The sequence below is a fragment of the Halichoerus grypus genome, chromosome 11, assembly GCF_964656455.1.
Source record: "Halichoerus grypus chromosome 11, mHalGry1.hap1.1, whole genome shotgun sequence".
NCBI classification, from domain to species: Eukaryota; Metazoa; Chordata; class Mammalia; order Carnivora; family Phocidae; genus Halichoerus; species Halichoerus grypus.
In genome coordinates this window covers 33,906,380-34,050,558 of record NC_135722.1, presented here as the reverse complement: position 1 = coordinate 34,050,558, position 144,179 = coordinate 33,906,380, and positions in this window count along the sequence as shown.

The following is a 144,179-nucleotide window of genomic DNA, read 5'->3' as shown; positions in this document are numbered from 1 at the left end:
AGTGATTAACTGCTTTTCTCTGGGGGCTCACTGAGGAGTGGGGCCGTGAGTTCTTGGTTCCTCGGGGCGGAGATAGGGAGGCCGCTATTTTCACTCTCGTCCTCCAAAGCTGTATGGAAAGCTTGCAGGGAACAAAAGCCCCCAGGAGCAAACCCGAGCAGATTACTTAGCCTGGACCCAGCAAGGGCAGGGCAATTCCGCCTCTGGCAAAGACATTTGGGAACCACTGCAACAGGCCCCTCCCCCAGAAAATCAGCAAGAACAGCCAGCCAAGACCAAGTTTATGGATCAATGAGAACGGCAGAACTCCAGTGCTAGGGGAATACTGCACATAGAATTCATGGTTTTTTTCCCATGATTCTTTAGTCTTTCAAAGTTAAATTTTTAAATTCTCTTTATTTTTTTCTTTTTCTATTTTTTTTGAATTTTTTTTTCCCTTTTTCAACCAACATCTTACCAATCCCTTTTTAAAAAATCTTCTTTATTTTTCATTTGTAGAGTCATATTCTATCCCTTCATTGTAGTTAACCTTATTTTTGGTACATATATAAGTTGTTCTCTCTTTAAAATTTTCGGATACTGTTGCTTCTAACAGACCAAAATATACCCTAAATCTCTAGTGTATGGCTTTGTTCTAGTCTCCTGCCTGATCACATTCTCTCCCATTTTTTTTTTTAAATTTCTCTTCTTTCTTTTTTCAACCAACTTCTTATCAATTCCTTTTAAAAATCATCTATAATTTTCATCTTTATAGTCATATTCTATCTCTTCATCGTATTTACCCTTATTTTTGTACATATGTAAGTTTTTCTCTCTTTAAAATTTTGGGAGGCAGTTTCTTCTAACAGACCTAAACATGCCCAAAATCTAGTGTGAGGCACTGATCCATTCACCAGCATGATCATAGGTGATCATATTCTCTTTTTTTTTCTTTTTTCTTTCTTTTCCTTTCTTTTCCCCCAGTTTCAGATCTCTTCTGATTTATTTAGTGTATAATTTTATGGGGTCGTTGTTACCCTGTTAGCATTTTGTTCTTTCATTCATCTGTTCTCCTCTGGACAAAATGACAAGATGGAAAAACTAACCTCAAAAAAAAATAATAAGATGCAGTACTGACTGCCAGGGACCTAATCAATATGGACATTAGTAAGATGTTGGAACTAGAGTTCAGAATGATGATTTTAAAGATACTAGCTGGGCTTGAAAAAAGCATGGAAGTTATTAGAGAAACCCTTTCTGGAGAAAGAAAAGAACTAAAATCTAACCCAGTCGAAATCAAAAAGGCTATTAATGAGGTGCAATCAAAAATGGAGGCTCTAACTGCTAGGATAAATGAGGCAGAAGAGAGAATCAGTGAGATAGAAGACCAAATGATGGAAAATAAAGAAGCTGAGAAAAAGAGAGATAAACAACTACTGGATCACGAGGGAGAATTCGAGAGCTAAGTGATACTATAAAGCAAAAAAAAAAAAAAAAAAAAAAAAAAAACTAGAATAATTGGGATCCCAGAAGAAGAAAGAGAGAGAGGAGCAGAAAGTATATTGGAGCAAATTATAGCAGAGAACTTCCCTAATTTGGGGAAGGAAACAGGCATCAAAATCCAGGAGGCACAGACAAACCCCCTCAAAAATTAATAAAAATAGGTCAACACTGTGACATCTAATAGTAAAACTTACGAGTCTCAGAGACAAAGAGAAAATCCTGAAAGCAGCTCGGGACAAGAGGTCTGTAAACTACAATGCTAGAAACATTAGATTGGCAACAGACCTATCCACAGAGACCTGGCAGGCCAGAAAGGACTGGCATGATATATTTAGAGCACTAAACGAGAAAAATATGCAGCCAAGAATACTATATCCAGCTAGGCTGTCATTGAAAATAGAAGGAGAGATAAAAAGGTTCCAGGACAAACAAAAATTAAAAGGTTTGCAAACACAAGACCAGGCCTACAAGAAATATTGAAAGGGGTCCTCTAAGCAAAGAGAGAGCCTAAAAGCAACATAGACCAGAAAGGAACACAGACAATATACAGTAACAGTCACCTTATAGGCAATACAATGGCACTAAATTCATATCTTTCAATAGTTACCCTGGATGTAAATGGGCTAAATGCCCCAATCAAAAGACACAGGGTATCCAATTGGATAAAAAAATAAGACCCATCGATATGCTGTCTTCAAGAGACTCATTTTAGACCCAAAGACACCTCCAGATTGAAAGTGAGGGGGTGGAAAACCACTTACCACACGAATGGACATCAAAAGAAAGCTGGGGTGGCAATCCTTATATCAGAAATATTAGATTTTAAACCAAAGACTATAAGAGATGAGGAAGGACACTGTCATACTGAAAGGGTCTATCCAACAAGAAGATCTAACAGTTTTAAAATATCTATGCCCCTAACATGGGAGCAGCCAATTATATAAGCCAATTAATAACAAAATCAAAGAAACGCATCAACAATAATACAATAATAGTGGGGGACTTTAACACCCCCCCTCACTGAAATGGACAGATCATCTAAGCAAAAGATCAACAAGGAAATAAAGACTTTAAATGACACAATGGACCAAATGGACTTCACAGATATATTCAGAACATTCCATCCCAAAGCAACAGAATACACATTCTTCTCTGGTGCCCATGCAACATTCTCCAGAATAGATCACATCCTAGGTCACAAATCAGGTCTCAACCGGTACCAATGGAGTGGGATCATTCCCTGCATATTTTCAGACCACAATGCTTTGAAACTAGAACTCAATCACAAGAGGAAAGTAGGAAAGAACTAAAATACATGGAGGCTAAAGAGCATCCTATTAAAGAATAAATGGGTCAACCAGGAAATTAAAGAAGAATTAAAAAAATTCATGGAAACCAATGAAAATGAAAACACCCAACTGTTCAAAATTTTGGGGATGCATCAAAGGCAGTCCTAAGAGAAAAGTATATAGGAATACAAGCCTTTCTCAAGAAACAAGAAAGATCTCAAACACAACCTAACCCTACACCTAAAGGAACTAGAGAAAGAACAGCAAATAAAGCCTAAACCCAGCAGGAGAAGAGAAATAATAAAGGTCAGAGCAGAAATCAATGAAATAGAAACCAAAAGAACAGTAGAACAGATCAACGAAACTAGGAGCTGGTTCTTTGAAAGAATTAATAAGACTATAAACCCCTGGCCAGAATTATCAAAAAAGAGAAAGAGAAATGACCCAAATAAATAAAATCATGAATGAATGAGGAGAGATCACAACCAACGCCAAGAAATACAAACAATTATAAGAACATATTATGAGCAACTCTATGCCAGTAAATTAGATAATCTGGAAGAAATGGATGCATTCCCAGAAATGTATAAACCACCAAAACTGAACCAGGAAGAAAGAGAAAACCTGAACAGACCCATAACCACTAAGGAAATTGAAGCAGTAACCAAAAATCTCCCAACAAGCAAAAGCCCAGGGCCAGATGGCTTCCCAGGGGAATTCTACCAAACATTTAAAGAAGAATTAATAGCTATTTTTCTAAAACTGTTCCAAAAAACGGAAATAGAAGGAAAACTTCCAAACTCATTTTATGAGGCCACCATTACCTTGATCCCAAAATCAAAGACCCCATCAAAAACGAGAATTACAGACCAATATCCTTGATGAACATGAATGCAAAAATTCTCACCAAAGTACTAGCCAATAGGATCGAATAGTACATTAAAAGGATTATTCACCAGGCGCCTGGGTGGCTCAGTCGTTAAGCATCTGCCTTCAGCTCAGGTCATGAACCCAGGGTCCCGGGATCGAGTCCCACATCGGGCTCCCTGCTCAGCAGGAGGCCTGCTTCTCCCTCTCCCACTCCCCCTGCTTGTGTTCCTGCTCTCGCTGTCTCTCTCTCTGTCAAATAAATAAAATCTTTAAAAATAAAATAAAATAAAATAAAAGGATTATTCACCATGACCAAGTGGGATTTATTCCTGGGCTGCAAGGTTGGTTCAACATCTGCAAATCAATCAATGTGATACAATACATTAATAAAAGAAAGAACAAGAACCATATGATCCTCTCAATAGATGCAGAAAAAGCATTTGACAAAGTACAGCATCTTTTCTTGATCAAAACTCTTCAGAGTATAGGCATAGAGGGTACATACCTCAATATCATAAAACCCATCTATGAAAAACCCATAGTGAATATCATTCTCAATGGGGAAAAACTGAGAGCTTTCCTCCTAAGGTCAGGAACATGGCAGGGATGTCCACTATCACCAGTGTTATTCAACATAGTAGTAGAAGTCCTAGCCACAGCAATCAGACAACAAAAAGAAAAAAGGCATCCGAATCGGCAAAGAAGAAGTCAAACTCTCACTCTTTGCAGATGATATGATACTTTATGTGGAAAACCCCAAAGACTCCACCCCAAAACTGCTAGCACTCATACAGGAATTCAGTCAAGTGGCAGGATATAAAATCAATGCATAGAAATCAGTGGCATTTCTATACACCAACAACAAGACAGAAGAAAGAGAAATTAAGGAGTCGATCCCATTTACAAGTGCAACCAAAACCGTAAGATACCTAGGAATAAATTTAACCAAAGAGACAAAGAATCTGTACCCAGAAAACTATGGAATACTCATGAAAGAAATTGAGGAAGACACAAAGAAATGGAAAAACGTTCCATGCTCATGGATTGGAAGAACAAATATTGTGAAGATGTCAATGCTACCTAGAGCAATCTACACATTCAATGCAATCCCCATCAAAATACCATCCACTTTTTTCAAAGAAATGGAACAAATCATCCTAAAATTTGTATGGAACCAGAAAAGACCCCGAGTAGCCAGAGGAATGTTGAAAAAGAAAAGCACGGCTGGCAGCATCACAATTCCAGACTTCAAGCTCTATTACCAAGCTGTCATCATCAAGACAGTATGGTACTGGCACAAAAACAGACACATAGATCAATGGAACAGAATAGAAAGCCCAGAAATGGACCCTCAACTCTATGGTCAACTAATTTTCAACAAAGCAGGAAAGAATGTCCAATGGAAAAAAGACAAGTCTCTTCAACAAATGGTGTTGGGATAATTGAACAGCCACATGCAGAAGAATGAAACTGGACCATTTCCTTACACCACACACAAAAATAGACTCCAAATGGTTGAAAGACCTCAATGTGAGACAGGAGTCCATCAAAATCCTAAAGGAGAACATAGGCAGCAACCTCTTCGACCTCAGCCGCAGCAACTTCTTCCTAGAAACATCGCCAAAGGCAATGGAAGCAAGGGCAAAAATGAACTATTGGGACTTCATCAAGATAAAAAGCTTTTGCACAGCAAAAGAAACAGTCAAGAAAACCAAAAGACAACCACCGAATGGGAGAAAATATTTGCAAATGACATATCAGATAAAAGGCTAGTATCCAGAATCTATAAAGAACTTCTTAAACTCAACACCCAAAGAACAAATGATCCAATCAAGAAATGGGCAGAAGACATGAACAGACATTTTTCCAAAGAAGACATCCAAATGGCCAACAGACACATGAAAAAATGCTCAACATTGCTCGGCATCAGGGGAATCCAAATCAAAACCTCAATGAGATATCACCTCACACCAGTCAGAATGGCTAAAATTAACAAGTCAGGAAACGACAGATGTTGGTGAGGATGCATAGAAAGGGGAACTCTCTTACACTGTTGGTGGGAATTCAAGTTGGTGCAGCCACTCTGGAAAACAGTATGGAGGTTCCTCAAAAAGTTGAAAATAGAGCTACCCTATGACCCAGCAATTGCACTACTGGGTATTTATCCCAAAGATACAAATGTAGTGATCTGAAGGGGCACGTGCACCCTGATGTTTAAAGCAGCAACTTCCACAATAGCCAAACTATGGAAAGAGCCAAGATGTCCATCAACAGATGAATGGATAAAGAAGATGTGGTATAGATATACAATGGAATATTATGAGCCATCAAAACAAACAAACAAACAAACAAAAAACACCCAAAATCTTGCCATTTGCAATGACGTGGATGGAACTAGAGGGTATTATATAAGCGAAATAAGTCAATCAGAGAAAGACAAGTATCATATGATCTCACTGATATGAGGAATTCTTAATCTTAGGAAACAAACTGAGGGTTGCTGGAGTGGTGGGGGTGGGAGGGATGGGGTGGCTGGGTGATAGACATTGGGGAGGGTATGTTCTATGGTGAGCGCTGTGAATTGTGTAAGACTGATGAATTACAGACCTGTACCTCTGAAACAAATAATACATTTTATGTAAGAAAAAAAGAAAAAGAGAGAAGATAGTAGGAAGGGAAAAACGAAGGGGGGCCGAAATCGGAGGGGGAGACAAACCAATGGCGACTATGGACTCTGAGAAACAAACTGAGGGTTCTAGAGGGGAGGGGGTGGGGGGATGGGTTAGCCTGGTGGTGGGTATTAAAGAGGGCATGTATTGATTGGAGCACTGGGTGCTACACGCAAACAATGAATCATGGAACACTACATCAAAAACTAATGACGTAATGTATGGTGATTAACATAACATAATAAAATAAAATTTAAAAAAAGTCTATGCTACCCGAAGCTATCTATAGATTCAACACAATCCCTATCAAAATTCCAATGGCATTTTTTACAGAAGTAGAGAAAAATAATTCTAACATTTATGTAGAACCACAAAAGACTTCGAATAGCTAAAGCAATCCTGTGAAAGAAGAAGAAGGTGGGAGACATCACCCTTTCTAAGTTCAAGCTATATTATAAAGTTATAATAATCACAACAGTATGGTATTAGCATAAGAACCAGCACACAGACCAAGAGAACAGAATCAAGAGCCCAGAAATAAACCAATGCATATTCAGCCAACCAATATTCGACAAAGGAACCAGGAATATTCAATAGAGAAAAGACAAATTTTTCAATAAATGGCCCTGTGAAAATTTGACATTCACATGTAAAAGAATGAAACTAAACCCTCATTTTACACTACTCACAAAAATTAACTCAGAATGGATTAAATACTTAAATGTAAGACCTGAAATCATAAAACTCCAAGAAAAAAAACAAAACAAAACAGGAAAGAAGCTCCTTAATATGCATCTTTTTTGGATATGACATCTAAAGCACAATTCAACATTATTAGAAACAAACAAGTGGGGCTACATCAAACTAAAAGTCTTCCGCAGAGCAAAAGAAATCATCAACAAAGTGCAAAGACAAGCTATGGGATGGGAAACAATATTTACAAACCATTTATCTTATAAGGGCTTAATATCAAAGATATAAAGAAATCAAGCAACAATAACAGATAATAATAATTATTATTATTATAATAAATAATCCAATTTAAAAATGGGCAAAAGACCTGAATAGACGTGTCTTCAAAGAAGATATTCAAGAGGCCAATAAGTACATGAAAAGGCGCTGGACGTCACTAACCATTAGGGCAATGGAAATCCAAACCACAATGAGATATCACCTTATGTCTGTTAGAATAGCTATCATCAAAAAGACAAGAAATAGGGGCACCTGGGTAGCTCATTTGGTTAAGCCTCGGACTCTTGATTTAGCCTCAGGTCATGATCTCAGAATCCTGAGATTAAGCTCCACATCTGGCTCTATGCTTAGCGGGTAATCGGCTTGAGATTGTCTCCCTCTTTCTCTGCCCCGCCCCCCGCTCTCTCAAATAAATAAATAAATAAATAAATAAATAAATAAATAAATAAAATCTTTTTTAAAAAAAGAAAAAAATAACAAAAGCTGGTGAGGATGTGGAGAAAACGGTACCCTTAAGCACTGTTGGTGGGATTGTAAATTGGTAGAGCTGCTATGGAAAACAATGCCAACATTCCTCAAAAATTAAAAATAGAATGATGATGTGATTCAGCAATTCCACTTGTGGGTATATATTCAAAAGAAATGAAAACACTATACTGAAGAGATATCTTTGCAGCATTATTAGTTGTATCTTTGGGCCAGAACTAGAATTTGAAACCAAGTAATTTGACTCTATTCGTATTTATGAATTACTGTGTAAACTTATATTAATTTAAAAGTTGCTAACATGTATTAGGGTCTGCAATATGGAGAGGCATAGGGGACCAAATCAAAAAGATATTTAAAGTTCAAGTTTAGAACATTTCCAGTGTTTCCCTCAAGCACATGCATTTTTAAAAGCAAAATTTGAAGAGCTTGAATTATGAAATTATAGTCTGAGACCCAGATTACCAGGGTTTGGATAACATAGCATGAATCTACAGTTATGAACAGATAATGCTTCCTAGGGGTTTTTAAGTGGTTCAAGCTTGCTACATTTTATAGTTCCAAGCAGCATTATTTCTGCTAAACATCTTGTAGCACTAGTACTGGTTACATTTACTTTCATCCTCTTACCTTCTTCCAAATTAGATTTCTGATCTATTTATCACAAAACTAAGACAATCAGAAACACTTTTTTGCCTGTTTGTTTTGGTAATAAAAACTGTTGCCTATGTATCAATACTTGACCAGTCTGATGACCTCTGATCTTGCTTAGCCTGTAATTAATGATACGTCAACAATCCAATGAAGTGGGGAAAAAAAGATTTGAGTCATCCTTGGTCTAAGAAACAAATGCTTTCATGTTTTTCTCCATGTTTTCTCATTGAATTAAATGGGCTTCATTCTGTAGTTATGTTGAAAAAGAAGTAACTAAGAGCTTATAGAGAATCGATTATTTTCTTTCTCTCACTCATCTGATAAATATTAATGGAATACCTACTATGCACCTTCTTTGGGGATTTAATAGTGAATAAAATAGACAAGTCCCCTGCTTCTTGCTGCTAACAGAGTCTTATAATAAACAAGTCAAAATTAAATAAATCAGAGGCACTTGAGTGGCTCAGTCAAGTGTCCGACTCTTGATTTGGGCTCAGGGTCATAAGATGGAGCCCTAGGTCAAGCTCTGCACTGGGCATGGAACCTGCTTAAGATTCTCACTCCCTCTCTCTGCCTCTCCCTACCACCACCACCCCACCTCTCTCTTTCTAAAAAAAAAAAAAAAAATCAAAGACTTACAGATGTAGATGAGTAAGTGAAGACATGAAATAAGGCATATAATAGATAAGAGAATCTTTAACTGGACCAGCCAAATAGTTCTTCCTGATATTTTACTTTTTAACTGAGAATTGAAGAGAACAAACATACTAGCAGTGCAGAGATTGTCATTCATTCATCCATAGATTTATAAACTATCAAATATAAATTTACATAATTTGTCAAAACATAGTAATGAAAACCATGTTAAGTGATGTTCTGCCATAAAGGTTAGGAAAGGGTCTCTAGAAGCAACTTTTATTTTCTCTAGGATTAAGAGGTCCATCACAAGGTAAATCTAATTACTAGAAAACTGAATATTTTTTAGAGTGCCTTTGCAGTTAACCCATTAAAACAGTGAAATTCATTTTATTAAAATGGACAAAGCTACTACAGTTGTTAAAATTAATTATGATAATTATAGGATAATAAGAAAAGCAATAGCTGCTCTTCAATGACTATCTTTCCAAGCACTTTATTGCCTAACTGCATTCTCAGATTGATTCTGCCAGTTGGTATTATTAATCCATTTTACTAGTGATAAAACTGAGGCTCAAGGGAGCCTAAGCAAGTAAGTGGAATATGGATGGTGGGTGAAAAATCCACAATTTAACCTCAAATTTGATGAATTGCAACTATAATGCCAGGTGCCCTTAAAAGAGAGAGAACTGTGGCTCCTGGGTGGCTCATTCAGTTGAGTGTCCTACTCTTGATTTCAGCTCAGGTGCCGATCTCAGAGTGGTGAGATCCTCTGGTAGGGTTCCGTGCTCAGTGGGGAGTCTGCTTCTCTCCTTCTCTCTCCCTCTGCCCCTCCCCCCACTCGCCCTCTCTAAAATAAATAAGTAAATAAATAAATAAATAAATAAATATTTTTTTAAAAAATAAAAGATAGATAACTATGTTTTATCATAGTATTTTTGAGAAAGATTATCAACAGGAATTAGTTAAATGGCTACCACTGGGGAGCTTCCCCCCCCAGCTGATATACAGGTTAATTAATCCATTTTATTAGAAACATCATTGCTAGTATACATAAACCTCCAGCACAGAACCTTACTCATGCAGGACTACCAGTACTTTCAAATAAAGTAAAATCCCGTATTATAACGTATTGCTGTAGCACTTTTCCATTTACAAAATACTTTCAGTTTTCTCATGCAGTTCTCAGAATGACCCTATGAAGTTGTTATTACTATTGTTTCTCTTTTACAGATGAGGTCACTCCAACTTACTGAAGCACAGTGATTTGCTTAAAGTCCCACAAACAATACATAGCGGAACTTACTTCAAACCATATCTTGATGGTTTGTCTAGTCCTCTTTCCGATGTATCATGTTTCTTTTCAGAAAAAATGAGCTAATTTTGTTGGGGCCCAAAGTGTATATGAACATGAATGGGGATAGGATAGAAGTCAGGGGATGACAATAACTATGTATGTATGTTTGGAGATCTTACAGGAAAATTTATATATGCTCATTAAAATATCACAGGAGAAAGCTAGACAGTACTTTGCCCAGGTAATTGCTGCCATGCCTCAAAAATATCTGCTGAATTTTGAAATAACTACTGTCAAAGAAGACTTCATTGATACGTGAACTAGTTGGATTTTCCTACTCTATAGTAAAAGAAGTTAGTGCTGCAGGTTTGAACCAGCATACCACAATTATGATAAAAGAGAGAGAAACAAAGGATTAGCAGAATTTAAAAGAAACACAAAATATTAATAAAGTTAGTAATTAATAAAAGCGACAAGAAACCAAATATATTGCTTCTCTACAGGGTTTTCAGAAACGGCCAGCTCAGGTCACCAGAGTGAAGCCCAATGATTAAAACGGTATCCCATACTGGCAGGAACCAGCACTTGACTCTGAGGTTAGGAGGAACTGCCCTTAAGCCACTAACTCTTCAAATTGCTAGCTGTCTGACCTCAAGCAAATAGCTCAGTCTTTTCTGTGTCTTAGTTCCACCACCCTACAGAAATGAAATTTATACCTAACTTACAGTCTTTTCATTAAAACGATTTTTAAAAACCTCCATGAACTTACTGTGTAGCACATAGCAGGTGTTTAATAAGTATTTTTTTTTTTAAAGATTTTATTTATTTATTTGAGAGAGAGAGACTGAGAGAGAGAGCACATGACAGGGGGGAGGGTCGGGAGGGTCAGAGGGAGAAGCAGACTCCCTGCTGAGCAGGGAGCCCGATGCGGCACTCGATCCAGGGACTCCAGGATCATGACCTGAGCCGAAGGCAGTCGCTTAACCAACTGAGCCACCCAGGCGCCCTAATAAGTATTTTTTTAAATTTCTCTTTTCTTTGCTCTGTAGTAATCTGCAGAATATAGAAAATAAAAATGGATGAATAATTCAAGGATATTTCCAAATGGAAAAGGCTCTACTGGGGCTAGTTTTTTCAGTGTACTTATTTGTTCTAATGTCAATGAGATGAAAATACCAGAAACTGAAATTACAGTCTAGAATATATAGTGTTATATTTATTATGACTCTCTATCTTAGATGAATAATATAAGTTTTGTGCAAAACCATTCTGAGGTGAATCTGTGATAAAAGTCCAACTATATTTTTGATATTTGATAGCAGACAGCTTCAAGCCCCACTCTTCTTTGTTCTCCTCTGCCCCATACCTGGACAAGACAATAGAAAAGGCCAAGTACTCCCTTGCTTGGAACAAGTGGAAAAATCCAAACCACACAAAACCTGGTACTCTTACCTGGGAATCCTCACCTCAATCCCACCACCTAACCATAATGTAAAATGAAGCTGTCACCTACTCCCCTTCACTACAGCCATCCAGGACTAGCGTAGATGTCTGTCTACTCTTCCCAGAAGGCTCCTTTATGTGAGTAAAAAACCTCTCCATACCTTGTTGCCATGTGTGTGGCATCATCAGTCTCCACAAATGAACCAATTTTGAGTGATGAGGGTAGATCATACTCTCAATGGAGCAATCACAAGATAGGATCATTTTCATAAGGCAAGTTATCCATATTAAAATGTGTGCAAGGGGTGCCTAGGTGACTCAGTCGGTTGAATGGCCAATTCTTGGTTTCGGCTTAGGTCATGATGTCAGGGTCCTGGCATCGAGCCCCGAGCCAGGCTCTGCACTCAGCAGGAAGTCTGCTTCAGGATTCTCTCTCTCCCTCTGCCCCTTCCCCCCACTTGCTTTCTCTCTAAATAAATAGATGAATCTTCTTTAAAAAATTTTAAAAATTAAAATGCGTCCAACAAAATATAGTTAGGAACATGAGACTATGTATGAACAAATGCATTCACCTATGTGTGTAATGTATGTATATACATATATACACACACACCCACATAATTATATGTATGTGTGTGTGTTTATATTTATACCTACATGCTAAGCGTGAAAGCAAAGAATACAAGTTGTCTTAGAATTCTTAGAAAGCACAATGGCTGGCAGCACACTACATGATCAATAGAATATGAAAGAGGCTCTTCTTTTTTTTTTAAGATTTTATTTATTATTTGTCAGAGAGAGAGAGAGAGCACAAGCACGGGGTGTGGCAGGCAGAGGGGAAAGCAGGCTTCCTGCTGAGCAAGGAGCTCGATGCAAGACTTGATTCCAGGACCCTGGGATCATGACCTGAGCCAAAGGCAGATGCTTGACCGACTGAGCCACCCAGGCGTCCCAAAAGAGGCTCTTATTCTTGACTTTAGCTGGGCTATCTTTTGAGTAGGATCCCATGAAACCTAGGTATGAATGAGAATAATTTGTGAATAAAAATGAAATGAATGATTGGAGATCCAGGACTCTGCTTTTGGTTTCAGTTCAGAGTATACTTCGACAAGCTCTTTTCAAATCCTCACCTCTTGGGGCACCTGAGTGGCTCAGTCGGCTAAGCATCCGAGTCTTGCTTTTGCCTCAGGTCATGATCTCACAGTTGTGTGACTGAGCCCCACGTTGGGCTCCGTAGAGTCCAAGCGTAGAGTCTGCTTGAGAATCTCTCTCTCCCTCTGCCTCTGCTCCTCCCCCTGCTTGTGCTCTGTCTCTCTCTTGCTCTCTCAAAATAAATAAAATCTTAAAATAAATAAAGTAAAATAAAATAAAATACCTTCTTAGGAAACTCCACTGGGATGCCAGCACCATCACCTCTTTGATCTCAAGAATTCTTGTAATGAAATATAAAGCCCACCCACCAGGGTGTACCTTCAGTGAGGAGTTGAATGATTTCATTTTATAAAGTTAAATAGGCAAAATACCTGCCCTCAGAACAGTAAATCCACTTTATTGTTACTTTAAGTAGTGTTTAGAACAAATGTCTAGTGAAATGTGGCCTATTCAATAGTAATGGGTAAGTGGCCATTGGAACTAGAAATTCCAGAATCATCTATAAATACAAAAACTCGGAGATGATCAAGCTGTCATTTCAAATCAGTAGGGAAATGATCAAGTATTTTATGTGTTTTTCTGAGAAAGCTAATATATAGAAGGAAAAAATTGTAAATTCCTACTCTATACCATACACAAATGCTAATTCCACCCATATTAAATATTTAAAACTCCATTCAGAAGTAAATATAAACAAAATAAAAGATATTGAATGGATAGGAATTTCCATAAGAAACTCAGAAGATAGATGAAAAGATTTGACAACCTTCTGTCTATCACATTATAGGCTAGAATGTAAAAAGTTACAGTTTTTGAAAATAATATAAACATACATGCAAAAATTTTAATATGCAAAGCCCTTGAGAAAGAAATCCCACTTTTGAACAATAATTGTCAGTAGAGGTAGGGCTGGCATTCATTGCTTATGCATTAGCATGCTTGTATTGATTGTTTATAGGTGATGCCAATTTTTATTGGTTTGGCACTTCTAATTAGTGTGTGCATTCTTACAGTCAGTGTCCATACCTGACTGTTGATAAATATTTTGAGTATATTATGGAGACTGGGTGTGTCAGGGTGTGTATTCAGGCAGGCATGCACACATTAGATAGCTCCTTTTCTATGTTGCATGCAATAGAGAAAAACTAAACATAACTTAAGTGATTATTAGTAAAGATTTATAAGTAAATCATTCAAAATTTATATGTGGGAATGTTATGCATCTGTTAAAATCACTGAGGTAGATCTATTTGTATTTATGTGAATACATATGTTCAAGAGAAATGCATGGGAATATGGAGACAAAAACTGTTAAGAGTCTGAAGACTAGGGCTGTGTAGATGGAAAACATTACTTATATAGGTCTATGTAGCTGAATGTTTAATTTATATAGGTCTGTATAGCACATGGTATTTTAATATGTAGATTACATGCTCTATAATGTATTATATATACCATTATGACTAATATTACTTCAGTAAAAATTATAACTAAGCAGATCATGAGTTTAGTACTCTATAAAAAGAGAATAAAAAGGGTATGAACTGCTTGAGAAATAACAACATATATCTTTGAAAGTGAAGCTGTAGGGAAGACTCTAGATTCAAATACTTTACTAAATTAACTAAGTTTAAATTCCAGCCTCTTTTCTGGTTGTTACAGAAGATGCAATTTCTGTATTTAACTACACAAGACTACTCACTGCTCAGGAATAAATTATACACACTCTAGCCTCAGTGCTCTGTTTAGACTACTCCTTGGTCATGAAGGTTTCCTCTCACCTCCACTCTCTCTCTTCGTGTGTGCATCATGCATAATGCTAACCATTTTAGTTACAGCTCAAATATCAACCCCTCTGTAGATTTCCCAGATACTTCCTTGGAAAGTTAATCTCTCTGTCCACTTTTCTAATTAAGCACATATCACTTTTCTAATGAAGTATATACCATCTCAGACTATAGGTTTTGGGGTGTGTGTGTGTGTGTGTGTGTGTGTGAGAGAGAGAGAGAGAGACTGTGTGTGTGTGTGTGTGTGTGTGTGTGTGTTTTATGGGTGTCTCTTTCCTATACTTGTCTCTGACACCCTTTATCAAGACCAATGTCCTATTTGCCTTTGTATCTCCAGAATTTAACAAAATACATCAAAAGTAGGAAGCGCTTAAAATATTTTGTTGAATTACATTTATTTCAATTCAGTAAGAATGTACTCTACAAAGTGCTCTAAATTTGATTATATACATGTACTTTAAACTACATTCAAGAGCAAGATATTCAGAGATGTTTTTGAATTCCACATCACAAAAACTCCAGTAGAGTTTATAACCTCAAAAATGTAGTAAAGTAAAATTGAATAAAGAACATAAATAATTCACTTATAGGTCTTTGAAATTCTACAAAGATAGGACTGACGTTATTTATATATATAAGCATATATAATTTATATTATGTGTCTAATATAAATTTATATTATACATATTCACTAAAATAATCTATTTTTAAAAATTAATCATTTTATACTAATATAAGCCATAAATTAATTAGCACTTGTTGCTGCTACACAGTTACATGCACTGTTAAATGGATACTTGAAAGTTCTAAGTAATAAACTCCTCCATTTTTTGATAAAGCATGAGCAAGAGAAAGGAAGGACAGAGAGAGGGAGAGACTTTTAAAAACAATTCAAAATGGATTTTAGCATAATCCAAATTTTCTTACTAAATTTCTACTATCAGAGTACACTATGCCTTTTTTCTTCAGTGCCTAATTAATTCACATAATCATAGGAAGAAAGCTTAGTAATAAAGGCTCTACTTACTACTATGCTATCCCCATAAAATTGTAGATTTAATGTCAGCCACCATCAACCAGATGGTTTTTTCCTCTCAATTTCTAATTTTAAAGAGTTAACATGACAATATCTCATTAATAACATATATACATGATGTGAAATATTTCATTAATAATGAATTATATTGATTATATGTTCAAATGATTATAATTCAAATGTGCTGGATTACATTAAATATATTATTAAAATGAATCTCAACAGGTTCTTTAACGTTTTTAAATGAGGTTATGAGATCATTTAAGTTTGCACTTGTAGCCTATATTTGTGGCTTATTTTATGAATCACTTGGACAGCACTGTTCTAGAAGTTTTTGCTCAACAGAACACTTTTGAGACAACACTCAAGTAATTTGACGTCTCCGGGAACTTGATATTTATTACAGGACTAGGGTGACCATCTCTTCTAGTCTGCTCAGGGCTAAGGGGCTTGCTGAGATGGCAGATTTTCATCGCTAAAATAGGACAGTCCCAGGCAAATCAGAACAGTTGATCACTTTATACATAAAACTTTTTATCATGGCAAATTAAGTCTAGTATCTTTATCTAGAGGTTTCACAGGTACTTAAAAATTAACAAGTCCAAAAACTGACTTGCTCATCTTTTCCAACTCCAATCTCATGATTTCCAAACTCAGTTAATGGTGTCACTATCCACCTCATCATAAATTAAGAAGAAAACATAAAACAAAAACAAAAGCAAAACCTTAGGATTATCTTTTTTTTAAGATTTTATTTATTTATTTGACAGAGAGAGACACAGCGAGAGAGGGAACACAAGCAGGGGGAGTGGGAGAGGGAGAAGCAAGCTTCCCGCTGAGCAGGGAGCCCGATGTGGGGCTCGATTCCAGGACCCTGGGACCATGACCTGAGCCGAAGGTAGATGCTTAACGACTGAGCCACCCCGGCACCCCTAGGATTATCTTTGATCTTTATATCAACACTCATATCTTAACAGTCACTGAATTCTGTTAATACTACTTATTATGTCTTGGGAATCCATTCACCCTTTCTATTTCTACCACCTGTGTCTTATTTCAATTACTCATCATCAATTAGAAAGTTGTGGTTAAAGATAAGTTTGTTAGGCTTTCATACATGTTAAGTTTCAGGTGTTTGTGGGGGACTCAAGTGGGGATATGCGGCTAACTGTTGCGGCTGTTTCTTCAAACTGATAGACAGTTGCTGCCCATGAAACAAATGCCATAATTGTTCTAATTTTCCTATGACGATATTAACAAATTTCCAGGAAACAGATGTGTGACTGATTAGCACATAGATGTCAGTGGAAATTACCAGAAGGGATTAGAATATTATGAAAAAAATATAACCAGAAGAAAACCTAGAGTTCTCATCTAAGATGATGGACTGAAAACAAGGTTATGCTCCTCTTTTCTAAGATACTCTTAAAGTATAAAATATTAATAATATTAATAATGAAAAAAACAAGAATGAGTCTATAGAGTGATGATTCAATAAAACCCCGAAACTGAAAAATTAATGAAGTGTTGACTGATAATGCACACTAGTCTAGAAGACACGCAGAATGAACTAGAGCCAAGGGGGGAGCCAGATGGGCCAAAAGACCACTTGAGTCTCCTACTGTGGAAGACAAGAGAGTAGCTGTTGACAGAAGAAAGTTGTTTATTTGCCTTTTTGTTTTGTGTATTTGCTTTTTTGTTGTTTGTTTTAGGCTCAGGCAGAAGTCATTGGATTTACTGTACTTCTTTTATAATGTTCTTTGCCCAGTATCTTACAGAGATACTTAGTAAATACTTAATGCCCTGAATTGATTTATCAATGTGGTTATGAAATAATTTCAAATATCAGAAACTCATTTAGGTAAAAGAGAAAGATCCAGGGGCGCCTGGGTGGCTCAGTTAGTTAAGCGACTGCCTTCGGCTCAGGTCATGATCCTGGAGTCCCGGGATCGAGTCCCGCATCGGGCTCCTTGCTCAGCGAGGAGTCTGCTTCTCCCTCTGACCCTCCCCCCCTCATGCTCTCTCTCTCTCTCAAATAAATAAATAAAATCTTTAAAAAATAAAAAAAATAAAAAAAAAGAAAGATCCATTTATTATTGAGCACTAGACAGACCTATGATTTTCAAGGTTTTGAACATGAATAAAAGAGGTCTAAAAGAGTAAATGGTATTTTAATAAAGAAGCACTTTGAATTTATTAGTTTAAAACAGACATCTTAAATTTCTTACTAGTGTGGTCCAAAATAAACTACTTCGAATTAAACAAAACACTGTCTTCTTTGCTATGACAGATTTCCACTTCTCAACTACGTACATGGCCATAGTGTACTCATTGCGGACATAAATCTTTGCTCTATCCATAGATCGAAGTTTGGAAAATCTTAAAGAAAAAGCAAACAGTTCAGAGAGGATGAAAGAAGTGAACCCTTTCTAACTTCGCTTTTTATCCTCAAAGCTGTTCACAGTTCTCCCACTTTTTTGTCCTCTCCTACCAATAGTTACTTTGTTGCTAAATTTCCACTAGCTTTTTGTGAGAACAGAAACAGTTCAGTTTCTACCTTTCGAACTTTTACCTAAAGAGAGTCCTCTTAATACCTTGGAAAGAGCCCTCCAGGTAAAGTAAATGGTAAGTACAAAGCTTTTGTGAGTAGAGTTTCCTGGCTTTGGTCAACGAGGAGCCTGGAGGCTAGGGTAGTGGGAATGGAGGAATCAAATGACTGGTAAATTATGTGAGACAACTAGCAGAGGGACCAAGTAATATATGGATGTAATATTATTAGAGTTAAACTTTATTCTGCGTGAGACAGGAAGCTATTGGAAGGTTTTAAGAGGAGGAGTAACACAATTTGACATCATTTGAACATAATCCGAATGTTTGTTTGTAACAGACATAAGAGGGTGGGACCACTGGAAATACAGAGACCCTTAGGAAGCTATAGCAGTAATCCAGGTAACAGATGTTGTAGATTGGATTAGGGTGGATTTAAAAAACTCAGTGAAATTTTCCAACATCATTTGTTGAATAAAATGTGGCAAATGCAGAAAAAAGAAAAAAAACTCAACTCCAATGTGTTAGGGGTAAACAGTGCTGATCTTGATAATAGCATTTTTTATCAATTGATTGATTTTTGACCCACTTTATTGAGATATGATTAATATTCAAATGCTATGCATATTAATGTATATAACTTAATGAATTTGAAGTATACATCCATGAAACCACCACCACAATCTATGCCATAAATATATCCATCATCACCAAGTTTCCTTCTACCTTCTTTATTTCTATTATTATTATTATTACTATTATTATATGATAAGAACAGTTAACAAATGATCTACCAGTTTCAATGGAGTGAAGTGGGTTTAAGTATGAATAGAAGAGCAAGTAGAGATCATGAATATGGACAACTGTTCAAAGAGTTAGAAAGAGGAACAGATAGAAAAGGTGGTAGCCAGGCAGGAATATAGATTCAGGGAAGGGTTTTGTAAACTTATATTGTTCGTGTATAGTGATGGTAATGAACGAATAAGTACAGAGGAAAAAATCGGTGATAATAAAAAGAGGAGAATAACTCTTAACACAAAATCCTTGAATAGGCAAGAGGACTAGGAACAAATGCACAGCGAAGGGACGTTCTTATACTCATGGAAAGTATATCCATCGAACGTCAAGAATAAAGCAGAATATAAGGGCACCAATTAAAGCAGCTTGGTAGATTTAGTGTTGGATGTGTGGGTAAGTTCTTTTCTGATTACATCATTCTCTTTGAAAGAATGAGAACTGGGGGGAAGGCGTGTAGGAAGTTTGAGGAGGAAAGATGTGTGTGAATGTCTGGAGATGGAGAGAGTAAACTTACCAGCTTAAATATAGTAGAATTGATGAAATCCACTGAGGACTTATATGGTCATAAATTTAAATTGAGACCAGTTAGTACACTTGTGTATTTCTTTATACTCATGGGAAAAGAGTAGAGAAATATTAGTATTGAATCCAGTTTGGAAGTGCATTCAGGTGAGTATTCAGACAGAGAGGCAATGGAGTTAAGACAATAAGCAAATAAGTTACTGAATCTAAGGCAGGAAAGGAGTGAAATAAGAATATGAAGTAGATGAGAGGCAGTGGTAGATCAATAGATAGGATGTGTCAGTTGGGCTATATAAAGTAGGTATTTAAGTTGGGCTATGAGAGTGAGTAAAATGGTAAGACAGTGAACAGTCCTTAGAAAATGAGATGCTTTAAGATTTTGGAAGGTATGAAATTACTGGAAAGAAAAAAATAAGGCCATAGTAGTGTTAGGAGAGAGGACTGAGGGTAACAGGAGATGGAAAACTTAAAAATGTGAGAGGCCAGAGAATGGGGGTGGGGGGTTATTAGGAATTGAAGGAGAATGCCACACAAGGTATCTAGGAACAAGCTGAGTGGGGTGGCAGGTGATAGTATCTAATGAAATAAGCTTCAAATGTAGATGTTAAGGAGAAGAGAATAATAGTGATAGGCAAATGTTAGGTAAGGATCTAGATGACACATTCCTTGGAATGAGAAACTATAAAGTTGTACTATTATGTGATATAGTGTTCCCAGAGGACAGCCAGATTTCTGTTAGAGTGAGAAAGTTAAGGAGACATTCAAGTCAAACATTAGAAAAGAGTTAACTTTGCTGAAGCCATATTATGTGTTCCAGGGGTCACAGAGGAAAGGTTTGGGGCATCAGGAGATGGGATTAGAAAAAGAGTTTACAAAGATGAATGAAGCGTAAACTATGAGTATTGAATTTTCTGTGGTTACTGAGGTTAGCACAGATATAAGGAAGAAAGAATTCACCCTGAAACCCTCTTGCAAGAGGTCAATGATCTATTCTAATTATAGCCTCCTTCCTGGAACTGGTCTCTTAGACAGATTGTGATGGCCATTTGCACAATAGTGGTAGGGAGAAAGGGAAATCCTGCCAAAATTTGCAGAACCCTTTTGGTTCCTTTTTTAAATCTGCCAACAGCAGTGTCAGTGCCAGGCAATTAAAATATTTCTCAATGTATCAAACTTATAAATACAGAGAACAAACTGATGGTTGCCAGAGAGAAGGTGGTTTGGGAAATGGGCAAAATGGATGAAGGGTAGTGGGATATACAGGCTTCCAGTTACGGAATGAATAAGTAAAAGAAATAAAGGTACAGCATAAGGAATATAATGATGCTGTAATAGTGTTGCATGGTGACAGATGGTAGCTATACTTCTGGTGAGCACAGGATAATGTACAGAGATGCTGAATCACTAAGTTGTAACTAATGTAACAAGGTCAACTATACTCAGATTATTTTTTTTTAATTGTTAAGATGGTTAAAAAAAATTCTCAACAGGGGCACCTGGGTGGCTCAGTCGTTAAGCATCTGCCTTCAGCTTGGGTTATGATCACAGGGTCCTGGGATCAAACCCCACATTGGGCTCCCTGCTTTGTGGGAAGCCTGCTTCTCCCTTTCCCACTCCCCCTGCTTGTGTTCCCTCTCTCACTGTCTCTCTCTCTCTGTCAAATAAATAAATAAATAAATAAATAAATAAATAAATAAATAAAATCTTTAAAAGATTCTCAAGAGCAGAGAGTTATAATATAGTTGCTATATTTATATTTTCTGTATATTTTGAAATATTTGGCTAAAATTTTTCAAATATTTTCCTGTTAGATAATGAGCCTCCTTATAAATATAATTTCATGTAAGTGTTTTTAAAAATACTATGAGGGATGCCTGGGTGGCTCAGTCGGTTAAGCGTCTGCCTTCGGCTCAGGTCATCATCCCGGGGTCCTGGGATCGAGTCCCACATCGGGCTCCCTGCTTGGCAGAGAGCCTGCTTCTCCATCTACCTGCTTTGCCTGCCACTCCCCGGGCTTGTGCTCTCTCACTCTGACAAAAAAGTAAATAAAATCTTCAAAAAAAAAAATACTATGAAATACTTAAAAACAATAAATGTTCAGGTGTCTTCCCGTCCTATGAGATAATTCAATCTAGTGTTTCTCGACAGGAACAATGTGAAGCACTTTCTTTCCTATTTTCATTATTTCTAGATCTTTCTCAACATTTGAAACAGGTAGAAACAAATAAGATTGTATCTCATCTGAAACTGGAAATGTAAATCACTTATAGCATTGTATATAATGGAAATTAAAAGACCTATACAGGACATATTATGTACATCCTAGATCAGATGTTCTCAAAATGTGGTCCATGGACAACCTTCTCCATCAGAACCATCTGGAATATTTATTTAGCATGTAGAGGTGTCTATGCCTCAGAGCACCTCCTGAATCATGTTCTCAATATGTGGGATCCTGAAAGTCTAAATATGACAGATAGATAGATAGATGATAGATAGATAGATTCTCAGATAGATATTTAATAATACTAAATACTAAAATGTGACAATAATTGTAGTTTCAAAGTGAGTAGGACTTGGAAGAGAGAAAGACCACATATTTATTTTAACAATAATCAGGGAAGATTGCTTTGACTAAGAGTATAAATAATAAGACTTTTTTATTCTCACTATATGCTGTTGTGTTAAGCATGTCTTAAATTGGGTTCCATCCAGAAGCAAGCCCTAGACTCAAGACAAGAATTCAAGTACAAATAGTTTAGTTTAACAATGAAGGAAACATGAGTTGGGGAGAACAAAGTGTGGTAATTTTGTACCATGTCAACTATGCTTGCTACAATTATCCTACCTATATGGTTTCAGGTTAAAGTTGGCCACAAGGTAAATGTGCACAAGATCGGGAAGGCAGACGTGAAGTAACAGCTATCATGCTTAGGAGATCAGGGGAGAGTGCTGGGCTTTCTGTTGCTCAATCACCTTTCATTGATCTATTGGATGCAGCCAGGGCCGCAGCTCCTCCCTATCCTGCAATATCCCCTCTCCAGGCTTATTGAGTCCCCGGCAGCACATGAACAGTTCTGTGGCAAACAGCTCCAGCCTTTTCTACAGATCATCTGTGCCCCTGCGGGCAGAAACAGTGAGAGACAAATGTCTCTCCTGTCTGTCTTCATGGACTCCAACTGCGTCTTTCCCTCATTTCATACCAAGCTTTTTTTCCGACTTCAAGGCTGCTGATCTGGAACAACTTCCGGTCCTTCACGCAATGCAGAGGCAACAGCCTTTCACAGACTTTTTGACTGTCTCTCACAATTTTATAAACTCTAATCTGTAAAATAAATCCTTTATTGCATATCATTCATGGTGGTCCCATCTTTTTAATCAAACCCTAACTGACGAAACAGGGAAGGGTAGAAAACCAGTCAAGAGGGAGTTATCAAACAAGTTGCAACTGTATTTGACTAGAGCTCAATCCCCCTGGAGACTCTGGGAACCAATACAGAACACATGTCTTATAGTTATTTCACTCTAGCAGAGAAGAAGCTGAAATGTTCATCTACCTACTTCTGCCAACCATTGAGTAACAGCTGCTCTCAAGGAATAATTCTCCAGGTCTTATAATCTGGCAGATCCATGAGCAAAGCAGGCTCAAGTGGCCAGATAAAGCCCTCCAGCAGAGACACAATGGAAGTTAGGTGACCTGAACAGAAACCATGGGGGCCAACAGGATGTATCAGTCACTGACAGAATCATTTATGAGAACTTTGTAAGAATTAGCCCTTTTATCCTCATAGAAACTCTTCAAGGTATTCAGTGTTATTTACATTTGCCTTATGCAGTTAAAAAAAAAAAAGAGAGCTTTAGATAGCTTAGGCAAAGTTCTCAAAGTCATGAGGTAGTAAGTGGAAGAGCTAGGCTTTAAATCCAGAAACAAATTATTTTAAAGTCTATGCTTTTCATGACTATGATAGCTGACAGATCTAAGCTCAGTTTCTTTAATTATATATGGCTGTAGTCATGGTTCTGCCCAGTTAAGGCAGAGAATGATTTTCCCTCTAGCATGTATCTCAAACTCTTCTAGGTTGCTTAATTCCTCTGGTCCTATTTATATTATGGAATCTCATTCTAATTTATGTGGGGCTCAACTGAGGATTTGCCTAAGAAGATCCCAGTAAAAGGTGGCCTAAAAAAAATCAACCAATATGTTCTTCCCAAAAACTTATATGCAATTATTAAACATCTACTTTGTACATGGTATGGAGTTCAATTTAAAGAAGGTTAAGACATACTTCCTGTTCCAAGATGGTCTTATCATCTATTAAGTATTGTCATAACCACCAAATACACCACCTTCTGCCTGCAGTCCAGCAAGTAGCCCCTAGATTGGAGCTCGTAGTAGCAGTAGTAGTAGCAATAGCTTTTAGTAGTTCCTATTGGCATCTTTTTCTGAGGAGAAAACTTAGAAAAGAGGGCAAAGGGTAATGGGATACATGTAGTTTCCATCCTTACATTTGGTCTTGGGCTACAGTTAGTACCTATCCTTTCCAGGAAATGGATCTGAGATTGAAAAATTGTTCAAAGATCATAACTTTGTACTGGAGTTAACATCCTCAAAGCCTCCTGCTTTATCATTCTTCCCTTTTTTCGCTTGTAGATTGTATTAGAATTCTCCAGAGAAACAGACCAATAGAACAGATAGATGATAGATAGATAGATAGATAGATAGATAGATAGATAGATAGATAGATATAGATAGATAGATAGATAGATAGACAGACAGACAGATGGAGATATAGCTAAGAGGAGATTTCTTATAGTAATTGCCTCATGTGGTTATAGAGGCTGAAAAGTTCCATGATTTATCATCTACCAGCTGGAGAACCAGAGAGGCAGGTGGTGTAATTCAGTCCCAGTCCAAAGGCCTGAGTTTAAGGGAGCTGATCTGAGCCCAAAAGCCCAGAAATCAGGAGCACCAAAGTCTGAGGGCAGGAGAAAATGGATGTCTCAGCTCAAGTAGAGAGAGAACAAATTCACTCTTCTTCCACATTTTTGTTCTATTCCAGCCCTCAAAAGAATGATACCCTCCCACATTGAAAAGGGTCATCTGCTGTACTCAGTTCACCAATTTAAATGCTAATCTATTCTGGAAACACGCTCACAGACACACTCAGAAATACTACTTTACCACCTATCTGGGTAGCCCTTAGCTCACAAGCTCACATATAAAAATAAGCCATTACATAGACAAAAAGTAAGACCCTTATTGGCTGCTTATACATTTTGTCTCTAGGGAGAATATGCCCTATTAATCATTTCCACAATTCCCTGCAGATCAAACTCCCTTAGCTTTCTCTCTGATATCACTAATAATTGAGGTCTTTTGACTTCTGGTTGTTAAGCACTGTCATCTGACCTCTATCACAGAGGGTCTCACATTCCTATTACATATTAATGAGCCACTCTCCTCCTGTCGGCACCGGCAGACACTGGAGACTCACCACTGAATTTTTTGTGATACTGATTCCCCTCAACAGAGCATTCCCAGTGGCCTTGGTGAAGGGGATGTCCTCCGGGTCCTTCTATGGTACATGATACTTTGGTGGGTCTTCTGCTATCATATAGCATATGCATTCCAGCATGACAACTTCACCATCTTTATTTCTTCTTCCAGAGTCTGCTGGGGCAATGCAGACATTACTTGACTTGCTATTTCCAGTTCTCTAGGGAACTAAGAGTCACTTCAGGATCAATTTGGTTTTCGAGCTCAGCACAGCCTTGTTAGCTAGGACTATTGATATCCATATTATGTCTGCACTTGTGAAAACCTGGGCCCTAAGAGAAGAATAACTGGCCCAAGATCATGCGGACCTTTCTCCAAAACCCATGCTAAAAGAAAAAAAAAGGAGCAAATTTGCTCCATTGTGTCTTTGTTTTTAAGTTGTTGTTGTTTGGTTTTGTTTTTTGTTTGTTTTGTTTTCTTTTGTTGTGTGTGTGTGTGTGTGTGTGTGTTTGCCAGGAGGTTTAAATCCTGTATCTTGAGAAATGTACAAAAGTCAATGGATTCTGACTTCTTCTGACCCATGTGGTCAAACATCCTCAAAATCCATTTCTGATGTATTCTTCCTATTCTGTTCCATATGCAAACAAATTCCTACCTAAGAGAGCTGGTCTCCAAAATTCCATTCTTTTATTGCCCATTTTCCTGTGGTATCCCCAGCTCCACTTGTTTTACTTTGGGCCCTCTGAAAAACAAGAGATAACAAGATAGGACTACACATGCAAGAAATGTATTGCGAGAAAGGCCCATGAAACATAAAGGGCAGAAGAAGGAAGGAAAAGCTTTCATACCACACCACAGTGCTGACAACTCTGAAAAAGGGGAGGTGAAAGAGGATTGGTAGGAAGAATCACAGTCTGAAGCACAGTTCTGAGGAAGTTTTGGTGAGGACAAGGCGTCATTCTCAAGCTAAAGTTTCCCATCAGAACTGTTCTTACCCTTGCAAGAATGGACCTCTATTATTACTCATGCCATGCTCAGTCAATATTTGGGAGCAGACTGTGGGAAGCATAGTCTTGGTATGAGCGTGATGATAAATAGGAGGACAGCAGTTGGAGCTATCAGTCAGATATGTTCCCCACAGGAGAAGATCTGAGTAGCATGTTTTCATGACCTCCACACAGAGGAAGTAATTTATGTAAATAAAAACTCAGAAAAACAGTGTAAAGCAATAAGAACCCCAAGTGAGAGACGGATGAAATGAATTGGCAGTTTAGAAAAGTAGACGTGTTTGATGGTAGGGAAATGGTGGGGAGAACTGGTCTGGAAGGAGATGAAGTCTACAGATTATGTCATGAAGTAAATGGCACTGGAAATGGGATTTAAAGAATGTGCACGAGTGATGGGACTGAATTTTGAAGAACAGAGTGAAAGGGCATTCTAGTAGAAGAAACAAAGCAAAACATTAGCTTCTTTGGGAAGTAGCAATAGGATTTGAACTGTGTGACATGGAGTTATGGAGGATATAGATAGAAAGGAAGTCATGAGTAGAATTTGTCATCTATTCTCCTTTCTGGGCTCTGAAATCACTTCCTGTTAATTTGTGAGGTTAACTATTTTTTTTAACTATTGTGAATTTAAGATAAGAAATCTGATGATTTTTAAACTCTTGCACTTAAGACAATGCCTAACAATTAAAAATGTTCAATGAATATGTTCTGAGTTAACAACTGATTACATATTAATTGAGATAAATAACGTGGATGCCAGACTCACAAATTTGTCCTTTTTTTGTTGTTGTTGCTACTATTTACAATTTTTTCCTTTGTGAGTCAGTTCAATAGTGAATCAAAGTTACCTAACTGAAAAATATTTTAAATACAACTTCATAACAATTTATACTTCTAATTATAAACTCAAGAAGCAATGACTCATTTTAATTTTAATTCACTTCCTCCCATTACTGTGCTATTTAAAAAAAAAAAAAAAAAACATTGTGTTAATGTTTTTCAAATTATGACCAAGCTACCTCTTCATGTTTGAATTAAAATGTATTATTCTTGTTCTAAGTATAAACATAATACATAGAATAAAATGAAATCACCATAGTATCACTACTGAGAAATAATCATAGTTAATATTTTGATATAGTTTCTTCTGGTATTTTATTTAAGAAATTCTTAATTTCTATTCACTAGTATTTAATTGGCTCAAGAGTAGTTTTCACTATATTTTATGATTCACTATATTTTAAAAATATAGTGTAAGAGGGAGGTACAAGAGTTTTCCAAATATTCTGGAAATAATCTAATGTCAATTGCTGTTTTGCCCTAAATAACCGGTATGGTTCCTCCTTTCTTATAAAAAGAGGAAAGATTTCATATTCTCTTTATTCATATTTGTTAAGAAAGCTTAGAAACAAATGTGATATCCAAGCCATAGCAACTTTTTCTATTCCTTATTCTTGATTTTAAAAATTTCATTAATCTTATAACATCTTTATCCTTTTTTAAAAGGTTTAAATACATAATTTACAGGATTCACCTGGATTTATTTTTTAAGATTTTATTTATTTATTTGACAGAGAGAGACACAGCAAGAGAGGGAACACAAGCAGGGGGAGTGGGAGAGGGAGAAGCAGGCTTCCCGCCGAGCAGGGAGCCCGATGTGGGACTCGATCCCAGGACCCTGGAATCATGACCTGAGCCGAAGGCAGACACTTAATGACTGAGCCACCCAGGCGCCCCTCACCTGGATTTTTAATGTTCTCACCACACATCTGCCCAGGGCTCTTCCTAGAATAACTCTGTACTAGTATCCGCAGAGTTTGAAATGTGAAGACAAAGCAGAGACTCAGTAAATAATCACAGTATTTAGAAATATTAGGCTATTTTATTCTATTACACATAATACATTTTATTAAATGTTTCTACTTTCAAGATCATTTACAGTTCAAAGGGGCTTAGTTACAATAGCACATAGCTTTAACTCTTAAAGATGTTATACTAAATGGAAAGCACTGGATCATCTCTGCCTTTGTATGAAATTTCATCTGATTATTAATATTTAGTAAGCCTTCAAATCTACCATTTAAGCAATATCATTTAAATTGAGGACTTCAAGAGGCTCTTGGTTTTTTATGGCTAGTCCATTGAGAGGAAAAATAATTAACATACTGTGAAGTACAATTTCCTAAAGTATTATCAGAAGAGTGCAAGGCATTTGAGGTTATAAAGTCACTTCTGTGCATCAGTCAGAGGGCTCAAGGTCCTGTCCAATAAATACAATAAATAAAATTGATGTTTTAGATGTTTTTTTTTTTTTTCAAAACTAAAAATTTGAAGACTAGAGAATATGAATTTTAGAATTAGAAGAGATCTTGGAAATATTCTACTATTTGAGGTCAATACCTCAACTACCTTACTTTTTTTTTTCAAGTAACAAATCTACCTCATTGCTAGAGGTTATATGAAGTACTATCTTAAGACCAATTTTAAGACTGATACTGGCTTCAGTCATAGAAAAACTATATTACGGATATAAAACCATATGTGTGGGAAATTGAATGGTTGGACAACTGCATGGTATGTGAAATTTTTAATTCAGTCCTTAAAACTTTAAGTAAAGAGAAATTGATTTTCCAATGTCATGTACTAGTAATACTAGTGGATCCCAAGATAGAATTTTGGTCTCTTAATTCCCAGATCAATGGTTTCTCTATTGTCCCATGTTTCCAATTAAGCTCTACCAAATTAGTTGATAAATTGTCTGCCTAAAACCTTTATACGTAATGAGAATATAAAATTTAACTATAATTTAAATTATTCAGTATTAAAGCTGTCTTTCATAAAAGTATTCATGAAGCTTAATTTTAAATAAATTAATGATGATATAATTAAGTTAAATATTACAGTGTTACATTTTTGATGTCCTATCTATATTTAATAATGTTTTTGAACAAACCTGCAAGACATTTAAAATAATCGCTTGCTCAAAAGCTCTAGAAAATTCAATTTATTGAGGACTAATTGTCAAGGTTAATTAAATATATAGAGCAGTGAATAATGAATAAATTGATAAAATCTTTGCTTTCTACAAAATGTATTTCAAACTAATCAAGATATTTGTTATATTGTTGTCTTTAGTGAAATGTTTATCATAATGTTTTATAATCAGTCACTTTAATATTAAAAATCTGACACCTAAGTTTTCTTGACTGTTATTTCAAAATATTTCTTGTAACAATGAAGATTTTGGAATGGAATGAGCAATTAAAGAGATGTTATAGTAGTTGTGGAATTGCTTATGTAACAGAAATTATTAGAGAAGCCAATGTTCTTTGGGTACTTTGAAATGAATGTATACAGAGTCATTAAACTCTCTTCTTTTGGTTCTTATATATTTACTATAATATAAACATGTTATATGAGAATTATTGTAGCTCACAAATAGACATTGATCTCTTTGAGGGTAGAGGTTACATCTTTGCCAAAGTTCATGGCCTGTAATAAGATCAATTACTGACGGGATGGACTAAGAGATAAAGGGATAAAAAAAATTACATCAGAAAAAAATAATTACATCAGGGAGTTTAGCCATGTTCAAATATAATTTAAGACATGATTTAGAATGGTGATAAAGGGACTTTCTCATTTTACTCTTCCTTATCTTGATCACTTTGTTTTCTATACAACTTCCTCCAAATATTCTGTCCCGTGGTTCATTTACATTGCTGATATTTTTCAATTATGTTGTTCTCTAGGTTGCATAGTTTGGATTTTGAATAATTTAGATAGTTCTCAAGTCTCTTCTTCCGCAGTGCCTAATCTGCTATTAACCTCTTATATTTTTCACTCCTAGAATTTTGGTGAGAATCTCTTTTATACCTTCCATTTCTTTCCTCATCATGCTTATACTTTCCCCAACCTTCTCTCTCCCTCTCTCTCTCACATGCACATAGTTTTTATCTCTTTGTCTACTACTTCTATCATTTACATAATTTTTAATCTATTTCTATTTATTAATTTTTACCAATATTTTCATCTTTACATTGATTTTATTTTTAAAAATTTATATGTAGAATTTTGTGCTGGGATGCAGTCAAGTTAAATGGAAACTGATGCTTTTGAACCTCACTTTTAAACTCTGGCGGGGCTAAAACAGCCTTTAGCCAGACAAATTTGGTCCTATTCCTGAGAAGATCCCCTCCTGATACCCTCCTAAGGACTCCACTCAATGTCCAATGTCCAACTGGGAGGCACATGAAATATTCCATACCCTTTCTGAGCAACTTTACCTGGTGTCCAATATAACTTATACACACACACACACACACACACACACACACACACACACACACACACTATATTTTAGCTTTTTAAAATGGGAAGGCAATTTCTTTCCTGGTTACCTTATCATAGCCCTAAATCAGACCTCTTCCCTAATATTTTGAATGTGAAAAAGCACTTGGTTAACTTTCAGGTAAAGATTTAAAAATTAGACATGTGTTTTCCTCTACTCCCTCCTAAAACAGTACCAGAAAAATAATAAAATGTTTATAAAACAGCATACAAAACCTTATGAAAGGAGATAATAGTAGCAACATTTTAGTAACTGGGAGGCAGATGATGATGAGTACCAAACTAGGAGACAAAAGAAACCTAAATTCTAAGCAGTCGAAGAGAGCCAAGAGACAGCTCAGAATGCACTGCATAATCCCCCAAATGTGTGAACATCAGCAGTAATCAGTACCTCTAGAGAGAAAGGCAAATATTGGACTTAAAAAATGAGTATTCTGACTAAATCACAAATGCACTATAAGAAAAAGGAAAGACTCAAAAGGTTATGTACTGTATGATTACATTTATATGGTAGTCGGGAAGAAGTAAGTAAAATGTCTTCAGACAATTGCATAGCAGAAAAGATCAAGGAAAAGTGAGGAACTGATCTCTGTCCTACAATTTGAGAGCACATCCTGAGTTGATGTTGCTTCATTTATTAATGCCCTCTGAGAATGATTTTGTAAGCTGGTTATATATCTAACTCTATGGTTTTCCAACCCTTATTTATCCACTTATCCACAACTGCAAAATGAGTTATTTGAATGAATGTTGAATCAACATACTCCAGGTCTACGCTTTACCTTGATCTAACTCCTGTAAAAAGAGATGGATTAACTATGGTGGTTCTTTAATTTCTTTAGCCAGAGATATTAAAAAGTATCCATGTAAATGTCTTCCAGAATGTTAAAAAGGTTTTGCCATTAAACTTGTGGGTCCATAGATTCTGGCATTCACTTTAAACTCTTTTAGAAAATTAAGTAGCAGTTGGGCATCTTCTGGCTCTGATATGTTTCATATTTTCCATGGCTTATCAAATACTGACACATTCTCTCAGAAACTGCATTTTCCCTCTCATTCAGTACCCACGGACACAACGCTCATGACGTAAAACCCAAATTCCTTAAATCTAGCTTAGTACTCTCTAGTCATCTATCTTGGGACTTATTTTTTTTTTCTTAGCCACATACTTTCTACCTCTAAAAACTGAAAACTGTTTTCCTTTGCAGAAGATGAAAATAAAATTGGAGCTTAGTAAGACTTATTTTTCTGTCATCTATCAAAATGTTAAAAACAAGGGCACCTGGGTGGCTCAGTCGGTTAAGCATCCAACTCTTGATTTCGGTTCAGGTCATGATCTCAGGGTTGTGGGATGAGCCCACATCAGGCTCTGCTCTGGGTATGGAGCCTGCTTAAAATTCTCTCTCTCCCTCTCCCTCTGCCCCTTCACCTCCCTTTCCCTCTCTAAAAATTAATTAATTAATTCTGAAAACAAACAATAGGTCAATTTATTTTGTTCCCTTTCATACTCTTATTATCTTATCCTAGAGAGTATCTTGAATTTTAATTCTAAATTTATATAATATTTTCTAATTATTGTTGGATTTCATATGAGACAGGATTCATTCTGAGTAATCAATACTATCTTAATTCATCTTTTTAAGGGATTAGATTAAAGCAACACATTGGATCAAAATAGAAGCTATTTTTTTCAATTAGCATTGTTATAACTTTTATTTGGATTTATTTTAAAACAGGAGTAAAACAAAGAACCTGCCTTACTCTTTACTCAGATTCATTAATTGACTCATTGTTTTATTATTTCTATTCTCTTTTCTCTGTAGCAGTTGACAGTAAATTGGAGATATTATACCTTTTATACATAACAATTTTACTGTTTACTTCTAAAACTTTTACAATTACCAAAGTAGGATATTGACATTGACACATTTCTATTATCTATTTTACACTCTGTATTTTTAATGGTTAATTTTAAGTGTAAGCTTTACTGGCCATAATGTGCCCAGATTAAACTGTATTACTGGGTGTGTCTGTGAGGGTATTTCCAGATGAGATTATCATTTTAAGTAGTGGACTCAGTACAATAGATTGCCCTCCTCAACGAGGGTGAGCATCATCCAAACTGTTGAGGGTCTGAATTAAAACAAAAGGTGAAGACAGTAGGAACTCACTCCTTTTTTCCCTGCACCACTATTGAGCTAGGACATGTCATCTCATCTTATGTGGCTCTCAGACTGGAATTTACATTTAGGCTCTTCTGGTTCTCAGGTTCTGTTTCTGGTACCACTGGTTCTGTTTCTCTGGGAAACCCTAATACAATATTCAGATGTTATCAATTGTCCCAACAATGTCTTCTATGGCTCCTTCCCTGCCCGCCCCCCCCCCCGCCCCCACCAATCTAGGATCATGCATTGAAGTTAGTTATGGTTTCTTATTCTCCTTTCATATGTAACATTTCTGCAGTCTTTTTTGTTGTTGTTTTGCATGAACTTGATATATTTGAAAATAACAATTAGTTATTTGGTGGACTGTTCCTCGATTTAAGGTTGTCTGATATCTCTTCATGATCAGAAAATTTTGATTCATTTTTTAGCAAGAATACCAAATAAATGATACAGAATCCTTCTTAGTACATCATATTAGGAAGTGCATGATGTTGTTTGTCCCATTATTAGTGATATCAATGTTAGTCATTTGGTTAAGTGATGTCCATAATATTTCTCCATTCTAAAGTCATCATTTTCTTTTCTCTTTGTAACTAATGAGTAAATTATATAGTTTGAGTCTGGATAAACAAATATCATATACCCAATAAATCTAACATCCATTTAAGATACCTGTCTGAACACATTATAATATGATGGCTACCAAACAGATATCTTCTAGGGTTATTAATTGATATTATACTGCAACTAAGACCTCATTCTTCCTTTGTTTTTTTCCTTCTTCCCTTCCTTCCTTTCTTCTTTCTTTTCTTTCACTTGTTATTTTTTTTCTTTCTCACTGTAAACCCATTTGTTCATATTTTATTCAATGGGTTACGATCTTTATTAATTTTAATGGTCAAATTGTCCCAGATTTGGCCAGTAGGGATCCTAATCTATGTCTATTCTTGTCATTTTTTGAGCACCCCCTTAATTTCTAGCACAACAAGATATTCCAGGCTCCTTTTGATTTTCCCTGTCTCAATCATGGAATCAGCCATTTTTCAAAGGCTGGTCCCTTTAGACTGTTATTTAGAAAGTAACATCTGAGCCAGTAAGTATTTTTTCTGTGCATTAAGTTAAATTTATTCACACTTCTTGGTGGAAATTAACAATTCCATAGCTAAAGAAATTGAAAAATACAGGTAATTTTCCAGAAGTCATGAAAATAGTAAATGGCATTTGAAAGTTCCTAATCTCCATCTCCTGAGTTCAGTTGGTTGTCATATTAAATAATAGCTGATTCCAATGTTTTATTTCACAGTAAAGTTCATCCATTCATTTAAAATATGATTTACTGAGCGCTTATAGACACTTTTATAAACACTAGAGATATAACAATAAATAAATTGAATAAAACCCCTGCATTCATGGAACTTATTTTCCAATAAGGGAAGGCAGTGAGTAAGAAAGAAAGATGTTAACTATAGAATATTTTAGATAGTGAAAGTTGTTATAAAGAAAAAAATAAGGAAGGGAATAGAGTATATCAGATGGGATGTCAAATATAGCAGATGGTGCTGCAATTTTAAATAGACTGGTCCAGGAAGGCATCAGTAAGACGGTCCCATATACATAAAGACCTGAAACTGATCAGGGTGATACCATGTGAATATTTGGGACTAGAGCATTCCAGACAGAGGAAGAACATGTGCCAGGCACTGATGTTGGAACATGCCTTGCAAATTTGAAGAGCAGTAAGGAAATTATTGTGGCTGAAGTGATATGGGAAAGGAAGAGAGTGGTAAGACACGAGTTTGGAAATGCTCTTGTGCTTCTCTCAAGGAAAAAAGAATAAATAGATTTTTACACAGATACCAAAACAAAATTATTATTTAAAAGGCAAATGAATACTATACTTTCAGCCAAAGCTTACAAAAAATTAAAATTTCAGAAATCAAAATGAAGTTTAAAATAAACACGTATTACTGATATGAAAGCATCAAAAAATGGGCACAGAATCTTTTACCTGGTGGTCACTGAGTCTAATTTTGGAAATGAAATTTTTGAGAGAATAAAAGGGGCATATATAGGCAACACTAGGAACTGGGAAGATCAGAAATTAGCATTAAAACATAAATGAACACACAATAGAAGATTATAATTGTTTAAAAAGCATAGTTTTGTTTTTTTGCAAATTATAAAAAGAATGTAACTTCACTGGAAAAAAAATCTCACAGTATCAATAGAATCAAAGGAAAATAACAAAATTCCAACCACATGCCAACATTATTTCATATATTCTTTTTTACTTTTATTTTTTATTTATTTTTTATTTTTATTTTTTTACATATATTCTTTTTTAAAAAAAGATTTATTTCTTTGAGAAAGAGCGCATGCAAGAACAGGGGGAAGGGAAGAGGGAGAAGGAGAGAGAAACCCAAGCAGACTCCATGCTGAGCCTGAAGCCATTGCAGGGCTTGATCTCACAACCCTGAAATCATGACCTGAGCAGAAACCAAGAGTCAGACACTTAACTGACTGTGCCAACCAGGTGCCCCTATTTCATATATTCTTATATCCTTTTTCCCTCTCTCTCTCATTCTTTCTCTCTCATAATGTGATAACAAAATGTCCTGGGTAAATTCTCATAGTAAAAAAAAATTTATTCCACTATTTATTTTATTAAAATTAAAATATTCAATAGCTAGTATTAAACTTCCTATTAGGAAAAAAAGAAAAATTAAGTTCTGTATCTATAGACCATAATGTTTCTTTAAGGTGCCTTATAGGGAGTTGTGCATACAAATGCATGCTGAACTTTTATGCATAGAAATATTAGAAGTTGGAGGTGAGAGGGAGGACAGGATCCCGACATTAGAGGAGGCTAGATCCTGGACAGAGAGATGATTTCTGTGCAATTCCTGTTTGCTGGTATAGTTGCCACACATCTTTAAAAGATTATGTTAACACTCATTTCTAAATTTCTTGAGATTTATGTGAGGTACAACACATACACTGTCCTAAAACCTTGGGAAAATCTGTAATGATATACAACTTGGGGGACACTGAGTTGCTTAGGGAACATTAAGTAAAAGGTAAAATGTTCAAGGCCTGGTTTGCAAGTTCAGCACTTCCAAGAATGTGGAACCAGGTGACTTTAAGAATATAAACCCAATCCAGAAGAGTAATTGCTGCCAATAGTTCTAACAGTAAATGCTTTCTCATATTTCTTCATCCTGGTCAAGTTTTTTGTTTAAATCTTTACCAAATTCACTTATTCATATGTTAATTAATTAATTAATTAATCACAGTTGTAGGCCCTCGGAGCACAATATCAAACAAAGCAGGCTTCTTTGTTCTCACAATGCTTACATTATCATGTATATTAGTGAGTGTGTTTGGGGATCAGCAGGGGAAATTGGGGTGACAGTAAAATAGACAATAAACAATGTTTACATGAAAAATAATAACATAAGTGAAATAAATGGTAGATGTAAAATGATATCTCATTATGTTAATCATCCTCTTATTTGTGAGGGTGGGTTTCCAGAACATGTCTCCTATTTGTAATAGTAACTGAATAAAAATGCTATTCTTGCTGGTCTCATTGTCAGCCCTGAAGATGTCACTCAGGAAGAAAATTACATGATCTGCCTTTTTATCAAGTCAACAATTCAAATCTTTGAGTCCCCTCAAAAGATGTAAAGTTCAGTTCTACTCCACCAGAAATTATCTCCTCTTGGAATTTTCTCATATGCTGAGAATATTGTAATACATTCAAATCTTATTCAAGAATCAAGAATGCATTTATCTTAAAAAAAAAAAAAAAAAAAAAAAAAGAATGCATTTATCTTTCCTGTATCATCTGAAAAGCTTTTTTCCCCTTAGTACAATCTGTTGCCCCTTGCTCTTCAATTATACCTCTAATTTCTTGCCTATTGAACATAACTTCCTTTTATACAAGTTGCTTTTAATTAAACTCTCTAGTTTTTATGGTTGAGATCTTTTATCAATTATATTAAATCATGAATATTATCTGTACACGGAATTACATCCCCAAAGCATACTTGTTCTATATTAGGGAGCTCACGAAGCTAACAAAATAATTGGAAACCTATTTATTGTGGCTTCATCTGTGCTTGTTTGCCCCTTTTTTCTCATCATTGACTACTCTTGCATATGAACTTGAATTATTATGTTAAAGAATTCTTAATGGATTTTGTCCCTAGAAATTTGATTCCTGGTTTTCCATATCTCATTTGCTTTATGAAGCAGTTCTGTATATTAGATTATGACTTCAGATTAACAAAACTGTGACTCTTGAATATCATCAATAGATAAGAGAGTACATTAACTAGCATGTATTAAATGTTCACTATGGCCCAGATATTGCTATAGAAACATTACAGAATTCATCTAAGGTAGTCCTTATGTTATTTCACTATTTCTTTTCTGTAGTGAGTTTCAGGGAATAGCAATTACTGGAAAACATAAGAGTGAAAATACGGATTCTTGGCTTTGCTATGCCCCTGCTTTAGTCCTTTTAGTCAGGGTGACATTTTTTATTATTATGAAATAAGTAATGCGTTTTCACAAATGTAGTCAAAGTTTATTGTTTTTGTTAGAAAATTTCTGTTTATGCAGAAATAATCATAACTGCAGCCTTAGACTCTTAAGGCACACATTTGTGTCATGCTAATGCACTAGTGCATCAAGAGTTGGAGGGGTTCAGCTTATTATAGTCACTTAAAGACTCAGGCTAATGGAAGCCTGTCTTTGTACTTCCAAAAACACCTCAATATGGTAAAAGAACATAGTGAATCATAATGTAGCTCATGAAGATTCTTCCTAGAAGGGACATATATCAATTCCATCCATATTTCATATTCTACTGCAAGTAAAATGGTCATGCCTAACCTCAAAAGAAGATGAGGAAGGATATTGCTATCATGTCCACCAACGGAGATGGTTGGAAATATTTGGTGAACATTGCTATTGACAATCATATGCATAAGTCTTATATTAACAATATCTGTTGCCTGACTTTATTTTAATCTCAAGAAAACACCTTTAAAATAACACTACCTTTCAAAATGACCCAAGAGCTTAAAGTCAAAATTGATTTTGTAGAAAATCCTATTATGATAGATGAAAGAGAAATGCCTCACTGAAAAAATCAGTCAATGGACTGAAATCGAATACTTTTTACTTTTATATTAAATAAGTTAATACCATCTGCTATGGATCAGATTTCTGGTTCAAATTTTATTTCTTTGCCCCTTTTATTTTTTATTTTTTCATCTTCTTTCTCTCTTTCTTTTTTTTTTTCCATCATAAGTGGGCTCTTTATTCCCCATCCCTTATTTCCCCCATCCCTCCTGGTAACCATCCATACCTCCCTTCTGGTAACCATCAGTTTATTCTCTAGAGTTAAGAGTCTGTTTCTTGGCTTGTCTCTCTCTCTCTTTTCCTTTGCTCATTTATTTTGTTTCTTAAATTCCACATATGAGTGAAATCCTCTGGTATTTGCCTTTCTCTGACTGACTTATTTCGCTTAGCATATATCCTTTAGTTCTGTCCATGTTGTTGCAAATGGCAACATATATATGTGTGTGTGTGTATATATACACATATATACATGTATATATGCTTCCATAGTTTGACTATTGTAAATAATGCTGCAATAAACATAGGAGTGCATGTGTCAATTTGAATTAGTGTTTTTGTGTTTTTGGGGGGTAAATAAATGCCCAGTAATGTGATCACAAATTTTGAGGAATCTGCATACTGTTTTCCACAGTAGCTATACCAATTTGCATTCCTACCAACAGTGCAAGAGGGTTCCTTTTTCTCCACATCCTCACCAACACTTGTTGATTCTTGATTTTTCAATTTTTGCCATTCTGTTCTGACAGGTGTGAGATGATAACTCCTTGTGGTTTTGATTTGCATTTCCCTGATGATGAGTGAGGTTGAGCATCTTATCATGTGTCTGTAGGCCATCTGTAGGTCTTTTTTGGAGAAATGTCTGTACATGTCTTCTACCTATTTTTTAAATTGGATTATATGTTTTTTTAGTGTTGAGTTGTATCAGTTCTTTATATATTTTGGACGCTAACCCTTTATTGGATATGTCATTTGCAAATATCTTCTCCCATTCTGTAGGTTGCCTTTTAGTTTTGTTGATTGTTTCCTTCGCTATGCAGAAACTTTGTTTTGATATAGTCCCAATAGTTTATTTTTGCTTTTATCTCCCTTGCCTCAGGAAACATAACTAGAAAAATGTCGCTATGGCCAATGTCAGAGAAACTATTGTCTCTGCTCTCTTCAAGAATTTTTATGGTTTCAAGTCTCACATTTAGGTCTTTAATCCAATTTGAGTTTATTTTTATGTATGGTGAAAGAAAGTGGTCCAGTTTCATTTTTGTGCATGTGACTCTCCAGATTTCCCAGCACCATTTGTTGAAGAGACAGTCTTTTTCCCATTGGATATTCATTCCTCCTTTGTCAAAGATTAATTGGCTATATAACTGTGGGTTTACTTCTGGGTTTTCTGTTCTGTTCCATTGATCTATGTGTCTGTTTTCATGCCAGCACTATACTGTTTTAACTACTACAGCTTTGTGGTATAACTTGAAATCTGGACTTGTGATACCTCCCGTTTTTTTTTTCTTTTTCAAGACTGCTTTGGCTACTTAGGGTCTTTTGTGGTTCCATACAAATTTTAGGATTATTTGTTCTTGTTCTGTGAAAAACGAAGTTTGACAGGGACTCCATTAAATGTGTAGACTAGTTTGGCTAGTACACACATTTAATAATATTTGTCTTTCCTACCAATAAGTATGAAATGTCTTTCCATTTCTTTGCATCATCTTGAACTTCTTTCATCAGTGTTTTGTAGTTTTCAGAGTACAGGTCTTTCACCTCTTTGGTTAACTTTATTCCTAGATATTTTACTGGTTTTGGTGCAATTGTAAACAGGATTTTTTTTTTTTTAATTTCACTTTCTGCTGCTTCATTATTAGTGAATAGGAATGCAAAAGATTTCTATACATTGGTTTTGTATCCTGTGACTTTACTGAATTCATTTATCAGTTTTAGGAGGTTTTTGGTGGAGTATTAAGGGTTTTCTACATATACTATCACATCACCTGCATATAGTGAGAGTTTCACTTCCTCCTTACCAATTTAGATGTCTTTTATTTCATTATGTTGTCTAATTGCTATCAAGTGTTGAATAAAAGTGGTGAGAGTGGATATCCTTGTCTTGTTCCTGACCTTAGAGGAAATGCTCTCAGTTTTTCACCATTAGGTATGAGGTTGGCTGGAGGTTTTTTCATATAAGGCCTCTATTATATTGAGATTATATTGAGGTATGTTCCTTCTAGACCTACTTTGCATAGGGTTTTTATCATGAATGTATGCTATACTTTCTCAAACGCTTTTTCTGCTTCTATTGAAATTATCATATGGTTTTTATCCTTCTCTTATTGATGTGATGTATCACATTGATTATTTTGTGAATATTGAACCACCCTTGTATCCCAGGAATAAATCCAACTTAATCATGGTGTATTTTTTTTTTTTTTTAACTGATGGATTATCTGTTGGGACATATGCTATAGTTGTGTATCTGTCAGAATTTGGAGATACATAGGCAAGGATTTTCTTTTTTAAGATTTTATTTATTTATTTGAGAGAGAGAGAGAGAGCACGAGCAGGGGGTAGGGGCAGAGGGAGAGGGAGAAGCAGACTGCCCGCTGAGCAGGTAGGCCAATGCGGAGTTCGATCTCAGGACCCAGAGATCACGACCTGAGCCAAAGGCAGACCCTTAACCAACTGAGACACCCAGTGCATTATTTTTTTAAATATATTGTTGGATTTGGTTTGCTAATATTTTGTTGAGGATTTCTGCATCTATATTCATGAGAGATACTGGCCTATAGCTCTATAGAACTTTTTATTTCCTTTTTTTTTTTAAGATTTTATTTATTTATTTGACAGAGAGAGACACAGCAAGAGAGGGAACACAAGCAGGGGGAGTGGGAGAGAGGAAGCAGGCTTCCCACGTAGCAGGGAGCCTGATGTGGGGCTTGATCCCAGGACCCTGGGATCACGACCGGAGCCGAAGGCAGATGCTTAATGACTGAGCCACCGAGATGCCCCTAGAACTTTTTATTTCTAACGTGTTATATTCCCTTGAATTATTATGTATTTTACTAATATACCAAACACATAAAAATAAAAACTCCCCCTCCATAGTTTATACTCAATAGTACTTGTTTTGTTTTTGCTTTTTTCCCCAATATATTATATTTCAAGCTTTCATTAAAAAACAGAAATGTATTTTAAAAAGACATAATATTAGCAATGTTCAACTTTCTATTTGTTTTATTTTATTCATATATTAATTTTTGCTAACATGCTTATAAATATAATGACTGATTAATCCTTCACATGGTGATAATTTATTTTAGTGTTCTCTACTGTTGCTTACAAAAATTTATTATGTAAGTAACACCAGAATAAGTACTATAGAGGAGACGATTTTTGCCTTTTCTCTGATTATTTCCTCAGGATAAATTCCTAGGGATGAAATCATTGCATAATCAAAGATGACCATGAATCACAGATTATGATTTATTTAACTCTGTATAACTATGATACATAAAAGATTACTTGACAGAATGAATAAATGGAATCTCTCAAATTAGTAAGCATTTTTATATCTCATGTAATCTATTTTCATTTCTTTTTACCCCCCAAAATTGTATGTATTATCTTAATATGTTTGTCTTTATCAGATTCAGGATATCTTAATAAAATTTTAAAGAATTATCTTTAAAATAAATAGCTGCATGACAAAATTTTTTATAATGTAATAATATTCCTATAGCCTTAACATGATCATTCAATATTCTTAACAACACTTTTGAATGGAATAAAACATTTTTAAGAATTAGAGAAGTTGAAATTTTTGATTTGCTTATTCATCAGCCACTCATTTGATAAGCATGTGTGAGCTTTTAATATGTACCATACCAGAGATAAACAAGTAAGTGATATAAAATTCATATTGTGGGGATGAGGTAATAAGAGGAAAAAGTTCATGATTGGCCAGTGAGAGTAGTCAGTAATACGGTAGTGAAAAACACTAAACCCTGAATAAAATGTGTCCAGCCATACTGCCCAAGATGATCACAACTAGCCATATATGGCTATATAAATTTAAATTCAAATAAATAAAAGTTAAATAAAATGTAAAATTCAATTCTTCAGTTACACCAGACAACTCTTCAGTGCTCAATACACACATATGGCTAGGAGCTATTATATTAGCAAGTGCAGATTATAGAACATTTCCATCAGCACTGAAATTTCTATTCTACATCCGGTATAAAATATGGGATGTGTGAGAATGGGAAAAAAAGATGTTGGAACCAAGATAGAAAGCTGGATTGGTACTTACTTCCTAGTCCACTTTCTCTATTTAACTGTTGTGGGGCAGGATTCCTCAACTTGAGCATAAATTTACACATTTTCTTTTTCTTCCCTTTGATTTTCTTCTATTTTTTTTTTTTTTTGGTAATTTTCCTAATTTTTTAAAAAAATTGATGGATAAAGCTGAATAAACTGTTATTTTGTAACTGTTATTTGCAGTATTCTGTCTCACTAGATGTAGAGATTGTTACTCCTCTTTGTATAAAAATCCTTTGATTTAGGCAATCTCTTGAATGAACTCTTTAGATGTGTAAATGCAAAGCAACTTTGCAAATACACGCAACAATGCAAAGCACAGCTGTATGGGAAATCAGGACAATCAACATTATTTCTGGTAAAGTGAATCTGTTTGTTCTGTTGTGAAGGAGCTCCTCTTCCTCAGAGACTCCTTGGCTTTGTGTTTTCAAGCACACATCAAGCCTAACCTTTGTTAGCATTTGTTCACAGGGACATAGTGAGGAAGCTAAAGGGCCTTATCTCAAAGGAAACAAGACACTGTATGAACAGTTATTTGGTCCTTCAAAGCCACCCTACTTTGAAGGTCTCTAGTAAACACAGAGGCAAAAATGGTAAATTGGAGGTTTTCATTCTAGATTCATTTCAAATCCAATTTATAAAATTATCCATGTAATATTACTATTGTGCCACAACACAGTAATTAAAATGCTCCAGTATGCATCAATAGAAGATGAATACTGAAATGACCAAAAAAAAAAGGCAATGTGGAAAGAGTTGAAGAGGAAAGAGATCAAGTTTGTTGGTTTGAGCACAATACGAAACACTGAAGCTTGATTATTCTGTGGTTCAGCTGTATGGACAATATATCATCGTTGATGATGGCAGGCCTTGGAATGTAGGAAGTCTAGGATGTAACTGTCAAAGCTGTCAGCAAGTCCTGATGGGTAACAGAGCTTTCTTGGTGACCACAACAAAGAGGATTCAAGTCTACAGTAGTAAGTGAGAGATTAAGAACTTCAGAGTAGAATTTTGTGTTTTATGGTTTGTTAAAAGCAAGTGGTAAAGTAATATCTTGAAATTAGTGGTAAGGAGCCTGAAAGTTGCAGGTAATATCTCCAGACCCCTACATTTGTGGAATATGAGAGAGGAAACTGCTTTCATTTAAGAGAGATATGTGGAAAGTGGTGTTGAGGAAAAGACCTTTCTCTTCCCTTCAAGGGCCTTCTGGTTGGACTTAGAATCAAACTGGACATAAGACAGATTAACAGAAGAAAATCAAATTTAATAGTGTATGTATAGGGAATCCACGCAGATGTGAAAATTCCAGTCAGTCAACAAGTGCTTATACCAGCTAAGGAGAGGGGTAGGGGCCTGAAACACAAAGGGGAGAAAGCTCATTAGCAAGAAGGTGAAAGGAGATGTTTGGAAAAACAAAGGTACCCTATTATGCAGATAGGTTTCTTAGGTAAAGGGGAGTCTCTGTTAATAACTCTCCTCCCAATAAAGGCTCTCTTTTCTAAAGTAAATTTAGGTGGTTGAGGACAAGGAAGACAGCTTTTCCAGCCTTGATTACTTTTAACTCAAAATAATGTTCATGCCAAAATGGCCCATCTGAGGGCAACCTCCTCTTGGCCCCACAGTGGTTGACTCCTGAAAAAATCCAGTTGTCCGTGAGGCAAGCAGGTAGAGATTACATGGTGATAAGAGGATAAAATGTAGATAGGATTACTGAAGACATTAAAATGTGCTGAGGGCTATAGTGGGTGAGTTGAGAGGTGTTAAGAAGGAGGGGTGTTGTAATCAAAGAAAATATAACAGACATAAGAACACATAGCATCTGGCTAGAGGAAACTACATTTGTTTGGTGACCATGGATGACAGAAAGAGACATGGAGTGGGACTGAATCTCCTAAAGTCTTGATTATGTTCAGGGCCTAGGTCGACATATAGAAGTCAGTAGACAGAAATCTTTGCTGAACATTCAAAGCAAATGTTATTGAGTTATCTGAGCATCTCTTAAAACAACTGCAACAATCCTTTTTCTTAAGTTGTTGGTGGAATGAATTACTACGCTTCTTGAATTTTCAACTTTTTAAAATTATAGCTATCCATGGATCTAGAAGGCTCTAGAAGGTTTTTCAATAGTGGACTATCAAATTTTCCTCCAGGGGTTATGGGGCTTATATCAAGCAAAATTTTTTAAGACCCTTATGTCTTTGGACCTATACTTTACAGAACTCATGCTCAGTTAGTAATTTATAAGGATTTAATGAATGTCCTCTGTTGATGCTATTGTGTTTGTTGCTGATTCGGAAGATAAAATCTTTTCAAGCATGGAGTCCAGTGATAAAACAGTTAAGACAATAAACAACAAATTAAAATTAATTATTTTATTTAATTACAGTCACGACAAACGTCCCATGAAGATTTATGAAATGTGATGAAAATGTATTGTAGGAGAAGCTGGACCAATCAGAGTGAGGGTTGTACTTGTCTGGGTTAAGGGGGGAAGGGGGAGAGAGGGAATTCTTTTCATAAAGAAATAAAATTTCAGCTCAGAACTGAAAGGAAACCGGTGTGAATCAGGAAGGAACAGAGCAAAGTGTATTCCTGGCAAAGAAAATTGCATACCAAAGGCCTTCAGGTTAAAAAAAAAAAACAAAGGAATTTAGCTCATTGAGTAACTGAGAAATGGGAAGTATGCCTGGGCATAGTAAACTAGAGAAAGCAGGACACCTGTGTAACTGTTTTGAATGCAACACATTTCCTCTTCCCCACAGGCAAATTCTTGCACTCTGAAGCAGAGTTCAAATTATTTCCTTCCTGATCAGGTGCCCTTGTCCTTTCTAGCCCAAGATGCCCTTCTTTGGATTTGATTTTCCTGTGGGTCCCTCATTTTGAAGTGGTTCACAGAGAGAGGGGCTCATACTTTCACTTACTCAACTGTCTTTAACTGTCTTTTCTGTTCCGGCTGCCCGGGAGGGCCTTATCATGGGTCCCATTTTAATACATTGCCTTTGGCATCTGGCACATGCAGTTCTTTGCAAACAGTGGGTTTTCAACTAATAAACTGGCCGAATGTGTGAACTGTCACAAGTAACAAGTCTTAGGCATACACAATATGCCTTTGATTATTTTCTTAACAAGTATCTGTGAACACCATCTCTATGTCTGGCACTATGTTGAGCACTGGGGATGTAGTGAGAGTTTCTGCTGTCAGCAAGTCAATGTTCAACAACACTATTGTAAGTGATCAATCAAAGAAACTGTAAATGTGCTTGCCTAAGAGCAGGAGAACAGAGAGAGGGATGACCAGTGACAGACTCCACTGGCCTGTGTTCAGAGGTGGTGGGAGTGCTAATACATGACAAGCAAGGCTGAGGTAAGATGTAAGTGAATGGGCTCAGTTCTGCAGTCCTGCCCAGTTCTCCTGGAGGCAGGTCTGAATTTAGTAGTCAATAAAACGCTCACAGAGTAAGAGACTGCAGGATAAGAGTGAAGTAAGAACAAGCTCACCGTCTCATCACTGGGAGGTAAAGCCATATGAGTACGTAAGAGCCCACCCATGATCCTCTTCCAACGAATTCTCTTTGATACATACTATGTTCTAGAAAAAGGGATACACTAAAGAACAAACAAGATAAAAACTGCCATCAATAAAAAGCTTGCATCATAGTTTCCAAGATGTGCCAAAGTTATGAGCATCCACATTCTAATTACTTATTAGGTCATTGGTCCTGCATGGGGCCTGGCCAGCACCCACTGCAGAGGACTAAGAATAAATCCTAAGGAAGAGAATGATCATTCCTAATGGTTACTGACCGCCATGACTTGGCATACTTTTTCCTTCTCAACAGATAGTGTAACACTGACTTACAGGAAAGCAGAGTACAGAATAGAAGGAGAGAGAGGTCACTGAGTTGCTTCTTCTTCAGTGGAAGATCTCAAATGTCATCCACCTGATGTCACATTGGTTGAAGTTTGGAATTCAAGATTGCCCTTTGGGGATGTTCTTGGTGACCTGAGAGTAACTGCAGTAATTATAGAACAGTTTTTCTGCCCCTTGAGAGGACTATGACTTACAGGCTTTTGTAATCTTGTGTAACAGAAGAGGATCGTATCTGTGAAAGGTTAAGGTGGAAAGTTGTTAGTCCTATGTTCACTTAACCTATTCACCTCCAGAAATGCCATAGCCAGTGTGTGAGTCCTTAAACAAATCTAAACTTTCTCACTGCATGCAAGATGCCTCGGACTTAACATTTCATAAAGTAAAAACAGTGCATGATTTTCCATTCCCTGAGTCCACAAGTGGAAACAGTCAATCTGGGTCATGCTATTTAGTCTGTTAAAGCAAATATTTCTATAGTACGTTAACCTTTCCTTCCATTCAGACTAGGTTCTCAAAATTACTGTAGGAATTACAAATATAGTGAAATTGATTTTCAGTTAGGCATGAATGAACTTGAACGTGAATGTGGCATGGAAGAAAAAAACCATATATATTAAATAACTAAATATTAAATAACTAAAATCACCCGATAATGGATTCAGAAGTCAGCAATCCCACCTCCCCTCTGTCACAGCTAGTTTTATTTAGGTCACCTTAAGAATATTTGATTCTGGGGCGCCTGGGTGGCTCAGTCGGTTAAGCATCTGCCTTCGGCTCAGGTCACGATCGCAGGGTCCCGGGATCGAGTCCCAAATCATGCTCCCTGCTCAGCAGAGAGCCTGCTTCTCCCTCTGCCTCTCACCCTGCTCTTGCTCTCTGTCTCTCTCACTCTCTCTGTCTCAAATAAATAAAATCTTAAAAAAAAGAATATTTGATTCTATGTCATCTGGGTTCAAATTCAGCTATTTTTATAATTTCTTTGTTCTTTTGAGTTTTTTATCCCCTAGGGTACGTCATGGAGGCTCCAGCAGCTATTCCTTATCTATTTATTTCTTCATTTGTTCAATAACTTTGTGTGTCATCTATTCTGTGTGTACTTGAGATATTTCAAGGAAGAAAACAGAAATCCTTACCCTCATGAAGCTCACAAGGTTGATATTCATGTTGATTAGCACTTTTATGTCTTATATTCTTTATTTACTGTCCTATCCAGAATGAAGCTTTTTCCTACATTTTCCTCTGATTCCTGCTGTCTGTTAGTGTCTAGAAAGTACTGACCTGGGCACTGAGATGCCTGCTTTTTATCTGTATTTTCACATCAATCTATTGCTTTACCAGATCCTCTAAATAATTGGCCATCTGTGCATAGCACAAAATAATGATATAGTACTTCTGAACATAATTATTATCAACAAAACTAAAAATCTGTGTCCATATTTACAAACTCGTGTTTTGAAAAGTTGTTAGAAAAACCTCCATTTTTAAAAATTTCTGTTCGAGGGGTGCCTGGGTGGCTCAGTCGTTAAGTGTCTGCCTTCGGCTCAGGTCATGATCCCAGAGTCCTGGGATCGAGCCCCGCATCAGGCTCCCTGCTCGGCAGGAAGCCTGCTTCTCCCTCTCCCACTCCCCCTGCTTGTGTTCCTGCTCTCACTCTCTCTCTCTGTCAAATAAATAAATAAAATATTTTTAAAAAATAAAATAAAATAAAATAAAATTTCTGTTCGAATGCTGCAGCAATTCTATTTGCTAAAATGATGTCAGGATCACATAATGACCCCTCTTCAATAAAATAAATGTATTGGACATTCTCAGAAACATTATTCCATTTGATTCCAAACTGAAAAGACAATAGGATCTTCATCAAAGCCTGTGTTCTAGTTTTGATTTTTTAAAATATTTTATTTATTTATTTGTCAGAGAGAGAGAGCACAAGCAGGGGGGAGTGTCAGGCAGAGGAAGAAGTAGGGTTAGCCCAACGCGGGACTCTATCCCAGGACCCTGAGATCATGACCTGAGCCGAAGGCAGATGCTTAACCGACTGAGCCACTCAGGCCTCCCTAGTTTTTACTGGAGTACTATACTCACACTATGATTAGCAAGCAGCAAGATAATAATAAAAAAATATAAAAAGAAATGGAGGAATACAAGAATATATAATTATTAGTAAGTTAAAAAAAGAAATAATAAAAATTATAATTCTAGTTTTAATTGTAGAATTGATTGTTACCTTGAACTAAGAACTGTAATGTAAAATATTTTTGACGTTAGAATTATGTTTTGTTTTTACTAAAAATTCTTCATGACTTATGTTTAAACACCATAAATTAAATATCTTTTGTGAACCTAATTTTTTTTAAAAGATTTTATTTATTTACTTGTCAGAGAGAGGACAGATCATGAGCAGGGGTGGGGGGTAGAGGGAGGAGAAGACTCCCTGCTGTGAGCCCGATGCGGGACTCAATCCCAGGACCCTGGGATCATGACCTGAGCCAAAGGCAGACGCTTAATAAGGGACTGAGCCACCCAGGCGCCTGAACCTAAATTTTTTATGTGCGATTGAACTGCCACATTTTCAAAGTCCACGACACACACATATAAGTAGGAATGAAAGAGCAGAGTACATTTTGTGATGATTATTATTAGTGAAATGTAATTCAGGAAGTCACCAGAAACTTATGTTTCTATGAATTGATAGGGAACAATATTTCATTGCATTTAAGAGAGGATGATTTCTTTCCCTCTTGGGTAAAGAAAGAAATAAGGGAAAGCCATAGTAAAAAGATAACTTCACAACAACAGAGCAGGGAATGTAGCAGTGCTCAGAAAAAAAACAGAACAAATTTCCTGATGGAAGATGAACTGAGTTAGAGAGGAAGGCAACATTTACTAATTAATATAAAAGAAAAAGTCAAAATGAGATGAGAGCCATGTAATCAGGGTACAGCAGAAAGAAGTAATAGGAAACTAACAGCTTTCTCATAAGCTTTTGTGCTTTTTTTTCCTATCCAATGACTGAGTGTGTTTAAGATTGCCTAAATCCAAAAAGAATGAAAAGTTCATGAGCATTTTAACATTATTTATAATACAGTATATAGATTTAAAAGTATGTCATATATATATGCACATATCCATATATACATATGCACAATGGTAATTTACTATTCCCTCAGTATTGTCATCAAACAGTACCAGCAAAATGGTTTCAGTATTACCTACACTTATTTTGGAAGAAAAGGGAAATTCAACAATACAACTTGCCTAAACTGTGAACCCTAGTGGATGTGGATGACATCTAATTTTTTTTTTTTTTATCATTTATTACTCTCCATTAGAAAATACATTGTCCAAACTACACCCAAATGCCTTTATTACTGTGAGTTGAAGATTATCAAGTACCACTTTTAGAATACTTTATAATTAATAGCTGGTGCTATTTAAGCTTACTTATTGGGAATTTATCTCATCCATCAAGCTAGAGTTAACAAACTTGAAGTCATGTGTAATTGAGGCAAACTTTAAAATTTCAGAGTATTTTCTAATCTTATGAGCTATGTGATTTCAAATGGGAAATTCACTTAATTACTATGAGGCTCAGTTTCCTCTTCTATATAACAATCACCTCCTTCACAAAATTTCCTTGGCCTCAAATATGTTAATTTCTATGAAACCATCTTGTTAACATGAAAACTGGATAAACATATTTTTGGTAATGTTACAATTAATATATTTCAGAGATATTCTATATTTTTATGCCACCTTCTTGTTCAATATGATAAGTACCTACTAAAAACAAATATCTTTTTTTTTTTTAAGATTTTATTTATTTGTCAGAGAATGAGAGAGAGAGAGAGAGATCACAAGCAGGGGGAGTGACAGGCAGAGGGAGAAACGGGCTCCCGCTGAGCAAGGAGCCTGATTCAGGACTCCGATCCCAGGATCCTGGGATCATGAACTGAGCCAAAGGCAGATGCCCAACCGACTGAGCCACCCAGGCGTCCCCAAAAATTTCTTTCTTAAACTCCAGTCAAAAAGTGGTGGGTAACAGTCCACTAAGGATATCTGTATATACTCAAAATCACCATATAACATTTAAAATAACTTACTTGCAATGATTTATCATTTTGTTTTGTTTTGTTTTAAGTGACTTCTTATCTATGTAAGTGATAAATAATACAAAGCTTCCAAACTGGGTATGATATGGCATTTAGGTAAGCCACAGATGAATATAGTGTGCCATGAAATATCAATGTTTAAAAACTATTTATATTAATACAACATTCAAAATCATTTTAACAACCAACTAGGAATTTTGTAACAATTATAAAGATATTTGGGCAATATTTATGTGGCTCATTCTGTAACATGCCTTCACTTAATGATTTTGTATCTGGGCATAAAATTTTTAATTCATAGCCCCAGCAGCGACACAATTCTCTTCTAGTATCTTGCAGCACCTCAGCCTGACCTTTGCCTTGAAACACCAAGAAAGTGTGATTATTACTTTAGATATCAGTGAGATAGCCAAGTTTTTTATTTTTCTTGTATATGTAAAGGTCTAGTGTTTATTTTAACTTAATAATTCTATTTTCACAACATCGTTGTAAAAAGTGTATTGCAATTTATATCTTTATTAACAGTATTAGTAGTATTTGGTATTACATGATTCTATATATAATTGATTATAGTGTTACTGGATGATTTTTGGCTTTCAATTTTAACAACTACTTAAATTCTTGCTCACGATGGAAATGTTATGAATTACTGCTTATTCTTCTGAAATACCTAATAATGCTTATTTGTAAAAATAAACAATAATTAAAAATGATTCAATTTAATAATTCATAAAAGGGACTAGTACATGTACAGGAAATATTTTTTGTCAAAAAAATTTTAGATATTACATCAACATAAAATTTATATTACTTAAAAATAAGTTTAGTTATTGAACTAAGTTAAAATTAATATAAAGTATTTCTTATACTGTACACCAGGTTAATGACTGTTATAGATAAGGATTTTCTCACATTTAATTCATACTCCTCAGTGTATTTCCCTTTCTTAGCCTAAGGGTCTTTCTACATGGAAAATTATGAAATAGAGGAATAATACCAACCAGACCATTCTACCTGACCAAAAAAACAAAAACAAAAACAAAAACAAAAAAACACTAAGGTAGAGAAGCTATGTTTCCACTTTAAGGGGGAAGAAAACAAGTTAATCATTCTGTGAGTTTTGTTGCAGGCCCCAAATGCCTGATAGCATCTAAGAACTGGATCCCACACATGTCCCAGGACGTTAGCTGTGAACAAAACTCAGCTAATCCTGGCATTGGTGCCCTACACCTTCAATCATCTATAAAATGACACCCAGTATTCACCTGTCACTCACCTTTAATTAGACCCTACCCTGGATTCCTGAAGGAATACGTATGTTGGACCCCTTTTCCAATATAAACCCCTAAATATAAACCCCAAGTGAAAGCAAGACTCCTCCTTTTCTTTCCAAGTCTCCCAGTCACTCTGTCACTCATGCTATTCAATCAACTCTGTTCTCACTTCCTCTGGTGTGTGGTTGATTTCTATCCTGCACAAAGCCAAGGACCCCCTTGGCTGCTCCCATGGGACCCTCCTCTGGTTACTCGGACCCAGCCTGGCTGCATCAAAACCAAAAATGTTGAACTCTTTTCAGCTTTTTTTTTTTAATAAGTACAAATTAAGAAACAATATGTTTCCATGAGATTATTATATTTTCAGATCCAGCTGAAGAAGCTGTTTAGAAAATACTGCAATCAAGAGCTAAATCTAAAATGTCTCACATAATTACAAAATTACTTATTTTCACAACTGACTTGCAATTTTTAAAGCTATGATTTACACCAATATCACAAAGAAACAAACATTTGCTCTTGAAACAAACTCTTATAACGTGAAGTGACAACACGTCAAGTGACATAAAGACAACACAAAGTCAGATGACTGGTAGACTTCAAAAGTCTCTATTGCACATTGAATTTACAGTCAGTCCCTATGCACAGTTAGTAAGACTAGATAAAATCCTTGAAGAGAAAAACTTGAATTAAATGTATTCACTTGGCAAAATTATGCCAAAACACACTTCAAAGCCACAAATGAATACTGTAAACAATAAGATACTATGGAAACTTGCATAGCGAGTTCATTGATGGTGCTGCAGCAAGGAGAAAAGGGGATGCACATTTAGATCTTAATTTTGAAAACACTGAGATGCAATTAAGCATGGTTTTAGTCACGGAGAAGCTCTCCTACATAAATGTTATCTGGTAGATCTGAATAATTAAATAAGTAAATATGTCAAATTACTGAATCCAAGAAAACCAAAGTTGCTAGACTCACCTCTTTTGAACTTTGATGTCACAAGATGGGCTCAGTATAAGCACAAGTGTTGATGGTCCAAGAGGAAGGGTATTGTCAAAGTTTACATGCTCTATCTATTAATTAACTGATAAACAGGTTTTTTTTCCCTATCTTGACTACTGTGAATAATGCTGCAATGACCATGGAAGTATAGATAATCTCTTTGAAATCCTAACTGCAGTTCTTTTGGTTGTATTCCCAGTGGCATATACATACAATGGAATGTTATTCAGCACTTAAAAAGAAGGCAATCTTGGGACACCTGGGTCACTCAGCTGGTTAAACTTCTGCCTTCAGCTCAGGTCATGATCCTTGGGTTCTGGGATGGAGCCCCACATTGGGCTCCCTGCTCAGTGGGAGCCTGCTTCTCCCTCTGCCTGCTGTTCCCCCTGCTTGTGTGCACTGGCCCTCTCTCTCTCTCATCAATCAATCAATCAATCAATCTTAAAAAAAAGAGGGCAATCTTGCCATATGGGAAAGCATGGATGAATCTGGAAAATATTATGAGAAGTGAAAGAAGTCAGTCACAGAAAGAAAAATACTGCATGATTTCACTTATACGAGGTGTCTAAAATAGTCAAACTCATAGGCACAGAGAGTAGAATGGTGGTTTTCCAGGGCTGGAAAAGGAAGAAATTGGGAGGTGTTGTTCAACAGATATAAAGTTTCAGTTATACAAGATGAGCATATTCTAGAGATCTGTGGTTCAACCATAGTGACTATGGTTAACAGTACTATATCATGCACTTAAAAGAATTGTTAAGAGGGTAGATCTTGTGTTAAGTGTTGCTGTTGCTGTAAGAAAACAACAACAACAACAACAAAGCAGCCTGAGCAAACTCTTGGAGGTGATGTATATGTTCACTACCTTGATTGTGCTTATGGTTTCATAGGTATATACATCCATCCAAACTCTTCAAATTGTATATATGAAATATGTATAGATTTTTATGTATCAATTATATCTCAATAAATCTACTTTAAAACAATTTTTAAAAGATTATATACTCAAAAATCTGAGAATGACTCCCATTTTTTTAGATTTGTTAAGGGATAGTCATTTCCCTTAAAAATAGGTAACCAAAGTGGTATTTTTGAACACATGAATTAACTTAATCAGAAATTGGCAAGTCCATGAAAATAGGCTAATGTATGTTGATGAAACACATGGATTCAGAGGCAGGAGAATCTAACATTGCAGAATTTAGTCTTAAATTTATTTTATTTTATTTTATTTTATTTAGTTAGTTATTATTTGAGAGAGAGTGGGGGAAGGGGTAGAGAGAGAAGAAGATAGAGAATCTTGAGCAGACTCTGTGCTGAGTGTGGAGGCCAATGAGGGGCTCGATCTCTTGACTCTGAGATCATGACCTGAGCCAAAACCAAGAGTTGGACGCTTAACAAACTGATCCACCAAGGCACCCCGGTCTTAAATTTTAAAAAATCCATATCAGTAGAACAACCACTGTGTATTCTTCAAGAAAACAATCATCATTACTTTGAAATTGTTGATAACAAAAAGTCTAATTGATTTTGAAACCTATTTTTACAAGAAATTTCAATATACTTATTTTTAAAAAATGAAATGTTAGACTTTAAGAAAAATTATACCCTGATATGCAAATAAAAAAATACAATTAACAGAATTGAGATTAATGATGAGAAAGATTTTCCTGACAGAGTGATACACACACACATGCACACATACACACCACTCACTATTATATATGTGTATACATATATATATATAACCATTTATTACCACCTATTCATGTCAAATTTACCACCAATGGCTACTGGAAATAAAATAAAAAGATTGTTTCAAATACTTTGATCAGAATTATATATAAAATCTTACATAATTTCATGGAAGCAAGGCCTAGTGTGTCCAAAAAAAAGATGCGATGAATTATGTTACCAAGTTTCTTATAAATGGCCCCAAATTCCTTCTATTTCAGTTAAATCTCCCATGCAAATATCACTTTCCATGGGAGTAATGATCTGAAAACTTTGGAAAACGCCAGAATAGTGCGTAGTGTTCTTCTACTGTCTTGAAATGAGAATTATATATGGCATACCAAGTTGATTAATTCCAATGAGATTATGTCAAAATATCTATGGAGAGTCTCATAAAATAAATTAAAAAAAAAAAAAGATCATTTGGAGAAACAAAAAATAACAATGAAAACAAAACAAAACAAACGTTTGTCCTGAACCAAGTGGGTATCTTTATTTATAGAAAACTGATATATAATAGGCCATGTAGACTTAGTGGAGTCTGAATGGATACTGAAATTTAAATAAAAGTAAAATACTCTTCATTAACGTTCAAAACACATAAGCTAGCAAATCTCTTCTAAATATGCGTGAAAAAATAGATTCTGAGACTAAAAAAGGTTGTTACTAATAATTTTTCCAGAAAGAAAGAAACTGAGACTGTCATAAACAAGCCAAGAAATAAGGTCATCCCAGCATAAATCACAATGACAAAAAGAGCTAATTTATGTCCCTCCATACAAGACTGTTGTGTAGTACAATGTTGAGGGGCACCAGTCACAAACCATGTTGTGTTCCACCAGGCACCTATGACAAAGAGTTCAACTTGAATCTTGCCCCATGGAATTGTGCAAAGTGGTGGACCCAACCTCACTCTAAGTCAGGCACGCTTCTGATAACTTTATATTAGGTATTTTATCCTCAAAACAATAGTGAGGGAGGGATGAGGGAACAAAGAGAGACTGAATAACGTGCTAGAGGCAGACAGGTAGTTAGTGGTGGAACTCCAATATGAACCTAGACAGTGTGACACTCAATGGTTAAACCATATTTGCTTCCTGTTAATATTTTCTGCAGCGTATTTTCTTTAGCAATAGGTACAATGACCTGAAGGTATAAAAATTTGGGATGTATAATGCCTCCCAAGAATTGTGTCCTTTCAAATAATTTCCATTGCATGAATAGGAAATATGCATACAAAATACATGCAAGTGAGTTGGGAACATTTCACAAAGTTTAGCCTCACATAATTTGTAAGTTAGAGCTTTACCTATGAAAATTTTATTTGGAAATGCGAGGAGAAATGAAAAAATCATGCCATATATATTTTCTTAAAATTGTATTCTTCCGTTTATCATTCATGCTTTATATTTCCAGGCTCAATGAAAATGAAAAGGAACACTCATGGGAAAATATTCATACCTTTTCTCTTCTTGACACAGTCACTTAGGTAACTCGCCTCATGATCTAAATGTGCTCCCAATAAAATACTTCCCTGAAGGAAGGATTTTAAATCAATCTTGGTTTAAAACTCAGGATCATATAAAGGGCTTGCTTATTATTCCTGAGCCCATAAAATTTAAAATCCATATTCCACATAATTTATTATACTTCTTTCATCCTCAGATATAAATATTAAAATTACTTCAAGATAAGAGTAGATACACAACAGGAAAAAAGATAAACTAGACAGGAGGGTCTTATGCAGAAAATAGCAAATACATGAAATCAGAGTAAGTAATTGAAAAAGGGAAGTGAATATAATAAATAATAATAAATAAATAGCATGATTATATTCCATTGCATCTTTATATAGCTCCTAATTATTCTAAATTAGAGTATCAGTGATGAAAAATTGATGTCAAAATTGTGAACTTTAAGAGTGGTAACAATTTGGGACATTCTTGTGATGTGTTCACTTTCTAATCCATTTTCATATTATTAAGACTTCAAGATTATAAGAAACCAGAATTTTATCTACTAGACAGACTTCCTTTGAGTAAGGAACTTTGATAATTTAGAGAACTTTCTGTGAACAAGTAAGATAAATACATTATTGGGGTACCTGCGTGGCTCAGTTGGTAAAGCGTCTGCCTTTGGCTCAGGTCATGGTCTCAGGGTCCTGCTTGGCAGGAAGCCTGTTTCTCCCTCTCCCTCTGCTGCTCCCCTCACTTGTGCTCTCTCTCTCTCTCAAATAAACAAATAAAATATTTTTAAAAAAATAAATACATTTTTATTTGTCTGTAAATAAATCCTTTTCTATATATAAAAAAATCAAATCAAATAATGAACAAGTTAGTGTTTCTATTTGTCCATTATGACATCATGTGAAAATGGCTAAGTGCATTTTCACTGAGTATTTTTAGGATGGTCTGGCTCAGGATACACATTAGACAGAGTACCAGAAAATAACTCTGGGTCCCTGGAGAAGCATCCAAGGGACTTATTATTAATATGTCATGAATAAAGAAAAAAACAGTGGTTCCAAATATGAATGCCAGAATAATTATCACCAGGATTGATGCTTAAACTAGCAGGCACCATTTTTGAAATCAATTTCCTTTTTATTCAGCAACCCTATAGCAGGAGCCAAGGTGAGTGGTATAAGATGGTTAATGTTTCCCCAGCAAATCCAAAGGAAACGCCCAACCTGCCCATAAAGTTCTGTTGGAGGACAGTGCTGTTTACCTTACAGCACAAGTACACAATCTTTCCAGTAAACCCTTCAGAGTATGCTGGGTATGAAATCTGGCAGACCTTATGCTATTATGGGAAGTTGTATTTCTTTCTCTAAAATACATTGCATTTTTTGGGGGAAAGATGGCGGAGGAGTAGGGGACCCTATTTCAACTGGTTCCCGGAATTGAGCTGGTTATCTACTAGACCACTCTGAGCACCCATGAAACCAGCCTGAGATGTAAGAAGATCTGGATCTCTACAAACAGAATATTGCAGGCGGTTGGTTTTGAGGTATGAAGCAGGGAGCCGTGATTCCGCGGGCAGATATCAGAGGATAAACAGCAGTGGGAGGGTGCCTGGCCGTGGGGATCCTACACCGCCGGTGAGTGACAGCCTCGCGCGCTGCGGGCGGGGCACAGACTTGCAGACCGGTAGCGGCAGGGAAAGGACATTGGGGCAGCCCCCAGGGTGGAAACCTGGAGCGGCGGGTCGCACCTGCGAACTGCAGCCTCCGGGACAGAAACCCGGAGCGGCGGGGTCGCGTGCGCGCGAACTGGGAGCGACTGGCGGTTTTAGAAGCACAAAGGGCAGAGACGTGCCCCGACCTGGAGGCAGGTCTGGGAGCGCTGCAAAGGGGCGCACAACCCAGGACGCTGCAGTTTATAGCAGCACGGACAGAAACGGAGACGGTGTGGCCTGGAGAGCTCACTGAAGAACAGACTGCGATCTCTCTGCTCTGAGGCAGAGGGTTGGAAACGGTCTCTTCTGCTCTGACTCACGGAAGAGATGCGGAAAGGTCCCTCCCCCTAGAAGACAGCCTGGGAAAACAAGAGGCCAGCAATCCTAAGGTCCCAAGAAAACAGGTGCATCTTGCTTGGGATCTGGTCAATAATTTGGACTCTATACATTCCCTCAAACACCCATCAACAGAATGACTAGGAGGAGGAGCCCCCAAAATAGAAAAGACTCAGAGATTATGACTTATGCTGCAGATTTACAAATGGATGCAGATATAACCAAGATGTCAGAGATGGAATTCAGGCTAGCAATTGTGAAGACAATGGCTAGAATGGAGAAATCAATTAATGGCAACATAGAGTCTCTAAGGGCAGAAATAAAAGGTGAATTGGCAGAACTTAAAAATGCTATCAATGAGATCCAATCCAATCTAGATAATCTAACAGCTAGGGTAACTGAGGCAGAAGAGAGAATAAGCGACCTGTAAGACAATATAATAGATAAAAAGGGAAAAGAGGAGGCCAGGGAAAAACAACTCAGAATCCATGAAAATAGAATCAGAGAAATAAGTGACACCATGAAGCGTTCCAATGTCAGAATAATTGGAATCCTGGAGGGAGTGGAGAGAGAGAGAGGACTAGAAGATGTATTTGAGCAAATCGTAGCTGAGAACTTCCCTAATCTGGGGAATGAAACAAACATTCGCAACCTAGAGGCAGAGAGGACCCCTCCCAAGATCAAGGAAAACAGGCCAACACCCCAGCATGTAATAGTAAAACTTGCAAATCTTAGAACCAAGGAAACCATCTTAAGGGCAGTTAGGGGGAAGAGATTCCTTAGGTACAGAGGAAGGAACATCAGAATAACGTCAGACCTATCCACAGAGACCTGGCAAGCCAGAAAGGCCTGGCAAGACATATTCAGAATACTAAGTGAGAAGAACATGCAGCCAAGAATACTTTATCCGGCAAGGCTTTCATTTAGAATGGATGGAGAGATGCAGAGCTTCCACGACCGGCAGAAACTGAAAGAATATGTGACCACTACGCCGGCCTGCAAGAAATATTAAGGGGGGTTCTATAAAAGGAGAAAGACCCCAAGAGTGATATACAACAGAAATTTACAGGGACAATCTATAAAAACAACACCTTCACAGGCAACATGATGACAATTAATTCATATCTTTCAATAATCACTCTCAACGTGAACGGCCTAAATGCTCCCATAAAATGGCACAGGGTTGCAGATTGGATAAAAAGACAGGACCCATCCATATGCTGTCTACAAGAGACTCATTTTGAACCTAAAGATACATCCAGACTCAAAGCGAAAGGATGGAGATCCATCTTCCATGCCAGCGGACCTCAAAAGAAAGCTGGGGTAGCAATTCTTATACCAGACAAATTAGATTTTAAACTAAAGTCTGTAATAAGAGACACAGAAGACACACTATATCATTCTTAAAGGGTCTATCCAACAAGAAGATCTAACAACTATAAATATCTATGCCCCCAACATGGGAGCAGCCATCTACATAAGCCAACTGTTAACCAAAATAAAGACTCATATAGATAATAATACATTAATTGTAGGAGACCTCAATACTCCACTCTCAGCAATGGACAGATCATCTAAGCAGAAAATCAACAAGGAAACAAGAGCTTTGAATGATACATTGGACCAGATGGACCTCATAGATATTTACAGAACATTCCACCCTAAAACAACAGAATACTCATTCTTCTCGAGTGCACATGGAACTTTCTCCAGAATAGACCATATACTGGGTCACAAATCAGGTCTCAACCGATACCAAAAGATTGAGATTATTCCCTGCATATTCTCAGACCACAATGCTCTAAAACTGGAACTCAATCACAAGAAAAAACTTGGCAGAAATTCAAACACTTGGAAGCTAAAGACCACTCTGCTCAAGAATGTTTGGGTCAACCAGGAAATCAAAGAAGAACTTAAACAATTAATGGAAATCAATGAGAATGAAAACACATAGGTCCAAAACCTATGGGATACTGCAAAGGCGGTCCTAAGGGGGAGATACATAGCCATCCAAGCCTCACTCAAAAAAACAGAAAAATCCCAAATTCACCAACTAACTCTACACCTTAAAGAACTAGAGAAAAAGGAACAAACGATGCCTAAGCCACGCATTTGAAGAGAAATAATCAAAATTAGAGCAGAAGTCAATGAATTAGAAACCAGAAACACAGTAGATCAGATCAACGAAACTAGAAGTTGGTTCTTTGAAAGAATTAATAAGATCGATAAACCACTGGCCAGACTTATCCAAAAGAAAAGAGAAAGGACCCAAATTAATAAAATTATGAATGAAAGGGGAGAGATCACAACTAACACCAAGGAAATAGAAACAATTATTAGAAATTATTATCAACAACTATATGCCAATAAACTGAGCAATCTGGATGAAATGGAGGCCTTCCTGGAAATCTATAAGCTGCCAAGACTAAAACAGGAAGAAATTGACAACCTGAATAGGCCAATAACCAGTAACGAGATTGAAGCAGTGATCAAAAACCTCCCAAAAAACAAGAGTCCAGGGCCTGATGGATTCCCTGGGGAATTCTACCAAACATTCAAAGAAGAAATAATACCTATTCTACTGAAGCTGTTTCAAAAAATAGAAACAGAAGGAAAACTTCCAAACTCATTCTATGAGGCCAGCATTACTTTAATCCCCAAACCAGGCAAAGACCCCATCAAAAAGGAGAATTTCAGACCGATATCCCTGATGAATATAGATTCCAAAATTCTCAACAAAATCCTAGCTAATAGGATCCAACAATACATTAAAAGGATCATCCACCATGACCAAGTGGGATTTATCCCCGGGATGCAAGGGTGGTTCAACATTCACAAATCAATCAATGTGATAGAACACATTAATAAGAGGAGGGAGAAGAAACATACGGTCCTCTCAATCGATGCAGAGAAAGCATTTGACAAAATACAGCATCCTTTCCTGATTAAAACTCTCCAGAGTATAGGGATAGAGGGAACATTCCTCAAGTTCATAAAATCCATCTATGAAAAACCCACAGCGAATATCATCCTCAATGGGGAAAAGCTGAGAGCCTTTCCCTTAAGATCAGGAACACGTCAAGGATGCCCACTCTCGCCACTATTGTTCAACATAGTACTAGAAGTCCTAGCAACAGCAATCAGACAACAAAAAGAAATAAAAGGTATTCAAATTGGCAAAGAAGAAGTCAAACTCTCTCTTTTTGCAGACGACATGATACTTTATGTGGAAAACCCAAAAGACTCCACCCCCAAATTACTAGAACTCATCCAGCAATTCAGTAATGTGGCAGGATACAAAATCAATGCACAGAAATCAGTTGCTTTCTTATACACTAACAACGCAACTGTAGAAAGAGAAATTAGAGAAATGATTCCATTTACAATAGCACCCAAAACCATAAGATACCTCGGAATAACCTAACCAAAGAGGTAAAGGATCTATACTCTAGGAACTACAAAACACTCATGAAAGAAATTGAAGAAGACACAAAAAGATGGAAAAATATTCCATGCTCATGGATCGGAAGAATAAACATTGTTAAAATTGCTACCCAGAGCAATCTATACCTTCAATGCCATCCTGATCAAAATACCAATGACATTTTTCAAAGTGCTGGAACAAACAATCCTAAAATTTGTATGGAATCAGGAAAGACCCCGAATCGCCAAGGAAATGTTGAAAAAGAAAAACAAAGCTGGGGGCATCACGTTGCCCAATTTCAAGCTATATTACAAAGCTGTGATCACCAAGACAGCATGGTACTGGCACAAAAACAGACATATAGACCAATGGAACAGAAAAGAGAACCCAGATATGGACCCTCAACTCTATGGTCAAATAATCTTCGACAAAGCAGGAAAAAACATCCAATGGAAAAAAGACAGTCTCTTCAATAAATGGTGCTGGGAAAATTGGACAGCCACATGCAGAAGAATGAAACTCGACCATTCTCTAACACCATTCACAAAGATAAACTCAAAGTGGATGAAAGACCTCAATGTGAGACAGGAATCCATCAAAATCCTAGAGGAGAACACAGGCAGTAACCTCTTTGACATCGGCCACAGCAACTTCTTTCAAGATACATCTCCAAAAGCTAGTGAAACAAAAGCAAAAATGAACTTGTGGGACCTCATCAAGATAAAAAGTCTTCTGCACAGCAAAGGAAACAGTCAACAAAACAAAGAGGCAACCCACAGACTGGGAGAAGATATTTGCAAATGACACTACAGATAAAGGGCTGGTATCCAAGATCTATAAAGAACTTCTCAAACTCAACACCCAAAAAACAAATAATCAAGTCAAAAAGTGGGCAGAGGATATGAAAAGACACTTCTCTGAAGAAGACATACAAATGGCTAACAGACACATGAAAAAATGTTCATCATCATTAGCCATCAGGGAAATCCGAATCAAAACCACATTAAGATACCACCTTACACCAGTTAGAATGGCAAAAATGGACAGGGAAAGAAACAACAAATGTTGGAGAGGTTGTGGAGAAAGGGGAACCCTCTTACACTGTTGGTGGGAATGCAAGTTGGTACAGCCACTTTGGAAAACAGTGTGGAGGTGCCTCAAAAATTTAAAAATAGAGCTACCCTATGACCCAGCAATTGCACTACTGGGTATTTACCCCAAAGACACAGATGTAGTGAAAAGAAGGGCCATATGCACCCCAATATTCATAGCGGCAATGTCCGCAATAGCCAAACTGTGGAAAGACCCGAGATGCCCTTCAACAGATGAATGGATAAAGAAGATGTGGTCCATATATACAATGGAATATTACTCAGCCATCAGAAAAGATGAATACCCAACTTTTACATCAATATGGATGGGACTGGAGGAGATTATGCTAAGTGAAATAAGTCAAACAGAGAAAGTCAATTATCATATGGTTTCACTTATTTGTGGAACATAGGAATAGCATGGAGGACATTAGGAGAAGGAAGGGAAAAAAGGGGGGGGTGGATTGCAGGGAGAGATGAACCATGAGAGACTATGGACTCTGAGAAACAAACAGGGTTTTAGAGGGGAGTGGGGAGGGGGGATTGGTTAGCCCGGTGATGGGTATTAAGGAGGGCAAGTACTGCATGGAGCACTGGGTGTTATACGAAAACAATGGATCATGGATCACCACATCAAAAACCAATGATGTATGTATGGTGACTAACATAACATAATAAAATTAAAAATAAAATAAAATAAAATAAAATAAAATAAAATAAAATAAAATATGTTGCATTTTCAAATGGTGAAATTGCCATTATAAGAATGCGGAAAAGTCAGACACAAAAATAGAAATAAGAAAGAATGCTGAAAGCACATTCTGCTCAAGTAGCCAAAGGATTCAAATATTAGCTCTTTCTCTCCAAGAGAAATGGAGCAATAGGACCCAATTTATAAGCTATCAATGTTTTCTCTAAATCTTTATTTTTTTTGTAAAGATTTTTGTTTTTTTTTTTAAATTTAGAGTTGTAATACAAGTAAATCTGAGTAATACACATCACAATGAGGTAATTTTTCCCCACATTTCTTATGTGTACTAAATATGCCAAATAACCTATTGATCTTAGTATTTCAAGAAAAAAAAATAGAGGTAGATATTTAAATCTGATAGACTCCCTACTGAACATTGGTATAAAATTAAAGAAACAATCTATTTTAGAAACAAAAATTGATAACTGATTGGATATAGAAATAAAATGTTAAAAAAATAAAAGAAAAAGTCCTAGAAGTTCTGGTTCCACAAGGATAAACATCAGTGTGGGGGTCTTACAGCTCTCTTCAGATAATTATGATTCAAAAGGAATACTATTATCAGTAATACTATTTTGTACCAGGTTTTAATGAATATAAATGATACTTTAATTAACCCTAAATGTTTTGAAAATATAGGATGAATAATTTTAGGTGAACTTTTTCCCAATTACCTTTTCAAGTTAGGTAGCTTGACATGTATTTCTAAGAATTTCACTGTAGCTACTGAACATTTATTACACCGAACTTTCATAAATATCCCTGTATACCCAGCTGCCTCTTTTAGATAAATTACTTCATTCAATTTTTGAACCCTCTATTGTATCTCGGGATAGTTATATACCCATCCCTATGAATTTTCAGCTTTGAAGATTAACATCCCATGTGAGAAGCTAACAGATGGGACTCTGCTTCCAGATCAATCATTTTACTCAAATTCTCCATGGCCTGTATTGTGACAGAGGATCAAAACTGTATCCGAGGTGTAGTATAATATGTTTGAGAGAGGAGGGAAAAGGGAAGAAACATTTTTTATCAGTGTTTCTCTGACAGAGAGATGAGAGTCAGAAGCATGCCCAGTGCAACAACAGTATACGTTGGTTACGATAAAGCCTGTTCCCACAAACAAATTCATTAAATACTTTCTTTTTCTTAACCTAAATGAGGAGGAACAAAAATAAGTATAGAATGGGGTGAAGAGAGATGACAATAAAGCTACCTACAAAAAACATGAGTGAATGAAGGTACCAGGGTCAAACTAAATGTTAATTAGGAGAAATGTTTGATATCTGATACTTTTTAAAAAAATTTTTTTAAAGATTTTATTTATTTATTTGTCAGAGAGAGAGGAAGAGAGAGACAGAAAGCAAGCACAAGCAGGGGGAGCAGCAGGCAGAGGAAGAAGCAGGCTCCCTGTGCAGGAAGGAGCCCCATGCGGGACTCGATCCCAGTACCCTGAGATCATGACCTGAGCCGAAGGCAGCTGCTTAACCGATTGAGCCACTCAGGCGTCCCTGATATCTGATACTTTAGATAAAAATACATAGAATTGGAATATTTTCATTATGCTTTCTTATATATCATCATGTGCACCTTTAATTTAAACTGAAAACCACTAAATTACATAAAAGAAATAGTATTCTTCAGGCACTAGCAGATTCTTATATTTAGCTACTTAGTAGATACATGTTATTCCACCTTGGTAGTGTAAAGAAGATTGACATAAAATAATATTAATGAATTCATTTTATTTGTTATAGATTAATGATTTAAGTGTCATAACAATTTCATGGTTTCAGATGGCTTTGGTTTGTCTTCTGCAACCATACTGCATTTCTTGCTCAATCAATTACACATAAATGTGCATGGCAGCTGAGAGGCAGTGAGAAGTCTAAATACTAGAGCTGCATCTATGTCCTAAAGGTTCACTTCACAGCATTTGACTTTATGTTCCTCATGGCTTTTCTGCTCAACTCCGCAGGATTTCAGGGACTTAACTCTTTACAAGATGCCTGCCATCTTGTGAATAATGTACATGTATTTTTTAATTGGCTGAAATAATACAATGAAGTGAAGAAGTCAGATGATCCTTAGGAACACTTTCAGCATAAATATCCTATAATACTAAATAGTTCTTCACATGTAAGAAACAAACTCAAAGTTCACGCCTTCTTGATGTTAAGAGACTACCATCAGGCATATATAAAAAACTCATTATAAAAGAAAAGAGAGTTTTAAGGATTACACATCTCAGTAGAAACATTTATAAAAATTAAATGTATAGGGGTACCTGGGTGGCTGAGTTGGTTAAGCGCTCAACTCTTGATTTTGGCTCAGGTCACGATCTCAGGGTCCTAGAGCCTGGCCTCAGCTCTGTGCTGGGTGTGGAGCCTGCTTAAGATTCTCTCTCTCCCTCTGACCCTCCTCAGCTGGCACATGCTCTGTGCACTCTCCCTCTAAAAAAAGAAAAAAAAAGTAAATGTATAAAAAAATCAAAACTCTATAAAGCCTTGTATTTTAGCAGAGAATTCACTAAAGAATATGTTATATTACAATATTATTAACAAATCCAAAAAAGGCAAAATGGGAAAAATTTCAGATGTTGTATTTTTAAAATCCATCCAATTCCCTGGGAGGATTTTTATCAAGATTGTGTAAACGTCTTTGTGAAAATTTGAATTGCTTTTCAAAATTAAATTTTTCAAATTTAGATCTAGGGGAATGCAATCAAATAATATCTGTTTTCAAAATGAAATCTTTGGTTCTTTTTTAAAAAGCATTTCACTTATATAGTTCTGACTTCAAAGAAAAGATAAATATAAGAACACAATGTAAATTGGTTTGCTACATAGCTAAACTTATGAGAAACAAACAGGCCACTTACAATTAATTCCATACCAATCCCATTTTTTTTTTTTAAGAGGAATTATAGGGCATGTAACTGTCTCATAATAACCACTATCCCCTTTGGTGTCCTGAGTAGTCTCATAGGGAGATCAGAATGCAGTCCCTGTGAATGGCAGGCTGATTATAATACAGAGTAAATCTTTATGCAAATGACATACTAACATTTTTTCTTAACATGGGAAATCAGATAGGTAGATAGATAGATAATAGGTAAATAAAGACAGAGAGAGGGAGAGAGATAAAGTAAGTATTTTTTCTGTATACACATATCTATCTGGAAAATATATATATAACTATATTTAGATACAAATATATGTATATGAGATTCCTCTGGTCAGCCTGCTTTCTGGGATTTCAAAGGAAGTCACGAATGGAATTTCAAAGTGGAAAGCACTAAAACACCAGCATACAAATTTGGTAAGCAAAAATTAAAATATATCAATATTCAGCAGCATCTTAAAATTACATCTTACATCTCTTCTCTAATTGGTTCATTCCCAATTATTGTTATGCTCATAATTTATCCCATCCTGTAAAGCCCAATATTTTTCTTACTGTAAATATCATGCTTTATTTATCTCACTATTACGTACAATAGTGTTTCTCAAACCTCATAAAACAGCAGAATCAACTGTGGCTAGTTAGAAAAAAAATAGATTCCTTGCGTATACCTCAGATATTTTGATTCTATGATTGTGGAAAGAGGTCCAAAATCTATCTGGAACAGGTACCCAAAGAAATATTAGAAGATAATTTTCCTGATCCAAAGTAAGATAATCAATCACACTTTAAAAAAGAAATATTTCTGTGCATATTTAGATATATTCTAATTAAAGAATTAGTTTTTAAAAAAATCTGAAAGATAATTTGGCAAGTATCAATACCTTAAAACCATGCATTTCCAAAGATATATGAATCAGCCTCCTATCAGATCTTATTAAATAAAAATCGCAAAAAAGAAATAAAGAGAAAACATATTTAGATAGATCTGAAAGCAAAATATTGTGAGCATCAGATTTATCTTTTAATATGTAAGAAATCAAAAATATCCCTCTATTTCATTCCTTTATTTAACCAAGTTTTGAGTGTCTAATATTTACCAGTTGTTAGGCTTGTCATATTTAACACTACCATGAACATGTCAAACATTCTGCTCTACAGAATCTTGCCATTTCCAGGAGTAAAAGAAAAAGGAATACTCAAGGAATGATTTTAGTTAATTAAATCAGAATAAAGACCCCATTTCCCAATCCTCCAAAAAACAAGGACAGGGATGTATAATTTGATATGCATAAAATATATGGATAACATAGATAAAATATATGGATAACATAGATAAAATATAGAATTACGGTAAACTATTTTTAATAACCTCATTATAAAGATTCATTGACTTTCTATAAAAATATTTTGAAAAGAAAGATGCTTTTAAAATTTAAATCTGGAGCAGGGGGTGCACCTGGCTGGTTTGGTCAGTAGAGCATGCGACTCTTGATCTCAGGGTTGAGAGTCCAAGCCCCAAGGGTGTAGAGATTACTTAAAATTTTCAAAAAATATTTTTAAAAAATAGAATAAAAATTAAATCTTGGGGGAAAAGGCAAAAAGATCTCTAGATTATAACAGATTTTGGGATGTCAGTACAGGAGATGAGTAGGTAAAACTATGCTAAAGGGTTTGCCTCTTCCAGGAATAGAAATGATAAAAACTTTAAAAACTATGTTTGCTAAAGATAAAAAGTTAATCATTCATAAAATGAAACTGGAATAGAATTATAAATTTGAAAACAAAGGAATAACTATAATTAAATTAGAAATGGTAGAGAACAAAAAAAAAGGGAGAGAAAAGCATGATAACCAGGAAATACAAACTAAGAAAACAGGACTAGTATCAGATACATTTGCGTTCACAAAAAATCCTTTGCTAAAAAAGTCAAAGATAACATAACCCAGATCTCACAGGCATCCCTAGTAATTAACTCCTTTTCCATCATCCCCCATCTAATGTATCATCAATCTCCGAATATTTTCTTCACCTAAATATTTGACAAACACATGTATTTCTCTGCATACCTAATCCTACAGCTCTACTTCAGGATTTCCAGCACTGCTGAAAAGCCTTCCTAACTGGCTTCTATCAAAGGGGACCAGGCATTTATGGGCACAGCTTTCCATGTGGAAATGACCCTCTAATTCTCGTCTTATCACAAAAAGTCTATAATATACTTTATATGAAACTAAATTTGAACTATTTAACTATAGAATGTTGCATCACCTTGCTCTTAATTTAAAAACTAAGGAACTTAACAAATTTGGAGAACACTCTTGTGATCAAAGAAAGTCCTGTCAATGGTTGGCATTTGTTTAGATCAATCAGGTTGCACAGAAATGGGGGCTTTTCTGGGGACTTCAATTAAGACACATAGAAAAACCAAGCGGTACAAGCAAGAGTGTAAAACCATAGTTTTCTAACAAAATTTCTTCTATACTTTGTTATACAGTATCTCCTTTTCCCATTGAGTGGTTCTATACCTCTCTCAAAGTTTAGGAGAATGATTTCCAACTGTTAGGATAGTTTCTTCCCTAGTAACAAGTATTGTCAACAACTGTCCTAAATCTCAAGTGTAACTAACTCTTTGATACAGCCTAGCTTTATTTCTCTACAATAGGAAATTCAAAACTTAGTATTAAGAGGTTTATGTACTTTTCTTACTAATATATTGTTATTCATGTGTATATGAATGTTTTTGTATGTATGATTCACAATAGTTTCAATAAAAATTCCTGCTCTAATTTGAATTCATGTCTTACATTCAAAGAACTCTTTGAAATAACAAATAGAACTAATTAAGTTGCCTGTTTAGTGTGAATGAAAATAAAATAGTTCCTATGAAGCAAAACATGGTCCATAGCAATAAGTATAGTCTAATTAATTTTATTTAAAATAAAATAATGATTCCCACATTTATCATTGATGCTTTTCAAGGGGTTACTTAAGCAGGTGATGGTCAATTCAGTTAGAAAGAAAGGCTGGTGTCACCTGATTGACTTCCATACTTCCACACTCATCCCAGCTGCCTTGGTTATATAGAGTCACCGATTAGATCTCGTCTACCAAATGCTGAAAAACTTAGGTTAAAAAAAAAAAAGGCAGTTTAGGTATCTTTTTCCAATTACCTAATTAGTGTTGTATTTTTGCCATGTAAAAGTTTTCCCCATAAAGACCTCTCCATTATAAACGAATGGCCTAGATTTGAGAGCTACTCACAAACACCTACCCAGTAAAAATATACAGAAGTAGTTTTAACTAAGAATGAAAATGAGTGTGAGAATAATAAAAAAAAAAAATGTACATGTTATATAAATGGACAAAACAGTATTTTCTACCCAAATTTTCTTGAGGAAAATCCTGGAAGAATAATGTTTATACCATTTCTGGTCTTTTACTACTATCATGAATATTTATTCATCAGTTTGTTGGGTTCTAGGTCAAAAACAAACTAATGAACAAAACTGCTCCAACAAAGCAGAACATTTAACAAACTGCTTTTTATTTCTGAACCAACCAACTCTCCCCTTTTGTGCTGCGATGACTGGCATCAAAGTAGTAGGGAATGCACAAGGGCAGAAAATTACACTCTCTTCTCCCCCCTGAGAAATCATCTCTCATTTCAAGGTCTTCAGTAGAGAGCTGGCAATAGGTCAGGTATAAAAATGGACTATACCTCCATGACCCAAATCTAACGGCAATATTTCAGCTTTCTTCTCTTCTCTGTAACTGGATCATAATCAATACTTATCTAATAGACATGGACATAAAATTGAATCACTTAATACCTCAATATTTATTTTGTGCCATTTCTCCAGGATTGAAGATTTTATAAAAATGACTGGTGGCAAAGAAAATAATCATAACCACAATGTTATTTAAATGTAATAGCCCTTACATGAATAACATGAATAATTACGAAACTGTGCTTTCAAGAAATACAAAGGTGAGCCAGAAGAACCTACAAATAGAAGAAATAAATGTGTTGTCCTTTCAACTCATACTTTAAGATCTTAATAAAACACTGACTGATATTTAAAATTTTTCAAAGAAGTCTTTTAAAAATGCCACCTAATGCTTGATGATAAAACATTGATATGCCGACTTTTTCTGTTTCATGATAATTCTTTTTAAGTACTCAAGTATTCTTTCTAAATCTCTATTTTTGGAGGCCCAAAGACACAAGAGTTAGGAGTAGCCTTTGCCTCAGGTTCTCCCCAAACAAGACTCTCAGAGGGGGAAGACCCAGCAACCTTACCCCTATAGGTGAGGTTGCCTAGCAACTCCCATCCACCAGGCTGAAGCTGTCTGAATGCATCAGTTCCAAGAGCAATGACTCTGTAGATCAATTACTAAGACAGAAAATGAAGACAAAAATGAAAATGTTAGTGAAGTACCCCATGGAGTAAAAGAGTATTCAGATACTGAAAGGCAAAACTCTTGTAAAATACCTCTCCTTATATCTTTTTCTTGCAGAAACACACGTGTACAAAGACCTTGAAAGAGAAAACTTGATCATTACAAAAGTCCTAAGTTTCACTGGGCTAAAAGCAAGAACCTGAGATCTTTTTATACTGTATCCTGGCCACCTCTGAAGGGACCAAACAAAAATTGTTTTTGCTTGTTTCTTTTAAAATGCAGCTCTTGTTTATGACAACAGTTTTGAGGAAATGATTTCTGTAATCATTAAGCTATAGTTTTAACTGATACTTGCGTCTCTAGGGAGATATGATTTAGTTTGTACACCATACACCACTTGATCCCTTTGCCCTTGAAAGTTTTAAATTTCTCATTGGCGGTACTAACCAGGAGGCATGACAGATTAAGGAAAGGTAACTAACCAACCACAGCCCAAGTCCAAATGCAGACTTCATCTATAAAATGAGAGTTTAGAAGAGATGTTTTCAGGTTCTTCCCAGCCAACTTCCACTCTTCCAGACACGATAGTGCCTCATTTCACATTCTCTAGTAGTACTTGCTAATTATCCCAGTAATTGTCAAACTAAAAGATGGTCTCCATTTAAAGGTGAAATTTTTTTCAAAAACATTCGGTGTTGATTTAAATTATTATAATCACAGTGCTACATGAATATCAAAAATGTATTAGTTTCCTAGGGCTGCCATAACAATTACCATAAATTTACTGGCTTAAAATACAGTTTATTCCCTCATGGTGCCAAAGGCCCAAAGTCTAAAATCAAAGTGTTAGCACTGTTGATCCCTTTTGAAGGCTCTGCAAGATAATACGTTGCACACCTCCTTCCTAACTGCTGGTGGCTTCTGCTATCCTTGGCGCTCCTTGACTTGTAGATGCATCCCTTCATTCTTACCTCCATCTTCTCATAGCTTCCCACTTTGTGTTTCTGTGTTTCAAATACCCATCTCCTTTCTCTTATTAGAATTTCAGTCATTAGAGTTAGAGCCCACCCTAAATCCAGGATGATCCCTTCTCGAGATCCTTAAATACATCTGCAAAGACTTCATCTTCAAGTATCATATTCACAGGAATCAGGAGTTAAGACTTGGACATATCTTTTTGGGAGTAGACAACTCAACCTTCTACAATAAAATTTGCTAATTCCTAATGCAAACAAAACTATCAGGCAATAAATAAACTTCATATTGATAACTTTGTGTGCTAAATAATCTTGTCTTGCTTTAATATGTATATATTAAAAAAAAAAAACACAGTCTCTGATCCTGTTATACAGATAATGTTTTTCTACTAGGACTTCAACACAATATAGAGAATGCTATTTCTAATAATTATATTTTAGGAAGTGCTATCTCATACTTAAAAATCTTCAAAAGAGCCAACCTTTTTTTTTAAGATTTTTAAAAAATTTATTTATGAGAAAGAGAGAGCACATGGGAGAAGGTAGCAGAGGGAGAGGGAGAAGCAGGCTCCCCACTGAGCAGGGAGCCTAATGTGGGGCTGGATCCCAGGACCCTGGGATCATGACCTGAGCCGAAGGCAGACACTTAACCAACTGATCCACCCAGGCACCCTGAGAGCCATCCTTAAATACTTGTTTTAATTAGGAGAATCTTGGTAACATTCTAAAGCTGACTTTTCTTATGAAGGTTAGTCTTGAGACATATGGAACTCTCCATTGTGAATTACTAATGAAAAATGTCTGTATTGCTATCACCCATGTTACATTTGATGGAGGCAAGTTGGTAAATACAAAGATAATATCGGCATCTTTTTATAAACTTGACCATTATTAACTCATTCCATTTGCTTTACAAATTCATGTGGTAGATGGTATTATTATCTTTATTTTGGAGAAAACTAAGGTATATAGAAATTATATAAAATGTGCTCAAGATCTCAAAGCCTATAACTGGTTAAGTACTATAGAAAAAATGTTTTCTTTTTCTTTCTCTTTTTTTTTTAAGATTTATTTATTTGAGAGAGAGAGAGCATGAGTGGGAGGGGCAGATGGAGACAGAGACAGAATCTTAAGCAGACTCCACACTGAGCACAGAGCCCAATGCGGGGCTCAATCTCACGACCCTGAGATCACAACCTGAGCCGAAACCAAGAATCGGATGATTAACAGACTGCACCACCGAGGTGCCCCTAGAACAAATGTTTTCTTTTTATTTTTATAGTGGGCATGCATATACTAGTGTGCTATCTATTTTAGCCGCTGTAAAATCACTCCCAATTATGAAATATATTGGTATGAAAGTGATAATAAATGCAAACTTAATGTCCAATTCTCTTTTACTGGGCAGATTAAAAATATCTAGATTATCCTTTTATTATTTTGTAAGTTACAATGAACATGAAATTTCAGAATTAAAAATATGTTTTTAAATAAAACATAGAAACAAAATTTATTTGTGGATCTTGTCAGGGACCCACTGGTCTTATTTTCGTGGATTTCCAAAATCCAGTCTGGTTTAATGGGAGATTCAAGATGTTTTCAACAATCTTTAGCAAAACATAATATAAGGGTTTACTGTTACACTCATTTGGTTGTTCTTTGGAAGGAAAAAAAAATCTTCACTGTTTAATTACATTAATTAGCAGATCATTGCAAGTTGGTAAATACAAAGATGGAGTTTTAAGACGAAATATTATGAGCTAATATGTATTGGCACATATTTAAATGTGGCATGCACTTTACATGTTATAACTCATGAAATCTTCATGGGGCGCCTGGGTGGCTCATTCTGTTAAGTGTCTGCCTTTGGCTTGGGTCATGATCCCAGGGTCCTAGGATCAAGCCCCACATCAGGCTCCCTGCTCAGCGGGGAGCCTGCTTACCCCCTCCCTCTGCTGCTCCCCCTGCTTGTGCTGTCCCTCTCTCTCTCCCTCTCTCTGTCAAACAAATAAATAAAAATTTTTTTTTTTTTTAAGAAATCTTCAGAACTACTTCTAAGATAATTTCATCCCTATCTTACATATGAGGAAGTAAAGGCACTGATAAGTTTTGTATTTTTTGAAAGATCAAACAGCAAGTAAATGACAAACCCAGGTCATAAATTCAGATAATCCACTTCCAGAGTTGGCACTCTTACTCAACATACTCTACCACCTCATTGCATAACCACTAAAATGAGCTGAGTGCACAGTCACCCAGCATAAGGATTATATTCCCAATCTTCCTTGCATCTTTCTTGTGGCCACAAGACTGAATTCTGGTCAATATGATATATATGAAAGTTTTAACTTTATCTTTCTTCTGCTTTGCTGCCTAGAATGTGGTAACCATCCTCCTGGATTATGAGAATGGGAAGCACACCCCAGGAATGATAGAGCAGAGCCTCCATATTGTCTTGAACTACATACTCAAGGTATTTACAAAAGAAATAAATTTTGGTGTTGCTTAAGTCCTATTAATTTGGCTTGTTGATTTTGTAGTATAAAGCAATCTTACTTGACAAAGATAGCCATGTTATTACTTATGTGGCACATGAGGAAGCCTATGCTAAGAGAGTTCAAAAGTATCCTCAGCTGATAGATATTCTGTTGAAATTGAAATGCAGCTGAACTCCTGAGATAAGAAGTACATGTGGTCCTCTATATTTCCTCATTCTATGTGCATAAAAAATGGAAATGTGAAGAATAAAGAAAAGCATGTTTGCTATTGGATGTGGTAATTTTATTTATTTATTTTTTAAATTTTATTTTATTATGTTATGTTAGTCACCATACATTACATCATTAGTTTTTGATGTAGTGTTCCATGATTCATTGTTTGTGTGTAACACCAAGTGCTCCATTCAATAGGTGCCCTCCTTAATACCCATCACCGGGCTAACTCATCGCCCCATCCCCTCCCCTCTAGAACCCTCAGTCTGTTTCTCAGAGTCCGTAGTCTCTCATGATTTGTCTCCCCCTCCAATGTCCCCCCCTTCATTTTCCCCTTCCTACTACCTTTTTTTTTTTTTTTTTTTAACATATAATGTATTATTTGTCTCAGAGGTACAGGTCTAAGATTCATCAGTCTTACACAATTCACAGAGCTCACCATAGCACATACCCTCCCCAATGTCCATCACCCAGCCACCCCAACCCTCCCACCCCCCCATGCATGTGGTAACTTTATATAGGTTAACATTTTCTTTTTCCTGAGTTATCCAGTAAATGTGTCACTTATTTGGTCTACTATACTAGACCTAACATTATTTAGAAAACCACATATTTCATATGTGTTATTTTTTATATCTGCCTCTCAGTCTGAATAAATTTCAATTTTCCAATTTAAAACAAAAGTATATTTTGTATTGGTGAAAATATTTAACACTTTCATGTAAGCACAATGTTTAAGATTTAATATTAAATGTGAATACACTCTTAAATACATTTTACTCATTACTCAAATAATGAAAGAGAGAGCACGAGCAGGGGGAGGTGCAGAGGAAGAGAATCTTTAAACAGAATCCCCACTGAGCGTGGAACCCAATGGGTGGGGGGTGCTCAATCCCAGGACCCTTGATATCACGACCTGAGCCGAAACCAAGAGTTGGACGCTGAACTGACTGTACCACCCACTTGCCCCAGAAATGGAATTTTCAATGTAATGATTTAAATATTAATATTCTTTCTTTCATATGAAAATATAAATTTAAAATCTTTTTTAGCAAATCCTATAAAATGTCTCCTATTCATTTTTACTATCAAAACTGCTAGAAAATATTGCATACTCCACATTCTTTTTTTTTTTTTTAAGATTTTATTTATTTATTTGACAGAGAGAGAGAGAGAAACAGGGAGAGAGCACAAGCAGGGGGAGCAGCAGAGGGAGAGGGAGAAGCAGGTTCTCCGCTGAGCAGGGAACCCGATGCGGGGTGGCTTGATCCCATTACCTGAGCCAAGGCAGATGCTTAACTGCTGAGCCATCTAGGTGCCCCTCATTCATTCATATTCTTATGGGTATCTTGTTATAGTTCTCCTAAAGAACTAAACCTAGATTCATTGGTATATTTAAATCAAGACCAATTATTTGTCTGAGCTACCTATTGGCATAGATCACTAAGTTGCCATTACTGCATGAATTTAAAAGATAATAATAATAAAACACACAAGAACACCTCTAGAGAGTTTCTGCTGCTGTTGATACCATTATAATAGATTGATTAAGAGGTTAAATTACATTCAAATTGATCTGAGGTTAAGTCCAACCTTTCTAGTTCTGTAGCCTTGGGCAAAGTATTCAGGTTCCCTAAGCCTTTCATCTGTAAAATATTGATAATAGTGCAATTTACCATATAAGATTGCACTGTGTAAATTAAATGAGAAAATGCATTAGCTCATTTCCTGGTACCTCATAAACTCCTGGGAGGATTATGACCAAAGAATCTAAATACAGAGACTCAGGAAACATGGAATCTAAACCAGGAAAAACTAAAGGGAAAATCTCAGGAACATGCAGGAAGGAAAATCCAAGTTCATCAGCATTGCAGGCCATTTCATGAGCCACCCATCCAGGTAGGGGTCATACCGGAAGACTCTGGGAGAGACGGCTTCTTGAAAAGGAGATTAGTAGAATAACAGATGCTGTGAAAGTATTTCTATGATGTTTACATTGCCAAGGAGAAGTTTGGGGAGGCTGAATGATACATCCATGGAAAGCAAAGGGAATGGGAAGGGAGGGTGACAATCATATTCTGCTCCTGGGTAGGAGTAACAGAGAGAAGGAAGCATCTTTCAGATTCAGAACTCAAAAAAGCAAGAGGCCCTCACAGTGAGCTTGCCTACGGGAAGCTATGTAAAAATGCACCCAGAACTTTCAAGCTGTAGATGCTTTGAGGTTCAGCCTTGGTAGAAAACAGTGGGACAGGCAACCAGGCAGATAAACAGCATGCTCACAGGAAGAAAGGAGAGAGAAACAGGCAAGTATGAGGAAAAGGTGAGTGTTTTGTGAGAAAAGAGGGAAGCAAGTGACTGAGAATAAGAATTATGTGGTAGGTTGATTCCTGATTTTAAAAGACTTTGTTCTGGAATAAAAACTTGGCTTTGAAACCTGTGATAAATGGAATATTTTTAAGCTAGAAAAAGTCATCCTGTAAAGAGGTTTTTTAGAAAGACACTAACCTTGTTAAGACTGTTGAATTGCATTGGGCCATAAAGCATCACGAGTAGTAAAATCAACAAAAATTAAAAACAAAAACAAAAACTTGTGCTTTAGTTTATAAGCCTGCCATAGAAAATTACCACAAACTTGATGGCTTAAAAAAAAAAATTACTTTCTCATACTACTGGAGGTTAGATGTCTGAAATCAAACTGTCCATGGGGCCATGTTCCCTATAAAGGATCGAGGGACAAATCCTTACAGAGCAATCTTTGGTATTCTTTGGCATTACTCCAATCTCTGCCTAGGTCTTCACATGGCCTTCTCCCTTGTGCTAGATCAGTGTCTTTCTCTTCTTATGGGATCACTAGTCATATTGTTTTTAGGACACACCCTAATCTAGTGTGACTTCACCTTAACTTGATTACATCTGCAAAGACCCTATTTCCAAATAAGGTAACACTGTGAGGTTCTGTGTAGAGGAACATTTTGGCAGGCACTATTCAACCCACAACAGTGTACCCTCTGTCTCCCCTCAAAGTTCAAATCCATTCCATGATGCAAATTATATTCCTCCCAACCCACCATCCCCAAAAGTCTTATCTCATTCCAACATTAACTCAAATTCCAAAATTCATCAACTCAAAAATTTCCAAAGCTCATTATCCAAATCATCTAAATCGGCTATGTTTATCAAATTTCATTTTCCTTTGGTGAGAAGCCTAATTTGCTGGTTCCTACTGTCACTGTAGTAACTTGCACAGTAAGAAAACTAATCATACATAAGTGCAAGAAAATAGATTTTTGGTGATTTATCCATACATTTTGTGTAAAAAAAAAAAAAGTATTTACTGTATGATTCCATTTTTTTGAAGTTCAGACCTGATCACATTTGTCTATGGTGACAGAAGTCAGGAGAGTGATAACATTGAGGGGGGTGTAGATATTAAATAGAAGGGGTAAGAGGCATAAGGGAAACTTCAGGAGTGAAGGAAATGTTCTGTATCTTGAGTTGGTTAAAAGTTACAGGAGCATTTACATATTTAAAATTATATCAAGCTGCACATTTAAGATTTACAAATTCTATGAAATTTATAATTACAAAATAAGTCATAATTTTTAAAAGTACAAAAAAGTGTTTTTAATTTTCCATATGAAAACTTTCTGGAATACTTTAAATATACTCAATAAGTCAGAGACACTTAAACATTTGTTACATAAGCAGAGAAGAGGCAAGCATAAAAGACTGGGAGAAAGTCAATAACCTAGAAAAATGTCTCCTTCATATTTCTTCAGAGAGACTTTACTTCCCTCAGAGAATATATTATATGATGGTTTATTTTAAGATAAATCTGAACATCATTCAGTACAAGCAAGTTAAAAGGAGGCAGTGTTTATTGACTTTTGCACATACATTTAAATTTTAAGTTACTATATTTTTAATTCAGGCATACACGTGCCTTTAAAAATTTATTTCCTACTTTTCTGAATTTTTATTAACCCACAAACTTTCTGCAGTAATAGCATTAATATAAAAGGACTTTCAGTGTATATACTAGCATTATGTTTCTCATCCATTATAAGGATGAAGAAAATTAATCTCAAAAGTCTAATAGTATTTATAGTTAAGTGACAGGATATAAACATAACATCAGAGTCTAAACTCTTTCTTTTCTTTAATAACTTTATTAAGGAATAATTTATATATAAAAAACTGTATATTTAATGTGTTCAATAATGAGTTTGGACATATACAAACACCCATGATACCATCATGACCATCAACAAAGCCCAAACCCTCAATTTTTATGTTTTATTGCTTTTGGAAACAGAACTGCTAATTAAATAGTTCAGACAAAAGATGTTGCAGGTTTGATCTAGGAAAATCAGGGTTGAGATACAGGATAGGATTTCTATGTCAAACTCTACTTAAATATCAAAAAGAATATAAACCATTTCATCAAATATGATTAATGTGGTAAACCTAGCTTTAAAAAAGCAGTGTGTTCAATGAGTTATTCAATGATAGCTTTGCATAAAGAATCCACTTTAACTAAAAAAACATGCAAGTGTAAATATTCAAAGCAAACAAACAAACAAAAAAGGTAAGAATTTACTAAGATGATTAAATCAATTCTAATGTAGAAAAGGCCTGGATACCAGAGTACATTTTTCAGTTTCTCATGACTACATCCTTGACCACAAGGAATGAAAGCAAAGGTTTAAGTAATTGAAAAAATCAATACGAACTTGTGTTTAAAAAAATATATATACCTTTCTTTAACAAGTGATATCATCAGACAACATTTGTAAAAATGAGAAAAACATTGTATGAGTCTTCCTTCACCCTCTCACAGCATACTTACTTTAAAAGTCAGGGATTGTCTTCTCTCTGAATATATTCCATAGGATCTCTAAACATCACGCCTTGCAAGATTTATAAAGTAAAAAAAAAGTAAAACTCCAAGTGTTCACATGGTGTGAGTATTTGAGAGCTTTTCAAAAGAACCTTTCCCATTTCCTACGTCACATAATCATGGCTGGCACCTTGTTTACTGTGAATGCAATGCCCTGAGTAATAAACATGAATTCAGGATAAGAAGGTTTTAGAGGATCATAAAAAAGGATAGTTTATTATTGACCAGTTAAACTTTGGAAACAAGAATTCACTTTTGTTTTCATTATTCCATAGCACCTATGTATTCTCAAGTTCTTTTCTATGTTGATTTATTCTCTTTACAGGATTCTGTAGCAGCATGAGTTGTGCTGACTGAGAGTAGATTTGGTTCTCTTTCCTTTCAGTTTTCTTCAAGCTTTAATAGCTATAGTTAAATATTACCTTTGTCAATTTCCCCTTGAATTCAGTTATCCTCTGAGGACCTACCCTCAAGTATAAAATATTTGGCAATCTCCTCAGTTATGAGGGCTGTGATCCACTCATTTTTGATAACTATAATGGAAATGGAAAAGGTCTATAACTATAGTTCTCAAATTTCAGTGCACATCAAAAAACGTGAAGAGTTTGAGTTAATTTACCTTCTTCCAAAATCCCATCTGTAGTCTCTGTTTTCTTGAATCATTTCAGGCACAACTTGGGTTAGTGAGAGTCCTCTGAGAAGCTAATGCTAAAATGAAATTAGAAGTACAAGAGAGGAATTGGAGAAAATGCATGATAAAGATGAGGGGAGGCAGTCAGACAAGGTGGGGTAAGCATTCAGACCAGGAAGTGAGTGTGACCTTCGTGAGGGAGAGGTAAAAGGAAAGAATATTTGATAGAAAGGAGTCTCAGACTGCAGCACAGTTCTAAGAACGCTTTGTCAAGAATGGTGCAACGAGCCAAAGTTACCTGTTAAGGAGTTCAACATCTTGCAAACATACCTCCATTAGCATATCTACTCCATTTAGTCATTGGCTAGGAGCAGCCTTTGTGCAAAAATGCGGGCAGATCCAAAAGGGCTGCAGTTGGGGCCATCAGTTAGTTTTGCTCCCTTCAAACGATCTGAGTGTCATATTTTTTTAAAAGATTTTATTTATTTGTCAGAGAGAGAGCGCGCAAGAGAGAGTACAAGCAGGGGGAGCAGCAGGCAGAGGGAGAAGCAGGCTCCCCGCTGAGCAAGGAACCCCATGTGGACTCCATCCCAGGACCCTGGGATCATGACCTGAGCCGCAGGCAGACACTTAACTGACTGAGCCACCCAGGTATCCCTCTGAGTGTCGTATTTTCATGGCCACCACAAGTTGTCAAAACACAGACTTCTGGGCTTTACCCTGAAGAGTTTCTGATTTAGTAAGTTTGGGGATGGGCCTAAGAATTTGCATTTCTAACAAGTTGTATATGCTACTGATCCAACAACCACGTTACGTGAAATGCTAGTCTATATATAGCAGCATTTGTTAGTTCACTTTGCTCTTTGAGTATCATGGAATGGAAAGAGAATATATGTGCTAAAATTAACTCTCTTGAAACAAAAAATTTCTGCAGAGTTTTATTTAATAAGATATTGAATAGTTCGGTGGGTGTTTAGAAAAATGCACACATGCTCCTGGTGAAACTGCTTTAAAAGCACTTCGCTGGTGTGAAAGAAAACCCCTGGGACTCCATTACTGCCTTGTCTTATTACCTCAGCAAAGAAACCTTAACTTTTCTTTGTTACATTTTAATAGTTAATAGCCTGTATATTGAAACAATACATTGAAAATTCATAATGCATACAGGGACCAAGGTTATAGGGTGAGAGTATGGTTGTGGAAAAGAGATCCATTTAATTCCCAAAATCTACTAAAGATGCAGACACAAATTGCAGTGCATTGTATCATGAGTAGGAGAAAAACATGGATTCAAAGATTCTCTTGCACCAAGAACACACAAATTTCTCCTGAGTATTTCCTTATATAAAATCAAAGTTTAGATAAGAATTATAGGGAGTAATCTGGATAATCAGACATTATATCTAGAATTTTGGCAATAAGGAAAATTATTTTTTCTCAGCAACTTGGGGGACAGGCAAATGAGATCTAGCAACTAGGACAAGACTGAGAAGGCAATGAAACTGAAAATCAATGAAACCCATGTCCTGTGACGTATATAGGTACTCAGTGGTCCACAACAGATAATCAGGTATCTCTTATTGTTGAAAACAAAGAGAATATTCAAGTTAAGAATGGCATCCATCCCCTGTAGCAGTGGGGCAACCAATTACTAGGTCCAATGGAGAGACAGATACTAAGATTCCTTGATCTGAGAACTAGCATTAAAGAGAAGGGACCATTGCCCCAGTAACATACATCCAACCCTTATCAATAACGAAATGAGACAATAAACCATTAGCACAGTTAATAACAGGGACAGAAACTCACCTATAGGCATCAACTTAAAATGTGACTTCATTGGAAGCAAGTATATATAAATATAAACATTGGGAACATCTTACAATTAATAACAAAGGTTCTAAAACTGGAAGAGAATATCATGGAAAAGAACAAAGCAAGTACAAATCATATTCAAATAAGAGATGAAGCATCCAACAGAAATTCTTCCTTTATGAGTGAATGAGATTTCAAAAAGTCTTCAAAACAAATTGCATATCTCCTGCTAGCCATAACATATAAGTATGGATACAAAATAATAAGACTCTTCACTATGAAATGTAGGCACAACCAGTGTGTGCTTTGTTGTTGTTGCTGTTGTTTTTACATAACTTCTAAGTGCAGAAAGCTCTGCATTACGGTTTTACTTGAGTAAGTTTAGTTCCAAGCTCATCATTTAAAAAAAAAAAAAAAAAAGGAATATTTTGGGGTGCCTGGTGGCTCAGTCATTTCAGCGTCCGACTCTTGATTTCGGCTCAGGTCATGATTTCAGGGTTGTGAGATCGAGCCCTGTGGTGGGCTCCATGCTCAGCAGGGAGTCTGCTTCAGATTCTCCCTCTGCACTCCCCTTCAAAAAAAAAATGTGGGAATATTTAATACCCAGAGATATATACCAGATAAATTGAACCTAACTCCTACCACAGTTTCTAAAGTCTGACATGTATAAATGAATGAATGAATGAATGAATGAATGAATAAATGCACTGCTTGTAAAATTTAATGTTAATGAGGTTAGTTCTAAGAGTGATGCAGTGTGATTGTATAGAATTCCTTAAGCCTAATTAAACAGTACAATTCTATATAATTTCTACATTATTTCTTAATTCTTTCTCTGTAGGAATTGGTAAAAATATTAGTTACAGCACCTGAGGAATGAGTCTCCCATTACTTTCTAATGATCCTCTTCTTTGGACCTACAGCACTCTGGTTCCACAGTTAATACTGTGGATTGTTAAGCCTCCACATCTGAGTGTTTAATACTAATTGCTAAGAAAATTAACCTTTATACTACATGTGCTCTATATTTAGTCTTCAAATAAATATGAACTCTATTTCTAAAGGGATTTTGTTTTAATGCAGTGTTTTAGGAAATACGGCCGGAGACAGCTACTTGAGAATGGTGTTCACATTGTGCTGTTCATTGAGGTGTTACATTTTCCTTAATGTGTTTTCATCCTTCCATGAAAAATAACTTCATGTTCTATACCTTTGTTTTTGTCCACATTCTTCTTCTACCCTGAAGCAGGAATTGGAAGGTGCAGGGGAGGGAAACATGGTATAATTTATACTTCACTAAGTTTTGCTGCAGGATTGGCAACAAAATTGGGTGGAAGCTGGAAATTATTTCCAACTGGGCAACCATAGACATTAGGAGGCACTATTAGCACCTTTTTGGACTGCTACTTGAGTTTTATTACTTAATTTCAAGTTTATCTTCCTTTAAGTACTGCTATAGACTGAATGACTATGTAACCCCAAAGTTCGTATGTTGAAAGCTAATTCCCAATGTGACGGTATTTGGAGGTGAGACCTGTGAGAGGTGATTATATCATGAGAAAGGAGCCCTGGTGTATGGGATTAGAGCCCTTATAAAGGAGACCTTTCACAATGTAAATTTACAGTGAGGAGATGATCAGTGATGAACCAGGAAGTGGCCCTCATCAAATCTGCTGGTGTCTAGGTGCTGGTCTTCTGAGCCTCAAGATGTGTGAGAAACAAATTTCTGTTGTTTATAAACCACCCAGTCTATGGTAGTTTTGTTATAGCAGCTTAAACCAACTAAAACAAGTACACAGAGACTGGAATGAAGGGCAGAGGGTAGGAAGTACTTTCAACATTATACTGTGATGTTTCTTAATTTTAAGATTTTATTTTTTAGAGCATTTTAGGCTTATACAAAAATTGCTCAGAAGATATTACGATTGAAAGAACAGGGCTTTAGAGGAAGTCATATTGTGTGTGCTTTCAGCATAGGCTTCATAAGAAATTGTAATGCACATTTACTAAGCAATACAAATAAAACTACGTAACTCTGGCAGATGAAAATATTTAAGATCACATTTTTCTTTTTAAACATCGAGGACCTAGACCTTCTATAGAATTTTATGCCTTTTTGAAGTCATTAGAATACTAGGAGCAAATAATTATCAGTAAGGATCCACTGAAGCAATATGATGTAGTCAATGAAAGAATAACCGTGAACTGGACACCAACTGCCATTTTGGAAATGCTGTCTCACACTCTTAAATAAAATGAACATAATATAAGATGATATATAATGAAATGCCAGGTTGAATTGAGTTGGCTATGACTGTTTAAGATACTAATATCCTAGGTCTTATGTTCAAGTCTTAAATCCATTTTGAGTTTGTATTTGTGTAAGACAGGGGTCCAATTTCATTGTATACGGCTATCCAATTTTTCTAGCATCATTTATTTTTTTAAAACTTTTTTTTAAAGATTTTATTTATTTATTTGAGAGAGAGAATGAGATAGAGAGAGCATGAGATGGGGGAGGGTCAGAGGGAGAAGCAGACTCCCTGCTGAGCAAGGAGCCCGATGCGGGACTCGATCCTGGGACTCCAGGATCATGACCTGAGCCGAAGGCAGTCGCTTAACCAACTGAGCCACCCAGGCGCCCTCTAGCAACATTTATTAAAGAGACTATCCTTTCCCCAGTGTGTATTCTTGGAATCTGTGTTGAAAATTAATTGACTGTGTATGTGTAGGCATACCCAATTTAAAAACAACCTTTTAATTATTTAAACATTTCTCCAAAACATACCCTTTATTTGCCCACCAACATAAAAATTTGAAACTGGCATTGACGGTATTATGAATGTTTCATTCAATGAGTTAAATAAATTGCATTCAAGTCATATAAAGTGGAATAATTTTGGTATGAACACACAGTGAAATAAGAAAAAAATATATAATATATATAATACATACATTTATATAGACACATTGTACATATTTTTAATTATTTTCTACATTTGTATCTCCTTTAACAACTTGTTGATATTACTATAAATTAACCCACATGTCTCTAATACATTATTCTTAATGATGAAAGAGTATTGCATGAGCTGGATGAACATTAATTTATTCAGTTATTTTTCTACTGATGCATCTACACTTTGTTTTTTCCATACTGTGATCTTTAAAACCTGAATCTGATTATATTTACCTGTGTCCCAGCCCTGATCCAAAAGAACTTTTAAAGAACATAGAGCTCCACATGTTTTACCTCTGATACCTCTCCACCTCATTGACTCCCACACACCCTTCCACAGTTACAAATACACATACAGACCCACGCAGACCCATAGAGACTCCACACACACACACACACACACACACACACACACACACACACACACACATCCTTCCTTTATTATCACCTTCTTCAGAATTTAGCTCAGTTGTCACTTCTTTAGGAATCTTTTCTTTGATTTTTCTGGGTAGGTTTTGTTTTTGTTTTTGTTTTTACCAAGTGCCCAAAGCACCATGCATTAGTCTATTGCACTTATTATTGTAATATTATATTAATTCATGATTTTGGTAGCTTTCAACCTCCTTGGTTAAAAAATAATTTTCATAAACACAGAGATTTATTTTTTCTGATTTTTCATTTTGTATTTCTTGTCATGTCCTTTTATCTCTAGTGTTTCATACAAAGCATTGAGTATAATAGCCCTTAATATAGTTCATAAATGAGTGAAAAAATATATAGTAACTACATAAAATAAAAACAAAATTATAAATGAGAATTAAAATAGTATGACATTGAAAGTATAAATTGATATTTGAAAAAAGGAGAAAGAACAAATATAAGTACTTTTCAATATTCTTTTTGTTTTTTGAGAGAGAGAGAGAGAGAGAGAGTTCATGGGTGGGGGGGAAGGCAGAGGGAGAGGGAGAAAGAGAATCTTTTTTTTTTTTTTTTTTTTTTAATGTTCAGTCAGCCAACATAGAGTCTTAAGCAGGCTCCATGCCCAGAGTGGAGCTCGTCTCAGGGCTCAATCCCATGACCCTGAGATCATAACCTGAGCTGAAATCAAGAGTCAGATGCTTAACCGACTAAGCCACCCAGGCGCCCCAGTAATTTTCAGTATTCTAAACACTTGCAATTGCTAAATACAAATTGAATTTTGAAGTATCTTAATAGAAAGCAAAAGGAGAAACATGGAATAAAACATGCTAGTTTTTCAGATTAAGTAGCTTGAAATTTCTCACACAGTATTTAAATCTATAAAGAATATTTTTATCTAGGGCTTAACATAAAGTAATAAGTATATTTATTTTTCCTCTTCTTTTGAAATTAATATCTCTTGGGAATAATGAGAATAATTATAACTGTAAACACTTTTGTAGCCTTACTACATGCTGGGTATTTTTCTAAGCATTTTATATACATTACATCATAAGCTCTTTATATACCTTAACTCACAACAAGTATATTATTTTTTTTAAAGATTTTATTTATTTATTTGACAGAGAGAGACACAGCGAGAGAGGGAACACAAGCAGGGGGAGTGGAAGAGGGAGAAGCAGGCTTCCCGTTGAGCAGGGAGCCTGATGCGGGGCTCGATCCCAGAACCCTGGGATCATGACCTGAGCAGAAGGCAGACGCTTAACGACTGAGCCACCCAGGGCCCCACAACAAGTATATTATTATTATCATTTTAATGAGGATGATATTAAGGCACATAGAGATTGAGTAAGTTGGCCAACTTCCTAGAGCTAAGGAAGGCAGGATGTTTAATCTTCCAGTTAATGAAATTTACATTAAAAAATCAGTAATAATAAACCAACAGATAATAGAAAATATTCAGAGATGATCCTCATATGGTTTGAATTTTACTTTTAATCTCCTCTCTGCAGATTTATTTTTCCTCTAAGGAGTTCAAGACACTTCTAATTGTCTACTGCCGAGTAACAGACCTACAAAAAACTTAATGGTGTAAATAGCATTATTTATTTCTCATAATTCTGTACAATGACTATGGTTAGCTGAGTGGTTCTTTTGCTCCATGTGACATCATATGGGATTATTAATTCAGATTCATTCAGTTGATGCATCTGCTAGATTCAGCTCAGACTTCTCACAGCATACTCTTAGGGTGGTTGACTTTATGGGACAGCTGATTTCAAAAGAGAGAAAGTAAAAGCTGCCAGCACGAGGGAGGACTGGGCTTGGACCAGTGGTTTCTTTTACAAACTCCATTAGACAAAACACGTAACAAGGCCAGTCCAGATTCAAGGAAAAAAAGAATAGACTACCACTTGATGAGAAGACCCATGCCTACTTGTAGGGAGGGAAAGAATTACTGGTGACCATCTTTAAGGATTCTACCACAGACTCACATCGATGTTTTATTATTCCTTTTTTTTCCCCCAAAATATTTACTTTCCTGTTCTGTTGTGGCAGTGCTGGAAATAGTAGAATGTGGAACAGAAAATAAGAGGAAAGAATAGAAGTATAAGAAAGGCTATATAACCCAAACATTAGTATTTTAGTTTGGAATTTGAACTACCTCTGAAAAACCTGATTTTTCTTTACACTTCTACAAGGGTGAGTGAGGAGAGCAAGCAGCTTGAGGAAAGGGCCAGGGCCAAGCAAGAGGAATGTCCTTTTGGGGGATTGCTTGTAAGTTAATAAGACTGAAAAGAAACAGAACAAAACAAGGCACTTGATGATTATATTCAGTGTGAGAATAAAAAAGAAAGGAAGGGACAAAATGTGGAGGACTTTAAATGACAGGCTGAGGATCTAAACCTGACATTTTTGCCCAGAGCCAGCCCAGAGCTTACTCTTTTAAAGTCAATGGAGACAATATTACTAAGGGAGAATCAGAGATGTCCAAATCTTGTCAAGTGTTTGATCTGTTTTTGAACACATATTTTCCTGGTCTTGAAATATGATGACAAATGCTTTGTACAAGTATGTTCTTGATAGTGCCAAACAAAGTGTGTAATGTTTTAGAAATGTTTCATTCTCGGAGAGAGAATTTAGATGATCCTTCGTAGAATTAAAGAGTGAAACAGATAATGAAGAAAAAAAATGTATCTTCCAATTAAAATAATATATTTTAAAAGTCAATCTAATAAATGTTGTTTGTACTGTTAATGAATATAAATTATTTGGAGCCTAATTTCTACTATATGAACTCAGGATGCATCAATATGGTTCCATTCTCCAATCCACCCATGACTGAATAATGGCAGCAATCCACACATCACCAAAACCAGAAAAAATGAGAGGACTTGATTAAATTATGTGACCCAATTTTATACTTTTTGTGATTGAAGTTATAATCAGTGAATAAGGAACAGCAGAAAAGGGAGAAGGAACTTGAAGATTTTGAAATATAATTTGAGCTATCTGTTCTTCAACAAATACTTATTTAGCACATACTATGCACCAGGGACTGTTCTCAATACTTTATAAATATTAGTCCTATAACCCTCCTAACAACCTTGTGCAGTAGGTATTACTATTGTTTTGTTGTTGTTATTGCTGTTTTTTAAAGAGAGGTAGAAAGAGAGAAGAGGGGCAGAGGGAGAGGCAGAGGGAGAGAGAGAGAGACTCTTAAGCAGGCTCCATGCCCAGTGTGGAGCCTGATCTCACAATCTTGAGATCACGACCTGAGCCAAAATCAAGAGTCACTTAACCAACGGAGCCACCCAGGAGGCCCTGAGGTGGGTATTACTGTTATCCTTATTTTACAAATGAAATATGAAGGCTATAATCTCATGGAACCTCACATGACTCAGTTAATGGCAGAGCCAGGGAGACAAGTTCTTTCCATTACTGTATGCATTCTTCAAGATTTCTTCTCAGTCATTTCCCAGAAGGCATCAAATATGTCACCATTCACATATTCACCAAGATTCTTAGTGGTAGGGATATAAAATCAAACTAAAATCCAAGTCTCTGTCTTCTATGAAACAGTATTTTTATTGGAGAAGATAATAAATAAATAAGACTATAAATAAAAAAGAATATTTCACAACAAAATAAATAAGCCTCATGAAGAAAATAAACCAGATTTATCTAACAGGCAATAATTGGGAGTTAATCTTTCTTTTATTACTACCAATGTGCTAGCAAAAACCATTGAGGAGGTAACAGTTGAACTGATTTCTAAATAATGAAAAGAGGGGCGCCTGGGTGGCTCAGTTGTTAAGCACCTGCCTTCAGCTCAGGTCATGATCCTAGAGTCCTGGGATCGAGCCCCGCATTGGGCTCCCTGCTCCGCGGGAAGCCTGCTTCTCCCTATCCCACTCCCCCTGCTTGTGTTCCCTCTCTTGCTGTGTCTCTCTCTGTGAAATAAATAAATAAAATCTTTAAAATAAATAAATAAATAAATAATGAGAAGAAGTCAGCCATATGATGAGTCAGGGCAAAAGGCTGCAGGAAAAGAAAAAACAGGTGTGTAGGCTCTAAAGTGGAAATGAGCTTGGTTTGCTCAAGGAACAGAAAGAAGGTGAGCATAGTAAAAGCATAAGGAATGAAGGAGAGAGTTTAAGGAAGAGGGTTGTAGACAATGGCAATAGACTGAGACCTGTAGGATACAGCAAGGGAGTCCATACTTTATTATTAAAAATCTTTAGGGGCGCATGAGTGCCTCAGTCGATTAAGCATCCAACTCTTGATTTCAGCTCAGGTCATGATCTCAGGGCCGTGAGATCAAGCTCACGTTTGGCTCCATGCTGGGCGTGGATCCTGCTTAAGATTCTTTCTCCCTCGCCCTCTGCCCCTCCCCCACCTCTTAAAAAAGTCTTTAGGATAGTTTTATTTTATTTTATTTTTTAAGGATAGTTTTAAAAGCAGGGAAGAAATATTACCAAAATAAAGTTATTGAATGTTATTGTACTTGCTTAGTGATGAGAATGACAGATTAGAGTCATCAAAATTAAAGGTACTGCATTCAACTCTTCTCTGTATTCTATTTTTAATGACAGCTTATTAGCATGTGTAGAAGTATTTCTACATTTAATAGAAGACAATTTATATTAGTGCACAGGAAAATATGGATTTCTTTGACATATTTCCCTTTATTATGGAGATGGTATGTATAAAGTCTTTTCTCCACAGTGAGAAGACTTAGGTTCTTTATATTACCTAATTTAGAATTCAGAAAATACAGATTTCCTTCCTTTAATTGCAGAGTCAGCTTCTGCTACTGCCATTATAATAAATTTTATATAGAAAAATATATATATTTTTTAGCCTTATTTTTTAATCCATTTTCTGAATTTAAACCAGTATATACCAAAAAATTCCTTTGTTTTGGCAATATGACTACCATCTATCTTTAGCCTCTTTTAATTATATGTAATGATCATCAGCTTTTATTTGAATTTCACAGTTTTAGTGAAAAAAATAAAAATAGTTCAATTCATTTTACAGTTATATTTTATTGCTTTATTTGCCTATTATTTTATATATAATTATTAAATTTTTATAGTTATAAATATCTTTCCCCTTTCCTGAAAATAGTATTTACTCCATGTAAATAGAGGGAATTTAATACAGGGTACAGGTCCAGAGTTATTGGAAGAGCTTTTGGAATTTGTGAAAGAGAGAGATGTGAGACAAAGCCGAGCTTGAGAAAGATGGGAAGTTTCCAGGGACCTTCTGTGGGAGCCGCAACTATGATGAGCTGCCAAGCATAAGCTATAATAGCAGCTGCCCAGAAAGGACTGGAACCATAAGGGAGACACAACCACTGTAAGACACACTACCAGTAGTGGCAAGAGAAAGAAAGAAATCCGAGGTTTCCTTCTGCCCTCTTTCCAATCTTCCACCAGGCCTCTTGAATGACCAACCCCAACAGGAAACCAGGTGGCAAGAGCACCTGAGGAGTACGGTATACAGAGGTATAGCTCAGGGTTCAGATCTCTGTTATGAATAGAAGATTAGGCTGCAAAGGTATGAAACAAATCTATGAACAAATAACCAAATGACTGGAACATAAAAATCAACTAAAATCTCAGGAGCAAACGATAAGTATTGTTGACACTCCGATTTTTTCGATTAATGCCTTTCATGGATTTTCTTTTACTTTGCATTGTTGTGTAGCTGTTTTACTACACACACACACACTTCTTGGCATGGTTTTGTGAGTCAGCTCAAGAAAATGTAAGTATGGATTTTTCGAAAAGTTATTAAAATAGATCTCTTATGGGGCTCCTGGGTGGCTCAGTCAGTTAAGTGTCTGCCTTCGGCTCAGGTCATGATCCCACGGTCCTGGGATCGAGCCCTGCATTGGGCTCCCTGCTGAGCCGGGAGTCTACTTCTCCCTATGTCCCTCCCCCCACTTGTGCTCTCCTTCTCCCTTTCTCTTTCTCTCAAATAAATAAAATATTTTTTAAAAAAAAATCTTTTTTTTTTTTTTTTTTTTTTTGAGAGAGAGAGGGCGCATGTGCCTGCGTGAGGCGGGGGAAGGGCAGAGGGAAAGAGAGAATCTCAAGCAGACAATACACTGAGCCCGGAGCCTGAGATGGGGCTCCATCTCACAACCCTGAGATCGTGACCTCAGCTGAAATCGAGTCAGAAGCTCAACAGACTGTGCCACCGAGGCTCCCCAAAACAGATCTCTTTTAAACAAAAGTCTACATGTTCTGAGCCACTAGTCAGGAGCCAGAAGCAAATGAAGGGTTTGAATCTCAATATTAGTTTGGCTCAAATGGGTTAAAGTAAAGGAATAGCAACATGTGCCAATCTTGTTCAATGTGGTATTTATTTCTGGTACGGTCTTAAATACAGTTACACTACTTTCTGATCAGGGACACTTCAAGTAAGGTCATGGACCTAATGTCCCCATGAACAAGTCACATGCCTTTGCTCAAGGGAATATGGTGTTTGCTAGTGCAGATACCTGTACCTTTTCTGAGAACCCAAGACAGAAGGGGAAGAGGGGTATCTGTCTTTCCTGATGCTCCACCCTGCAGCCCTGCCTCTATACAAACAACCTCTGCGCAGAAAACAGTTATTAATGGGGCTAAGGCTTAATGCTGCTTGTCCATGCTGCAGAAATCAAAAGCAACTAATTACACATGAAAAATGAAATTAATTAATTAATTAATTAAAAAAAAAAAAACTACCTTAGACCATGCATGCTGCACACTGCCAAGGAAATATTCATGTGATTAGTAAAGCAAAGGTTAAACCCACCTGTGCTAACTATATCAGAAACCTCAATTTCCATCTGTTCTTTGTAAAATGTCATTGTTTACTTCTTTAAGGTATCTTGCCTATGCACCAGCTGTCGGGTTGTTTGTGATTGTGACACCAAAATTGGTGAAGCCTTTATCCACCCCCACAACCGAACATACCCTTTCAAGTGTACAATAAAGGTAGTCCAGCAAATTCACCAGGCAGGAAAGAAACTTCTAACAGAGAGAAGTGTAAAGGAAATGAAGAGAAAAGCCAAGAGTGTTATGTTAATTGATGCCCAGATCCCTGGCAGAAAAGAAAAATAAGGAAGAAACTCCGCCCAAGCAAATTCAAGAAAAAGAAAAATGTTCAAAAAATTTTTAAAGAAACCTACGCTATGTCTATAGTATTGTTTCTCAGCTTCAGCACTACTGATACTTTGGGCCAGGTAACTATTTGTTGTTGGAGCTATCCTGTGTATGACAGGAAGTTTAGCAGCATCACTGACCTCTTCCTATTCAATGACAGTAGTAGTTCCTCTCAGTCATGACAGTCACAAATGTCTCTATATGTTGAGAAATATCCCTTAGGGCAAAACAGACCCTGGTGGAAAAACCACAGGTCTACAGGATGAAATATCATAAAGGCATCCCAACAACATTTAAGAAAAATTTTCTAATGTGAGAAAATATTCAATATACCAAACAGAAACAGTAGGATATACTCAGGCAATCTCAAACATAATTTTGGCTTTATTTCCTCAGAGCATTTATCACTGATCATTGATCATTCATAAGTAGAATGTTAGATTCATGAGAGCCAAATTTTCATTTATCTTGATCATAACTGTATCCCCAAAGCACAGCATAGGAGAGTACCTGAAACACAGTATGTGCTCAACAGATTTCCCAGTTCTTAAATCAATATATATATATTTTTTAAATTTTGGTTAATGTTTCAATTACCTAGAAAGAAACTAAGCAGGTATCAGAACAGATCTATGGGAGAGATAGATCAATCATTCAATGGATCTATCGATACATAGATATCCATCACCTCCAAAAGTTTCCTCACCCTCTTTATTTACTATTAAGTACATCGTTAGTTAAGAAAAATCTACTTCTCTGTATTTGGACAGAAACAAAGAGAGAAAATGGGATGGATGAAAAAATCCAAGAATAAAGTCTCAGAATAATGGAAGAACATTTTCCAAAGAAAAGACACGAATCTATCACAGGTCCATTGAATGCTAAGCATAATGAACAACTAAATCTCCATACCCAGCCACAGTCACACACACACACACACACACACACACACACACACACACACAACCCTAAAAGTTTTAAGATGAGAAAACAAACAAAAGAAAATAGATTATCTGAAAAGATTAAGAACCAAACGAAGACTTTTCATTAACAGCACCACATACCAGACAATAAAAAACACTGACTTTTCCATTTTGAGGGATAATTACTTGAACCTAGAACTTGATACTTATATGTACTAATAGCTAGTATTTATATTATCTCACAACGTGCCAGGCATTTCTCCAAGAGTTCTACATATACTACCTGATTTAATCCTGGGGGTAAGATATCATTAATAACCCTGCATTTTGGATGAGGACTTAGAAGCACAGTGGGGATAGTAACTTTCCTAAGGTCAACAAGGAGCAGTGCTGGAATTTACATCACAGCCTCTGGCTTCAAAGTTCTAAATGCTAATCACTTTTCTATTGTACTCTGTGATATCCATTTTGAGTGGGATGGTAAAATAAAAACAGGTTAAAAATTCAAGGACTCAATTTTTTCCATCTTGTACATATTTTCTGAGGGAAAGAAACAGTAGGTGAGGAAATAATACTACAAAACCAAAAAGAATCCAAGAATGAGAAAAATATTAGCTACAAAAAATACAAAGGAAAATGTTCAGAAAATTTATAATAACAGCTGTGGAATTTGCCTAGACCATATTGAAGCTGAAGATGAGAATGCTTCAGGAAGAGTGGTTTAGAAAAGAGAGTAAACACCATTTAACATATAGTATGATTAAGAGAATAAATAATCTTAGATATATGACAAAGATATTTGCTGTTATAAAAGAAGGAGAGGGAGAAAATAAAAAGAAAATTCAGGAAGAGTAAAATAAATCCAAACAAAGTAACAATCCATTAAGAACATCTGGATTCAGGGGCACCTGAGTGTCTCAGCTGGTTAAGTGTCTGCCTTCAGCTCAGGTCATGCTCTCAGGGTCCTGGGATCAAGCCCCCCATCGGGCTCCCTGCTCAGCAGGGAGTCTGCTTCTCCATCTCCCTCTGGGCTCCCTCTCTCTCTCTCTTAAATAAATAAAATCTTTTAAGAAAAAAAAAAAAAGAAGCACATCTGGATTCAGAGGCGCCTGGGTGACACCGTGGGTTAAGCGTCTAACTCTTGATTTTGGCTCAGGTCATGATCTTGGAGTCATGAGATGGACACCTGCATTGGGCTCCACGATGGGTGTGGAGCCTGCTTAAGAATCTCTCTCTCAGGGCGCCTGGGTGGCTCAGATGGTTAAGCATCTGCCTTCAGCTCAGGTTATTATCCCAGGGTCCTGAGATTGAGCCCCACATGGGGCTCCTGGTTCAGCGGGGAGCCTGCTTCTCCCTCTGCCTCTGCCTCTGCCCCTGCTCATGCTCTCTCTTTCTCTGTGTCTCAAATGAATAAATATTAAAAAAAAAAAAAAGAATCTCTCCCTCTCTCTCTGCCCCTCCCCCCTCATTCTCCCTCTCTCTCTAAAAAAAATCTGGATTCAATTATTAAGTAAACTAAAATTTATTGTGATTCTTAACCATTGATGACATTCAAAGAATGATAACTAGTTAATGCTTCACACTTGAAATCCCCTTGAAGTGTTTAGTTTGATAATACAGATTAATATATTTTTTAAAGATCTTATTTATTTATTTGACAGAGAGAGACACAGTGAGAGAAGGAACACAAGCAGGGGGAGCTGGAGAGGGAGAAGCAGGCCTCCTGCCGAGCAGGAAGCCCGACACGGGGCTCTATCCCAGGACCTTTGGACCATGACCTGAGCCGAAGGCAGACGCTTAATGACTGAGGCACCCAGGCGCCCCCAGATTAATATTTCTCTTGAAAGGTCTAACAGCAGTACTTCGATCTGCAATGAACCAGAATTATATCATTACAATAGTGTAAATATTATTCATCGCCTTTTTTCAACCTGTGGATTTAACATGTAGACAAATAAGTAATGACTTAATTATGGTTTTAAGACAATATATACATTATAGAGCTTAAGAATGCAAAAGCAAAGTTATAACTGATAGCAATTATGAAATAGAAGGGGGAGGGGAGGGAGAGGAAACTGTAGGGATGCTAATATCCTCACTTTATCCTTTTTATTTTTTTTAAGTTTTTATTTATTTAACTTAACAAGAGAGGGAAAGCGTGAGCCAGGGGATGGGTAGAGGGGGGAGGAAGAGAAAGACTCTAAGCAGACTCCATGCTGAGCACAGAGACCGACGTGGGGCTCTATACCACCACCGTGAGTTCATGACCTGAGCTGAAACCAAGTCTGACACTTAACGCAGACACCCCAATATCCTCATTTTATATAAAAATGAGGTATATATAAATAATGTGCATTATATATATGTATACACATATATAGTGTGTGTGAAGAGATATCATTTAAGTTTTATTGAAGAAACATTCTTTAATAGCTCTCTTAAAGTTACAACCAATAAGAAAAAACTCAATTAAAAATTGACAAAAGAATGGGAGGACTTGTGGCTATGATAAGTGACCTCATTATCTTTCATCAAAGTGAATGCATAGATACTGATTTTGGCAAATCAGGAAATAGGAGCATAATTACATTAAAGTTATAGAATGAGCCATGAGAAGAAAATTAAAAATAAAGCATTTTAAATGTCTAGCTTCAGGACCTGGTACTGAAGTTTGCAAGGGAGAAGGTAGAAAACGATAATTTAGTGTTTAATTTTATGTTCTTCTATTTTATTTAAAATGTATCAGTTACATGTGTGTTTGTATATAGGTGTATATGTGTGTATATGTATACATAATTTACATAATTTAAAATTTTTTTTTACTAATTTATGTACTGTTGCAGGTAAAAATCTTCCCACAAAAAATACCTTTTACTGCTATTTTCAGGGAAAGAATGAAGAGTTGAATAAGGTATGGGGGTGATCCATGACACCCATTCTGATATTTTTCTGACAAAAGTTGTCCACAAAGCAGAGACAATCATGCAATATCTAAGAAACTAAAATTCAACACTCAAAACGTGTTAGGATTAAAATTCTATACACCAACATCCCTTTGTTACTACAGCCACTTTGCTGAGTATAGTCTAATCCATTTGATTAAACAACACATGTATATAAAGTACTTCTATTTTTTCAGAAGATAGAAAAATATCATTAATATTTGAAATCCATGCTTATATACTATTGTAAAGATCTGATATTCGTCTCAAAAACTTTAAGATATTCTCATTTCTAAAGTCCTACATATTTGGCACAGATTATATCCACTAAATATATTAACCTTCTTCCAGTCCTCAGATGATTATTTTTTGCAAATAAGCTTTTGTGTAATTATGCTTTTAAAAGGCTACATGTTTCCCAGGCTACAGCCCAAAGCTGTTATACATCCCACCCTGGATTCCCAAGTTGAAGACCTGATTAAATTTGACCTATTTGATTCTTGAAGAAACTATATTTTATATGTAGCCCACTTGCTTTTCACATGTTAAATTTTGAATTATTTGAAATATACAACTTATATTTCTACTTATCATCCTTTCTTAAAATTTAATAATAACCAGTCTGTTAAAGCATTAATAGAAACAGGCCTTGAATTTTTCTATTAATAGAAAACAGGCCTTGAATTTTTAACATCATAAGGATACTATACTAAAGTTTTATTATTATACTTTGGGTTAGAAAATCATACACTCAATAAGCAGCATCTTTAGATTTCACAGGTGTTCACTGCAGATGCTGATAAACAGATGCAACTCTGCAATACCTAGCAATTTGCCACCCACTGCAATGAGCTAAAGTTAAGCAAAAAAGAAGAAATCATATTGGTCATTGGTCAGCAAAATAACATAAATTGATCATTTGTTGTATGGCTTCATCTAAGGACAGGGAGTATCAAAGGCATTTTTAAATACCTGCAATGATTTATCAAATGCTAAGAAATTACAGCTAGTTGCAAATGACACTACAGATAAAGGGCTGGTATCCAAAATCTCTAAAGAACTTCTCAAACTCAACACCCAAAAGACAAATAATCAAGTCAAAAAGTGGGCAGAAGATATGAAAAGACACTTTTCTGAAGAAGACATACAAATGGCTAACAGACACATGAAAAAATGTTCATCATCATTAGCCATCAGGGAAATCCAAATCAAAACCACATTAAGATACCACCTTACACCAGTTAGAATGGCAAAAATGGACAGGGAAAGAAACAACAAATGTTGGAGAGGTTGTGGAGAAGGGGAACCCTCTTACACTGTTGGTGGGAATGCAAGTTGGTACAGCCACTTTGGAAAACAGTGTGGAGGTGCCTCAAAAATTTAAAAATAGAGCTACCCTATGACCCAGCAATTGCACTACTGGGTATTTACCCCAAAGACACAGATGTAGTGAAAAGAAGGGCCATATGCACCCCAATGTTCATAGCGGCAATGTCCGCAATAGCCAAACTGTGGAAAGACCCGAGATGCCCTTCAACAGATGAATGGATAAAGAAGTTGTGGTCCATATATACAATGGAATATTACTCAGCCATCAAAAAGATGAATACCCAACTTTTATATCAACATGGATGGGACTGGAGGAGATTATGCTAAGTGAAATAAGTCAAACAGAGAAAGTCAATTATCATATGGTTTCACTTATTTGTGGAACATAAGGAATAACATGGAGGACATTAGGAGAAGGAAGGGAAAAATGGGGCGGGGGGGGGGAATTGGAGGGAGAGATGAACCATGAGAGACTATGGACCCGAGAAACAAACAGGGTTTTAGAGGGGAGGGGGGAGGGGGGACTGGTTAGCCCGGTGATGGGTATTAAGGAGGGCACGTACTGCATGGAGCACTGGGTGTTATACGAAAACAATGGATCGTGGATCACTACATCAAAAACTAATGATGTATTGTATGGTGACTAACATAACATAATAAAATTAAAAAAAAACAAAAAAACAAAAACAACCCCCCCCCCCAACACACACACACAAAAGAAATTACAGCTAGGACTTAAAGGAGCACAGCGTAATCAAAGTACTGCACAGCCATATCTTGGTAAAAACCCTGAAAATTAAATTTGCCTTGCAAAGAACTGCTCAAAATTATTAAGTCATCAAATTATCAAATTTGTTTCTAGCATGGATTTGCATTGAATAGCCTCATGCTTGATTCTATCATTACTTCTTTCTCATGTTCCTTTATCAATAATATCTTAGAACAGATATATGGGAAATCCAAAACAACTCAAGCAACGACACAGGGGAAGGGGTACAGAGCAAGTTAAATTTATTTTGATTGTTTTATTGTATTATACATATCCTTTCGGGTACAAAGGCAATGTGTCAGGGCACACTTTTATAACTACACTTTATTTAAAAGTTTAAAAATGTCTATGTTGACATCTAAGAGTAACTTAGAAATAAATCATAGTATAAAGATCAATTAAAATTACTTTCCATTTTTATTCTTTTATTTCTTTATTTTTAGAGAGAGAATGTGTGTGTGTGCATGCGTGAGCGTGAGCGGGGGGAGATGGGCAGGGGGAGAGGGAGAATCTTAAACAGGCCCCATGGAGCCTGACATGGGGCTCAATCTCATGTCCCTGAGATCATGACCTGAGTTGAAACCAAGAGTATGACACTTATCGAATTGAGCCACCCAGGTGCCCCTAAATTTATTTTGATTGTTTTATTGTACATTTCCTTTTGGGTACAAAGACAATATGTCAAGTCACATTTTTATTACCACACATTATTTAAAAGCTTAAAAATGTCTATGTTGACATCTGAGAGTAACTTAGAAATAAAGCAATAAGGATCAGTGAAAATGACTCTTCATTTTTAAAAGGCAAAGGCAAGCATACCATTTCCCCTTCTTCATTTTCTTAAAAGTAGTCTTGGAGGCATAGTGAATCCAAGCTCACACTCTAATCTTGGAACAGTGATTAATCTCCCTAAGGATTAAGCCCATCACCAGTTTTTACAATGTAGAGATACCTCCAAAATTCAGGCCAAATCACTTCTAGATATTTAAGAATCTACCTCTGGAATGAGTTCAGGAGTCTCTCTTGAGATAAATGGGAGACTGCCACAAGGTACAGTCATTTGTCTATTAGGAAGATAAAAGAATTTACTGTTCTTTTGTTTTGCTATATAAAATATGCGGAATTTTGTTCTAACTTCATAATCATTTTCACGCTCCCTTACATGCACAAATCTCTGTGAATGTTGACTCACAATACTTTGTGTTCTCCACTGTCTTCTGTATTAGTACTAACGAAGCTTTTTGTGGGCTGGATTGTTTTATTTCTCCAACATAGGTAAAGGTGACATGAATCCCATACTAGTAAATTTTAAAAGTTAGATATGAAGCCAGGGAAGGACAGTAAGTCGCCAAAAATACTCAAGAAGGAGACAAATCATAATCATATATACTGGTCAGACCCTCAGCTATAAAAACATTCTATGATGGGCACTTGGGTGGCTCAGTTGGTTAAGCAACTGCCTTTGGCTCAGGTCATACTCTTGGAGTCCCAGGATGGAGTCCCGCATCCAGCTCCCTGCTCAGCAGGGAGTCTGCTTCTCTCTTTGACCACCCCCCCCCTTGTGCTCTCTCTCTCTCAAATAAATAAAAATAAAATCTTAAAAAAAAAAGTTCTAAAATAATTCAATGAGAAGACAATACAAACAGGTGGATCTTCGATTGGAAATTCAAAATATTGCATTCTTTAAGAGATTTTACCAGGCCAATTTATAATCTATCTTGCTGGTGTTTAAGGAAGCTTTCTCCTGAACTACACTACACTATCCACATAGATTTATCAAAATTGTTTATTCCTCTGTTTGTCCTTCTACATGATTCTAAACACTGAAATCTGAACCTTTCTACCGTCACTCTGCCTTTACACGAAGAATCAGAATCATCTCTATTGTCTATATTAACATGATTTTGCTCTTCCACTGTCTTCATAAGTATTTCTTTATTCTTCCCACACTACCATGCTAATGCAAATAGTTTGAAGATTTCTTATAGGAACTTCCCAAAAGGCCCACCATCTCTTCAATGGAAAGCATCAACAGACAATTTGCTTCCTACAGTTCTTTGAATTTCTTCAAATTCTTTATTTTGGTGCTTCCATCAGTCCTGGACTATTGTATCATAAGCCTGACTCGATCTCAATAAAGGCTTCACTTTGAAAGACCTACTTTAAGTCAAACTTCCAATTCTAGTAAATCCTGACCTTGGGTTCTCTTCCCTCTCCCCATGGGAAATAACACCAAAGTTTTGTGAAGTAGTGTTCTCAGTTATTGCTGTGAATAATATACTCAGCATTGTCTTATTAATAGGTCTTCTTGTTAATATATGGAGAATCCAATGCTGACAGTCCTCAATGACAGTAACTATGTTTTGCAGTTTATTAGTCATTGAAGTGCCAAATGATTACCAAGTAACTGTGACTTGTGTCATTTACTTGTAGTTTGTTTGAGGTGCCATAAATCACTATATCTCTATCTATCACTATCCCTATCTTTCTCTCTCTATTTAACTATCTATATATAATATACAGATTATATGTAGAGAATATATTATATATATTCTTATATTCTCTCTCCCATTCCTCTCTCATAGTGAGAGATTATATATAGTAAGAGATGGAGAGAGAATATATATGAGATGGATTTCATATCTGTATCTATAAATAGATATATCCTAAGCTTTTACAATAATCCAATAAAAAGGGAAATAATATTCTATTTTTAATTTACAGGTATTTCTAATTTAGGGTCATGTAAAGCAGAAAGGCTGAACAGTATTTCATTGTAAATAACTCACAATTTCCATTAGACGATAGCACTTCCACTTTTGCATTTGTAACACATATCACAGCGTCTAGATAATCATGTTTTCAAAAAAAAGTGTTTTAAACAAAATTTATCCTATATAGGTGTCCAATGGAAATGATTATTGCTTTTACACTGAGACCTTTCTTTTTTATTGTTATGTTAATCACCATACATTACATCATTAGTTTTTGATGTAGTGTTCCATGATTCATTGTTTGTGCATAACACCCAGTGCTCCATGCAGAACGTGCCCTCTTTAATACCCATCACCAGGCTAACCCATCCTCCCACCCCCCTCCCCTCTAGAACCCTCAGTTTGTTTTTCAGAGTCCATCGTCTCTCATGGTTCGCCTCCCCCTCCGATTTCCCCCTCTTCATTCTTCCCCTCCTGCTATCTTTTTCTTTTTTTTTTTTTTCTTAACATATATTGCATTATTTGTTTCAGAGGTACAGATCTGTGATTCAACAGTCTTGCACAATTCACAGCGCTCACCATAGCACATACCATCCCCAGTGTCTATCACCCAGCCACACCATCCCTCCCACCCCACCCCCACTCCAGCAACCCTCAGTTTGTTTCCTGAGATTAAGAATTCCTCATATCAGTGAGGTCATATGATACATGTCTTTCTCTGATTGACTTATTTCACTACACTGAGACCTTTCTAATAAAAATCATGGATAGACTAGAACCAGGAAAAAAAAAAAAAGTCATTTTGTAGCTTTGTAGTAATACGGTACACTTGACTTTCCAGGGCAGGGCAATGTAAGAGGTAAACTCCTCTCAAAAAGAGTATCCTTTGACATACATTTACGTGAGTTATAAGAATTCTTTCCAATGTAGAACAAGGACAGAGCTGATTCTGACTATCTCAGAATTTCAGGGCACAAACAGTAAATTACTTTTATATCATAAATTTTATAAATTCCATTTCATACATGTTTTCTCATTTGTAATGGAGGTATCTCATAGGACTGTTGAAATTAAATGAATGAATATAGGTGAGTCATTTAGAAAGGTCTCATATTAATGTAAATGCTATGTAAGTATTATCTACTATATGCCTTTTCATGATATTATCTTTTTAATTTGTGATCTTTAACAGGTGCTTTACTATCATCTTTGTCACGATTAAGATGTTTGGAAGTTATCGGGAAATAGAACTCAAATTGTGTTAACACTAAGACCCCCAGAGGACAATTTTTAAAAACATTTTTTTTTTTTTTGGCTTTTACTAAATTTCTGATTCAAATGTTTCTCCTATAATTTCTTTGGTATCTACTTGTAGCCTTGCCCATTCCCTTATTTTTATTTCATCAACATTAACAATAACAAACATTATACACAGAGATTAATTAAGTAGAATCTAATGACATTTTTCAAGTTTATCATTTCTTCTTGGTCATTTTCACTCTTTCTGAAGATCATAACCATTTTATTAAAGATGTAATGCAATCCTTATCAAAATAGCAGCAGCATTTTTCACAGAAGTGGAACAAATAATCCTAAAATTTGTATGGAACCACAAAAAAAACCTCAAATAGCCAAAGCAGTCTTGAAAAAGAAGAACAAAACTGGAGGTATCACAATCCCAGATTCAAGATATACTACAAAGCTGTAGTAATCAAAACAGTATGGTACTGGAAAAAAAAAAAAAGACACATGGATTAAAAGAATAGAGTCCAGATATAAATCCATAATTATATGATTAATTAATCTTTGACAAAGGAGGCAAGAATATGCAATGGGAAAAAAAAAACTGTCTCTTCAACAAGTGGTTTTGGGAAAACTGGACATCTACATGCAAAAGAATGAAACTGGACCACTTTCTTATACCATATACAAAAATAAATTCAAAATACATTAAAGACCTAAATGTGACACCTAAAACCATAAAATCCTTTAAGAGAGCACAGGCAGTAGTTTCTCTGACATTGGCCATAGCAACATCTTTCTCTGTATGTCTCCAAGACAAGGGAAACAAAAGCAAAAGTAAACTGTTGAGACAACATCAAAATAAAAAGCTTCTGCACAGCCAAGGAACCAATTAACAAAACTAAAAGACAACCTACGGAATGGGAGAAGATATTTGTGAAGGACATATCCAATAAGAGTTAGTATTCAAATATATGAAGAACTTACACAACTCAACACCAGAAAGACAAATAATCCAGTTAAGAAATGGGCAGAGACATGAATATACATTTTTTAAAAGAAGACATACAGATAGCCAACAGACACATGAAAAGGTGTTCAGCATCTCATCATGATGATGTTCATCACCAGGGAAATGCAAATCAAAACCACAATGAAATGTCACCTCACACATGTCAGAATGGCTAAAATCAAAAACACAAGAAACAACCAGTATCGGTGAGGATGTGGAGAAACAGCAACCCTCTTGCTCTGTTGGTGGGAGTACAAACTGGTGCAGCTACTGTGGAAAACAGTATGGAGGTTCCTCAAAGTTAAAAATAGAACTACCCTGTGATCCAGTAACCACACTACTGGGTATTTACCCAAAGAATACAAAAACGCTAATTTGAAAAGATACATGCACCTGCATGTGTACTGCAGCATCATTTACTATTGCCAAAGTATGGAAGCAGTTCAAGTGTCTATCAACAGAAGAATGGATAAATTCTTCTGGATTCTATATATAGAGTATTACTCAACTCTAAAAAATAATGAAATATTGCCAATTGCAACAATATGGATGGATCTAGAGGGTATAATGCTAAGTGAAATAAGTCAGTCAAAGACAAATACCATATGATTTCACTTATACGTGAAATTTAAGAGACCAAGAAAAAAAAAGAGAGAAACCAAAAAACAGTTAACTACTGAGAACAAACTTGATTTTACTTAGAATCATGTCTTACCTTTTACTAGTTGTTGCACAGAATTAATGAGTTAAATAAAACCTTTAACATAGGTTTATTTTATATCTGTATCAGTCTTTTTCTGAATATTATTCTTTAACAATATGATATTTTAAGTTAGCATAACCAATTAAGAGATTTTCTATTTTTTTTATTTTTCTGTCTAAACGTTTCAAGAAAAAAGTTAAGTTCTTAAATTAGATAGGATAATTTTAAAAATTATATCATTAAAGAATGATTTTCAAAAATGATCTGACTTGTACTTGCAGGGGGAAGAAATTTTATTCTTAAATGAACATAATGCAACTTTGATGAATCATTGACAGCAATAAGAAGTTAACGGAAGTGATTAAGGTGGCCAATATTTCTGTTGAAGAAAAGCTAAGTTTAAGACAAAATTAACGAAGAATGTTTATTCACAAACTGTGACAAGGGACTCCATTGTCCTCACTTTTGTTTTAGCAGGGTTTCAATGCTGGTACAGAGGAGAACAAATAATATAGAGTAAAAACAGAAAGGCTGAGTCTGATGGACAAACAGTTCTATTAAGGTGGGATTATTGGAAATGGAGAGATTTTTACTCAGTCTTCAGGTACAGTGGAAGCTCTTGGTTGGATGCAAGGGGGCAAACAAGCAAGCAGTTTGGAGACAGTTTAAAAGAAGAACACATATTGATTATCAAAGAATGAGAATTTTCTCTGGGTCAGCCAACGCCTGGAACAAGTGGGTATCTATGGGGAGGTTTGTCATAATGATCGTGAGGGACAGCAAGGGGTGCTGCCATGGAAAGTGATCTCTCTGTCCCCACAGGATTTTCTTCTTCTCTAAAGCCATGTTTCCTATTGCTATGCAATTCAGCTAACTGCTAAATATATTATCTTCTATGTTATTGTTTTGCTTTGTACCTTACTATTTACATGTTAATAAAGTTTTATCCTGCATCTTCCCAACCAGATATGCTCTTTAAATGAGATCATAGGGTTTTCTACATTTTATATTATCAAAAGCAGAGACTGAAAGCTCAGTTGGTAATGAGTTGAAAAATCTCTTCATTGCATGCGTGTGGAGTTCAATCCATTAAATATTTAAAAAATAAACCATACATAATTTCTTTATTATGTTGCTTTTGTATTATTTATTCCAACATTTCAAATGGACTCTTTAGTCCACCCATATTGATGCTGTTTTAAAGCAATTTTATTTGTTTAGTTGTAAATAGGAATGAATTAATTTACAAAGCAAGAATTTATGTTAATTCCTAGGTGTGAAAGAACCAGTCTTCCAATAATGCCTGGGTGTCTGCACAAATGCCGTGGTTCCACAACAAAACCTTCAAAACCCCTTAAGATTCTGATGTAAAAAAATAAAATGAGAAAACAAAATTGTATGCATAATAAGTAGTGATTAAATGCCTGAGTTTATAATACACCTTGTGTATTTTATCATGGGAGGAAAAATTTTTTAAAAAATTCATTAAATTAAAGCAACTACAAATTTTGAAAAATTCTGTACACATAAAAGTGAAAACAAACTTGCCGAAAATAATCCACGGGGAAAAGATCTGCATAAAAATGTCACCATACACTGTAAACCATACATTTAAAACCCACACCATTCAAGACAAAAGAGGACATAGAGGGAAATGGATGAGGGTAAGGCGGATCACCTCCACCAAGACACAGAAAGTATAAAGATACCGACAAAAGAGGATGCATGATACAAATGCTTATTTGTCTCTTCATAAAGACATGTTGTGGATCTTCACTTGGAATCATGCATGCAATTATTGTATTCCTCAGAAAACCCATAACCATCAGTAGGAGGAAATGATCCAGAAAAATGTGACCTGTTCATTCCAAGGGCTGAACTGGAAATAACAGTGAACTGTGAATATTGATTTAATGTCTACTCATTAAACAATATGTCTGTGGCCTTGTAATTATTAGTTTACAGTTGAAGGCAGTGATACCTATAAATCTTTCATACTGAAATGTAAATATTTACATTAGCGTTTGCCTCCTAGAGACCACAGTATCTGTGGATCATCAATATGAAAAGATACATTCAGAGATCCTCCACACATGCACTCTCAAAAAGAGGCCATACCGTGTGCATAGCAGTCCAGAACTTTAATATCCCAATATATTCCAATATTCCAATAATATTCCAAAATAAAAGGCACACATGAAGAGGAAGATAGAGGCTCTATCATGACAACATAGAGAGGACTGAGACTCTGAGAAGTTACATGGGTTAGTTATTTGCTAGAAACTTGTGCTTGCAAAAACAGTATATCTAGCAATAGATTTTCCTAACACATAAAAACCTGTCAGCCTAAGGAATATTTTCTAATTATGTAATAATAACTGATTATGTACATGATATATAATAATATCTGAATATATATGAGAGAGAAAGAGAGAAATGAGAGAGACAAAGATCAAGGATGAGATTTGTAGAGGGATAAAATATTTAAAATAAATATATTTGGTGATAATTGCTGGTGGGAGGGATTCTTAGACTGAGAAGGCCATGGTGTGTGTGTGTATATATATATACCATGGCCTTCTCAGTCTAAGTATATAAATACGTATATACATATATGTATATAAAATATATATACATATAATGTAAATATTTTACATTAGCCATATATGTATTCACCTTTGCCATTGGGTCTGTTCTCACTGACCTTTCTAAGAAAACAACATTTTTTTCCTGGGAAGCCAGTCTTCAGGATTATTCTTGGATAATTTAAATTTACCTCTCAACCCATGAATATCAATAACAATGATCCATATAATGTTTATCACTCATTTATAAATTTGGAGAACTCAGCATAGAGTTAATTTAATGTGTTTCAATTAATATAAAATCACATTTGGATACATTAATTCAGTGGTTGGCAGAGGAAGCTAGAAAAAAAATGCTTCTCTTTATGGACAAATAATAGTATTTCACATTAAGTTATGAGTTACCTCTCATAAAATTTAAGAATGATGTATGATTGACTTCGTAATTACTGGATCTCTTTAGTTATTTGTCATATTCCCATTTATCCCTTAATCCCTAATAGCCCACAGAAAAAGTTTTACTAGAAGGAAAGTTGGGGAATACATTTACTGTCTTTTATTGTAATTATCTTTCCTCTTCTTTACCTGATGTCCGCCTTGGTGTTGTTTATAGATAGAAAATAACTTTGAGACTTTCTAAGCAGCATGGACAATCTAAGTCTTCCTAATACTTCTCGTAGTGCCTCTAATTACCACGTAGACTCTGGGTCAACTCTGAGTGAAAGTGTGAACAGAAGAGTAGGGGCCAAGAACAATTAAAGCAGAGTTCTGTAATTCATTAGATGTATGACATTAAACATGTCTTTTCACCACTTTGAACTACAGTGTTCTTACCTACAAAATAAGGATAGGAAGATCTACCTCTTGGGATTCTATGTGAATCACATAAAATATATGACATCTGCAAATTTCTGAGCAAAGTGCCTGAGAATAGTACAGTACTTGAGGGATACCAAATTTTTGTTTGTTTTTCCTGAATAAAATTTTTGTACTTTTTCCAAAGCTAATTTGGACTTAACACTGAATTATCCTGGAAGAAGATACTTCAAGCTTTCATCGCTGAAAGCATCATAATGTTCCTCAAAATTTAAAGTACATAATATGAACTTTTATATTTTTTCCTATTTACACAATACTATTGCCATTTTCCATGAAGAAAGAGAAAAACCACTAATTAGTCTATACCTTCTGTATGACAGGTGCTGTGAACATACACCCTTATTTATATTTTTATTTACTATTCATTGCAATCTTTAGACTGGGTGGTAAACTCCCATTTTTACATGTAGAAGAAAACTGTAGCTCAAAAATACTATGTGGATTTAATGCGAATTAGTAAGTATTAGAGCTATAATTCAAATTTATACTTCAAAAGTCATGAATTCTGCCATTGGATTGTGCCACAGTTGAAAATATCATCTGTAACCATTTGCTAATCAAATGCTGCCCAATTAAAATTTTCTTCCCGACAATTTGCATACTCAACAGAGGGCAGTGACAATGAATTAATCATATCTAATTCTACCACATATTGCACAGTATGTTTGTCTACAACAAATACCTATTTTTACTTTTTTTAATTTTTAGTTGAAACTTTTTTTTTTAAGATTTTATTTATTTGTCAGAGAGAGAGAGCACAAGCAGTGGGGAGCTTCAGGCAGAGGGAGAAACAGGCTCCCTGCTGGGCAAGGAGCCCAATGTGGGACTTGATCCCAGGATCCATGGATCATGACCTGAGCCGAAGGCAGACACTTAACTGACTGAGCCACCCAGGTGTCCCCAAATACCTATTTTTAAATGGACTGTAGAGAAGAGACAATTGTTGCAAAAGTACATAAGAAATTCTTATCCTTAAAGCCAAGGAAGGAAAAGAAATTTTCATTTTCTACACTCCAAGTCAATTCGATTCTGTTTTCTCCCCTGTATTTCAGGGTCTGAAAGCCTAGGAACTACATTCCCTAGAATCTCTTTCAGGCAACTCTCCAAGTTCCACTGCACCAATTACAGGCAGACTCACCAGAAAGCCTGGAAAGCAGAAGTGCTATGTTTCCTGTAGCAATGCCCAGTAGCCATGGGTTTTTCAGACATGAGAGTTTATGCCCGCTTATAGATTCTACCAGTGGATCTCACCTTCTTCAGTGTTTCAGGTCACTGTGAACCTTTTTGAGCAGTTTCCTAACCTATGGTAGAAGCAACTTCGAGATTCTATTGCCAAGTCTGTGAGCCAGGAGTGAGATACCTTGACTACGTCCCCAGACCTTCCAGTTGTCTGTAAGTGGCTTGTTTACTGTGTGCAAATGTTCATTCTCTATAAACACTCTAGAGTGGCTTCTGTTTTTGTGACTGAATTTTGACTGATACAGGAGACAAGAAAAGTGGCAAAGTACAGTGATTTTTCCTGATTAGTTTCTGCTTAGAGATATCACTGTACTTCCAAATACAGCAAGAAACTTCAAGTCTAGAGCTAGAAACACCTAAGAACATTTTTATGTATTTAGTGGGCACTACCAACTGAGAAATACTCCCTTCCTGCATCCTGAGGTAAGTCTCAATCACTCTCCTTACTAGCTAGAATTATATAAACTTACCACCACAGTGTCTTCATATCAACAACACAAAGCATAACAGTGCTCTCTAGAGTCTTCCTCAATTCCTAAATAGCTCTTTCCTTCAAGGTGTGGAATGCGCTTTGCTTTCAATTATGTCATCTTTCTAAAGGCTGCATTGGAAACAAAAACAAAACAAAACAGCAGAACAAAAAAACACACACATAACTTTTAATACCTGTATCTCCTGCCTTTTTTCTTCTCAACCCTTGATTCCCTATTTTCAATTAATTATCAATGCTAGACCAGCTAATATGATAAAACATGTAATCAAGGAGTACAATTATCGAAGTCTTTATCAAATGATTTCTCAAAGTGTCAATGGGAGATATTTGTACCAAGACTCATAAAGTGAAGAAGTGACCCATTTTTTTTTCCAAATCTCCAAACAGGTCCTTTTCAAATAATAAAGTATGATGTATTAAGTTGATTAAAGTGAATAATTTCCTTTTTTTTCTATTTATTTCTTAAGTGAGACCAAATCTTTGATTGCCCTAATAAATAATTCTCAGATTTCAAAACTTCCTTAAGGATGTGATCATTTACGTTATTGTCGTTACTGTTACTATTATAGTCATTAATCTAGGGGACTGATGTTATTAATCTATTATTAAGGGGTTACTGTCCTCATTCTTAAACTTGAAAGGTCTTTTATAAAATAAAATATGCTTTATTTATGAAAATCCAATTCAAGAGATCATTTTCTCTCTTTACGGTAATGAATTTAATTCTGATTTAATGTTGGAGAGCTTTGTACTCTTTTTCTTCTCACTTTCCATGGGAGAAAAAACAGGTCTGGAACTAGAAAAAATAAAGGTGGACATCTAAGAACTTGTATATACTTCAAAAGAGTAAGTCACTTTGCTACTAAAGGAACTGATGAAAGTTGTACTCTGGAACCAAATAAGCTCTGACAGTTAATGGAGCTAATTTACAAGTGAAATGATGAGGGAAATGAATTACTTCATGGATGTAGGAAGTTAGAAATATTGGTGTCATGGAGGTGAACAACTGAAATTATTCTATTTTCATATTAGAAAAAGCAATTTTAAAAATATCATTTCCTTAAAGCTTAAAAAATCATATTCAATTCCCAGCATAGGACATATGGTGATGGGGCAAGAGCATAATCTACTAGAATCCCCTTTATAAATTCAAGTACCTAGGAATCTCAGGCTCATTTAGTCATATAAGCCCAAAATTTAAAAAAAAAAAAAAAAAAGCACTCTAAGTGTAAGGAAATCAGCAAATATGTCTGACTTTATTCATTGACCTCATCCATTTCTTAAAATGCCTTTTTAATGGGGTTGTAAAATGATAAACAGTAGCAAATAACCATGAGTTTGTACCGAGGACAGAGGCACGCTTTTAAGATGGTAACCTATCAAGAAGGTGTAAACTGAACCTAAACATCTCTCTTTTCCCTTCATTTCTCCATGTCCATAAAAACTGAAGTCGCAGGGATGTTGGTAATTCTAAGAAATATATGTTGTGAGGGTGCCTGGGTGGCTCAGTTGGTTAAGCGACTGCCTTGGCTCAGGTCATGATCCTGGAGTCCCTGGATCGAGTCCCGCATTGGGCTCCCTGCTCGGCAGGGAGTCTGCTTCTCCCTCTGACCCTCCCCCATCTCATGTGCTCTCTCTCATTCTCTCTCTCTCTCAAATAAATAAATAAAATCTTAAAAAAAAAAGTATTAAAAAAAAAGAAATGTATGTTGTGAGACTACTTTTGGAGACTATAATTTAAAGAATATTGAGAAATGGAATTTTGTTAAAGATATAGAAGAACTCATATTCTATTCCTAGGAAAATAAATAAGCAAATAAATTAATTAATTAAAAGATTTTCCTGAGAATATGCTAAGAATATGCAGCAATTTGGAAAATGATGTAATATACTTTTCAGACACTTTATTATTTTGCCAATAGGACACTTTTCTCTAATATATCTGAAAACTTCCCAAAGGAAAATATGTCTATGCACAATTCCACAATAGGACAGGCTTATCTGAAGTCAATTAGATCTGATCTCCCCAAAATAATAACATACAAATATCAACAAAATAAAGAGCAAGAATTCATTTTTTTTAAAAATAATGCTTTTAAAATAAAATAAATCCTATATTTTTAATTAAAAAATTTAAATAGTTATAATTTTAAGTTCTTGAGTTAATTTTTTTATTTAAGCAAGTACGGATTATCTGACAAACCTGTGGCTCTTTTCTGAATGATTATACATATTCACATTTAAGAACCTCCCCCCGGGGGCGCCTGGGTGGCTCAGTCGTTAAGCGTCTGCCTTCGGCTCAGGTCATGATCCCAGGGTCCTGGGATCGAGCCCCACACCGGGCTCCCTGCTCCGCGGGAAGCCTGCTTCTCCCTCTCCCACTCCCCCTGCTTGTGTTCCCTCTCTCGCTGTGTATCTCTCTGTCAAATAAATAAATAAAATCTTTAAAAAAAAAAAAAAAAAAGAACCTCCCCCCAAAAACTGTTTCAATTTGTTTTATATTTTATAGCATGTAAGATATTATTTAGCATACGATAGATTCTAACTCTCTGCAAGTTGGCATTCAAAACAACTTTCCAGAACCAATAAAGTGTTTTGTAAAGCTATGTGTTTGGAAAACAGTGAGTCTCCATCACAAAAATTCAAGCAAATAGTAGCAAATGATCTCTCTGAGGCACTGCGATAAATGAAATGGCAATTTGAGTTACTGAGATGGATCTCAATCCTGGCAGCACATCAGAGTTATCGGGTAAGCATTTAAAAATAAATATAAATGCCTCAACTCAGATCTAATAAGCCTTAATGTATAGGGAACAGGTTCCAGGCATATGCATTGTTAATATACTCCCTAAGTGATTCTGAACTATCTGGTATATAATCAATATTAGAGAGCCACAAGATTCAAGTTTTTTAAAGACACATACATAACAAAACCCTTTACTCAGTAAATAAACTATACAGAATGAATCATATTTGACATGCATCCATTGCTTATAGAATGCTGAATTATTAAGATTAACACAAAATGTAGTTTCTCCATTCCAACCTATTTGCTGGCAAAGTGAGTTGAATTGTAGACCTAAGGGAAAACAAGCACTATACATTTATTCTTGAAATTAGATTTTCATTCCTACATTAAGTAAATATTTATTGAGTACCTTCTAGGGACTAGGCATTATTCTCCTGAAACCCTTGACATTCTAGGGTCATTACTCTTTAAATTCTGATCCCTACTCCTCAGATCTCCTACATGCATCTCTTTCCTTGGACTAAGCCTATAAAAGGGTTGATACGACAAATAACCCATCTGACCTCAAAATTCTATTTTCAGTGATATAACATATGTGGGGTGGAGTACAATCTACACACAAGCAGGTGCTCTGCCTCTCCGAGGAGATATGACCTGCGACTTAATCACTGAACAGCAGACCACCAGTAGTTGCTCTCAGCCTTGATTCAGTATTTTATCAACCTCACTTTAATGAGTCTGTGAAAATCATTTCCAGATTCTTTGGAGTTCAGGATACTTAATAAGCATGCCAAAAACAGATGCTAAATGGAGTAGAGAGCATTGCCAATGGCTTGGTACAGCTTCCAGAGAAAACAAAAAAAATCTAAGGATGTGGGTAATATAACATAAATATAAGATGCCTCTCTGTAAATATGGTAAATGACTTCTCATTTAACTATCTCTGCCCCAACATATTTCATATAAAACCTGCATTAAAAAAAGATATATTACTTTTACTAAGGACTAGCCTCATGAGGCCTGAATTTATGCTAACATAGCTGCATCAAGTTGTAGGGGTGCCTGGGTGGCTAGATGGTTGGGCATCTGCCTTCGGCTCAGATCATGATCCCAGGGTCCTAGGATCAAGCCCCGCATTGGGCTCCCTGCTTGGCGGGGAGCCTGCTTCTCCCTCTCCCTCTACTGTTCCCCCTGCTTGTCCTCTCTCGCTCTCTCTGTCAAATAAATAAATTTAAAAATCTTAAAAAAAAAAAAAAAGACTCCAGTTGTTACAGTACAAACAACTTAACAAAATAGAGGAATCAAACATCAAAATTACTTATCTGAAATTGGTTGAGTCAATAATATTGGAGAGAGGGTCTTTGTTTTGTCAACATTTTTTTCACTCCCACAATAAGAATCCCACATTAATGGAATAGGCTTCTACTCACATGTCAATGTAAAATAAATTGGTAGCAAGCAGCTACATGAAGCAGCCTATTGAAAAAGGTTGTGAAGCCAAGTCCAGAATCAACAGGAAATACAGCCTTGTGAGATGGTGTGTGTTTGTCTTGTGCCAATGAATGGGAATGGGGATACTTGGAATGTATTCATGCCAACCATCCCTGCATTACCCCACTGTATTATAATTACCTTCTTCTATCGTATTGTTCTGCCAGTATAAGCTTTTTGTTGATTAGTAATTACATTGTATTCATCTTTATATTACCACTTACTTACATAGTGCCTGGCCCACAGTAGATACAAATAATTTTTTGCTGAATAATTGTTCTTTACTACTTAGAGGGTAGTAATACATGGAAGTGATGGACCAAGTGATAGTCACATTTCCATTCTTTCACCAAGTAAGGTCAAGCCTCTGTGTGTGTTGACTGAAATACCCCTCCCAAGGACTGCAGTGTCCAGTTGAGTTTAACCTTCTGAGTAAAGAAATCAAAATAGATGAAAATGGAGATGTGAAAACACTTGGAAGTATAAGTAACTCTATTCATCACAGGTATGCATACTTAAGCTTTGGTATTATTCAGTGAGATTGGATGATTATATAACATCATAGAGAGCACCTGATATCCGTAAGATCTCACTTGCTTCCAAACAGCTTTCTTCTTTTTAAGCATTTACTTATCAATCAAACATTTACCAGCAATCCCGTTATAAAAGGAGAATCTGGAGACATGTAATTAAGTTCATGACTTTTTTTTTTTTTTTTTGAGACAGAGACAGAAAGCACAAGTTGGGGGAGGGTCAGAGGGTCAGAGCCTTAAGCAGGCTCCACAGCTAGCATGGAGCCCACCGCAGGGCTGGATCTCAAGACCCTGCGATCATAACCTGAGCCAAAATCAAGTGCCAGATGCTTAACCGACTGAGCCACCCAGGTGCCCCAATCCATGTCGTGTTCTATATGATTAGGAATAGACCATCCACAAAGAGATAAGGAATTCTATGGAAAAGTAAAACAAGATTCATCCAATAAGTGGTTCAATTCTTAAACCTGGAATTTTTGTCACCCTACATTCCCACCTAAACAAAATCAACATTACCTGCCAGATTGCTCTCCAATCTGTCCAACTGTTCGTATTTCTACTGCTGTTATCCATTTCCCTACTGTGTCCAGTAACTTCTTTAAGAATTCCCTCCTCAGCTCTAGTCCTTCCAGTTCACATTCTCAGCAAGAGTAATGTTTCTTAAACAGCCTAATTTATTCAGTTGTTATTTTTTTTTTTTTTTGAAGATTTTATTTATTTGAGAGAGAGAGTGAGCGAGAGAGAGCATGAGCAGGGGGAGGAGCAGAGGGAGTGGGAGAAGCAGACTCCCCACTGAGCAGGGAGCCTGACGCAGGAGGGGCTAGATCCTGGGACTCCAGAATCCTGACCTGAGCAGAAGGCAGATGCTTAACCGCCTGAGCCACCCAAGCACCTCTATCCAGTTGTTATCTTGATAAAAATCCTTGATAGCCATTTATTTAGATTAGGAAAAATTTCTCTCAAGAAATAACTTTTGCCCTCTAGCCCCTGCCTCCTGACCTGCTTTCTCCTTTGCAAATCTCCCCTTTCTTCCCTGAGCTTCAAACTCCTTGTCTTTGTAGTGATTGCAAGCACAACAAACTCTTTAAGTTCAGAAACACTGTCATTTCTTCCTTCACATTCACCATAGAAGTTGAGACAACATGTAATGAATGGTATGTATTTGGGAAAGGTTTAGTAAAATTTAAGAATATTGAGAGGATTAAAAATGAGACCATGGGAATGCTTGATGAGGAAACATTAATTTTAACTTTATTATATCCCAGTCATTATCTCATAAACTTTTTCTGGTATTTTATAAAGAGAATAATCCAGACAATAAAACTGTTCTTCAAAGAAGTTGAGAAATTCATCCAAAATCACAATTTCGTTAAGTGACAAAGCCGAAATTTCAACCCAGATCTCTAGGACTCTTTCTACCATCTCATGCAACATAGGGTATTTTAACTTCATCCTAAAGTAAGACTTTTAGGCATGGGATAATGTGATAGAAATATTATAAATTTTAATTTTGGCAACAGTGTTCATTAGTTAATTAAAGAGATAACAAACCAAATGTCACGAAGGTAGTAAAAACTGATGTAGTGATCTAGGGAGATGTAGGCTAGGACAGAAAAGAGAAAAAAGAAAAGAAAGGGATAACTTTTGCCATGAATTATACTGCTATGTAAAATATATATTTGGGAAACAGGTTTTGCCAGAGCAAAATTAAAATACATATATACATGTGTGTGTAACTATATATATATACACACACACACACACACACGAATAACCTGGAAAAGGGGGAGGGAGGGTAGAGGCTAACTTCAGGGTATTAAAAAAAATAAATGTGTAGTGCTGTCAGCCCAGGTTAGGAAATGTGCTGCAAAAAAGAAGCCAATTTCTGACCATGCTGTGATAACATATATAGATAGCTGTAGTAACAGATAATTAAAATTTGTGTTTCTTACTTCATTAGTTGAGAACAACTCCCCAGCAAATTAAATGGAAATGCACAGGGGCACCTGGGTGGCTCACTCATTAAGCCTCGGCCTTCGGCTCAGGTCATGATCCCAGGGTCCTGGGATCGAGCCAGCATCAGGCTCCCTGCTCCGCAGGAAGCCTGTTTCTCCCTCTCCCACTCTCCCTGCTTGTGTTTCCTCTCTCGGTGTCTCTCTCTCTCTCTGTGTCAAATAAATAAATAAAAATCTTAAAAAAAATAAATAAATGGAAATGCACAACTAAAAAGTAGAAAGTATGAAAAGTATGATCACTTCAAATTGCTTAAAAAGCAACCTTGAAGTTCACTGCCAGGAAGCATTTTTTGGGGGATCAAAAATAGAGTCAATTAAAGGTTTACAAACCCTGATCTGATTGTTGGATATGTCTGAAGATCTATTTGTAAGCCGTCATCCTTTCTTGAATTCAAGCATCTTTTAAGTGGAAAAGTGTTAAGAGGCTGATGGTGTAGTATAGTTTTAATTTTTTTAAAGAGAAGGCTAAGTAAGATGGTGCAGTCTGACAGCTATAAATAAAATTTTACAAAAATAACAGCGAAGTGGTGCCTAGCTAGCTTAGTGGGTGAAACATGTGACTCTTGATCTCAGGGTTGTAAGTTCGAGCCCCATGTTGGGTGTAGAGATTACTTAAAAATAAAGTCTTTAAAAAAACTAACATCAAAGAGGGAACACAATGCATAGGGATCAATATATTCAAGCAAGGGCTAAAAGAACAGAAAAAAATACTTTGTGTGACATCTTTGGCAGGGTAGACTCCAAGTTATAATTCATTATTTTATGGTAACTATGAATTTTAAGATAAAAGCTAACTCAATTTTATACTAGTAGAACTCATTCATACAAAACCTTTAGTTTCTAGAAAGACTGGTGCTGATACCAGATATATATTTATATGAACAGTAGTTTCTTGGGACAGAAAAGATATACATATTTGTATGTAGAGGGGTGCCTGGGTGGCTCAGTCATTATGCGACTGCCTTCAGCTCCGGACATGATCCCAGAGTCCTCGGATGGAGCCCCTCATTGGGCTCCCTGCTCCTCGGAGAGGCTGCTTCTCCCTTTCCCTCTGCCTGCTGCTCCCCCTGCTTGTGCTCTCTCTCTCTCTCTGTCAAATAAGTAAATAAAAACTTAAAAAAAAAAAAAAAACACAAATGCAGAAAAGATACACTGTGAAAATTAATTACAGGATTTGTTCTAAGAGCAGAATATTAGGAATAACCTAAATGTCCACAATTGAGAGTCTAATTAAATATATTACATTGAGTGAAAATTAGGCACCATAAAAATTGAAGGAAAAATGATATATATGCCTATAAGGTATATTATCCAATATGGTAGCCACCAGTCACATATGGCTGTTTAAATTTAACTCTACTGCAAAAAAAAAAAAAAAAAAGAAAGAAAAAATCTATTGGTCAATACTGGCCTAAAAGAATAAGTGGGAAAATAAAAATATTATTTATATATAATGGGATTGTGCATTTTATGTTTTCTTACTATTTTAACTTACATAACCCTTATGTTGCTTTTATACTTTATAATTTAAGTACACAGTTACATAATGAAATTAAAAAATAACATAAATCATATATAAAATGTTTATTTTGGATAGAAGTCTAGCTCTATTTTTAGTTCTTTGAATGCCATTTTGTCTGGTTCTACTGTCTAATTAATTTATGTATGACTGGTAGCCAAAAATGGCACATAGAGTGGCTAACAAACAGTATAACTGATAGCTTGGTAAAGAGTATAGATTTTGTAGCCAAAATGCCAGTTTTTAAGGCCCATTTTGCCACTTACTGGCTAGATAACTCTGGATATGCTTCCTTTGTATTGAATGCATTGGTTTCCCCATCTATAAAATGTGTTAAAAAAATCAACAACCTGTGCTATGAGGATTGAGTATGTTAACACATGTGAAATATTTACATAAAAGTGTTTAGAGCAGAATAAGTGCTCAGGAAAAGTTAACTACTATTAAGAAGAGAATGGAAGTTGATTTCTTCTGAAATTGAAGCAGGTTCTGCATCTTATTCATTGCCCACATCTAGCACGGTGCCTGATGCCTAATCCATGATCCAATATGTATTTATTGACTAACTAAATCAATGAATCTATGAAATAAAGACTACATTTTATAAATGCATTTAACATTATTTATATTCAGGCTTTATACTAAACAATGAATCTACAATCATTTGCTAGTCCCTATCCTGGAGGACTTGAGTCTGATGAGAAAAGGGACAAATACAGAAAATGAAAGTACATGGTAATGAGTTCTCTGTTGGAGGAAGGCATAAGCAGTTGTGAGAGCTCAAAAAGGCAAAGTAGCTCAGCTCAGGAGAAGGAAGTTTAGAGAAATTCCCCCAGTGAAGGAAAATGCTTTAGTGTTTAGAGTCAATGGAGGGATGCTCTTGCCATTAAGAAATAGCAAATACAGGAAGAAAACTAGGTCTGAGATTGTGGGACAATGGTATGTTCATATGGTATGTGGGTGCCTCTGGAACATCTAGATGGAGTCTCTAAGTGTCACTTAATGAGTTTCCTACATGAGTGGACCTATGTTTTCAGAAGAACTTTTAAAGGGGAAAAATACATAAGTTATTACCAAATTTGGCATAAAAGGGAATATTCATTTAGAATTATAAAACAAATAAAAACATATTACTAACTATAAGTATCTGACAAATATCGAATTATAAAATCCCCAAAATAATGTAACTGGACTATTTAATTAGCCGAATGTCTCACTTCTATAATACTGTTTTGCTTACATTTTTAGTTATATACTATAAGGCCATCTCATCCATGACAATTCTGTAGTAAGACTTCCTATAGAAAGAAAAGGGAGAGAACTCAGCTTTCCATCCAAGGTAGTTCACTGAGATGTAATTTTTTTAACAATGGTTTAGAAAAATTGCTTCACAACCCTTTAATGAAAACTTTGCTCTATAATCTTCTATGTAGTTTCTTACTCAGGTTTTGCTTGTGGCCCAGGAAAAGCTTTATGGAAATTCTAGCCTTCTCATCTCACTTGGCATGATTCCCATTCAGCTAAGCCAAGACTCCCCTGCTTTCTTTCCCTTTCTGGAGCTTCTAGAGCAGTGGGAGGGTGGAGCTGAAGTGGGGGGAGGAAAAAAAAATCTATGAAGCCCTGGTCTTTGTAGCTTCCAAACAGGGAATAGAGCAATGTATAGTATGAGCTTATTTTTCTCATATTACAGGACAAATACAGGGTTCAGAAAATTTATGAGATCTAACAAGGCAGGTCTTTATTTAAAGAAGAAGGAGAATGGGTAGAGAGGGTCATAATGAAGGTGACGCTGGCAGTCCACTAGCTTCACCAAAGCAACAAAATAGCATAGAGAGACTGAGGATGACTGCAGGCTGAGATAATATTCTATGTCCCTAGCATAGAAGTTGGCTAACTTTTTTCTGCAAAGGGCCAGATAGTAAATATATTTGGCTTTGTGTACCGGATGGTCCCTGTTGCAACTACTCCACTCCGCCAGCAAGCAGACATAGACAACACATAAATGAATGGATGTGGCTGTGTTCCAATTAAACTTAAATTTCAAAAATATGGGCCACAATTTGCTGACCACTGCTTTAGCCTATCATTAGAATTTGAAGACTTGGCAGGGGCCACAGTTTAGAAAAAAAATGTCCTCCAAAGGGCTTTGGAGCTAAGAATAGGGAGGCCTACTTCTCATGTATAAGATATGTTCCTATTTTAAATGGCTGACAAGCTTATTAGCAGAATCCAAGAGATTCAGTTGCACATGCAATAGCCAAATGCAAATTTAAAGAGGCAGGAAGTCAGGCATTTTAAAAGAATGTCATAGACAGCAAATGCTCTAGAAAAGGACAAGAGATCATTTCATATTTGGTGTTCAGGGAAGACTCCATGGAGATTAGGCTTTAATAATCTCTTAAATCGCAAATAGAACTTAGCAAATGTAGAAAGTAAAAAAGTATTTCAATTGTGAAAAAAGTGTGAGCAAAAATATGAAGGCTGGAATCTAGGGTACTAAATACCATCACTCCAGGGAGCCATAAAAAATTAGCTATTGGATGGAGCCACTGTTTATGAGGTAATAGTCTTCTCAACTACAGTTATACATGAAATAGAGTCTGTTAAACTTTTATCCTCAGGCCAAGTAGAAATACAAAGAGAATGATTCCCTTTCCCTGATGATCTGTTCCACAGATACTATAATTTACAGAAGCAAAATAAATAAATACAAAGTCAAGCTTCCTTGTAATAAATCCACCTGGTCTATGTTGGCTGTGAAAGTTATCATTTTTTAAAAAATTTATTTATTTATTTATTTATTTATTTATTTATTTATGTAGTACATGAGATTTGTAGCCTCAATCCGCTAGGACACCCTGCAAAATAGAGACAATTCAGCACCTCCCTTGAGGGACCTGCAATGATAATGAAGTAGAAAAAAATAGTAATTTTTACCTCCTGGATGTCTAGTTGGATTGCAAATAAAAACCCAGAGCTGCATTAGCTCTGTTATCTGCATTTTCAAGCTGTTCACAAATAGTGGGCTGAATGATATAGATTTGCACATTCAGTGCAATTGTATTGAAACAGGAATACAGCTAGCTATTTGAATATGTAGTGACTATGCTCTCTCAAAACATAATTTTCCACTAGAAAACAATACAAAACAAAAATTATGAACAGCTTTTTTGGACAAGAAACAGCACAGTAAGTGCCAACATGAGCTTTGTTCTACAAACACTCAAATTCCATTACATCATCCACAACTTCCCTGGCAAGTCTTATTTTCTTCCCCATTTTAAGTCTATGAATGCTTAGTATGTGTGCTGCCGAAGCGAGCACTAAGTCTATGAGTGCTTAAATAGGAAATGTGATCTACCCCAAAGGGAAAGAACCTGTGTGGCTCCTATTAAGACTCCAATGCCATCTCCCTCAGGGCTAAATTTTAAATATGGAATTACTCCTTGGCTCAAATTAATCTATGTGAATCTACCATTTAACTCTCTCCTCCACTTCTCTTATTCTGACTGCATAGTCTTAGACAAAGAACCAGAAAAGAGAACATTCTGTATTTCCATAAACTGACTCATTTAAAATGTTCATGTTTCAACTACAAACATAAATTTAAGTACCTAATATTACATGTTACCTTTCTTGATATAAATCATCATATCCTTTATTAAATATACATCTGAAAAGAGTGTTCGTTATATATTAAGCTTTCTTCTTATAAAAATTACAACTAAATATTAGTTGTACATACTATGTCAGACATTTTGCTATTTTTTATATGTCTTGACTTATTTAATTGACATACCAAACATATAAACCAGATATTATTATATTCTGCATTTTATTAAACTGAAGCACAGAGTTTTATCAATTTAAACCCAATCCATCTGACTCCAGATTGTATGTTCTTGAACAGTAATTTATTGCTTCTATAATAGTATATAAATAAGAGAGTGTTTGCTAAAAGCACAGCAAATGTTAATTAAATCAAGTATTTAAGTAAACATTCAAACTGGAGACTCAGTTCCTTATAGGAAAATGATTTTGATAAAGTTAAAAAAAAATTAACAACAGACTCCAGCTGCTTCTCTAAAGAGAACTAGTATTTATCTATTTAATACTAAATGGCAACTATATGAAGACCATCCTGTATTAGGGATCTTCGATTTTATGATTGCTGGAGGAAAGAGGCCCAGGCTCATGTAAGTGACTATCAATATGCTCCAAAAGGGGCAGGACCTCTTTGAATTGCATATAAATTTTTGAGTGGATACATATGTTTGTTTAAATTGAAGTTTCATAGCTTTCCTCACATTTTCAAAGGATCAATGACAATCCAAAGTTAATCCCCACTGTCCTGGAGGAAATGGACAAAGCAAGTCTACTTTTTTGGACTAGGCCACTTAGGACTTTTAGCTTAAGAGGAGTCCTCTGCTTACAAATTCCCTAAAGAATTCATTAACACCTATAGATCATATAGGGGTGGAAGATGCAAACTCTACTGTGTTCCCAGAGTACTGTATTGTGTTCCCAGATTCCAAGTTGTATAAATTAGGATTCTAGAGCTAGGGTATGACCACTTGTCTAACTCTACCTTGAAGATCCAATTAACTCAGCAACTATATTAGAAGGAATGATGGAATGACAGGAAAACCACAGAGTTAGCACTGAGGTATAGTGTCCCACCCCACCCCCAACACACACAACCATCTTTCAATAAAGATTTTTTTCAGGTCAAATTTCCTAATAGATGTTTAATATTGATGAAAAATGGGAGTCTTGATAATTTATCTTTTAACTCATTAAATGTATTTTTTCTCCACCCCCCCAATCCCATTCTTAGGTACACTAGATGCAGCAATTTTAGGACATGACAAAGTTAATGTGTTTGACTTTCTTTTTTAAGATATAAATTATTCCACCATTCACCAACATTCTCATATTTATGTAGGTATATGAGTTACAGTATGGGTGAACAAGTTCAAGGAAAGAAGGAAGGAAGGAAGGAAGGAAGGAAGGAAAGAAGGATGGATGAGAGAGAGAGAGAGAAAGAAAGAAAAAGAAAGAAAGAAAGAAAGAAAGAAAGAAAGAAAGAACGAACAAACGAATGGAAGGGGAAGGGAAGGGGAAGAGAAGGGGGAGGGAAGGGGAAAGGAAGGGGAAGGGAAGGGAAGGGAAGGGAAGGGAAGGGAAGGGAAGGGAAGGGAAGGGAAGGGAAGGGAAGGAAAGGAAATAAAATGCTGGAGTTTCAGCCGATGTTCTTAAGGACGAGGAGCAACTGGACAGTGCTATATGAAAACTAGGCTTCCTAGATTCTACTTCCAGCTCTATGCCCTTTGAGCTCTCTTTCTTATTTCCTTACTCTTGCTTTTTTTTTTTTTTTAATGTTAAAGTGGACAGAGGATTTCAGGAGTACTGGTGGTGTGAAGTTTAGCCTAAAGATATGCAAATCTCTCTTAGGGGAAGTCTATTACTCCCATTGTTCAGTGTCTCATTAGCAGGATTAAAGTCTCAATTTAGCAGAGTTATTTGGAGTACCAAAAGTATATGGAACCTTTCACAAGACAAATGGCTGTGTGCACTTTATTTAGTAGTTTGTTGATTTTAATTATATCTATCCTGCAATACTTGAATAAATGAAACCTTTTGAAATCAAGACTGACAATATCAAGTGTTGCTTTTCCTTGGAAGGAAAACTATTTCTATTTATATCAAACCTAATGTATAGCTATGTGAAAAGTGAAAATGCATATAAACCAATCACTTCTTTTTTTTTTTTTAAGAGTTTATTTATTTATTTGAGAGAGCACTAGAGGGAAAGCATGAACAGAGGGGAGGGGTAGAGGGAGAGGGAGAAGCAGACTCCCTGCTGAGCAGGGAGCCTGATGCAGAACTCGATCCCAGGACCCTAGGATCATGACCTGAGCTGAAGGCAGACACTTAACCTACTGAGCCACCCAGGCGCCCCCAAACCAATTGCCTCTTAAAAGTCTTTAGTATCTCACTTTAGTCTGAATGAAAATGTCCAAGTTATTACAATTAGCATATAAGACCCTAGAACCTATGCTTTGGAGGGTACTGTTCTAGCTTTCCTTTAGTCACGTCAACACCCAAGGGGTAAGGAGTCTGTGTGGTCAAGGGAATGTTCTCTGTGAATTCTGTAGTGTCTCTTTGTGGGATATGTGGTAGAACTTGCTGGCCAGGGTGTTCACAAGCATGAATGACAGCTTTTCATAGTATAGAGTGGGGCTAGGTGTGGCAAAAAGAAGAGAGAGAGAGAAAGAGAGAGAGAGAGGGAGAAGCAGACCAAGGGACAACTTACCTCTTACTGGACTATTTGGTGAAAAAGTTCAGTAATTTTGAGATTTCTGAATTAGAGCCTGGCTTGTGAGACCATTATGAGGGTATATATGACATGTACTTTTAAAAGCTTAATTTATAACTTCTGAAATTTAAACATACAGTATACGGGCATCCATATGTACTCTTTGCCTGGATATGATTTGAAGGCAGGTCTACTAACCTATCTAAACTTTGATTTTCTCTCCAGCCCCATCTTTTTTCAACCCTGCCACCTCCCTTGCAATGGGATTTGGAAACATCATGTGTTATTCATTAGCTTTCTGTTTTATATCTTTCTACTTGGGCATTTTCTTTCATATGTGATTTTCTTCATTGACTCTGTGCTCCAAACTCTACCCTACCTTGTGTGATAAGCAGATTCTTTAAAGAGATAGATCAAACATCATCTTTTTGGTGAGTCCTTTGCTAATGTCCCTGTTCTCCCGTTCTCCCTAACCCAGGTGATCCTTCCTCTATCATCCCACTCATAATACATCTTAACCTATAAGGCTCTATTCCTTTTGCTACTTATTAAAGATAGCAATCTTTCTCTAAAATATCTGTATAACATCTCAAAATAGCTCTTGTTCTACATCCCCAACTCAATGACCATTTCAACTTTATGTACTAAATGCAATTCATATACATCAGTAATTGTTGGGACACAGAATTAAAATACCAACACCCAATGAGGAAAAGAACATAGAAATGAATCAATGGAAAGTTTGCTGTTAAAGTCTGTGAACTAAGCCCAATGCCTAATGATTTCTATACTTATTTCAGTTTATACTGATGTAGCTTAAACACTACATGGCCTTATGTAACCATGTTCTTCTATGACATTTTTAATAATACAAGAGATAAACCACAAGGCAAAAGCACAAAATGGGGGTTGAGTTGGGAATATACAATCCAAATGCAAGAGAGTAATATTTATTCCATGGCTACTAAGGATAATGTTCAACACTTTACTTACAGGGAGTGTTGTTTACATTGATTCTCAAAACTTAACTCTTCAGAAAACCTGCAAGTTTATTCCTTCAATAGCATATGTATGCTTAGATCAATAGATAAAATATACCCTCAACTACATATGGTATTCTGGGAACAAATAATGCTGCAAGAAAAAAAAAAAAAGAGTATCAATCTGTTCAAAATAATCAAAGATAAGAGCACCCAATCTTTTAACTGATGTAACATTATATGTACTTTGTAATCCTCTATAAATGGTAAACCTACATTGTCTAAAGTTCTCAACTGCATAAAAATAAAGTAACATAGTCCAATCACAGAAAGATACCAAATATATTGTGTTATTTCTTTAGTTTTTCTTTTTTCATTTCACTGCCAGCAAAAGGAAAGTTTGGAAATAGGCAATTATACTTGACACAATTATATTTTAAAATTAGGGAGTGTTAAGGGACCTAAAAGGAAAGTAAGATTGCTATACTTTACTCAAAGTGGTAAATGGTGACATTTCTAAGTTCTATTAATATATATACCCAGAGCAACCACTAAGAAATCGATACAAAGCAATATATTCATTAATCAAAATAGAACTCTAAAAAATGTTCAAGTAATCTACAGAGAGACCAAGAAAAAGAACCAATGCAATGAGAAGCACAGGGTCAAACATAAAACATAATAAAATGTCAGGTTTAATCTTCAACATATCAATAATTATATGTAAATGGTATAAAAAGATCAGTAAAGGCAGAGATTCAGAGAATGGATGAAAACATGACCCAGATCTCTGCTCTCTATAGGAACTAACTTCAAACTTAAACACATAGGCATGTGGAAAGTACAAAGATGGGAAAAAAAAGATATATCATTCAAACATTAATGAAAAAGGGATAGCTATATTAATATCACATAATATAGATTTCGGACATAAAAAAATTGTTAAGGAGGGGCGCCTGGGTGGCATAGTCGTTAAGTGTCTGCCGTTGGCTCAGGTCTCATGATCCCAGGGTCCTGGGATCAAGCCCTGCATCAGACTCCCTGCTCAGCGGGAAGCCTGCTTCTCCCTCTCCCACTCCCCCTGCTTGTGTCCCCTCTCTTGCTCTCTCTCTGTCAAATAAATAAATAAAATATTTTAAAAGAAAATTGTTAAGGATAAAAAGGGATACTACATAATGATATAAGAAACAGTACATAAGAATATATAGCAATCACAAATGTGTATACACCAAAAACAGTTTCAAAATAATGAAGCAGATATTTAAAGCTATGAAAGAAATTGATAAATCCACATTTATTTGTGGATACTTAAAATTCCACTTTCAGTAAGTGGTATGACAACTATTTAGTGTGGCTTGGGAGAAGACTCTTAGAGAAAGTTGTGCTCCAGTTCTTCCAGATTTTGCCCCATATGCCTTTCCTCTTTGCTGATTTCGCTTTGTATTCTTTTGCTGACCAATTGTAACCATGAGTATAATGACTTCTGAGTCCTATGAGTTCCCCTAGTGAATCACCAAATTTGGATGTGGTCATGGGAACCCTCAATAGAGTGTTAAACTTAAAATCAATAACAGAAGAATAATAAAATCATCAAACACTAAGAAATTAAACAGTTCACTGCTAAATATAATCTATGGGTTGAAGACACAATTTCAAAGACATTGTTTCTGAATATGTAGAACCAAATGAAAATGGAAACCAACACATCAAAATTTGTTGAATATTGATAAAGCAGTGCTTAGAGGGAAATTGATAAATAAAATTCTCACATTAAAAAAAAAAGGTAATGTCTCAGATCAATAATCTGATACCAAAACCAGACAGCAGAAAAACCAAAAAGTCAAAATTACAGACCAATATATCTAGATGCAAAAATCTTTTAACAACATATTAGCCAATATAATTCAGCAGTGTATTTTTAAAAATACACCATGACTAAATGAGTATTCTTCCAGGTATACAAAGTTGGTTCAATATTCAAAAACCAATCAATGTAATCAACCACATCAAATAGTTAAAAAAAAAAAATCATATGATCGATTAACACAGAAAAAAAGTATTCAACAAAATTCAACACCCATTCAGGATAAAAACTCTCAGTACAGTAGAAGTAGTGGGAAACTTCCTTAATCTCACAAGGATCAACTACAAAAACCTATATCTAGCATCATATTTAATAGTCAAGACTAAAAGTCTTTCCCTCCAGGATCAGATGCAAGGCAAGAATGTTGTCTCTTACCACTGTTATTCAAAATATTATCAGATGTTCTAGCCACTGTAGAAAGGCAAAAAAAAAAAAGAAAATGAAAAACATATAGACTGAAAAGGAACAAATAAAATTACTTTTATTTGTAGACAGCATAATTGTCTACATAGAAAACCCACAAAATCTGCAATGAAAAACAAAATGACCTCCTCAAACAAAAACTCCTTCAGCAAGGTCACAAGATTCAGGATTAACACACAAAATTTAACTACATTTCTGTATACTGAAAGCAAACATGAGAAAATTTTTGTTTAAATTAAAAACACAGTATCAAGTACAATTGCTCCAATGTTAAATGAAATGCTCAGGTGTAATTCTATGGTGTAACAAGTTGTGAACTGGATCTTTACGATAAAAATTGTAAAATACCGATGAAAGAAATCAACAAAGTCCTAAATGCATGGAGAGACATATTATGTTCATGGACTGGAAGACTCAGCATACTAAAAATGTCAAATTTTCTTAAACAGATCTATAGGCTTAATGCAATGTTTATCTAAAATTAGCAAGTTTCTTTATAAACATTGAAAAATTTGTTCTGGGATGCCTGGGTGGCTCAATTGGTTAAGCATCTGCCTTTTGCTCAGGTCATGATCCCAGGGTCCTGGGATGGAGCCCCACATTGGGCTCCCTGCTCAGTGGGCAGTCTGCTTCTCTCCCTCCCTCTGCCTCTGCCCCCTGCTTGTGTTCCCTCTTTCTCTCTGTCTCTCAAATAAATAAATTAAAAAATCTTAGAGAAACTTCTTCTAAAATCTATATGGAAAAAGTCTATATGGAAAGAGAAAGACTTTAGAACAGATAAAAAAAAATTTTGAGAACAGAAGATCAACTGCGAGGAATCACTTTTCCTAAGGATAAAGATGATTATATGGCTGCAATAATCAGTAATCAAGAATGTGGCACTGACACAGAGACAGACAAACAGAAAAACGGAACAGAGTATCAAATCCAGAAATAGATACACAAACTGCCCACCACACAAGTATGTCCAATTAATCAAGTAATTTTTGATAAAGGAAAAAAAAAGAACCTTGATGTAAAACTCATACCTTATATAAAATTAGCAAAATTAACTGAAAGTAAATCATAGTCTTAAATGTAAAATGTGAAATGATAAACTTCTAGAAAAGTGACATGGGAGAAAAGCTGTACAACCTAGGACTACGTCAAGGCGTGTTAAACTTAACATCCAAAACACAATCCATAATAGGGAAATTTAGTAAGTTGAACTCAATACATATTAAAAACTTTTGTTATATGAAAGACCTTATGAAAATGATGGAAAGCCAAATTTTAATTAATTTAATTCTTGGAGAATTTATTTGCAAATTACATATCCATTAAAGGTCTTTTATCTAGAATATATAAAGAACTTTCAAATGCCAAATTAAGAAAAAAGTTTTGAAAATGAACAAAATATAAAAAATATATTCTGAGACATTTCGACAAAGAGGATGTAAAGAAAATATATTCAAGATCATTAACCATTAGAGAATTGCAAATTTAAAGCAGAATGAGGTATCACCACACACATATCAGGAGTGCTTAAATTATAAACAGGTGAAAACACAAAATGCCATTAAGAATGTGGATAGACTGGATCACTCATACATTGCCTGTGGGAGTGGAATATAAAACCTCAAAGAGATACATTATATATGATTCAATTTATTTAAATTTATGAAATAACATAATTATAGAAGTGGAGAAAGGATTGGTATTGTCAGGGGTTGGGTATGAGGAACAGAGAATGGGTTTGGGGAATGACAGTCTAATGCTGATGATCAGTTGAGTATTAGACTGTAAAGTGTTTGCACAAAGCTACACATCTGGGAAAATTGCATAGAGCCATACACACACACACACACACACACACACACACACACACCTATGAATGAGTGCATGCATTACCTGTGAGGTACTATTAATTCCATTATGCATATAAAAATACTGTCTTAGATTAAATTACTTTATAAAGTTTTGTGATAAGTGAGAACACTAAAATTTTACCTCAGATTTTTCAGATGACAAAACCAATGTTCCTAACCACTGTAAAGCAATTTAGGCAATTTTATTTTCTTTTATATCTGTTTACCTATTTCTAGGCTTTTAATTTATCACTTTTTTATGGAACCTCTGCTAAAATGAGCATGGAAGTTAGGATCAATGGTGGGCTTAGGAAAGAAATGTAGGTTGTCATGCAGCCCGATGACTGGAACCAAGAGGAGCATATCATACCTGAAGAGATTAAAAACTCTCTCTGGAAAACAAACAAACAAAACAATACTCTGGCTTATGGTTTTTGCAAACATCTATAGTATAAATACAGCAACTATGACCAATTTCAAGTGCCAATATGACATCAGTGAATGTGGGGCTGGGAAGAACCATGAGTTAACAACACGTCATTACCAATTATTTTCACCGTTCACAAACGACCCATATTAACAACCTAAAGAGCACATATAATTGTAATTTAGAGTGAAATAAAGAGGAAGGGATGTCATTTTAGTATTTACCATCATTGCTTGTAATACATTTTTGTTAAACTGTAGGTTTGTGCAACTTAATATTTAATAACAGCTATTTTCAAAAATTGGCTCACAAAATGCCTGAAAATTGACCAATTTGCTATTGTGAATCAGTATGAGTCAGTTCCAGGATGCACAACTATATAATTTCATTGTATTTCTACAGTTCTAATTCTCAAACACTCTCACTAAAGTAACCTAATTGGTACACATGGGGTCTATGATGGAAGCCCGAAGAAGCCTCTTGCAATGGGGAGTATTTCGAGGGTACATGTTAAAATCACTTGAAGCCTATTCTCTCTTTCTCTCTCTCTCCTCCATTATGCTGCTTTTAAATACTCATTCCAATATATTGATGTTGATAGTTCTTTTAATACATTATATTTTAAAACACAACATTTTAGGGGTGTCTGGGTGGTTCAGTCGTTGAGTGTCTGCCTTCAGCTCAGATCATGATCTCAGGGTCCTGGGATCAGGCCCCGCATCGGGCTCCCTACTCCGCGGGAGGCCTGCTTCTCCCTCTCCCACTCCCCCTGCTTGTGTTCTCTCTCTCGCTGTGTCTCTCTCTGTCAAATAAATAAATAAAATCTTAAAAAAAAAAAAAACACAACATTTTACAATGACACATATCTTCATGCATGTGTATTCTTAACCCAGCTTGGTAAGTACTCTTGTAGTTGGCCTAAAGTTCATCAATGGAATAATAAGACCATCTGGGGGTTGTACAATAAAAATGTAGTACTTTGGCCCATTATAAAATTGTCTGAGCTGAATAGTTGGGACTATTCCCTCATGAGGAAAAAAAACTAGAAAATTCACTGATGTCTTTATTATATATATTCAGGATGGATACCACAACAACTCATATGCCCACATTTATTTAAAACAACAAGAACAAAGATTTCTCAGGTTTCAATATCAGGAATATTTGCACTTTTTTTGGTCCAACACTAAAATCACTAAAAACATTTTCCTTTTCCTCTGGCAAAAACAAACAAATGAAAACAAACATAAACTCTGCATTTATTTTGCCCTGGTAAAACAAACAAACAAGGAAATAAAAACTGCATTTTTCACCTACTCCAAAATTATATGAGATCTCATAGCAAGTATTTGAAGTATACATTCTAGCCTTGATTCATCATCATAAATCTTTTCTATTAAAATTAAAAAATATTGCTTATTTTACTTTTACTCCTATTATATTGAATAGTTCCAAATAAGTCATTTCAAATAACTTTTTAATTGAGTCATAATTCCACACAATGCTTTTGCTACAGTTAAGCTATATAGTATATTCTCCACAGACAGTTTTCAAGATGGGTATACCTAGCCAGAGGGGGGAAAATACAAATAATAGTCTTCATAATTAAGTTGAATCTTTGAGGAAAATATCACCTTAATATAAAACAATACTGATATTTTCAGAAAACCGTATTTCTGCTGCCAACTGAGTAATATTAGTCATAATATTTTTCAGATTTCAGAAGTTTTAGATTGTTCAAAAGATAGTATGACAATATAAAATCAATGGCATGAGCATTTTTTCAAATTCCATATTTGCATTTTTAATCATTACACATCTGGTTATATTTAACTTAATTCCTGAAATGGATTTATTTTGTCTCTATATGTTTTTGGTTTAGTGTTATTAATAATGATTGTGGAATATTTGCTTTACTTACTTCAAAAGATGCTGTATCTAAGAATTCTGTGTATCATGAAAGAAACTTGAAAAAGCTATAAAAATCTATCAAGCATCATTTCTCTTCTCAGGTCATTAAACTTGGTTAGCATCTCCACTAGTTCATAAAAGAGAGCCATGAATGATTCCCAGCAATTTATAAGTTCTCTTCCTACTTCATGCCTGACCACCACCCTGAAACTCAAAACTTTTTGTCTTCCCAATGCCAAATTCCTCACTACAAATACTGAATTCCCTTTCTGCTACAGGCATCCATTAAAGTATTTGTTCTAAAAATCTCTTTGTGAAGTGTTGCTCTTTTTTTGTTCTTTTTCTTTTTTTTTTTTTCTGTACTTTGGGAGGGGAAATGGTATTAATATTCATTTAATTGGGCTCTGGAATCTTTTTTTTTTGTAATTTTTTGAGGGGTCCATGGGTGGCTCAGTAAGTTGAGAGTCCGACTCTTGGTTTTGGCTCAGGTCATGATCCCAGGGTCATGAGATCAAACCCCCCACTGGGCTCCAAGCACAACACGGAGTCTGCCTGAGATTCTCTCTCTCTCCTTCTGCCCCTCCCCTAGCTCATGCTCTCTCTCCCTCTCTCTAAAATAAATAAATCTTAAAAAAATTTTTTTTGAGAAATTCCTCACTCTGATACCTAATTCTGCCTACATTGGATCCAGCACTCTCCAATAAAAGTGGGGACAAAGGAGAAAGATTCTGATGTCAGGGATTAAGCATTTACCAATTTCATAAGAAACAAAAATTAGTATATTCATTTCCATTGATTTCATCTCTGCCATCATCAGTTCATTTGTTCATTATTTTCTAATCAATTTTACTATTTATCGAACTGTGTACAATGAAATGTACACATTGAAGTGTACTATTCCATGAGTTTAGAAAAATGTGTGCACCCAAGTATTCACAACCCTGTTAAGGTATACACTATTTCCATGACCTCAAAATGTTCCCTTATTCCCCTCTGCTGTCTATCTCCCACCCATCAGACAACCACTGATCTGATTTCTATCACTAGTGTCCCCTGTTCTAGAACTTCATATAAAAATGTCACAAAGTAGGTACACTTTTGAGCCCATCTTCTTTTCCTCAGCACAGTATTTTTATTCAAGAAAATGTTTTTTAAATGAAATCACGTTGTTACATGTTGTGATACCTTCTTGTTTTTACTGAGGTGTAGCATTCCATTGTATGAATGTGCCTCAATTTGTGTATCCATTCATCTAATGATGGAGATGTATTTTGTTTCCATATTAGATCATTACAAATAAAGCTGTTATATATATTTTGTAAAAATATTTTTGTGACTATATGTTTTCATTTCTTTTAGATAAATTAGAATTGCTGAGTCTTATGGTTAATGTATAGTTAACTCCAAAAGAAACAAACTTTTTCCAAAGGGGTTGTACGATTTTGCATACCTATGTAAAATGTATTAGAAATCTCTACTTTCCCTATATTCTTGCTAACCTTTGGTATTATAGTTTAATTTGCATTTCCCAAATGACTAATGATCTTATTATATATTTTTGCATCTTCTTTTTTAAAATATACATTCAAATCTTTTGTTATCTTTATTTTGTACTGGTACATTAACCTTTTTTGATGCACTAAGTTGTAAACTTTATGTATTCTCGATACAAATAATTACTAAAGTACACATAATGCAAGTATCTTCTATCAATCAGTAACTTTCATTTTCTTAACAATGACATTTGAAGACAATTTTTAATTAAGTTCTTTTTTTTTCTTAAAGATTTTATTTATTTGTCAGAGAGAGAGCACACAAGCAGGGGGAGAGGCAGACAGAGGGTGAAGCAGGCTTCCCCAGTGATCAGGGAGCCCAACACAGGACTCAATCCCAGTACCCTGAGATCATGACCAGAGCCGAAGGCAGACGCCCAACCGACTGAGCCACCCAGGCGTCCCATGAAGTAAGTTCTTAATTATCTTTCTTATGTGATTATTAATTTTGTGTGCTAATAAACATCTGTGTGCTAATAAATATCTACCCCAGAGTCATAAAAGTTTCCCATATGTTTTCTTCTAGGAATTTTTAAATTTTACCTTTATATTACATATATTATGGATTTAGAATTATCTTTTTTTTTAAATTTTTTTATTGTTATGTTAATCCCCATACATTACATCATTAGTTTTAGATATAGTGTTCCATGATTCATTGTTTGTGCATAACACCCAGTGCTCCATGCAGAACGTGCCCTCCTCAATACCCATCACCAGGCTAACCCATCCTCCCAACTCCCTCCCCTCTAGAACCCTCAGTTTGTTTTTCAGAGTCCATCGTCTCTCATGGTTCTTCTCCCCCTCCGATTTCCCCCCCTTCATTCTTCCCCTCCTGCTACATTCTTCTTCTTCTTTTTTTCTTTCTTAACATATATTGCATTATTTGTTTCAGAGGTGCAGATCTGAGATTCAACAGTCTTGCACAATTCACAGCGCTTACCAGAACACATACCCTCCCCAGTGTCCATCACCCAGTCACCCCATCCCTCCCACCCCACCCCCCACTCCAGCAACCCTCAGTTTGTAGAATTATCTTTTATATTGGGAAAGATAGGGTTCAAGTTTTATTTCTTCCACATGGACATTATATTAACACTACTTGTTTAAAAGACTTTTTTTCCTTGATGTAACTACCTTGGCATTGTGCAGTAAGTAATTCAGCATGCCCAAAGAAAGATTTGACTTTACCCAGCTCCTGGAGGGTAACTTCCAAAACCATGGGATGTCTTACCTGCTAAGAATATCTTTGTTTACCTGCAGATCTATGACCATGCTAGAAAGCCCATGCTAACAATGAGTTTTATAGTGGAAGCCTTGGGCCAGGTGGTATCATCGGTACCTCTTGTAGGTAGTAGAGAATAAGGTTAGTCACACAAGTGTTCATCATGCATAACTACTGAGCTCCAATAAAATTCTTGGACTCCAAGGCTTAGGTGATTTTCTGTGTTTGACAATGCTCCATTCCTGGAGAAGTGCTGTCTACATGACTTCACTGGAAGAAGACAATCTGAAGCTCACCCCTGAAACTCTCCTGGACCCTGCCCTATGTGCCTTGTCCCATTGCTGATTTTAATCTGTGTCTTTTCATTGTAATAGACCATAATCCTGAGTACAATATCTTTGCTGAATTTTGTGCATCCTTTTGGCAAATTACAAGACCTGAGGATAATCTTGGGGATCTCTCAAACCATGGGTACCTTTTTTGAAAATTAACTTATCATATACGTGGTCAATTAGACTTTATTTTTTTAATGTATACTTCTCTACTTTTAGTTTACTTTCTTAATTACTGTAAATTTACATTATTATTTGATATCATTAACTATAAGTACTGTAAGTCTTACATGTTTACTTTAAAAAAATGTTGGGTATTCTACATACTTTTCATTTCTGTATACATTTTAGAATAATTCTTTCATTTTCTACTAAAGATCCTCCTGAAGTGTTGAATGGGGTCATGTTAAATCTAAGGCCAATTCAGAGAATTAATATCTTAAAAATATTGAACTTTTTTATTCATGAACTTGGATATCTGTCCATTTATTTAATCATCTTTATTTTTTCTCATCACTGTATTCTTACCTCTCAAATTTCTTATAAATATTTGTCTTTCTATAGCATCTATTCCCCAGCACAAAATCCACCATGAGTGCTTTAGAGCTGGATCTGAGTATCATGCTTCTGTTGCCAGGACAATAGAGGAGTTCAGTCCTCAGACTAAGGAGGGCCTCTGTTCAAATCTAAAATAATTTCTCAATATCAACAGTTATGCTAACCTCCCAGTAACTATTAAATATTAGAAAGAGGAAGGAGAGGGGCGCCTGGGTGGCTCAGTCATTAAGCGTCTGCCTTCGGCTCAGGTCATGGTCCCAGGGTCATGGGATCGAGCCCCGCATCAGGCTCCCTGCTCAGTGGGAAGCCTGCTTCTCCCTCTCCCACTCCTCCTGCTTGTGTTCCCTCTCTCACGTCTCTCTCTGTCAAATAAATAAATAAAATCTTTAAAAAAAAAAAAAAAAGAAAGAAAGAGGAAGGAGAAAAGGAGGGAGACAGGGAAGAAAATTATGAAGGAAGAAAATGTGTTTTCTCTGCTAGATTGTGTCCCATATAGTACCCCACTCCACACGTCTACATAGATTATAAACATTCCATAATGAATAAATAAAATCTGAAGTAAAACCACTAATTTACTTACAACTTTTGTGTTGTTTACTTGCCATAAACCATATTTTTAATATATTCAGTATTTAAAATATAAAAAAGTTCTGTCCATTAAACATGTGCCTTCGGCTCAGGTCATGATCCCAGGGTCCTGGGATCAAGTCCAGCATCAGGCTCCCTGCTCAGTGGGGAGTCTGCTTCTCCCTCTCCCTCCAAGCCCCCACCCCCAGCTCATGCTCTCACTTGCTCTCAAATGAATAAATTAAATAAGTGATAAAAAATTTCTGTATTCACAACTTTGATTTATGTAACATTTTAGTATGGGTTTTAGCAACTCTTACACCTCAAAACTATACAGATAGAAAACAATTTCAAACACAACTTACAAAGTTTTTAAAACAGTACATAGCCTTCTGCGTTTTACTTGAATATTGGAAAAAAGGCGAGATTTGACTGCCAAAAACACATTTACCTACCGGAAAAGACAATTTATACTAACATCACTTACAGGAAACTTTGTTAAGGGTTCATCACATATTTTCAATTGATTTTTTTTAAATGAAAATAATGTGGGAGCACCTGGCTGGCTCAGTTAGCAGCACATGTGACTCTTGATCTCAGGGTCATGAGTTCAAGCCTCACATTGGGTGTAAAGATACTTTAAATAAATAAAACATAAACAAACAAATGAATAAATAAATAAATGGGGTGCCTTGCTGGCTCAATTGGTAGAAAATGTGACTTTTGATTTCAGGGTTGGAAGTTTGAGCCCCACATGTGGTGTGGAGTTTACTTAAAATAAAAATAAGTAAATAAATTAAAAATTGAAAAATTGAAAATATTAAAAATATTAAATATTAAAAATATTAAATATTAACTTTTTAAATTGTTGATTTTTTTAAACTTCGTAACACATTCTTTCCTTTACAGCAAAAATTCTTATTTATCTTTCTAATTTTTAGACTATTTTTAATGGATAAAGGTAAATACTAACTACAAATTAACAGCATCCTGACATATTCGGATATATATAAATATATATATTTTTATATAAACATATAAAACTCCCATTAATGTAAGACTGACATTAAAAAAAAATCTTAAGCTCTACATAGTAAATACCAAATCAATATCCAATTAATGATCTTTGCTGTACTTTTATACATAAGTTCATAGACAGATAAATATATCTGTTTATGAAAAATTTTAGCAAACAGAAGATTGTAGAGAAATATCACCTAGTGGAAGTTATTTTTATTCCTCCTTTAAGTGTCTGTTCTTTTGAATAACAGCAGCATGGAGGAAAAGACCATACGGTTTTACATGTGGTGTAATAATAATAAATAATAAAACATGGGGTTTTACATGTGTGTGTTATTTTTATACATTTCTGGTAACCTAATTTTTTCTGGTAATATTAAATGTGAAGATCTTTGTATCATAGGGAAATGTCCCATTGAGAGCATCCATCAAAGAAGGGACACTAAAAGCCCAGATAGACAAAATTATTTGACCAACTGAAGTCAATCGCTTTCTTTCATCAACCACCTGGAACTGGATACAATTGGAACATTAGTGGATTAACTATTAACTATTTGTCACAGGTATGGAGACTATGAGTAGGCCCAACTGCATGCGTCCCTACTTAGAGAAGGTGGCTTTAGCGACTGTTATTATTGCCAACAACAGAACCAAACTTAAGTTCCTAATACAATATGATCCTTCAAGAAAATCCATTTGCCACTTTACAGTAAATTGACTTTAGCTGACCCCTTAATACCCTGGAAGAGGCTACAATTCATTCTGACAGAGACTGACACAAAATCCAAGTAAGAGTTTGTCTTTTCCATCTTTTCTGTTATGATATCAACAAGAACCACCATCTGAGGGTTTAGAGAATATCTGATCCATAAGCATGAGACAACATATTTAGCATCATATCAAACCAAGGGACCTGCAACAAATAGTAAAGAATATATAAGAGTAGTCATATAATCATACGATTTACTGATCATATCACCTATCCCATAACCTAGAGTCTGCCAACATTAAAAATTTATCAAAATGCCTGCTGAAGGCAAAGGAGAAGTACCAGTTTGAAGTAAATTCCTGGATAGGATGCTGCATCCTTAAAGATTCAGTAAAAAACTTAGGTCAACAAATTTTATGTAGTGCTGTGTCTCTCACAGACAGAATATACAGTATAGGAACCAAGGTGGAAGCAGGAGTGGCTCCACTTACGTTGAATCCCAGTAACTTATTTGGGGAATGTGTGCTTTTTTTTCCTGCAGCTCTGGATTCTGTAGGTTTCAAGCTTCTATTTCTCAAAAGGGAAATACTTCCACCAGGGGAAAAAGCAAGAGACCCATTGAACCAAAAACTGTAGCCACGTCTTCAACACCTCAGGGTTCTTTTGCCAAGAAACCAGCAGGCAAAAAACAAGCTGTTCTCTCAGCAGGGCGGTAGGGCTGCTGATACACATATAGGCTGAGAAGAATATGTGTTGGTACCCAGGTGACCCACTGGATGCCTCTTGGTGTGCCCTTGCTCATTTTTATGGTAAATGACAAGAGAAGCAAGCATGTCATGAAAATGTTATGGTGATAAAGAAAGGGGTTTGGGCCCCTAACGGATGACTCTGGAGAATGTCAACACATAAGCCACAAAACCGCTGGAAGTGCCTCAGTGAGTATACAATGGAGGGAGACGCTGCATATCCCATGTATCCCCAATACCAGCCACAGTGAGAGAGACTGAACTCTGTCTCTCTTTTATCCTCTAAGTTTCTCCCAGGAAAGAAGCCACTGGAATACTAGAAGAGCTGTGTCCATAAATTAATTAAAGATTTCAATGACTTAAAGGTTTACTGGGGTAGACACTGGGACGTACTGTCCATAGTCCTCTTCAGGTATGAACAACATGTAGTCCAGCTGCTGGAAATGCAGCTGAGTACACCTCAGCTCTCAGTCCACTTTAAAAATTGCCTCAACTGAAAACAGCTACTTTGTCCAAGGACATGTCGCTCTCTGGGAAGTATGCCTTTGATTGTATGATAGAGGAATATATAGTTCTGGGCTCCCTTGTCACAACTCAAGATAACTCTGAAGTGCTATCTCAGATTTAGAGCTCTCCGTAAAATAAACTGAGTCCTTCAATCAAAGTGCATTGTAGTCAAGCTTCTTCTCTGCCCAATTCTGCTCCTCTTCCCGTCCATAGAGTTGATCTCAAGGGTACTCCCTAACAAACTTCTTTTTCACTCAACTCCATATCAGACTCTGCTTTCCAAGAAACAACCCAAAACATGATCTCATAGATGCTAAGATGCTGGTTTAAGATAAGTAATGAAAATTGAAAAACGTTATTCATTTGAGTTCTTTTTATGAGTATTACAATAAAATACATCATAAATAAAAAATATGCTTTTTGACTCACATATATGCTATGTGAATTATAATTTAAAGATTTAATTAAACCAAGACTCTAATTCAAATAAACTTTGGAAGACACTGTTGTAACTACGTAGGGTATAAATCTACAGTGCAAACAAAATCTATTTTAACATTGGCTGATTTATTCACTCATTTAATCTATTTAATGATAATCAACATTTTTGTGAAAACCCACATCTTTCTGTAGTAAAATATATCAAATAGTTTATAGCACTTAAGTTTATGATCATCTTTTTATTGAAAAATCTGATAGATATTAATTACAAAAGTAATTTAAAAATAACTTCAGAAAATGTGATATAGTAAATAATATTGGATAAGGATTACCAAGCTAGATTTGCTACAATTACTCTACTAATTTTACAATAAGGCTACTTAAAATAAAAATTAAATTGTTTTATTCTAGTTAAAGTAAGATCTGTGTAAACATTTATAAAGTAGTGGCCTTTCAAGTGTGTTCCATAAAGTAAAAGTTGCATAAGATATACTATCAATAAAAAAAAAGAGAGAGAGAGAGACAAAAACATTTGCAGTTAAATAAGTTCTGAAACAAGGACATATTAAATCCCATCTTGGATAATCACAGTTCACATGAACAAATTAAATCATTTAAACAAGAACCCAATGAAATATGAACTGTCAACCTGAGATTTTACCAACATAACTGATACTAATTCAGTAATTTCAGACCATCCATTTATATTTTTATAAATCATGAGATATGTTTTGGGAAATACCAGTTCAAAGATATCTTCTGTTTATTCTTTTTTATATTATTATTATGTTAATCACCATACATTACATCGTTAGTTTTGATGTAGTGTTCCATGGTGTATAACACCCAGTGCTCCATGTATCTTCTTTTTATTCTTATTCAACTACTGTGTAGTGAGCACCTACTGTGTACAAGGAAGGTTCACTACAAAAGGATAGAAGACAAACAGTCTTGGTCTATCTGGAAATTGATTCAAGGGGAGAAAACAAAAGATAAATATTCAAGTAAAATAATTACAAGTTGGTGTTAAATACTACTAAGAAAATTTAAAATAAATATATTAAAATATAAGTAATAAAATGGCAAAATAATAAAGATGTATAAAATCATAATTCAAACCTTCATATGTTTACTTGGTATACTCACATTCATAACACAAAATGAAATAAACTTTCAGAATTATAAAGAATTTTTAGTTAATTTTATTTAGATAGAGGGCATTTTTTTAAAGTCCTATTTGTGACTACTTTACTTCTTGTAAGCATGAAATAAAGGTTGTGTATCAGCTTTGCTACCTCAAAATATGACAAGAAGGAAAAATTCCAGAAAGATAAACAACATCCACAATCAATCATCTCTGGATGAAAAAAATTTTAATTTTTTTCTTTGCTCCCAGAAGTTCATTCTATGATGATGTCATTTGGCTTCAGTTTGGGCTTAGGTAAAATATGAATTTTAATGCCCAGCCATTTCCCCTCTTGCCACAAGGTATATTTGGTATATGTATAGAATTTAGTGTTGGATAAATGCCTTCTTTGGAAACTGGCATGCTTCCTTCTTCTCAATATTGAGAACTCTGTAATGTGTCACATGTTCTATTTCACACAGGCAATCAAAAAGTTCAATTCCAATAGTGATGTTAACTCCTCTGAATAAAAAACTGCATTATCAAATTTTCACTGTTCTGTTGCCTCTCTAGTTTCTTTTTAATTATGAGGTATTTCAACCATATAGAAATGCAGAGAAAATAATATAACAATATAATTAAACAGATGTCAAAAATGTTCCTACTAAATTCTGATCTTAATTCTAAAGAAAACAAGCATTTAGATACTGCCTCACAGCCCCCCAGAGGCAACCAGTGATTTGAAGTGGGTGTGCATTGCTCAACTCTACAAAATATCACCAGACAACCTCTTAAAAAGGCAACATTTATTTTATTTAAACTCACTGCAGTAGGGAAATATTACCTTGACAAAGGATATTTGTAGGTCTTAGGGCCAGGTTTCAAGTAGTTTATGGTTTGTCTTTGAAGGTGGAACATTAATTATAATTGTAAAAAGTCTGTAATCTAAGAGTTTAGGAGATGTACACAGTAAATTGGTGGTCTTGAAATGGATCTTAGTAAGTGCACTATTTGATAAGTGAGTTATTTGCCTAGATGAGCAGACTTTATCTCTGATAAATTGATTTGTAGAAATCTTCTTGAAACAAACAATGAAATTATTTATGGGTTTAGTCTTAATGATTCCAGGCAAATGTTTTCTGGAACACACAGTTAAGTCATTATGACATAGATCTTCTATACCGTAGATTAATGCAGATGGTTTGTTTTTAGTACCGTGTGTGTATGAGTGTTTTATATGTACACTACTATGTATATTCCAAGAATAATCTTTTTTAAATCAAAACTAAGGCACTATCAACTGTAAGACATGCTATTATTTTGTATGTTAATGAGGCAGAAAAACTTATGCTAAATGAACTCAACATGCTACTGGCTTTAAAATTCAGAGATGTCCCTATTAAAAAAAATGTACATTTTAGTATTTTTGAAAAATGAATATTCTAAATATTCTGAATTAAAAAATGTTTTATAAATGATATCATGCTATCCCTACCATTTCTCCATTGTATATATTTTATTTAACTTTATTCTTGGAGATACAGTGATATATATATATATATACATGTAGATATAATTTCTTCATTTTAATTAATGTATTTCATTGCATAAATGAATCATCTTATTGAGTCATTATTTATGGAGAATCAGATGGTTAGCATGTTTTTCTTTATTATTAACAGTCTCCTAGTGAATACTTCGTTCTTGTTTTCTTGAACCCATATGCAAGATTTGTTAGTAAAAATAGTACCAGATTTAAGTTATATTTTCTAATTGTTCGCTAATTTACAGTATTCAGAGAATATCCAGAGAATAGGTACAACTTGGCTTTCCTATGTATTATGCACCTGTGTGATAAAACTAGTCATACCAACTCACTTTCTCACTAGATATACCTAAGATTTCCATTTTCTTCTTTCTTTTTTAAGCCTATATTTATTTGTTTTGGAGAGAAAGAGAGAGAGCACGAGCAAGCAAGCAGGGGTAAGGGTAGAGGGAGAGGATCTCAATCAGACTCTAAGCTGAGCGTGGAGCCCAATGCAGGGCTCAATCTCACAACCCTGAGATCCTGATCTGAGCCGAAATCAAGAAACAGACACTTAACCAACTGAGCCACCCAGGCACCCCAAACCACCTCTTACTTTTGATTTGATTTATTGTCTTTATCCACATTTCATCTGTAGAATGATTTTCTTACTAAAAAGCCAATGGTACTATTCATCAGTTTATGTCTTAAGGCTAGGAGTAAAGTAAAAACAAAACAAAAATACTTCACTATCATAAACTGAAAATTTCATAGATTGAAGGTTTCAGAGGCAATATTTCCATATCTGAATATATTTTCCGAAAGTTAACATTTCTAAAGTAAAAGGGGAATCTTTCTCACTAGCTTTATTTAAGCAGTCACGGCTGCTTGTTGCAAATTTCTTGCTCAAAATATTCTACTAAACTTTGTTCCAGGCATTTGCATGTGCAAACTGGACAGGATATTGTTTTGTGTCAACCACAGCTCAATACTGGCTGAGAACATAAAGACTAAAGCAAGTGGCTATTGACAATTGTTAAAAAGAAACAAGTTTCCTGAGAATGCAAGCTGGTGCAGCCACTCTGGAAAACAGTATGGAGATTCCTCAAAAAGTTGAAAATAGAGCTACCCTATGACCCAGCAATTGCACTACTGGGTATTTACCCCAAAGATACAAATGCAGGGATCCAAAGGGGCACCTGCACCCCAATGTTTATAGCAGCAATGTCCACAATAGCCAAACTATGGAAAGGGCCCAGATGTCCATCGATAGAACGGATAAAGAAGATGTGGTATATATCTATACAATGGAATACTACTCAGCCATCCAAAAAATGAAATCTTGCAATTTGCAATGACATGGATGGAACTAGAGGGTATGATGCTACGCGAAATAAGTTAATCAGAGAAAGACAATTATCACATGATCTCACTGATATGTGGAATTTAAAAAACAAGGTAAAGGATCATAGGGGAAGAGAGGAAAAAATGAAACAAGGTGAAACCAGAGAGGGAGACAAACCATAAGAGACTCAATCTTAGGAAACAAACTGAGGGTTGCTGGAGGGAAAGGTAATGGGGAGATGGGGTAACTGGGTGATGGATATTGGGGAGGGTATGTGTTGTAATGAGCACTGGGTATTATATAAGCTGATGAATCACAGACCTGTACCTGAAACAAATAATACATTATATGTTAATTAATTGAATTAAAAAAAAAAAAAGAAAAAAAAAGTTCCCAAACGGAGTCAATTTTCTTAAGCCCCACCAAGACTTAATACCTAACCTAATTGTAGTTTCAGCCTCAATCAGGAGTGCATTTTAAACTAATCAGAATTTCCAGATCAGCACTAGTGAAGTAATCTGCATGATAAAATCCCCAGCCTTTCCCTAAGGGAATGTAACCTCCCCTAAAATAATCCATTCTTTTAAATTTCTTGTTCCACCCTCCTTTTGCCTATAAAAAACTTACATTTTGTACAACTCCCTAGAGCTCCCTTCTGTTTGCTAGATGGAAAGCTGCCCAATTCATGAATTGAATAAACCTCATTAGATCTTTTTGATTTAATCTATTGAATTTTGTTTTTTAACACAGGCTAAAGAATTTGCAATTATTACAGTTGCAAAATCAATTACCTCAATGACAAAACACGGGATAGATGATTTTCCTTCCTGAAAAGTGTAAAAAATTTTGGCATAAAAAGTAATTTTGAACAAATCCACCGAGAAAGGCAGAATTTGCCACCTCAAAATATGCCTCTTTGGTATAAGAATTATTTTGAGCTGGTTATTTTTAAGAAATAGCAGGCATAGAAAAAGCTCTGAAAACTGAAGTTACTCTTTTATAAACAGCATTTACATTCATAGGGGAAATTTCCATTTGTAAGGGTGTCTTCCTCTCTGTTCCAGAAAGATGAGGATGATGAAATCATTAGAAACTAGTCAGTGGAAAGACAGTGACCAAATCTGCATAAGAACCTTACCCATGCATACTGTGCTTTGCCTGATAACCTTCCATAACAGCCTCATGCCCCATTTTCTTTTGTCTTTAGCTGGAGAAGCTATTTAAGGTGATGGCTTAGATCATTTCAGGGTTACTCAATTTTCCTGGGTATCTCCCATGTATACCTAAAGTATACATGCTATTAAATATCCATTTGCTTTTCTCCTGTTAATCTACCTTTTGTTATGGGTGGCCTTACACTCAATTCTTCCCCACAACATCCTTCTGTTTATTGTCATATAAACATATTTTTTATAATTATTAAAATACAAATTTTGAAAAAAATATTCTAAGTAGATTAATTAGTTGGTATAAAAATTAAAAGCTGGTTTGTTAAAAGACTAGTTAGGCTTCTGTGGACTCCTTTGGATAGGGTAGGAGACCCTGAAAAGTTAGAGGTATGTTTTTCATTTTCTTTATGTATCCCTCTTATTATCACTTTCTCTTCCCTGTGCAAAGTACCATATTAGGCCAGATATGCAGATAAAAATTATTTCTGGTTATGATTTTACTCTTTATTACTATAGAGAGAAAAGTGGTATTTGCAAGACACAGTGTGCACATGTCCAAGAACCTCTAAGAGTTCCAGTGCCAATTTAATCATTAGACCACTGGTGTAGGCCAGCCAAGAGGATATTTAAAGCAATCCTATCTACTGAGTTCACAGTAAGCAAGATC